We start from the raw sequence: 144179 nt of genomic DNA, 5'->3' as shown, positions 1-144179 counted from the left end.
GCTTATAGATCACCTTCCAAACCTTTGTGGGAAAAGCATGAGAAAATAGTTTTCTCTCAAACATGATTCATGATATCACAGCAGAAGGCTTTTTCACATGGTAAAATCACCTTAGAACACACCACAATTCCTAAAATGAGTATGGTACCATCAACAAATGATTTATAATGTAACTAAAGTCTTAAAACCTTCTATTAACTGCAATGCTTTTTAATGAGGTGATATCATGTATATTGGTCCCAAGATGGCTGCCAACACTTCTTGGATGAAGTGCTGACAGCCAATCAGATCTCACGATGAGATGTGTGGTTAGGCTCCGCCCAGATATATATGTGATTTTACTTTTGATTTTCTCAGGAACTACTGAACGGATTTACACCATTTAAGCAAAAGGCACGTGTCTGAACTGAGGACTATCTCTTTGCCAAATTTGGTGTAATTCCGTTCAGCACTTTGGGCTGTAGCTGCGTCAACAGGTCCTATGGGAAAATGCATGGGGAAACGCGTTTTGGGACCCCCCTTTTTTCTCGGCCCCCGCTTGACGAATCACCGTGAAATTTTCAGGATAGAAGCGGACCGGAGCTGGCCAAAAGTTTGGAAAATTTCGCAAAGATTCATCAATCGACGCCAACGTTATTCCAAATAGAATGTTGCGGATTTCCAATGGAAAATAGGTCCTAACTATAACTACCTACTGGCGACTGCCAGTAGGTGATATATATATATATATATATGCAAGCTCCAAGATTCCCCCGTCCTCTGGAAGGAAAAACGGCACTCACGGGGCTTTCGTTTCAGCAAGGTTTAATGGTTAAACCGAATACAAACAGACGCGTTTCAAAATAGATCCTTCTTCAGTGTTTGCATTCCGCGCTATGAGGCGCCATTAAAAAGAGTCACATTAGTCGACATAAACATAAACGAGGGACTGACGCATTTCCTTTACGCGCGCCATCTTAGAGTGGTCAATTATGCATGGTTCATGAAGTACAATTAATAAATACAACATATTATGCATTCACATGAAAATTCATCAGTATGCTTGATTTTATAATCAAACCCTTGCTATGACCAGTCATTTAATTATAATTTTACCGTGTATCGGTCAATTGCAACAAGTAGAATGAGTTGCAAGTGTCCCTCATTTGTCATTATTTGGCCGTGTATCGGCAAATGCTTCCAATGACCCAGGTTCTTCACCAGTCAATATTACAACGATCAGTATTCACATTATATTACATTACATAACTGTTAGTTACCCAGATGAACTGTCAATTCTTCCCCACCATTTAACCCATTCGGGGACTTGGATTGGAGATCTATGATGTATCGTGATTCTAGTCTTCGCAATTTCAATACCCTGTCTCCTCCCCTTACGTCAAATGGGACACAGTCTATGCTGAAATATTGCAACAGGTCCCTGTTGCTATTGTGCTTAAGAGCAAAATGACGTGCCAGAGGGTAGTTAAGATCTTTTTTTGCAATTGCACGCATATGCTCCAACACTCTAAGTTTGACACAATGTATTGTGCTCCATATGTATCTTAGCCCACAGGGACATTTCAGACAATAGACCGCATGTGTGGTGTTACAGGTCATGAATTTCTTGATTTTTTTAGGTGATCTCAGGCCTTTAATCTCATACGTCAACACCCTTTTGCTGTACGCACAGGCCTTACACCTTCCACAGGGGAAAAAACCTTTCATTTCATTTATGGTTCCCTGTTTAGATGGTATAATATCTAGATGGCTATGTACCAAGCTGTCTTTGAGTGATCGAGCCTTTTTAAAAGTGATTAAAGGTCCTGCTGGAATGTCTGCACCAATGATGGCATCAGTTTTTAATATGTGCCAATTTTTCTTCATTATTATTCTTAGACTGTTGGCATCTTCCGAGAGGGTAGTTATCATACGGAATTTGCCAATTTGATCATCACGGACTTTTGGCTGAAATAAGTCCTTTCTAGGTATTTTTTCTACCTTTTTAAGAGTGTTTTCAAGAAGACCTAGAGTGTAACCTCTCTCTATGAATCTATTTATGCTTGCTCTGACTGCCAATTTAAAAACACTTTCTTCAGAGCAGTTCCTCTTCAGTCTAAGAAATTCCCCATACGGAATGCTGTTCTTCAGTCTTTGGGGATGGCTGCTGGCAGCATGTAGGGTGCTATTTCCAGCAGTCGGCTTTCTATATAAGTCCGTTGTGATTTTGCCCTCCTGTATCTCGACTCTCAGGTCAAGATAGTTTACTGCCACCAAACTTATCTCGCCTGAGAATCGTAGATTGATCTCATTCTTATTTAGATGTTCAATGTATCTTTCTGCTTGATTCACCGAGCCATTCCATACCAGGAAAAGGTCGTCTATATACCTGTACCACGATATAACATTATTGGTCCAGTCTATGTTAGCTTCAGACCATGCCACCTGCTCCTCCCACCAGCCCACGAACAAGTTCGCGTAACTGGGGGCGAAGCAGGTGCCCATCGCGGTACCCGAGATTTGTCTAAAGAGGTCCCCCTGGAAAATAAAGATGTTATTATGCAGACAGAATCCAATAAATTCCAACAACATCTCGTTATGAGTGCTAAATTTCAAGGACCGTTTTTGGAGAAAATATCTCACTGCATTTATACCTTGTGTATGGTTAATACGACTCGTAAAATACGAAATGAAGATCAAAACACGCAAACAGGAGAAATTTGACCGGGATGAAAAGGATTACGCAATGGGGAGAGTTCTCACCTTTGCTAAGAAATTTGAGCAGCCCAGAAGAGAAGTGAGAAATAGTAACAAAACAAAAACCACTGAGAAACCTCCCAGAGTGGATACTTCAGAATCCGAAGTAACGGAAAATGAACAGTCGGAAGATGACACAGCTGGCACTACTGAAGATTTGACAAAAACCCCTTTTCAACAGGAGTTCAATGTCATCAGACAGTCATGGTTGCGGGGAGGCAAGAGCAAGCCCCCAGAAAACGAAAAACCAGAAGGGGGGGCCGCAAGAGGAAGAACAAGAACGAATCTATCGACCAGAGCCTCCCGGAACAAAAGAGGAGGCAGATGGTAGAAAATGACCATTTGACTATAATCAACCTGACATCTAAGGTACTGACATCAGCAGAAGAATCAGTACTCAAATTGGGTTTAACGTTCTGTCCACAAAATCGAATGGAGTTTACCCAAACAAGGATTGATTTATTTAAATTTGTTCGGAAACTGAAGCTACATAAACACTTCAAACTGAAACCTACAGCAAAGGAAACAAAAATGCTCAAACTATATAACAACACCGACCTCCTGGTTGGCAATGATCTAATTGCCCCAGAAATTTTAGAGGACTTGCGACAAGAAGGGACAATGGAAGATCCAGAGTCCGCAACTACTATGAGTCAGAGACTAACACGGGTGGGCATAGAACAAGAAACACCTAAAAGTGGCATGAAATTATCCTCAAAGTTTCTACCACAAATGCCCTTCGACGCCATAGACACCTTCTCCGAAGCTGTCATCAAGGAGTTGATCAAATTCAGAGGAAATAACAATGGAAAGACTCGCAAAAAAGACAACTTAACCAAAGCACAGAAAATTGCTATCAAAGATTTGAAACAGGATAAGTCGATCATTTACAAACCTTCTGACAAAGGAGGAAATGTTGTGCTGATTCCAAGAGACATGTATGTAGCAGAAGCTACACGACAGCTGGGAGATAAGAGTTGTTACGAGATAACCACAATGGCGAAGTATCAGGCAAGCATAGAACAACTACACACTTTAATAAAAAAGTGGTATGAGCAATCTATGTTGGACTTTGATGAATACTTATTTTTGAGAACTAGCAATCCCGTCTTACCCACATTTTATCACTTACCTAAGGTGCATAAAAACAGAAATCAACCACCGGGAAGACCGATTGTTTCCTCCATAGGAAGTTTGACAGAAAATCTCTCTAGATTCTTGGATCATTTTTTATTTGAAGCCGTATTGGGACTAATGTCCTATTTCAAAGACTCTACTGACTTCATTAGACATATTGAGAAGCTCACTTGGCAACCATCTTATTGCTTGATTGTTTTAGACATTACGAGTTTATACACTTGTATTAACCATACACAAGGTATAAATGCAGTGAGATATTTTCTCCAAAAACGGTCCTTGAAATTTAGCACTCATAACGAGATGTTGTTGGAATTTATTGGATTCTGTCTGCATAATAACATCTTTATTTTCCAGGGGGACCTCTTTAGACAAATCTCGGGTACCGCGATGGGCACCTGCTTCGCCCCCAGTTACGCAAACTTGTTCGTGGGCTGGTGGGAGGAGCAGGTGGCATGGTCTGAAGCTAACATAGACTGGACCAATAATGTTATATCGTGGTACAGGTATATAGACGACCTTTTCCTGGTATGGAATGGCTCGGTGAATCAAGCAGAAAGATACATTGAACATCTAAATAGGAATGAGATCAATCTACGATTCTCAGGCGAGATAAGTTTGGTGGCAGTAAACTATCTTGACCTGAGAGTCGAGATACAGGAGGGCAAAATCACAACGGCCTTATATAGAAAGCCGACTGCTGGAAATAGCACCCTACATGCTGCCAGCAGCCATCCCCAAAGACTGAAGAACAGCATTCCGTATGGGGAATTTCTTAGACTGAAGAGGAACTGCTCTGAAGAAAGTGATGTTAAATTGGCAGTCAGAGCAAGCATAAATAGATTCATAGAGAGAGGTTACACTCTAGGTCTTCTTGAAAACACTCTTAAAAAGGTAGAAAAAATACCTAGAAAGGACTTATTTCAGCCAAAAGTCCATGATGATCAAATTGGCAAATTCCGTATGATAACTACCTTCTCGGAAGATGCCAACAGTCTAAGAATAATAATGAAGAAAAATTGGCACATATTAAAAACTGATGCCATCATTGGTGCAGACATTCCAGCAGGACCTTTAATCACTTTTAAAAAGGCTCGATCACTCAAAGACAGCTTGGTACATAGCCATCTAGATATTATACCATCTAAACAGGGAACCATAAATGAAATGAAAGGTTTTTTCCCCTGTGGAAGGTGTAAGGCCTGTGCGTACAGCAAAAGGGTGTTGACGTATGAGATTAAAGGCCTGAGATCACCTAAAAAAATCAAGAAATTCATGACCTGTAACACCACACATGCGGTCTATTGTCTGAAATGTCCCTGTGGGCTAAGATACATAGGGAGCACAATACATTGTGTCAAACTTAGAGTGCTGGAGCATATGCGTGCAATTGCAAAAAAAGATCTTAACTACCCTGTGGCACGTCATTTTGCTCTTAAGCACAATAGCAACAGGGACCTGTTGCAATATTTCAGCATAGACTGTGTCCCATTTGACGTAAGGGGAGGAGACAGGGTATTGAAATTGCGAAGACTAGAATCACAATACATCATAGATCTCCAATCCAAGTCCCCGAATGGGTTAAATGGTGGGGAAGAATTGACAGTTCATCTGGGTAACTAACAGTTATGTAATGTAATATAATGTGAATACTGATCGTTGTAATATTGACTGGTGAAGAACCTGGGACATTGGAAGCATGTGCCGATACACGGCCAAATAATGACAAATGAGGGACACTTGCAACACATTCTACTTGTTGCAATTGACCGATACACGGTAAAATTATAATTAAATGACTGGTCACAGCAAGGGTTTGATCATAAAATCAAGCATACTGATGAATTTTCATGTGAATGCATAATATGTTGTATTTATTAATTGTACTTCATGAACCATGCATAATTGACCACTCTAAGATGGTGCGCGTAAAGGAAATGCGTCAGTCCCTCGTTTATGTTTATGTCGACTAATGTGACTCTTTTTAATGGCGCCTCATAGCACGGAATGCAAACACTGAAGAAGGATCTATTTTGAAACGCGTCTGTTTGTATTCGTTTTAACCATTAAACCTTGCTGAAACGAAAGCCCCGTGAGTGCCGTTTTTCCTTCCAGAGGACGGGGGAATCTTGGAGCTTGCATTTCGTGCGGTACACCACCGCATTCGGCACCCGCCCGAAAAGAGTGACTCGTACTTTGGTGTACTTGGAGCGACATATATATATATATGTATATTTTTATTTCTTTTTCACTGAAAATGCCTAAGGTTACAAGTACATTATAGTTAGGAAATAGAATTTTAAAAAACCTTAGAAATTTACTGTAAAAACCAAAGGTTACAGGAACATTTTAGTTAGGCTCAGATTTCATTCGTACAAAACCATAGAAGTTCAGCAGTTATGATTAACTGAGCTAACTATAACTTACAACCCTGCAATGAGATGCTTATGACCTCACATATTACATCACTCATGACATGGTCAATGACATCACTGATGACATCTCATATGACATCACTGCTGACATCATCTAGTGAGTGTAAGTGTTTTCTAAGAGTTTAAGGGCCAGATGTATCAGGGGTTTTCCCGTTCTCAAAAGGGCCGATTCGCAGAATCGGCCCGTTTGCGAACGGGAAAAAGCCTTTTGGGGTGCATCATCCCAAAAGGCCATCACAAAATAAGGAATCGCAAGATTTGCGATTCCCTATTTTGTGAATGCATTTAAGGAATCCCAAATTGCGATTCCTTAAATGCAATTTTGAAAGCACCCAAAATTTGCCATCTGGCTTTAAGTAATCGCAAATTACCACCAACTTTACCACCAACTTCAACTTGGTGGTAATTTGCGATTTCCTACAAAAATTCACTTTCTTTGCATTTTTCTAAGTGCCATGTGGCACACATACATGCTTTTAGTGGGCACACGGCGCACTGCAGTTCTTCCTGTTAATTTTAATTGAACCAGAGCAGCACAGCGGAAGGCGAGTGGAGCCACAGGCAGCAGGAGCAGGCAGGACACCGATTTGGCTGGAGGAAGGCAAGTCTTACTCTGCTCTGCTCCAATTGAAGGGTTTTGGAAAACTTCACACTCCAAACGGAGTGCGGAGTTTAAAACTCTGCAAACTTCACTGGCGGAGCGGTGTTATACACCCAGACTTAGTGAGAAGTAGGCCTGGACAGAGTTCATGGAGTTCCACTAAACGAAACCCCGTGAATTGACAAAGAAAATGACGAGCTAAGCTGAGTTCCATAACGTTGGAGTGCATTACGTTGTGCCATTCAAGCTGATTTTTAGCGCTGGGTGTTTTTCCCGCTCTGTAAAATCAGTGCAAACGCCACCACATGCAGCACAAGATGGTGCTGCTTCTTTCTGCCACTTGAGTAGAAGTTCTACTTAAACGGCAGCTTCCTCAACGCGAATGGACGGTTTCTCAATATGAGTGGTAGTGACCATCTGTGACCGCCCTCGTTGAGAAATCTCGCTGGGAGGTGGTCTACCGTTGGATTACCCTCACTCGCCAACTTAACGTTGGTGAACATGAGCGAAGAAAAAACTCTGCTACACAGAGCAGAGTTTTTCGGAACACTGCATGCTCCGCGAACAGAGCGGAGTTCACCGCCCAGGCCTAGTGTGTACTGACCGTATGGATGAGTGAGTGGGTGTCTGAATAACTGTATGAGTGAGTGACTGGGTGTGTAAGTGCCTGTATGGGTGAGTGAGTGTCTGAGTGAGTGGTTAAGTGAGTTTGCATGTGAGTGGCTGTATTGGAGAGTACGTGTTTGTGTGAATGGCTGTATGGGTGAGTGAGCAGATATGTGAGTGCTTGTATGGATGTGTGAATGGGTATGTAAGTGGCTGAGTGGGTGTGTGAGTGAGCGTGTGAGTGCTTGTATGAGTGAGTGAGTGGCTGTATTCAAAGGCTGTATGGGTGAGTGAGTGGGTGTCTCGATGGCTGTATGAGTGAGTGACTGGGTATGTAAGCGGCAGTATGGGTGAGTGTCTGTTTGAGTGAGTGTTTGGTTAAATGAGTTGGTGTGTGAGTTGCTGTATTCGAGATTGAGTGTCTGTGTGAATGGCTGTAAAGGTGAGTGAGTGGATATGTGAGTGCTTGTATGGATGTGTGAATGGGTATGTAAGTGGTTGAGTGGGTGTGTGAGTGAGTGTGTGAGTGCTTGTATGAGTGAGTGAATGGCTGTGTTCTGAGGCTGTATGGGTGATTGAGTGTGTGTGTAAGTGACTGTAGGTAAATACGTGGGTATGTGAGTAACTGTATGGATGAATGTGTGACTATGTGACTGGCTATATGGGTGAGTGACTGGTTGTATGAGTGGCTGTATGGGTGAGTGAATGGTTGTGTGAATGGCTGTATGAGTGAGTGAGTGAGTGGGTGAGTGACATTCTCTATGGAAGAGTAGGTGGGTATATGAGTACTGGTATGGGCCTGTGAATGGGTATTTGAGTGGCTGTATAGATGTGTTAGTAGGCATACAAGAGGTTGTGAGGGGGTGTATGTGGGTGTGTAAGTGATTCTGTGGATTATGTTTCCAGTAATGTCATCAGTGATATCATTTTAGATTTCATCAGTGATTTCATCAGTGATGCCACTGACCATGTCATGAGTGATGTAATATGTGAGGGGACATAAGTTATAGTTAGTTCAGGTAACTATAACTGCAAAATTTCTATGTTTCTGTGTGAGTGAAATCTGAGCGTAACTGTAACGTCCATGTAACCGTTGATTTTTTGTCAGTGAATTTCTGAGTTTTTTAAAATTCTATTTCCTAACTATAACGTCCCTGTAACCTTTGTTTTTAAGCGAATTTCTGTGTTTTTTTAACTAGTAATCATGTTTACAGAGTGGTGAAGAAAGGGGGTGGGCCTCTGACCAGCTCTAAGCTATCACACTTTGTGGCACTTACTGGACATAACAGGAGGGGTTCTTGCCCCATAAAGACCCTCAGCATCCAAGAGGATTTCATCCCCCATCCAGAAGTGTGCCAGGAGGCCCGTTTGCAGACTGGTGGAGAAAGGGGGTGGTGCCTCTGACTAGTTCAAAGTAATCCCGCTGTGTGGGACCTACTGGACATAACAAGAGGGGTTCTTGGCCCCCAAGGACCCTTATTATCCCAGGGAACTTCATCCCTCAACCAGTAGTGCATCAGGAGGCCCATTTGCAATTTGGTGGAGAAAGGGGGCGTGGCCTCACTGACATCTCAGCAGTCCCACTGTGTGGGACTTACTGTAGATAACACAAGGGCTTGTTGGCCCATGGACCCTCAGCACCAAAGGGGACAACATTATCCAACCAGTAGTGCACCAGGAGGTGCATTTGCAGAGTGGTGGAGAAAAGGTGTGTGGCCTTCAACGACCTTTCAGCAATCCTGCTGTTTGGGACCTACTGGAGGTAACAGGAGGGGTTGTTGGCCCCCAAGGACCCTCAGCATCCAAGGGGACTTCATCCTCCAACCAGTAGTGTGCCAGGAGGCATGTTTGCAGAGTGGTGGAGAAAAGGGGCGGGCCTCCAATGACCTCTCAGGAATTCCACTGTGTGGGACTTACTGGAAGTAACAGGAGGGTAGTTGGCCCCCAAGAACCCTCAGGAGCTAAGGGGACTTTGAACCCACAACCAGTAGTGTGTGAGGAGGCGCATTTGCAGAGTGGTAGTGAAAGGGGGCGGGCCTCGAAAGACCTCTCAGCAATCTCACTGTGTAGGTCTTACTGGAGGTAACAGGAGGGCTTGTTGCCCCAATGGACCCTCAGCAGCCAAGGGGACTTCCTCCCCCAACCAGTAGCACACCAGAAGACATGTTTGCAGAGTGGTGGAGAAAGGGTGTGTGGTCTTCGATGACCTCTCAGCAATCCCACTGTTTGGAACTTACTGAAGGTAACAGAAGGAATTGTTGGCCCCCAAGGACCTTCAGCATCCAAGGTGACTACATCCTCCAACCAGGAGTGCACCAGGAGCCGCGTTTGCAGAGTGGTAAAGAAAGGGAGGACCAATATACGTTTTTCACGGACATGTATGATTGGATGGGAAATAGTATAATAAAGAATGATACGGAATATGCATTGTGTCGTTGTAATCACTTGAATCACAAAGGACACCTTTGCGTAGGAGTTGCATTAAGAGGATTTATTCACAGTTTAGTGTAAAGTCTTGACTAAAATTTAGGCAAATTCGAATCTAGTTTACAGTAAGGTGACTTGGACACTTCCTGAGGTGTAAATTGTTTTTTATTTCAGAGTACAAAAAAATGTTATATAAAATATCAAAAAGGTTTTAACAAACAAAAAATAACAAAAAAGTTTGATGATGGTTTTAATCCATTTTAAGTACTGATTATTTATATATGTAATCATTTTAGGCCCTGATTAAGTCCCTATAAGGGAGGAAACGCATTGGCTGGGTCTGCCAAAAGAGATGATTGGAGCTGGTTAATATTAAAGAATTTGTATGTAAAAAGTATCAACGTTTGGAGATTGATTAACTACTAAATGAAAGACTTTACATTGGAATAATTGGATCTACAAAGTGATTACAGCGATAAGCAATAGAAGCCTGGATATTTGATGAGAAGAAGGAGATAAAATGTTGCCCTCCTATTAAAAACATCTAGTTTTATAATGAGTTTTGTGGGCAGTCGGAACTCTAGGCGCTGGCACAATATATTGAGAATCTATTTGGTATTTTGACCGGTGCAGTCTAAAGATCACTACTGCCACTTTTGGAATTTGAGAAGCAGAACACTGTTCAAGACAATCAAATTCTGCATCAACCTCCTGCTAGACCCACGCATCCCTCACGCCACAGAAATGTGCAATGCCATCATCCTCTTCTTCAGAAAAAAAAATAAAGAAGAGCTGACAGCACATCGATGATACCAAGCCTGCTTCATCGCTCACACCATCCCTTCCCGTATAATCCTGCAACGGTCAGTCTTCAAAGCCCAATCTCTCCCAGATCTGGTTAGCATGCTCATGTCCATCCAAGCTACTTATTATGAAGATGATGTCTTACCATCGTTCTTCATTAAAGCTCTCTCAGGACATGCTCTCTTACCCTTACTTCCCAGAAGCTCTCAATACTGTTCAGATCTCCCCCTCCTAAAGAAATCTATGCTATACCCTGATGACTCTGCCACTCATCTGCAAGATCATTGAAAAAGCAGTCTATTTTTAACTGAATGATCACATCTATGCTAACCATCTCCTGCACAACTAGAAGTCTTGCTTCAGATCCCTCTGCATCATGGAGACCGTCACCTTACACACCCTAGACAATGCCCTCCTCACAGTTGATCATCCCACCCTCAAACTAGCCCTGGGTGTAGTTCGTGGAGTTTTGCTACGCGGAACTCTGCAAAGTTACAAAAAACCTCCACGAAGTTCCGCGAGTGGCGGAGTGCAGTGCGAACGGAAGTTTGTGCTGGTATTTCTGCTGCTCAGGTAGAAACTCTACCTGAGCGGCAGCTCGCGCTCGCGAACTTACTGTTCACGATCGGGGAAAAAACTCTGCTGCACATCGCGAAGCGGAGTTTTCTGCACTCCACGAGCTCCGCGAAGTGCAGAAAACTCCGCAAACTTCGCAAACGGAACGAAGTTCACCACCCAGGCCCACCTCAAATGTACCCTCAAGTAGTAATTCACCGGCAATGTCCTTCAATAGTTTTCCTCCTATGTTTCCAACCAACATCAGTATGTTCACATGGGCACCTCCAGGTTACAAAAGATGGCTATCAGATGTGGAGTCCACCAGGGTTCCATTCTCTCTCCTGACATCTTCAATCTTTACATGGGGAGTCTTGATGCTCTACTCACAGATAACAGCCTCAAGGTTCACCAATATTCTGATAATACACAGTTCTACTTGAATGTTTCCTGTGCTTCAGACATTCATCAGGTCCTCCACAATGTTTCTCCAATTTAGGGACGCGCGAAAGAGTCACATCTTTAAAGAAAACTACATTATAATGCATTAACCATCTACAACTCAGATTCCTCTCCTATTACTGGGCAACTTTAAGCTTGCCTTTGACCATGTACAATGCTCCACTGCCTTTTGATTAAGTTTGCGCTACAGAAACACCATACACATACATAATACATACATACATAAACACAAAGCTCTAATAGCACTTATTAAAACCAGGGCTATTATAATTGTGTGGCTCTGTGGTTGCTGTGTTTTCCACATAATTATAGCTTTACCACATTTGCCACATAACTTCCCCATCTGCTGCATAATTTTCAGATTACAACAATCCAAAAATTCCTCCTTAAAACAAAGCAAAAGTTAGTAAAACAAAATGGCACACCGGGCACCATGCAGTGGCAGACCCTTTGCAAAGTATACTGGTCACCTGTGAGGTTCTGATTGCTGTATTTGACTGTTAAACTGGTATCATTGAGGTATTTTCCAAGCTAGTAATATTGTGTTCAATGATAAAATGTCAAACTAATACTGCAACAGAATGTAACACATTCTGGCTCATAATTTGACTTTCCTTGCTGCAAAATTTAGTTAATGCTGCCACATAATTTGGCTTCCATTGCCGCATTGTTCCATTAGTTCTGGTTATAGCCACACCTTCGAAATATAGACTTTTGTTGCTTTATTGCACTAATTGCAAGTAGGATTGTGTATTCTGCTCCTTGGTTTACAGTCCAAGGCCGGCGCAACCATAAAGCTAGGTAAGTAATCACCTAGCAGAGTCACCGGCGGGTGACAGCAAAGGGTGTCATTTAAGGTTGGAAGCACCACAAACAATCGTATTGCAGGGGACAAAAGTAATGCCTTAGTCAAAAATGCATATTTTCCTAGCAATCCGTGCACTTTCCCAGTATTGACAGTCAATACACTATTAAGATATACACAGTGCTTAATTTGAGCCAGTAGTTGCAGGCGGGGCCCACCGGAACTCACTGTCAGACTGGTACAGAAAATAGGCCGAGGCACCAAAATAAAAGTGGCCTACATTTTCAAATAGGGGAAGTTTTGAACTTGTAAAGAAAGCTATATCAGTCTTTTGCAAGGTATGGGGGACTGCATGCATTTGTGGTCGCTGCAGGCAATGTGTGTGGTAATCTTAGAGAACCCAACAGTAACAAGCATTGGCAAAGCCCACAAATCATACCTATGCAAGATCTATAGGCTTTGTCAATTTTTTTAGACATTTTACAAATCAGTGTGAGCTGCTGTGCAACATGGGGTGAAGTTAAAAAAAAGCGCTATGGTGCAACCAGCGTTGACCACGTCATATTGCTTTTTTTAAGCCATGTTGCACAGCAGTCCACGAGAAGGGAAGAGCAACATGAAGGAAGTGTGGGGGAGAAGAAAGAGATAAACAGATGGGACAATAACATGGAGAAGGGATAGGTATGGGGAGGATAAATAATACCTCTATCACAGCATAGGCAGCAGATTGGCACTAATTAAGTAGAATCAATCCGTGCTTGATCTGTGCTCCACAGAAAGAAACGGATGTGGCGCTTGGCCTGCGCTGGCCAATTAGAAGGCAACAAAGAAAAGTGACACTGAAGCCAACAAATAGTAAACAATGAACGGGCTCCAAACTCTTTCCTGTAAATAATGGTCTTTCAAGCAAGAGCGGATGCAGCACGTGTGCTGTCGAAGGCTCGACCTAAAAACCAGCCCAATAGACCATAAAACAGACACACAAACTGACCTGTCGGACCAGCCCTTCAGGCACTGCCTAATTGCTCTATTGGCCAGTCCGTCCGGCAATCATTTTTGGAGACCAGCACTTATTTGTTCTCAACAGACTTTGATTCTGAGCAAAAATGAGAAGAACACAAAAGAAGGAAAAAAGGAGCAGGAAAAAGGTAAACAAATAATGACAAAGGGATAAAGCAAGGATTTAAAAGAACCTGCAAGAATGAGATAAAAGGTGCATGGAGAGTGTGAAGGTGCATTAAAGAAGCAAGAGGTGGAATCAAGACTCTGCAGCGCTGGCCTCCATCTTCTGAGCAAAACTTTGGGACCCTGCAATCATTCTCTTATAAATTATGCACTACATATGAGAGTGCCTAGAGGCTGAAATTTGACATGTTGGCGCTGTAGAAATCATAAAAAGTAAATGCATAATACTGTTCCTCTGTCCTCGGTTGCCGGTGTGCATTCCTTCTGGACACCGCTCTGCAGTTCATGTTCTTTGCTGCTGAGAAGGGGGCGGACATGCTTTGTCCCAGGCGTGTCAGTTTCCACTTGGCCACGCCCCCTTTGGCCGGATACATTTGCAGCTGGTCGCACTTTCCATTTCTTCCAATTTTCACATTTGAGTAAGTGCCGGGGGCAGGTTTTCTGCAAGCCGTGAGTGATGGACAGCCATGTAATCCTTTTCCAAAATACCTCTCTCCTGTTTGAGAATGACAGCAGCAGCTAAGCAGCCCAAATCCTTCGTGATAGATCTTGAAAGGGGCCTTTTGTGAGGAAAGCCCAGTTTTGAGCTCTAAAAGACTACTTTATTTTTAAATAACAATGTTAAGTAGCGTTTGTAACAAAGCACTGGTAATGGCAGGTCGTTATCTGCAGCTGCACGGGGATACTCCTGTCTACAACTGATTTGACTTTTCATGGTGCCCTGAGCCTGTCACTTGTGGTTACTTCAGACATGGGTATCTCGCATTCCTGAACAGAGACACGTTTCATGTGAGTAAATCTGCTTAACGGCGTCACAACCAGCATATCTGTATCCCCTTATTACACACGGCTGGTGGCAATTTGCTAAGGCAAAACAACATTTTCAGGATCCCGAAGCACAGCAAAGTGTGATTATTAAATAAAGACTCACAGCTTCAGAAGAATCCTTTAACTAAGGTGTTTGTGTGTTCCTTGAAAAAAACAAAATTCCAGTTTTAATGTAAAGAAATGTATGCTCTCAGGACAGATTTGGAGACAGATTTGGATATTTCAAAATCTGAAAGGGCTTTGCCTACTTTGGTAGCCTAACTCCGCCAATTTGCAAATTGCTGGTAATACCTGATTACAGGAATGGGTCTACTGTTCGGCGTTGCCACACGCAAAAAGAACAGTTGATGGACAGAATGCAGAACAATGTCATACTTTCACCCCAGTACAGAGATCTGGGCCTAAATCCATCGTTTTTTTGCTCACCATGCCATTCCAGTTTCAACCCAGCCATATGCAAATCAGTCTTGACCCTGTCCCTCATGGGAACAGTCCAGCCCGAACTGCCAAGCCAGGTCCTCCCTTGACTGGAAACAAGCATCCTAGGACCGGTTTCGGGGTTTCACCCCTCTTCAGCCAGGATAGCTTGATTCCAGTGGCATGGAGAGCATAGGACCCACGTCTGGGCATACCCCTATCACTCGGGGTGACAAATGCAAAAACAACAGTTGATGGACAGAATGCAAAACAATATCATACATTCACCCCAGTACAGAGATCTGGGCCTAAATCTATCATTTTTTGCTCATCATGCCATTCCAGTTTGAATCCAGCCATATGCAAATTAGTCTTGACCCTGCGCCCAATGGGAACATTCAGCCCGAACTGCCAGGCCAGGTCCTCCGTGGACTGGAAACAAGCATCCTAGGACTGGTTTTGGGCTTTCAGCCCTCGTCAGCCAGGATAGCTTGACTCCAGTGGCATGGAGAGCACGGACCCACGTCTGGGCATACCCGTCCCACCAGCAGAGGGCGACAGATTACTTTTAATAGTACCAGCATTGGATGTGTTGCTGATACCCGAAAGAGGGGACGAGTGTGGGGGGGGGGTGTTAGGGAGGGGTGATTGGGGGTGGGGGATAACAATTCGCTCAGGATGGCAAAACTCCTAACCAGGAACTAACCCTGAAACAGGAAGTGACATCACAGGAGTGTCTTGGAATCCATGGGAAAGTTTAGGATTGGCAAGCATGAAAGATTGTTGGTAGAAAGCGATAGATAACTCAAGCCTTATATTACAACTTGTTGCTACAGTAAACCGCTAGCTATGGCTCTCAGCCCCTTCCAATGTAGTTTCATCTTTTTTCAGCCAACATGTAAAATATATATGAACATTTCAAGTTAGGATGAGCTACAGAAAACCGCTCTGCAACTGGGAAGGTGCACTGCTGTGGCCACTGCGATACTGCAGGTGTCATATTAGGGGCATAGGAGGGCATGGCCCTTCCTTTGGCACCTGAGCCGGCAGACAGCGCATCCGTTTACATCTCCATAGCTCTGCATCCTGTGTGATCCCTAAAAGGGGGTGAAAAGGACTGCTCACATTAGTGGTGACACCAAGAACTGGTTCAATATGTGGGCGCGTCAGGTCACTGGCAGAGGCAGGGCGCACGGCCCTCGCCTGCCTGGCTTTTAAGCAGGAACACAAGCCAGGCATCAGAAGCAAGTCACTGTGCAATCCTAATGGGGGTCTGGGGTGCCCAGAAAGTAGCACCTTCTGCCACTCTTGTGTGGAGAGCAGCCACATGCATTTACATCATGTAGCCCTTCACATTTGTGAATGTAGGAGCAGCACCGCACATTTAGTATTGCAGAAGCAGCCTACATAGTATAGTCATACATTTTCAGCCTCAATTATCAGTGGGGTGAAGTGCCCTGTTTCTCATGGAGATGCCGCAGCCACCTGGGCCATGGGAAACCCTCTGATGCCATCCTGCTTGCCACAGGGCTGCCACCTTCAGAGTGTCGGAGGCCCACCTTATTTAGGGTAGGCCTCGATTTTATTTATGTCCCTTACAAGTATGAGAGGCACAGTGGTCACAAACAGGAAACCTACCTAGCTATCACATCCCCTCCCCAGGAACAGGGAGAAAAACTCCAGGCCTCTCAGAGTCAATGAATTTTTTTGTTTTGCGGAAATAAAACCTGCTTTGGAGATTCCTTTTTGTGATGAAAAATATTGTAGCTACTGGTCGCCATGGAATGTGGGCCAGGCAACATTTCAGTGCTGCCAAAATGGCTTCCAGCACATCGACAAGAGCATCTCTGATCTCAAACAGATCCCTTCTGACATAGCAGGGGTTTCTAAGTATGGTGGGCAGTGTTCTGCCGGCAGGGCAGGGACAGCGCCTTCTCTGCAAAGCCCACCACACTCTAAGGGGCAGTCCGAACTGTGGGGCCTAGCTATGAAAAATATTTAACAAAGCCACCCATTTGCCAGTGACTTGTTGAGCTAGAATTGAAGGATTCCATTGTTCAGGACTTTAAGGTCACGTCCTCAGCATTAGAGAGGTTAAACATCTCTTGTGGAAACATCTGTTTCTCTGCCTCACTGATGGGAGTAAGGTTAGTCCACCCTGTGCCCTTACCCATCGCCAGGACACCCTTGGGTAACAGTGCGCTCTATAAATTGCAGAAACATAACATAACATAACCCATGTGCAGTGTGTGATCTATTTCACAAGAAGCATCACTAGTAAACTGAGGCTTGTGAAGGGCAAAGAAGGGAAGGGCAGGGTGGTGAGCACGGCAGACAGAAGGGAAGGGTGGGCAGGACCATGAGAGGTTAGAGGAGGGGCAGAGAGGTGAGAAGGATGGTCCTAGACAAACTAGGCTGATGCAAGGATCTCTGACACTCTAGGCAAAATCACACCCTTCCGTTGCAGTGCGGCCATGTTTAATGCCTTTTTGGGGTTCCGGTTGTCCTGCAAGCGTTGCCTCTGCTGCTGCTGTTGTAATCTCTCTCTCGTCCATGTTCATTGATGCTGCTGTAATCGTACAGTGGTGTGCTGTGGTTCTGGGTTCCTGATAGAGCATGTTGGGGCACTGGCTGTAGGAAGCGGCGGGAGCGAGGATGCTCAGTGTGGACCGCTCATCTACTTGCTTCCTGGTGTCAGAGGAAACTAAGCAGCAGTGAAAGAGGAACCACAACCACAGTCCGAGAGTTCCGCAGGACTATTGTGTCCCACAGTCAGTAACAAACCTCCCATGGCCCCATTGTCACAGGAGAGCATCAGCCCAGAGCTAGGCGCTCTAGTCAAAGCACTGATGTCTGGATTGTTACACACAGCGGTGTCCAGAAGTGACTCCCAACCCATCCTTCAAGGGGTGACAGGAGGTGGATCAGGTGAGATGTCCGGTACGGCCATCAGTGGTCCACCATTATCTTCCTTTGACAGCCGATGAGGTTGAGTGACAGGGATCCTCTGAACCCACCACCAGCTCATGAGACGCTGACAGCGGGGGGTCTGAGGCTGGGTCACCGGATTTTTCATCAAAGTGTTTGCTTGGCAGTGTCTTCAGGCCAGGTCCTATTTCAACTTCCATTTGCCACGTATGGGCACTGAGGTTGTAACTCACTGCTTGAATTTAACCCCTTCTGCTCAGGTTGTCCTCTTTAATGAGCACTCCGCATTACTGTATAGAACGTCACCATGAAGGGAGGACTTTTTCTTAAATGAGTCATTTCTTCACCGTGTAGATTAAACTACTTGACGAGGCTGTGCAGGTTCTTGCTTGACATAGAAAACACCATGTCCCATAATGCAATGTATGCACCTGCCACAATAAAGGGGCGATGATGCATCCATTAACATGGTAGATTCCTTCAAAACTTTGCCAGCTTCTCTGCCTTTATAAAGGCTGCAAAGATAAAAGTGCAAGAAAAAAGCTGCAAAAATACCTTGTGCTAAGAACATTCTTAGGGACAACTTAAATGTAATTCCCTTAAAAAAGCCTAAATGGAAAAAAAATTCCGAGTGAACAGTAGAAAAATAGCTTAACATTGTTTTGCAAAGTAACGAGGTTACATATTTGAATCATCTTTGTGGCCAAATCTAGATGTTTCCATCGCTGCCCATTCCATGCACGGTACGATAACAGCATTGGAAGAATCTCACTGATATATGAAACCATAAGTGGAATAAATGCTTCATCGCTTTATTCCCGTTATATATAGCATTTTAGATGCAATAAGAGCTATAACCGGTTGAGATATATGAGTAATGTATGTACAGTCTTATAATTAGCTCCCCTAAGATTGAGGACTTGTCGGGTTTGTTTTTATTTGCTTCTATCTGACTATAATATGATTTTTTACAGATGTTATGTACTTATTAACGAACTCAATTCAGAAAGATACATAGGGGAAGTTTACAAAATGTACTGAAAATTTAAGAATGAATTTTTGGAAAAAAGATGAATTTGTAAAATCTTGTAAATTTTATTATTTTCGTGAAGTGCTCATGGGTCCAAAGGATGCTGCAGAGCTCAGGCGCACCAGGAGAGGGGAAGGAGGAACTACAGGTCGCCAACACTTGAAGGAAGAAGGGCACCTGCAGCTTTTTGCGACAGTCTTATTTATTTTATTTTACATAAAAGTGAGATCTTGGTCACTTTCTGAAACAGACATTCTATTTATTTGCCAGCCATCTTCAAACCCTCCATTACTAGTTTAAATTCTCTGTTCCTGCCAGTAATACTTCATCCCCGCTACATATCGGGTGTGCGGGGCCGGCTTTAGGGCAGTGCAACTGGTGCGGCCTCACTGGGTGCTGACCTGTGGAGGGGCCCCTGACCTCAGGGTGGTGCTGTGTTTAGCAATAACTTATGATTGGAGAGATGAGGGGCACTTTTGCCCAGTGGTAGTGAGAGAATACGAGGAGGGGGTCATGGGGTGTGGGGGCGCCAAAAATGATTGTCGCACCGGGTGCCGCAAGGACTAAAGCCGGACCTGCGGGTGTGCATTGTCTGTGTATTTTATGTTTCTGGCACCAAACCAGCTCCCTTCTCACCACTTTAATTACAATAAAAATGTTCTCACATCCTTTGAACTGCGATGTGCAATGTTCTCTCACTGAAACTATGTTTGCTCTCTTGGGTGTTTCGAGTCTTTATCTTAATTTCTTTGCTTCTTTCTGCCAGTGAATATCTATTATCTAGTCCCTCGATTTCCATTGCCACGTTGGTAGTTAAACCTTCCATGTGGGCATAACTCTTTACTGAAGTCTCCTTTACCCTCCCACAGGTAATATAGATCTTTCTGATGATAGAGCTTAACTGTTTGCAGATGCTATTTGGGTCTATTTTGTAGGCGCTGCTGTAACTTGCGTAATTCAGTGTAGCGTAGTTACGCGGAATTATCTAAAAAACGAGATTATGCTTGAATTATGTAAAAAGAGTACTTCTGCATGTAGTAGTATTTCTTAGAGCAAAACTGCCCCCTTGCATCTGAAATGAAAGCAAGGACGCATTTTGCACTAAGAAATAGGCCTACATGCAACGGAATATGAATAGCGAACATCTGCTCGCTATTCGTGTTTTTGGGGTAGGATTTTTCCTCAAATTACTCTTACACGAGGAGGAGTGATCCTGTAATTATCAGTAATTCCGTGTAAAAGAGTAATGCAAAACTACCAAAATTACTCCAATTACTCTAGCATAACTGAAGTTACACCCAGACTTACTGTTTCGGCACTAGCACCAATTTTGTGTGTCAATTTACACTCATACATACCTCCATCATTCAGTTATTGTCTGTTGAAAGGGCAAAACAGGATAACAAAAGTGAAAATGATACGAGACACTTCAGCTAGGACCTTTCATATCTGAGGAGAACCAAAATCGATTTGAATATGGCTTGTTTCTGTCTAGAGTGGCGTAGTGGGTTTAAAGAGATGGCCTGGAGTATGGTTCTGAACAATCCTCAGTGGCTGAGATTAATTCAAGCACTTCTCCCATCAATTTTATTGGGCACCTTCCACTTCTTGGGGTTGATTCACATATTTGGTGCAAATCTCCAGAAACATCCAGCAGTGGGAAGGGTATGCCCAGACGTAGGTACCGGGCTCACTGTGCCACTGGATTCAAGCTAGCCTGGCTGATGAGGGGTGATGCCCCGAAACCGGCCCAAGGTTGCCTGTTTCTGGTCCAGGGAGGACCTGCCTTGGCAGTTCGGGCTGGACTGTTGCAATGAGGCACAGGGTCAAGACTCATTTGCATAAAGCTGGGTTCAAACTGGAATGGCAAGGGGAGCAAATAAATTATGGATTTAGGCCCAGATCTCTGTACTGGGGTGAATGTTTGACATTGATCTGCATTCTGTCCATCAATTGTTCTTTTTGCACAAAATACAATAAGGCAGCCGGTGAGATATTGCAGTTGGGGCACAGGCTGGCACAGGCTGGTAAACAGAAATTATTTTCCTCTACTTGCAATGGCTTACAAGTGGCGTAGCCCCAAATGCCCACCAAATAAGTAGCGGTGGCCATCCCCTTGCCCTATATATCTTCATCATTTCTTTAATGGGGCGATTTGGGGCGATTTGGAGGAGAATTTGGAGGAGAACCTAAACTTCCCATGAGAATTTCTTCTCACCTTTTCCTTGGAATTTAAAATCTGTTGAACCCAGAAACCAGTGCTTGTGAATAAAACTCCCAGATAACAAAACAAACTAACTCTAGATATTATGGTGTTATCAATAAAAAAAAGTATCTACATTTGGTTGATTTGGGCCCACAAACCATAGTGAAATTTTCTATTTGTTGATCACCATTTTTAAGAAGTCATAAAGTCCCCAAAAACATTCATCAATGCTGCAGGCCGACTAGGGTCCTAGATATCAAGACAGCATCATCAGCATATATTAAGACTGGTATGGGACACCCGATGGCACACGGGCATCGGCTTGTATGACCTTCAAGACGTTATCCACTCAATTTTTTAAAAGGGTAAATAACAGAGGGGCCAGAATGCCACCCTGTCTGAATCCTCGTCCTACTTTAAAAGAAGGAGAACATTCTCTCCATGTGCCATAACGAACTTTGCTTGATAAATTCTCATACATATGTGCCAAAAAATTGATAATGGCCCTTGGGGTGCCCATGGTGAGCAATGTTGGCCACAAAAGGGCATGGTAGGCAAGATCAAAAGCACTACTTGAATCAGCAAAACAAAGATATATAGAACCTGATTTGGACCTCATGTACTGTCCAATCAGGAGATCTAGATTGATGCACTTCTCAATAGTACCAATACCCTTTCTAAAACCAAACTGGGCTGTATATAAGATGGAGGATTCCTGCACCCACTCCTTCATTCTCTTAACCCGTTTGTTGCACCCGTCGGCCAACAGCCGTTGCGAGCACTACCTTGGTAGTGCTGCGCATGTCCATTGGCTGACGCGGCCCCGTCCACTCAATGGAACGTCCCGCACCACGGCGGAATTCACGCAGCGGTAAACGGGTTTTGCAAGACATGCTCATCACTTTAACTGATGAATATAAAAGAGATATAGGGTGATCATTTTTAGGATCTGATTGATCGCCCTTCTTATAAATAGGGATAACTATTGAAGTAGCCCATGAGGTAGGAATCGTACTGAAAACTGCTGCATTGAACAACCTCATCAGAATGGGACCCTAAAGTTCTATTGCTGCTTTAAAAGCATCCACCCCATCGGGCCCCGGAGCCCAACCACTGGCGCTATATCATACAGAGCTCATGTGACTTCATCCAGATTAATGTCTAATGGTAGGTGGTCCCAGGTACTCCTCTCCACACACCCCACAGACCACAAATCTCGCTGCTCTGTGCAAATATTGCAGAAAAATGTGCCATCCATACTCCATAGGAAAAAAAAGAATTAAACTCTGGGATATCATCCTTTTTTTAAAAGGGAGCATTGGTCTCCCAGCTTGTGGTCTTTAGAATCTGCTGCTAAGGATAATTTTGAGCATGCCTCTTCCTGCTGCTAGGGCCCGCCTATATTCAAGGTGAAGAATTTTAATCAGGTTATTTTTCCGTTGGTTGGCAGTGTAATGCCACTTTCAGATGTTGACAGGCCTGGGTGCATGAATGGTCAGACCATCCTCTGTTCCAGGGTCGATGAGATATAGAAGTCTGGGTCAAAGGTGAAGTAATAAACCAGGTAATATGAGTAAAGCTAGACAACAACCTATCAGGGGACACCACTTCCTTTAGGCAATAACTAATGTCAGTGTAATTCCTAACTACTATTTCTCATAGAATTCTATCGGGCTCAATTCCTGCCCATTTAACTCACGCCCTGTTGGGCCTAATAGGGATGATATTTCTGACTTTAGGGGAAACTACACATTTCCTACCCCAAAAGAAGCAAGCATTGGCATAGCCAATAGGTCTCGCCTTTGGGACCTTATAAGTGTTTAGCCATGCAACAGTTGCGAAACTAAATACTTATAAGGTCCCAAAAGCGAGACCTGTTGGCTATGCAAAGCGGCCGTGAAAGTGAAAGTGATCGCAATCACGATCAAACATCAAAGCGGCCGTGCGGCCGAAAGTGAAAGTAATCGCGGTAAAACGCGGCGCGCGCGCCCACGCACATGCACTGTAGCTCTAGGCTGGCCTGGTAGCACCTTTTGGAGCCCTCTCAATAAGTCTCGCCAGACCAGCGCATGCGCTGGGTCAGGCGAGACCTAAAAAGGCAACATAATTAGGTCATGACACTCATGGACAACTGAATAATTCTTGGGGAGGCACACAAGCAACTAGCAGGGGCAGATACCAACACATGGTCAATAACTGATGAAGAATTTCTACCTATAAAGGTTGGAATTTGTCCTCCTTTATCACCACATTTACACTCCAACAGCAAAAAGTCATATATGGAACTGACTAAATTTAATGCATTCCCATAGTCGTTGTGAGAAAAGTGTGTGGAACCCGTCCCATCCAGATTGGTATAGCCACATACGTAGTTAGCTGGAAAAGGGCATGTCTGAATATTAAAATAATACAAAGCTAGTGTGTATGGAACGTAGAAAAACATCCAGACCAGAATCCAATGCACAAACCCCCTTACTACGCGTGGCATCAAAAACAATATTATAAAAGTTAACCAGAACCAGGTCAGAACCCCTTCGTGGTTAACCACAGCAACTGTGAATGTGGGTCTAGTGAAGAAAGCTTTCTGTTTGTTACTGGAAGCTTGTTAGAAATAAGGATCTGCAGCCCACCTTTAGCCCGCCCCACATTTGAAGGTATTGCACCTAGAAAGTGGGAGGAAAATCCCTCAACATGTTTTGGGGTTGTACCCTAAGATTCCTGTAAACAAATAATATCAAAGCCAGAAATGGAGTTGGCCCATTCCGGGGTTCCCATCTTGTTTGATAACCTCCCCACATACCAAGTAGCACATAATTAGCTCATTATCGTGTTGTTGCCTACAGCCAAAATTAGCATCACTAATATCATCATGTGTGACACTTTCAAGGCGAATAACTGGCCTAACACAGCCATCAACTTCCCTGAATCCGGCACTAGGCGGAGCTATGATGTCATCCAGCAAATTAACTCCCCGATAGACAGCCCCAATAATCAATAGGCAAGACTGTTGAATACAGCCAAGTCAATCATTATCTTGCAAAGAGTTCAGGACCTGAAGCCTGTTCATCAAATCCAGAGGGGAGGAGAAGGTAGAATCTCGCCCAGACATTCGTTGCGGAAAAGGACCAATTTCAATGCCACGCAGGTGTCGATAGAAAAAAACCAATAGGAGAAGAGCCATATAGAAAAGGTAGGTGACACAGATCTTCTCAGGGATTCACTGGCACATCTTGGGTGCCGAAAATTGATAACAACACAATCTCCCTTAAAATCTTTCTTCAAAGGCCCTATCCATCCCACTCTCCTAGTTAATATGATTTGATGTGCCCTATCAGCTGGAAAAACATGATTAAAGTTAAACAAGTGAACAACTTTGTACTTTAAGGACTCCAAAGCTTTCCTCAATCCGGGGTTGAGGGGAGGAATGTTGGTCATAACAGCCACATACGGACAACTATCTGGTGGTAAGTTAATAGTCGCAGGATCACTGGAATCCGGGTAGATATAAAGGAACCTTGATTATGCTGCTTGCTCAGGGGCTGCAGGGCTACTGGTGCAGATGGCTAGAAGATGAAGACGAGTTCAATGTGGCTCCGGAATGCTGCAATGTTGAACGCTGAGAAGTATGGGGATTCAGGTTTCCCCCGCGAATATGCTGTATCCCTGAAGCTGCTAAAGATGGCCCAGGTGCAGTGCCTGTCCCATGGGGGACCTTATCAAGGAGTTGAGCCCCACACTGACTGGTAACAGAATTGTCCTGTCCCTGAAGAGTAGGGTTGGGTACCACTGGAGTAACATCAGTCATATTCCGGTTAGGCACGGATTGGCACAAAAAGATGACTTTCTCCAATTTCCCTTCAAGCTAATCCAGCCTCTCTTTGAATGGCAATAGTAAGTCTTTGCTGGCAGCCATCAGTTTCCTAGGAATGGAGTCCCAAGAAGACTCATTCAGGGCAGCGTGGGGATTCTCATTCCTTAGATGGACCGGGCCCGGGGAGTCTATCGGACTAGTAGTAACAACCCTCCTACACTTCCTCTTATGTTTGGCTGCTGGAGACCGAACTGTGATGGCATGGGCCACTATGGGAGCTGTGTCATTGGGATAAATGAGAGGATAAATTCCCTGGGGCCACACTATTATTAGACCTCTCGTCCAGGCTCTGTTCCCTGTCATATTACGGTCACACACGGTCAGAAACCCTCCGGGGGCCCAGGCAACCCTAAAGATAATCGGCGCTCGGCTAGATCTATTTCCTTGGAAATTACTCCCACAGCGCATGGTAGTGCGTTTTGTGTACACATCAGGTTTTACATTTCCTGGTTTACGCTTGCGCATGGTTACAACTAGGCCCAAGGTAGAAGCCTTTAATAACAAAAGTGGAGGCCCTCAAGCTTAATGTAGCCAAACAGTTTATTAAAATAAAACTGATCCTTAATGTGGCTCTCAGAGGGGTGGTCCAGCCCGGCCTCTTCCGGCCATTGACGGGCATAGACGGGTTGGTCTTTGCCTTGTCTTCACCCGGGCACACATCCGTGCTGTGAGTGTGCAGCAGCCCTTTTAGCGCAATCTGTTCTGGCCCTGCCCCTCTGGACGTGTGATGGACCAAGTCCCCCCCAGCCATGAGGAAAATGGAAGCTGCCGGCAGTCACGAGGCAGGGAGACTGCAGGACTGAGGGACTCTATGCCATTTCTGCCTAATTGACTTGCCTCTTGGCCTAACATTGCGGTCCACAACTGCTGGGTCGTGTCAACTTGTACTATGAAATCAGGCTCTTTCATTAAAGAACATGGGCTGTGACGGGCCTTTGGACCTATTTAAAGAGACATTACCTGTATGAACAGCAGTACTGCAGCCAGTGTTTCATGACCCTAGTGCAAGGAAAGGAATGGGCCTCTGGGCTGCTGTCTGAATTATGAAGTACAGTAATAATCAGGGTTCAGTGGACCTCTCAGGCCTCTATGCCCTGGTCCCACTGCCTCTGCGGCACCTATGGAGGACACACTCATGAGAAATAGTGATGCTAAAGTCTGGGGCCTAGCTTAAGAGGGGATGTTTGGGGGTGTTACAGCCCCCTAATAAATGTATGCTGTGGTAAATAGTTGTGTGTAGTGGCTTTCAGTGTGGTATGGTGAGGTGTATATTGAATTTCACTAGGAATTGTGCATACACGCAGACAAAACAAGCATTTCCAATGCAATAGGTCTCTCATTAGTAATTGTTTGAGCTGTTGCCGTTGCAAATGAAAAACTTAAGTAATCAAAGAAATTCCACTAAGCAAGGAAAGGTTGTAGTACCACAGGTTGGGCCCGATTCACAGAACTAACTTAAGACAAAATCCTAAACTTCACAGAAGGCACTTACTCATTTTGGTATTCACAGAAGTTAGGAGTCCTAACTTTAGGACTCCTAAATGCCTTCTGTGAATACCGAAAGTCTTAAAGTTAGGATTTTTCTCAGTTTAGGAGTCCTAAAGTTAGGAGTCCAAACTTTACTACTCCTAAACTGTGACAAATCCTAACTTTAAGACTTTCGGTATTCACAGAAGGCATTTAGGAGTCCTAAAGTTAGGACTCCTAACTTCTGTGAATACCAAAATGAGTAAGTGCCTTCTGTGAATACCAAAATGGTAGTAAGTTTAGGATTTTGTCTTAAGTTAGTTCTGTGAATTGGGCCCGTTGTTCCTAGGTGTCCCTGTAGAGTTGTAAAGTGACCTCTATTAGCCACAGAAGGTACTGCATCCTTAATGCAATTATAAAGAGAACGATTGCCACTGAGTATTTGTTTGAATTGGAAGTGAGATTTTGTTAGTTTATATTTAAAAAATGCTCCATTTTTGTTAATTTAGCTTTCTTTGTGAAATGAAGCTAAATAAACAACAATGGTACATTTTTAAAATGCAAGGAAACAAAAATGTTATTTCCAAGACAAACAAATGGAAACCTTCATTCAGCTGCAGTCTTTCTGTTTATAATTGAATTAAAGGAGCAGTACCTTATGTGGCTAATAGAAGTCTTCCTAAAAACCACAGGGACACCAAGTAATAGCCTGTGGTACTGGACACTTTACTTGCTGAGTACATTTGCGAACGGCTGCTGATAAACACTTTTATTTTTACCAAAAATGTAGTTGGGCACCGCGCTGCTTCTAAAATGTAAATAAAAGAGTAGGGCTAGCCGCGCAACAGAAACAAAGATGTGCGGCCGCCATTGATGTAGCTAGAATGCGCTGCATGTAAAGAATGTACTTGTGCAAGCCGCGCGAAATAAAAGAAAGTCATGCGTGACCATTAGTAAAGATTAAGCCCGCTGCACGCTGCACTGCATGGGCATTGATGAAGATGAAGGGCGGCGCGCAGCACTTCTGAAATGAATATGTACTATTTAAAAAATGTAGTTATGCGAGCCACTCAAAATAAAAGATAGTCATGCTGCTGCCATTATTAAAGATTAAGCGCGCGTTGCGCCACGCAGCTTAAAAAGAACATACAGATACCATATACACGCCGGCCATGAGGTTGTGCCAGCAACAGCATTAACGAAACAGTGCTCACCAACTGTAAATGAAATCAATTGAGTAACCACACATGTAAGAGCGGCTGTTCTTTTAGGAGGTAACAACAGAAGAGAGGGAGGTACTAAAGAGGGGGGAGGAGGGGCTAGTAAAAAAATAAACCGATGAAATAAAAAGATTTCCAAAAGACACTAAAAGGAGCCAATACAATAAATGGGAGGAACATAGGCGAGCTTAATGCCCATATCCTGAATGCAGCATGTCTCGAAGAGACAGTGCAAGTGCTGACTTCGAGAGACCTAAAAAGGACTCACTCTCTCTCCCTCTCTATTTTGAAAGTAGTCGAAAATATTGGTTATTTTACAAAATATTGTAAATAATATTTCGTAAATTGAATTTCGTTGCGTGCGCTGCATCGCATTGTGCGATGCAGCGCGCACAAAGGAATTTGTTGTATTTATTTAAATGTGTACTTACCTCCGTTCATCCATATTCCGGTGTTTACATTTCCCCACCCTGCCCCTCCCCCGCCCCGCCTCACCGCCCCACGGAACTCCCTTCACGGACCGCTACTGCCTACCAATCTGCAGTCCTCTCCCCTTACACTGCCCCTTAAACCGCTATCATGCACCCTGCTTATCATATAATGTATTTAACATAATATGCCAACGTGATTGTTTGAATAACTGAAGCCCCTCCCCCCCTCAATCTTACTGACCAAGCTGCCCCTTTGCCAGAAGTCCAGGAACGCTCAGTGCTCTACTAGCGCAAGTTAATTCATTGTTTTGTTATTTTTTTGTGATTTGAGTTAAGGGTAGGGTGACCAATCTTCAGAGCCAAAAACCGGGGCATTTTGCAAAAACAGGACTACAATTTCACATCAACGGGCTCAGAATGACATCTCTCATCAACATAGGAACACAGAAGAGGCCCTAAGAAAATAAATAACATGTAATTTCTAAAGCCAGCATCATACCTGTTAATTAAATTGCTTAATTACAACAGCTGCTAACTAACACAGCTTCAGGACACCTAAAAGGTGTCTCTCTCACTGTTTTCAGTTGACACCCTCTAAAAACCGGGATATGACATATGAGCCAAAATTGACGAAATCTGCTGGGAAATCCAGTACGCCTGGTCACCCTAGTTAAGGGGTCAGTTTACCCATCGTTGCTTCGGGCTACAAATATCTCCCCTACTTTTGTTGGTAGAGTCTACCTGGATTAATCCTGACCTTTGGAAGAGTCACGCCTGCGCGCCGGAACCAAGGCTTTAAAAGGGGGTTTAATATGAGATTGGTGATTACAGGCACCCTCGCGCCTCGTCATGGCAATGCAGCCTGACAACAGAGTCCTGAATGGGGGGTATGCTGCCTCCGCGCCAAGCCTCTAGCCCCCCAAACAGCGCTGCCCCTAATGGGGGCCGGGGAGGAGCGCTCGCGAGTGGATGCAGCTCTGTGAGGTTAATTCTCTGCGGGTTTTGTTCCTCTCCGCCGTACTCCGGGTACCCTGCTGGCCGTACACATAACCGCAGCCCGTGTTTACTTCCGAGCCGTAGACAGCCTGACTCGTCCTTCCGCGCCCCGCAGTATCCCCTGTAAATTCACCTTTATTCTTGTGAATAATGCGGCCCATTGTCTGCTCCCCCCTCGAGTCATCGCAAGCGGCTCTTCGTGTCAGCTGTAATTCTGTCAGAAATTCAATCCAGGATGGGCGCGCGCGGTGGAGGAACCCCGCTCCTTGGAGGCGGCTGCAGCCTTCATGTAAGCTAAGCCCCTGGGATAATTGAACATTTCAAGCCTTTTCATATCTCTGTAAATAAAAAAACTGGCCCATTTCCAGCCTGGCCACCTCGCCTCGGCACCGTAACGTGATCTAAGTTTCAACTCCCGAAGTTCAGGGCACACTTTGTTTATCATAAAAAAGAGATTGTGGGACAAGTCGTACGGACGGATGAGGATTTAGAAACAAATTGTAGATAAACTCTGTTCTTTTGTGAGTACTTGTTGTGAACCGAGAGTGCAATTTTTTCTCATTTGTATTGTTCTTGTATCTTCTCCCAATTGTTTCTTGATCTCTATGCAATTTTAGTATTTGCATGACCACACCTTCTCCAAGACCATTTTGCTGGTCGCATTACTGTGTAATCAGCTTGAAATAAAGACACAATAAATCATTTTATTGTGTGGGTAAAACGCGGGAGATGTGATACCAATGTCCTTGTAAAGTTTTGAGCAGGTAAGAATTGTCATAAAATGTTAATAAAGTTAAAGAGAATAACGCCTTACCCATAGGTTAATAGAAATGACCCTGTGCAGCCGAGGTGGGATGCGGGGAATGGGGTAAAATCACATGGAAGTCAAACAGGAAGTACATCTCCTGCAGTGATGGCATTTAGGGCGTTAGGGGATCCTTAACATAGAGACATAAAGGGTTACCTGACCAGAAGCCCAGTAGGAGCTGTTTTACACACAATGATGCTTAAAGGGAGACCATGGTTCGTCTGGTGTCTCGTGCAGCACCTGTAGTACTCACATCTCATGCCACTGTCTCCACCACTACCGCATATTGAATTAGGGGCCATGCCATCGTGTTGGTGGAAGGAGGGTGCATCTTGGTTGTGTCACTCATGGTCCGGTGGATCTTGTTACTTGATTTCTTCTTCAAGCCCAATCGCAAACCCACTACCAAAGAAAGCTAGGTGCCCACCCACAGCAGTGAGTTCGGACAGTAGGGGACACTTGGTGCTTCATGACTGTACGTCCGCTGGTACTGTGAGTCTCTTCTAGAGCCTGCAGGAAGCGGTCAGGACTCTATAATGTCCTGAAACTTGCAGACTCTTAGTCACTTGCATGGAATTGTCAGCATCCGCAGCATCCTAAATTTCGAGGTGGAAATTCATCACACATGCTTTAGGTTCACTTCAGGGCTTCAGGGTCTTAGCCTCTAGCAGAGTGATGCAGTCCCAGCTTCGTCCTGGCTCAATTCTTTGCCGTCTCTCTTCTTCTGATCATCATCTTCTTTGTGCAACGATCCCTCTAATGCCGCTCCTCAGCAGCTGGTCAGCTCTCTCCCTCAAGGAAGGGTCAAGACAGCCTCTGCTGGCAGAACTCCACAGACTTCTGGTTCTGAACCTGGCAAGGGATGTTGACGTTAAATATCCCACCCCTCGAGCACCGAGAGTTTCCCAGTTACCACTGGTGTGGAGACCCAGAACTCTAGTAGATAAATCTTGACACACTGGCTGAAGGATTCTGACCCATCTACATACTAAAGATTTATACTAAAGATGCTGACAGTGTTTGTGTAGTGTATTCCAACACTCAGCTCTGACATCGGTTTTGGGCAGTTCTTGCGTTTTTCTTATTACACTCCGACAGATCCAACCATACTCTTTGATTTCTCTTGTACACAAGAAGGCGGAGTCTCCTACCAGCCGGGACAGAGAGAGAGGGCACACAGGAGAATTTAAGGCTTTCCCACATAATTGCCTGTTCTGTTAAGCGTTGGGGTGTAGCCCTTCCAGTAACAATGGGGCAGGAAATGGCAAGGGAAATTCCCTACATTTCAAGGGGTCTCTCCTCTCTTCCACTCTCATAAGTGTAACCTTCTGCAAAGGATCCCTGAATTGATGTGAGAAACACTGCATTTAGAATTGCTGCCTGGAGCTGTTTCCATCCTCCATCCTCCATCTTAGGTACCACTTGGATGTAGGAAAACAAAATGAATTCCAGTGTGGCCACAACCACAAGACAAACATGCTCCACAAACCTCTACATACAAACGTAAGATGTACATATGTGTCATCCATGTCCCAAATGGATGGGTGAAGGACATGGTTGCACATGGACTGGCAGACCCTTTGTTAAAAGTGCAGAAGAGGACAGTAAACCCCTATTCCTGTCAGAGACAGGCAAAAAGGCTGGTCTCGCTACTACAATCTTATCTCTGTCACTGCTATCAGCCTTCTTCAGCCCAGCAGGCTCACATGTGTCATATTTGATAAGGCCGGTGCCCATGGCATGGTCCTCCAGACCACAGAGACCCTCTCTAGGTCATTCTTGCCACAAAAAGACCTTCAAGGAAAGACCCAATATTATTTTGCGTGTGCTGAGATGAGGGTCAAAAATCTCAAGAGCTAATGACAACGAACTCAGGGCAGTGACACTCTCTCCAGAGCCATCCAGGGGACCTATCTTCATCTAACAGCCTTGAAATGTAAACCATATGGTTGGAGGAAACTCTCAGCTCATGGGGGTGTTCGGTATATCAATCATCAATTCTGAAGTAGTACTGCCACTTTGTGGGTCCATCTTCAGGGATAAAATGAGAAATGACAGGTTTGAAATGCCATCATGGATACATTTCCCCCTAGTAGCAGCTTCATGTCATACAAAGGAGATGTGTTCTGGGAGTTTTGATCAAACAAGTGTGCCAGACCAACATAGAACCTTGGAACCAATGTAGCCACTTAGAACCAATGTACAACCTTAAGTTTCGTGGTTGGCCCCCTTATAATCTGTGGCTGAGAAGACTTTCTCAAAATATATTCAGTAGAAGTAAAAGCATTTTTCTTTATGAAGTATTTAAAATGTATTTAAAAATAAAAAACGAAGGTAACAAGAATATTTGTGGGAATTACCATAGGGAAATCAATTGGTGTGAAAGTGCTCACATTGTCAAAGTTTACAGTCCTCTTTCCTCACTTGAGGCCATGTTCACTATGACTTCTACGCAGAGAATAGTGCCCAATTGTTCAACTTTTGTAGAGCACCCTTGTTCACAGAGGCATAGTGTCCAGTTGGGGCTGTTTGGTCATAGCTATTGTTGCAGTATAGCACAATATCACTAGTAGACCAAGTTTTAAGGTACTAGCATGACAGACGAGACATGGGTCATATCAAAGGGCTTGTCAGTGTTTGCTTAAGCGGAATATTGGTCCTAGGGGACGTGGGGAGGATAGGCCTGCAGAAGGGCTATGAGTGTCTGACCAAAAAGCCGAAACGTGTACAGCCGTAATAACCACTGATGTGAACCCTAGGCAGGAGCAACTGTCTTGCTTTTGCATAGCACTCAAACAGGCCTTCTTGGTCTCTTTCAAGCACTCATTTTTACTGCGAGAGAAAAGAAATCTTTCCAAGATCACTTATATTATTTAAGAACACTGGGATACATCCTCTCTTGTTCAGAGTGAAAGAACCTTACACCCAGATTCTTGGTGACTCAATGGAGACAACCAGCCTACTGGTAAATGTTACTCATCCACGGCAGATGGACGGAGCTCAGCTGTTGGAAGGGTTTTGTAATTGTTCATTCGGGTAATTTACATCTTCGATTGTTATGAAAGTTTGCCTACTCTTACTTCTGTGTTTAGTGTTGTCAAAAACATCTCCTGACGCATCAATTGGAGTCTGAAAGGATTTATTTACACGAGAGAAAAATCGTCTATGAATCACACTCAGTCTTCTAGAGTTTCCCCTGGCAAAGGTCACTGAAGGCTGGCTCCTACACAGAAGTCAAGACTCAAATGTATCGTACTGTACAGAAGTTTCTAGCAGCAGTCATGTGGTAAGTTATTACATTGAACAAAGGCAGGTGACTGGCTGAGATCATGAGTGTGGCCTTCAGACTGGAACAGGAAGGTAAGCAGTTTCGCCAGACCAAAGTCTGAGGCGAAATGCAAAAGCAGGTCTGCATGAGAGATGGGCACTTCCGGTGGGCAGTGTTAGTCTGAGCATGAAAACATGGCTGAAGCAGGGTACAGTTACACTACTGCAAGAAACTGCATTTTAAGCTTTAAAATGGCTGCCCGTGAGTATCTTCACGTTTGTGGTCACTGCTGAACCTTTGTCAGCTCTATGGTCTGTAGGAGTCTGGAGTCCAGTGATGGTGAAAAGTTACTGCCATTATCTACGTCCACGCAGACTCCTTACCTGGTGTCCTTACTGGGTCCCTTCTTGGGCTCCTGTGCTGTGGTTCATCCATGCCCGCTCCCAATCCAGTAACTTGGAAGGGCAGCGGGTAGGGATCACCAGCCCTGTGACTGGGAAGGTCACCATTGCATTACTGCTTCCATCCACTTCTTACGACCTTCACACAATTAGTATACATGGAAAGGACTGTCCTCTTTGCATTTTTACTAATAGTTAGTTAGGCATTTTGAGGCCAATGAGCCATTTATATGCATATCAAGTAGTGCCCTTGTAGTGCGACATCTCATAATGGTTCCAATATTTGTTATGCCATCTCATTCAGTGGCAAGGCTTACCTCTTATGTTGTCACACTATGAAGACATGACTATGTACACCTAGCTCCCTGTGATCTGTCTAAGATGTCCTGCTGTGGTGCTAATCAGTTGTGGCATTATCCAGAAGCTGCCGTCTCCCAGGAAAGTGGCTTAGATGGGCTCTGGGGAAAGCGTTATGGAATGCCAGCAGTGTACAATGAGGTTGTAGGAAATTGGGTTACTCGTTGGGTGGAGAGGTGAAACTGTACTGAAGCAGCAACCGCAATTCTCTGTTGGAGTGAAGTCACAAGCAAACGCCAAATTGACATGTGCTCAACCCTCTGGCAGCTTGGCGCAGAACACTCTGACATAACTTAGAGGCAATGACTAAAGTATTTTTACAGCATTTCAAAGAGTAATAGCGTGAAAACACGAAACAAGGAAAATGCCACACCAATTTAGTAGCATAGAATACATTTTAATAAATTATCTAGGACCAGAATGACAAAAATCCAATCAGTAGAACCAGAGATATGCCCTTTTAAAGAAATAATTGAAAATAAAGTGGAAAGGCACAAAGCGCCAACTGTGGTTATCTGGTCGTGCTGGACCAGGACAAGTCACAAGTTAAGGCCGACCACAATGGAGGACGGGCCAGCTATAGGGACCCAGTCAGGCCCACTGATCAAGAGTGCCTTAAATTATGGTTGCACAGTGAAGTCAGTGACTGTCGACTGGAGATTGCGAAGGGAGGTCCTGCATCATCATCGAGGAAGCCGCTGAGGCTAGTGAAGACTTGCGTAGCAATGAGTCACTGGGGTTTGCGAGGACTTGCATTAAGATGCGTCCCGCTGTGTCGAGCTGGGATGGTTGATGATAGATTAGTCTAGGGGAGCTGCCGAGGCGATGCACAGTTATGCATCAGAGTTTCGAGGGCGCTAGGCCATTGTCCGCATCAAGATGTGTGGAGCAGGAAAAAGCTAGGGTAGCTGTTGAGGCAATGCGCAGTCCTGCGTCAAAGATGTGAGGTGCAGAGACGCTTGTTATGTCACTGTGGCTTGAGAACAGGTCAGCCGAGTGACCCATGGAAATCTTGGAGCCATAGGGATACACAGGCAGGCTGGTTTCAGCACGGCGGCTCATAGCAGAAGAGTCCTGATGCAGCAACAGGAGGCCTTGAGGAGCAGATGAGCCCTTGGGCGGCAAAGCATGTCAGAAGGGCAGACTTCAGAGCTGGGCAGCCCTTCTTCCTGGCAGAGTCCACAGGTCTAGAAGTGATCTAAAGAGTGGGGGTCTGAGGTCCAATATTTATACCTAGTGCCCACTTTGAAGTAGGAGAAGCTTCTAGAGGCTTCTACTCCCATGAGGTGTCAGGCATCCCCTGCCTCCCTGCCCTGGCACCAGCTCAGCTGTGGTCACAAAAGACTAGTGACAAACCCTTTGTGAGAGTGCTCAGCCAGAGCCTTTGTGATGTGCAAGTGTGGTAGGTGACAGCTCCTCCCCCTCAATAACTCAGAGTGGCCCATCTTGCCAACACCTAGCTTCCCTTTGCCTCACTGTCTGGGAGCAAGACACAAATAGCAACTGTCAGCTACACATAGTCATGTGACCTAGGAACAGCCTGCAGGCACCAAATGGTTAAGGCAAGCAAATATCAACTTTCTAAAAGTGTCATTTTCCGAATTGTGATTAGGAATCTGATTTTACCATTAAAGATGGGTCTTAATTTCAAATCCATAGACCACCTGCTCCCAATTGAAAGTTTTCACTTATTAAATGTACTGAGGTAACCCAATAGTTTCCCATGTGGGAGGCAGGCCTTGCAGTAGTCAAAAACAACTCAGGAGCTTTTCAATACCAGGACATGTAAAGAAAAAAGGTACATGTCAAACTTTTTAAATACACTGCACCTTTCCTGTTGGGCTGTTAAGGGCCTTCCCTCGGGGCAACTTGTATTAAAAAGGAAGATGTGGGTCTGTCCACATGGCAGTTTAAAAACTGCACACACAGCTGCAATGGAAGACATGACATATGTTTAAAGGGCTACTCAAGTGGGTGGAACAATTAATGCTGCATGCCCACTGGTAGCATTTAATTTACAGTCCTTGGGCACATGTAGTACTACTTTACTAGGGACTTACAAGTAAATTAAATATGCCAATTGGGTCTAAGCCAATTCTACCACATTTAAAGGAGAGAGCACACGCACTTTAGCACTGGTTGGCAGTAGTAAATTGCGCAGAGTCGGAAAGGCCAACAAAAACCGTTTCAGAAAACAGGAGGGTGAAGGCAAAAGGTTTGGGTATGACCCAGCAGAGAGGGCCAAGTCCAGCAGAGTTCTTCAATGGAACATACATGGTGTGAGCAGGAGATTCTGGCTGTGCAAGGTGTGGAGATGGCATTACATTTCCCACAGTCCACTTGAGTGAAGCTTAGTCACACATTTAGGTAATGATCAGGCAGCAATGTGTGGTCATTGATAAAGGAGGTGGTGAAAAAATGCACTCCGATGTGCAGCACCCACACACAACCTCTGCCGGCAGATTTATTTATTTGTGGCATCTTTGCAAACTTACCTACTCAATATTCATGTGGTAGGCCTGCACTAGGTTTGGAAATGGTGTTTCATTTAAAGTTTCAATGCTAAACTTTAAGCATTAACATGCTGAGCACGATGTATTTTCATGTAAGGTGCCTTGACTGACACCGGACTACAAAAGTGCACTAAAGTCATTTGATATTCAGACATACTTGTTGTTTACCATTGCTGAGCTCACAGCTCAGCATCAAAATGTGATTCCTCAAACGTGCACACCTCATTAACCAGCAGGTGAAATGCATAGACTTTTCTGAAAAGCCTAACGTTTATACCTTCAATGAGTACAAGACAAGCTTGTGCTGGATTCCCTTGTCTATCTGTGGTGAGAGTGTGGCACCTGCTTCATAACCAGCTTTGTTGGAAAGCGCGCATGTTGTTTCGGCCGAGTCGACCAGACGAGGTAAGTTGTCAGGTTGTGAAACACCTACTGTGGGCTCGCCAAGAACCACCCACTGCTTCCCATTGGTCTGCTTCATTGTCAGTCTTATTTGCTCGCTTCCTATTACGGCTTTCCTTGTCCAAGCATCTTGTGTTTGTTCCTCTCCTGTAGCATATCCTCTTTTGCACCTCTCTTATTTTTTGACTTCTAACCTTCTACTGTTTAGTTTTGGAGGGAACTAGTATTTTCTTCTTTTTTAAGCAGTCCATGAGGTTACATGTGTTTTCCAATTTTCTCCCTCACATGCTTCTGTAACCCCCCAAATACCCACCCTATGCTCCGTGCTACTCCCTCTTGTGCTCTAGGCTCCCTCTCGTGTGCTTCTCTCACCTGCCAGACTCCTTCCCCACTCTGTGTTGCTCTTTTTGTTCATATGCTTCTATCCCAGTCCCCATGTTGCTCTCCCTCATGTGCTGTTTTTCCTTCCCCTGCCCCCCCACTTCTCTGTATCTCTCCAACCCCACTGCCTTTTTTATTTCTATTATTGTTTCATTTTTTTTAGGGGGGGCAAACAGCCAATTGCTGCCCACCACCTGTTTTAAATAAAGTGCTTGTCTGCTACTTACATTTTTTTACTTACAAATCTATTTTGGATTAGTAAGTAAAAGAAAACGCCGCGTCATTTTGTAGGCATGCATGTTTTTTGACTCATGCATGAGCCTGCACAATGACGTGATCACTGCTGCACAGCGTCTTGCTGCTACTGTACAGCATCACCAATACGTCCCAGAGGTGATACTTGTTGCTTTGCCAATGTTTAGTAACACGTGTACATTTATTCCTACTCTGCTGAGCATGTGCTTTATTGTGTTGCCAGCTTCAATAGAAAACAAACATTGTTAATGAAATTAGGTCTGGCTTCATGGAATGGTGTATGGAAATATGAAGTATCACCAGTAAATAGCACAGGAAAAGATATGTATTTGTGTGGAAGCAAGGAACTGTAGGTTTAGGTGTAGGTTAAAAGGTCAGGTGATAGCTGCCCTGTTAAGCCAGATCTAAAAATCCATGCTGGTTAATGACTGCCCTCCTCCCGCCTATGCTGCTCTCAGAGAAACTCAACATGCATTATCTAGTTATCTAAGACACTTTAACAGCATTCCAACCTCATGTGTGTGCACCTGAAAGTACAAGATTAAACAGCTAGTTAAACAAGCAAATGATCTCAGCTGAGGGGAGGGGGAAGTACTTTTTTCATGGAAGCACACGCTTTCTCCCCAATCAAAACATGTACTCCTGGTTCCTAGAATGAGGGCGGAGCCAAAGCTTCTCTCTAGTGATCCTCACATAATTGTCAGACGATAGCTGTGCTGTCAAGCCAGACCTTAACAATGAACCTAGTTAAAATGGGCATAAACAGGTCTGTGCTCTTTCAAACATCTTTGAAAACTGTCTATCTTTGGCCTACAACGTCACATAAAAAGTGTCCCTATCTTTAGACTAGGGCGTTGTCCCGAGCTTCTGCTTAGAATCATTAAAGTTATAAAAACAGGGTTTCCTCCATAAGAACACGCCTTCCTGACTCTTGATGATGTTTGGATGGCGGGGAGAACCTCTTGATAAAGGGACACAAAAGGTCTGTGTGGTGTGTAGCTGGTCCCTGGGGAAAGTCCCTTCCCACACTAAGGATGACACACCAGACTTTCAAACCTCAATGGAAATAAACAGAAGTCCTCATGGGATCTGAGGGGGGCATGCCTCAATTCTCTGTTCTGTGAGGCATTAATGCCAGTATTGTAATCCACACTAGGATTCTACGGTGTATACTGGATGTAGACGACAGCTTTAATTCATGGATTGGGGTAGTGGCCAGTGCTTTCTTTGACCTGAATCACCTGGAATGGGCGGTCAATATCCTCCCAGCCACTCCCACTCTTATATTTGTTGGTAATCTGGAACATGCTAGTTTGTAAATGTCTAAAGTTTGTGATGTTTTGAAAATAATCTTTGCTGATGTTTGTAGAGGAGAGTCATTTCTACTTGCCACACCACTAAAGCAATTACCACTGTAAAGCATGGCTTCGGACCTACAGTAAGCATCCTCAACAGAGCTTCCCGGGTCTGTGGTACCCGATGAAGAGCCTGTATGGTAGGCCTCAGTCATTGGAACCAGACTGAACAATTTCATGACTTGCCTTCCCTGCTGCTGGATGTACCCCCATTAACAGGACCCATGCTGCAGGAAACGGAGGGGTAGATTTTCAAACATTTTGCATTGGGTTTTGACGCTAACCAGCAGAAAATGTTTTTTACGAATATACTTACCAGCATGAACTTGTTTTGCGTTGAAAAGTACCCTTCAAGTAACTCAAAGCAGCGTGAAGCACTGTTTTGCATTACTTTGCACCAAGGGGGTGTTACATGGGTGATACATGGGTGTTTCTATGCAACCGCCCCTGCCTTTTGACGCCAAACCCTATCTACAAACAATAGTAGACAGGGTTTAGCGCAAAAAGTTAACGCCAATTCAAAGGAGGCGTTGCATGTATGCTGCACTGTGCAGCACACATACAAAGTGGGGAAACTGTTTGAAGTGTGTCTAGGCATAGTATTTTATACAGGAAGGATTCCCTTCCTGCACAAACCTATACTAGACTCAGGCACGCACTTTAGCACAATGGCACCAAGGTGTGCGCCTGGTGCATGGCAGCTGAATACAGTGCCGGCGCTGGAGAGAGAGAGTCAAATCTCTGTGTATATGGCGCTCTCCTGCTCCCTCCTTGTCAAGCAACGCACCGCAGCATTTTTGGTTTCTGCGCTGCATTGCGTGACTTCTTTGAAGATCCGCCCCCACATTTCGACACTGTCCCGCAGGTGCAGCAAGAAAGCTAAACAGCCTCGGCTACACAACGTATCCTTCCCCTCGTGCACTAGGACCTCACAGTTAAAAAAATATTTCTGATGGTGTGAGATCTAGCGCTGTACAACTTTCCACATCCCACATCTTAGCCTTCTAGTCCTCTAGTATGTCGTGACCCTTGAACACAATGGAAGGCTCATCTTTTCTCTCCATCTACATTGCCCTCCGCTGACCTTCTCCAAGCCCTCTCTTCTTTATTTATTTATTTATGGTTTATATATATTTATTTATTAATGAAACGCTTACTTGCTTCCATCTGCGTTCCTATGTGCTGAAATAAACAGTCCATCTGATCCTTGATTACCCTGTGTTCATTGACATTCCCAGGTATCCTGAGGACCACAGGCGGTCTCCAAGAGACCCCTATAAACATGAAATAAAGCTGGCGGCCTTGCTGTAACATACGGTGTTCTCAAGGGCACCATCCATGTGTCAGATGTGTTGTGAACCAGTGGCTGAAAGGAAGAGGAGGCAGCATGATGTTGTTTCCTTTATACAGAAGAGGCAGGTGCTGAAATATGCTTTGCATTCTATTTAAATGGCATGACCTTTAAGTGGTATTCAATCATGCTGCTTGGTGGTAAACAAATAAACAAGCACTGGCAAAGAAAGTAGCTCTTGCGCTGGCTGCCAACAATCTGACTCAACCAATTCTTTTTTTGCTTGTTTTGTAAGGATTTTTTTAAAACCTTTTTTTTGATAAAACAGTATGGTCCATTTTTGTTTCATTAGAGAGTACATGCTGGGCCAATAGTTCAGAACACTGGAGGCAGCAATTTTATCTCTACGAGTGTACATTGTGAAAGAGCAGAATGGCATCATTCACAGTGACGTTAACCAATGGCTGAAGAGGGCTAGTCCCTTACCCCATGCTACAGGCAGGAGTGGGAAAAGAAGAAAAATGTGAATGACACAACAGCAGACCAATGGATAAAGAGGGCCGGTTGAAAACTCTGAAAAGATATTATATACATAGTTTCACTAACACCAAAAAGTTTTGACTAATGTCAACCCTAAACAAATAAAGGTGTTCTCTGGCTGGTTAGATGATTTTTCTCAGTAGGTCCATTCAAGAGTGAGTTGGAATTACTTCTTTGGAAGCAATCCGGCATCACATCCAGTCTGCCTGCTTTGGTACGGCATGCAGCAAGATCTTTCTTTAGACCCTGACTCTGCAGCCCGACCTGAGGCTGGAATAGACTGTGTCTCGACCCTCACGCTGTCCCATCAGCTTTGCCTCAAGTTGAGATTGACTCTATCACAGTGACTAAGAAAGAGAAAGACCATGCAAGAATGATCTATGTACAGGGTTCTACTGTGCCTTTTTAACCCTTCTAAGTAGTTAGGGTTCCACTAGCTCTCCTCTGTATGAAAAATGTTTTCATCATTATTTAATTCCATTTTATAAACTAAGGCTCCCCTGAATGCTTTCTTCAAGTCTGAAAGGCCTCCTTGTTATTTAAGAGCCTGAAGTCACATGATCTTGGTCCTTCAAGTGGAACCGATCCTGCGGTTTCGACGGAGATCTCCAGAATTAAAACCACTATCATCTATTACTAAGTTGATGCCTAAACAGACCTCTCTCAAGAAGCATCAATTATCATGTATAATAAGAGAGACTTGATCTGATCACTACTTTATTGACTCTGGAAACAGGAGATAGGAACTCAAGTCCCAGATTGCACACTTGACCAAATGATCTAATCCAGGGCAGATTAAGATATCACTTGTACCTCCTTTCTTTTATCTGCCAAATTGTGGAGCACATTGAACTGGACAAAGTTCAATTGTTAATCATTCTACAAAATTCTAGACCTTAACAATTCGTTGATACTGTCTGAAGATGCTAATTATTGTGTAATTAAATCTTCATAAACAAATTAATAGCTGTCTAAATTGTAGAATTAATAAAAACTTTCTATAATATTACCAATTGTTTTATCTTCTTTTAGTAGTGTCTTTTCCTCGCAATAGCATCTACGACTCAGAAAATCATGCTACCTTCCTTTATCTGTAACATGTCCACAAGACAGATCCGATTACCCCGTCACTTTTGGTCGCGTCCCAACACTTCTTTTAAAATCCTAAGTGTGACTTGGCAGGCGGCACCTCATTGTGAAACTGAGCAAGCATTAGTGTTTAAGCTCCTTAAGACTTTTTGTTCAACAAAACTTTGCGTTAGCAAATTCCTTCCTCTTCCTGGTTTTATTCTTTGGATATTGTGGAGGATTAGAAGATTGACAGGCCTGGAACCTTCATGTGTATCTTTAGGATTTGTGAGATGTAGTGGGGAACAAGGCAAAAACCAGCCATTCTGAGGGTTGCTAAAAGGTCTATGATATACCATCGATAAAGAAATCTTTAAATGGTGTCATCGTCTAATGGCTCCGAGGCAAGCAAGGCATTATGTTTCTTTACTTTAGGACAAGCAGTCGCTGTCCTAGAGACATTTGAAGCCTCAATTTAAAAAGTCTAAAACAGGCATTTATGTGTTGATAAATAATGCAATATAGTTTTAGAAAACGTTGAATGAGCCCACTGCCATTTTTTTTCTTTTGCATATTTCTGAAATATTTAATTGTTGTTAAGTTTTATGATCGATGTATATGAAAAATAGCAACACCACAAAACATCAATATTTACTTGATTTGTTATTGAGCAGAGCAACGCTTGCTAAGTTGAGGTGTTCTTGTTATCAAGTAACACTAATCAGAGCATTAATAGTAGCAAACGAATCCAGAAAAGTCAGGATGGCTGTGAGTGTGTCTGCAGGGACATCTATTAAACAAGCATTAAAAATGCAATAGGTCTCACTTTTAATTAAGTTAAAGCGATTTGCTTTGCTATACAATACCATTAGCAAAGCAAATGGCTTTAGCTTAATCAAAGGCGTGACCTATTGCATTTTCAATGCTTGTTTTATTTTACAATCTATTGCTCCCACCACCAAACCCCAAGCGAGACTCGTAGGAAGGGACTGCAAAGAACGTCGCCCAGGAATAGAAAGATCTGCTGTTTGCTATACGTTGTGCCTCTACCTTACCATTTATTAACAACGAAAACACACATTTATCTAAACTCCGATTTGAAATTGGTAGGAAAAATAAATGTTTCAGATGCCAAAGAAAGAAAAGCAAACATTTGACAAAAGTTCTTCACAAAAGCAGACTCTCCTGCAACAGCAAGATATTTATTCGGTCTATTTTTGTGGCAATAGAGGACCTTTTATAGCGCTGCGATGAGTTTTGTCTATGTCAGCACTATACAAGCACCGCCTATATGCATACAAGTAAAACACCAACACAAACATGTGCATAAACAGCTGAGTGGCTTGTGGCACGTGATGAACTGTGCAGCATTATGCAGTCTGCTCCCGTTGTACGCCCCACACTCCGGCACCACTGTCTAGCGCTGCGCAGCAATAAGCTCGACAGGGTTCGTTTCCACGCGCATCTCCCACGAGGTGCCGCGCGGATTAAGATTTCGCCACGCTTCAGCGTCCAAAGCCATTTCGCAGCTGGAAATGGCACGGAAGCGGTTTGGTGTTAGCTCGCCCAGAGCCAGGGCACGCTAGAAAGCTGGGTGTTCAAGGGACAGGAGGAGTTGGCCTCTAGGCACTTGTTCAGCAGCGCGAGAGGATACATCTGCAAGAGACAAGCTTGAGCAGTGTGTGCGAGCCGGATAAAATAAATCCCGAGACACCCCAGCCTTAGGGGTCAGACAGGGACACACTATAATTGTATTTATATAGCGCCTGCTTCCCTGGGCCAGCGCTAAGGGCCCCCAGAACAGCTCTCAGGCTATGTAAGCGCTATACTAGCCGCCAAAGCCATTTTATAACCATAACATGTAAAACACCATGAACATTCCCTTCCACTGAACGGGACGTCTTCGTTCGTCCATTATGCATGTTATTAGCCCTGGGCTACCAGACTTTCTCCATACGCTTCTCTATCATGCTGGCTGTCTCCCACTACACACGCCCCCTACAACCACATATGGGGGGTGGGGGAGCATCAGGAGAATGTTTGGCGTGCAAGTGATGGCGATGCAGGAGCTTTGCAAAAATGAAACATGCGCTTGGTTCTTCTGACAAGGGGGCTCACTAGAGATAGGTAAGGGCTACAGAGTGCCAAGAAACGATACATCTGGGGGCACAGATGATGGAGCAGAGGAGAAACTAAAGGGGGCATACGAAGCAGAGAGAGGAGGCCATATATAGGACCTTAAAGGTAAAAGAGGGCTGTGCAAGGAAACACAAGGCAGACGCGGGGACCAGTGCGGGTTAGAGAAGGAGGCATAAGGTGAGCTGCTAACAGGACGCATGGAGTCCATATGTGCAGTTCAGGGCACATGCGTACATAGGTAGGTGGATACATGGATGCGTGGAAGGATGCTTGGATGGATGAATGGATGGATGGATGGTAAGACGGATGATATTTGGATGCGTGGAAGGATGGATGGATGCGTGGATGGATGTACAGACGGACAGATGGACGGATGGATGGATGGATGGATGGACGGATGGATGGATGGATGGATGGATGGATGGATGGATGGACGGATGGACAGACAGATGGATGGGTGATTGCGTGGAAGGATGGATGGCAGATAATGGGACATATGCAGACCATATGGACACACCAGGGCCGTAAACATGTTTATATGGGAACACGAGCTGCAGGTGTGCTGCGAGCAGAAAGGGGGCGTGTGAGCAAGTGGGCAGAGAACGGCTCAGTGAGCACAGGGCCGGGGGTCGGTCGGTGGTGTGGGCATGTCGTGGCGCAGGGAGCTACCAGAAGGTCGTGGTCCCCTGGGTAAGGGCATATAAGGGGCCAGTAATAGACTAATGTGGGTGACACATATAAAAGCGTTTCAGGGAGACACTTGGGTGAGATCATGGGTTGTGGGGGCAGATACGGTGACGGGGACTTATATCCTAATACACATTGGTATAGATGCTGTGACGTGGGGGTCAGACAATGGGCCATGTTAGGTCAAATTAGGAAACACAGTGAAATACTTAACATCAAACTTCCACGAGAAAAAAAGCATTACGCGCCATGTGCCAGTACCTAGGGGCCTACGGGGGGAGGGAGGAAAAGCGAAAGCATGCGTACGGACAAAAAAATGCGCGCGCGTGACAAAGATGGCGTCGGGCTGTCCACATACGCATGCTTTTTTTTGTCCCTACGCGTGCATGTTTAGCTTTGCAGATGGTGAGAGCAGCCATGTTTGTCCATCTGGACGCGTGTGCATTCAGCTTTGGCTGAATCGATTTCAAAAGGTCCTCTCCATGGCGAGGTCAGCGCGTGCGCTGCTTTCGCCAGGCGAGACCTCAGCACAGCACATGTCATAGCAGGAAGGATTCCAAGAAATTGTTCTGGTTTCCAAGGTGCCTTAAATGTTTTTAACGCTGCGATGTGAAAGTATAAGTTCTATGTAAAACACCCCAAACACCACTTGGTGAGGAGTGTGTAAAATTGTAAAATAGTTTTTACTTGCAGTAGTGTCATAGTAATCATTTTCAGCCATGTTTTTTTGCTCAGGCTAACATTGCACACAAGAAGTGCCTGTCTCTGATATTGAGACATTTTTAGGCCTCGCCTGAGGCTGCGCATTTGGTGCGAGCGCTCTCGCTTGCGAGAGGTAATGTATATAACAAGGGGCTTGGAGCCCACCCATTTCTTACCATTCATTGACTACATTATCACTCTTCTTTTCTGGCTCCAAATTGGGCAGCGCCTGCCAGCTTCACTACCTCTTCTTTCCTCAGGAGCATGGACCATGTACAGATTGATTGTCTTTGATTATTGTCCTTCCACTGCTGCTCGTACTGGTATTGAGGTACCTTTATTTCTTATTACCTCCCTAATCTTAGTCTCTCCAGTGTTACTCTCTGTCGCCTGACCTGCTTCCTGTGTGTTCGCAAGTTAGCTTCTGTCCTCCTGTGCCTATCAACGTCCCTGCATCTTCCTCATGTTGCTTTTTTTTTGTAGTGTTATGTAGTGCAAACTCAACCCGAAGGTATTGGAGGGCTATACATTAGCATCAGCAACATTACACAAGGGCACTTGAATTTTTTTTAGGCACAGTGATTTGCCCAGAATCACAGGATGTTGAGCCGATGCCGATACTCAAACCTGATTTCCCTGTTCCAAAGTCAGCAGCTCTGGCCATAACACCACATCCTCTCCCTAACGTTTCTTTCAGGTTCACCCCCCACCCACTTGCTTGTGTGCTTCTGCCTTCTCTGCCCATTACTCCCCACTCCTGTTGCTCCCTCTCCATCCCTGTTACTTGCCCCCACCCTTCATTGCTTCAGGAACACTGCATTGCTATTGGAAATGAATGTTGTAAATAATAGAAGGACATTTTGGTCCAACATAAACTTTTAGATGCAAGGCATTTCATTAATCCTTTAAAGTAAACTGCAGCTAAATTGTTATTTTTGTTCCTGAAAGCACATCCAGGTCCTCAAAACAAGACTCGTTTACCATGTATGTTTTACCTTTATTTCTCTTACGGTCCAAGATACTCGGCTACTGTGCATGTGTGAACCCCAGTTGTAAGACCATTATTATTATATTCTAACCAGCTTGTTTGACTGTCTGTATCTTCTGCTCCCTACAGCAGGCGGCTTCCAGGCATGCACAGCAGCCTGCGCACACTCCACCATGCAGCATGATATTAATTCCAGTTTATGTAGCTAGTCAGGCAGCTGAAATATGGCACTGGTTGTACAATTTAGACAGGAGACAGTGGTTTGGGTGCACACTACACAGTGGCACTCAATTCCTCTCCATTCCATGTCACATAATTCCACAAAATTCCACTCCATGCTACATGCCACAAAATTCCACTCCATGCCACACAATGCCACACAAGTCCACTCTCCTCCACACCAAACAATTCCATTGTGCTCCACTGTAAGCCACACAGTTCCACTCCATTCCATGCCACACAGTTCCAGTCTACTCCACATATTCCACTCCACTAAACACAATGCCACACAAATTTCACTCCACACCACAACATTTCACTCTGTTCCATGCACACATTTGCACTTCAGTCCATACAATGCAATAACGTTACACTCTACTCCAGGCCATACAATGCCACACAATCTCACCCCACTCCACTCCACACAATGCCACCCAATTCCACTCCACCCCACAAAATTCCACTTCACACAACTCCACTCCTTTCCACACAATGTCACACAATGCCACTTCACCCAATACCACACAATTCTACTCCTCTTCAAGCAACAACACACAATGCCACACTATTCCACTCCATACAATTCCACTCCACACAATGCCACATAATTGTACTCCAATCCACACAGTGACACAAAATTCCCCTTAACATAATGCTACACAATTCCATTCCACTCCACACCACACAATGCTATACATTTCCACTCCATGACACCCTATGCCACACAGTTACACTCCATGCCACTCCATTACAAGCAATGCCAATACACGCCATACAATGCCACTCACTCCACGCAATGCAACACAATTCCACTCTACGCCACCGGCACACATTGCCATGCCACACAATGCCACATAATGCCACACAACAGCAACACACAATGCTACTCCATGCCACATAATGCCAGTCCACTCCACACATTTCCACTCCACTCCATAAAATTCCAGTCCACTCCACACAATACCACTCCACTCCACATAACACAATGCCACTCCACAATGAATAATGCAGTTCCACTTCACTCAATGCAACCTCAACTTTCCTCAGTGCCAATGCCTTTCCACTCCACCTCATACCACACAATGCTATTCCATCCCACTTGATACCACTACTCCATGTCACTCTACTCCATGCCACTTTACTCCACACAATCAATCCATCAGGATTTATAAAGAGTGGCAAAGCACCCATGAGGGTCTCAAGATGCTGGAGTTGCTAGCTGCTTCACGGAAATGAGGCAAAAGCAGGACAAAGCACTCAGAAAAACCAGGGGGAAGGATGATCCAGCGGGTTACCATCAACAGACAACAGATACTCACCTTGGGGCCATAAACACACTCACTCTGTCAAGTAAACCGCAGGACTGGGGTTTTTATTAGTTTTCACAAATGTTCAGGATTAGTCTATAATACCTTTACTAACCCTTCACAGATCAAAAAGTTATTTCCTCTGGTCGTTGGACCATTAGTTGAACTAATTGATGGTGATAATGACATGAAACTTAACTTACCTATACTTTAATTAAAATGAAATATCCACATACTCCTTTTAAGGTTTAAAACTTTATCTAAAAGTTTAGAGCATGTGAACAATTTCAAAAATACAGTACAGTCACCTTCGCTCATTAGGAGAGGAAATTCAATTAATCATCAAACACATACTTTGAACACTTGCAATGACTTATGCTCAGAAAGGGAGTGGACAGAGAGAAAAGGACATCTGCAAATACACGAAAATAATAGTTACCAAGAATGGTGTGAAGACCAACCCCCTGGCCAAAGGGCTGGTAAGGGTCCCCCGGGATAGTTCAGACAACAAAGACTTCAGGACAGGATTTCAGGACAGGATAGTTGACTTCTCTACTACCGACGATTTCGCCGCACCGCTCTCTGATTCTCTCTTCCTCCTCGAGATTATTCCGCAAGTCTTCTTCTAACCCCAATTAAATTAAGCTAGAAGGTTCTGCATTCGGTTTCTTCATCAGCAACTCACAGCACCCACTACACCGACAGCATCTCCCCTCTGCAGCATTCAGCAATTCGCACTCTCTTGTGTTGTTTAACTAACTAAAGTTACCTAACTATTCCTTTCGTTCAGGATGTTCCACCCACCAAAGTTTCAATATCGTAAAAATTCGAAATCATTGGTCAGGCAAGGGGGGATGATCATCACACCATGCTTACATGTCATTTAAATCACTCTGTTCATTGTTTCTAAATCCATCCCCTTAATTTTTATTCAATTTTTATTTTCTCACCCGTATTCACATTACATTTGCAACAATTGCAAAGACTTCAAAGTTTTCACTCATTCAGGTGAACTTTTCACTGTTCTTTCTCAGCCTGGGACACTCTGCGACCTTGTCCCTCTTCCAAACTTTGCGTCATCCTTCCGGGTCCACTCTCAATAGTCATGTGCAACCGTCATGTGGCTCATCTTACTTCAGCTAAACACGAGAGGCCCAAATGTGCACTAACAATAAAGTCAGAAAGACAGATGTTACTTTCAGAAATAAATGGCTTCACTGTATACCACCCATCTCTACTCTATTCCCCTTTATTTATTTATACTTTCCCCGTATTAGCATTAGTATAATAGCTTGTTTTCTTTTCAGCAAAGCAGATGCCATGCACGTGAGCCTTTAAGTCGCCATGTTAGTGCCTTTTGCTCATGCGCAAGAATTTCCCTCCAAGCATTAGCTCTTCATACTGCGTAGATGCAGTTGACGCATGCGCAGTAAAGATTCCCCTGTTTAAAGTGTTTTAGTCCTACATCTGTATTACTTGCATTAGTAAACACATAAGCAAGCTTCACTAACCCGCGTGTTTGTGTGGTGCTCATTAGTTTAATAACGTGTTAGTAGGTTAAAGGAGCAGATTGCATCCGAGCAAGTCTCTTTTCTATGAGTCCTTGCTCCATCAAGGACGGAGAAAGCAGTAAAATACTAGGCAAAACCAGGAGAAAGCACTCAGAAATACAGGGGAGAGAAAGGAGAAAACAGTAAAAAAATAAGCAAAAGCAGGAGAAAGCAATCAAAAATGGGGAGAAAGGGATGAGAAAGCAGTAAAAAAAAAACAAGGCAAAAGCAGGAGAAAGCACTCAGGAAAATGGAGGAAAGGAAGGAGAAAGCAGTAAAAAACAAGGCATAAGCATGAGAAAGCACTCAGAAACAAGCATTGGCCTAGCCAATAGGTCTCGCCTTTGGGACCTTATAAGTGTCATGCAACAGTTGATGTTGTTGCACCAAGGACATTGTACTGCATAGCAAAATACTTATAAGGTCCCAAAGGCGAGACCTATTGGCTATGCCAATGCTTATTTTTAATAAGAACACACAACAGCAGTGGAAATATCCCTCTTCATAGAAAAGGCACAGCTTGAGCAGAAACAGTGCAAACGTGTCTCCTTCAGAAGGCGGTACAACAATGGTATCATCAGCACCAGCTTCTCGCATCACAAGACAGGTGCAATATGCGCAGCAGCAGTGCAAGCTTCACTGCCTCACAAAATAGGGACAGTGTGGCAGTAGCAAAGCAAGCTTTCTTCTCTCACAGAAGGCAGAAAGTGCAGTTTTTCGCACAGCAGGTACAATTTGCGCAACAGCAGTGCAAGCTTCACTGCCTCAAAGGATAGGGAGCGTGACAGTAGCAAAGCAAGCTTCCTTCTCTCACAGAAGGCAGTAAGTGCAGTGTTTAATTTCCTGCAGAATAAGGCCTGTAGGGCAGACTAGTACAATCGCTCATCGCTTACAGAACATGTACAATTGAGGCATGAGTGGCACGCAGTTTACAGATATCTACAGCAGGTGCTTAATTCACTGCCAGGAGTGGACAGGTGGATGAGTTGGTCAACGATTCTCACTTGGGTGATATTCGAAGTCGACCCGTGAAAGCCCTGCTACTGTCACCTGGAGAATTGCTGAATGTGCTGATTCTTTGGCATCCCATGTACTGAGAAGCAGCTGTTCCCTAGTAAGGCTTTGTTATTTGGAGCAGCTTCCCCACGAGTCGACCTAACTATGCTCTAGACAGGCACAGAGTACCAACCTCTTCGAAAAGGTTTAATATGTGCGCGCCTGTTCAAAATGCTGAGAACCCCTAGGGATGCAACCTGGATTTTCGGATCTGGGAATTACAGCCCAGAGGTCGCTGCAGAGACAGCCTTGAGGGGTCTGATCACGCACGTGCTGGGTGCGAGTCTGCCCCCTACAGGTGGCAGGCCCACACAGAGGATTTCTGGATCTGGTCACACCTCCCCGCTTGAGTCTAAGCCTGCACATTGGAAGTGGCTGCACACAGATGCATTAGGGCTTGGTCGCAATCACATGCGGTTGAGCTGCAAACAGAGCATCGAGGAGTCTGATCGATCACACGCATGCGTGAGGGGGCAGATGACACCCGTGCCTTGGGGGCGAGCCTGCACTCCAAGGTCTGGGGCCCCGCTGCAGACCTGGGTTTCTGCTGGTCTGTCATTCACAAACAAGAGAGGTCGAGAGTGCGCCCGGGCAATATGGCTTCTGTGGTTTGACTGTGTATGGCATCATTCGCCTTTTACTTCCCGCGCATGTGGCCCACTGGTGACTCGAAGAGGTGCTGCTGGTATAGCGCCACAGGGGAATGCTATTCTGGTATCTTCTTTGAAACTATTGAGGCTATAAGCTGAGCTTCTAGACATGTCTTCATTTTGGGGCGAAATCCCTCGAATATGGGGTGCTAAAGGTGTGTAGATGGCAGATGATGTGTTTCGTGCTGCTTGACAGCACTGTGCCTTTAAATTAGCTCACCCTCGTGAACACCACTGTACCCTCTTCTTTAATAGTAACGCTCATAGAAACTGGGGTAAGGACAGGAGACAAAGAGGTCGGTGCCTCTAACCCCCAGCACCAGCCTTCACTGCTGTGGTATATAGTCACGTGTTCCTTTTAGGAAGTTACTTTGAGTCTATCAAGAAATTCGTAGAATAGTTTGTTTGTTGTGAGTCGTTGTCTTTGAGAGGAAAACTAAAACTGATATCAAACACAGGGGCGGGGGGAATATGTACAGTGCGATGTGAAAAATGGACAGACACATATATTCTCATTTGATATTTCATGATAATCCTGATGCTTTGAAAAATGAGGTGTTTACCTCAAAACACGTGTTGGCTGTGTTGGAGCTTAAAGAGTTTTGGTGTAATTAAATAAAATAAACCTTAAGTAACTGAAGTACAGCATCCAAGACGTATGAACACTAAAATTCTTATATAAATACAAGAGTAACATCCTTTACGGAAGATGTTACTTTTAATGGTGGACACATGGTATTGCTAAATTATGCGCATTGGGGCTTATGTAAAACAAGCATTGGCCGTGCGACACGGGAAGCTTGTAGTAATGAAAAAAAAAACACGCTAGTGATACGCGCGCGCGCAGCAGCACGAGAAAGTGAAAGTGATTGCGCTGGAAGGGAGGTAGATGGCGGCTGGGCGCGTGCACGCTCGTGTGAACACAAGCGCTAGGCCATCAAAAGCCTATGGCAGCACTTTGAAAACCCCGATACTAAATGTCTCGCAGCGCAGCGCATGCGCTGGCTCAGCGAGACCTAAAAAGGGGGGAAGGAAAGGAGAAAACACAAAAAAAACTAGTGAAAAGCAGGAGAAAGCATTAAAACAAACGGGGGAAAAGCAAGGACAAAGCAGTAAAAAACAAGGAAAAAGCACGAGAAAATGGAGGCGGGGAAAGCAAGGAGAAAACAGTAAACAAGCATTTACAATGCAACGGTCTCGGCATTGTTAAAGTTAGAGCTATTGGTATTGCTCATGACATTATTTTTGTTTGTTTTTGTTTTTAACAATGCCGTTTATTTAAATGTTTTGAAAACAAAAACATAAACAAAAATAATGCCATAAGCAATGCCAATAGCTCTAACTTTACCAATGCCGAGACCATTGCATTGTAAATGCTTGTTGAATCTGGATGAGGATTAACATCATGAAACGCTTGAAATAGCGAATGGATACTTGCAGAGCTGCAAGAAAGTCAGCAAGGTGAGCAGGATGACAGCAGTGCTAACGTCCAAGCACCCAGCAAGGTGAGCTAGATGACAGCAGCACCATCGTCAAAGCATGTCTGGAAAGATCAGGATGCGCGCGAGGAGCTCCCGACTTTCAAGTTGGCTCTCCTGTGCTCAATGAAAATATAAGAAATACGGAGAGCGGTAACAAAATACAGGGTTTGGAAGCAACAGTAAAAGAAAAATATGCATCAGTAAAAAACTAAGAAAACTACCCTTTTGTTGACATGTTCCTGATTTCTTAACCCCTTCCATGCTCATGACGGAACGGTTCCGTCATGAGCATCGGTTGAGCTGTGCTCATGACGGAACCGTTCCGTCATGGCCCCGCCCGCGCTCGAACCCTTCAGCACCGCGGGGGAATCCGCGCAGCGCTGAAGGGGTTAAAGACTTAATTATTGAATCTTTTGAAAAACTTGCCACTAACCTGTGATCAGTACAGCACAGAGCACCATTCTTTTGATACTGTCAAATGATATGAGTTTATATACAATTATTTCTGCAAGTCGACCAGGTTTCTCCAGCGGATTATTGTCATTACTGTTGTTTCATTTGTGCTATATTCATTTGTTTATGTTTGTGATTTACATTTATGGCCCGTTCAGAACCATTGTTCGCGTTACCGTTTTTATGCCCCAGTTCCAGGTGGTTTTGGGCTACCATCCGTGTGCTAGCCTAGGCTATGCCATGCTCACCACCTCTTTTTCAGTGTTGCCACTTCTGCCCCCTCAGTTCACTGCATTTTATCCTCGTGCTGATCCGTATTGTTCACCTTACAGTCTGCCAAACAATGCGCGTCATGCTCCCCAACTATCATTCATTGCTTTTTCCGACGATCTAACCAACCTTTGGACAGTTTTAGGCAGCAGTTGCCAGGGACCGAGCTGAATCGCACTACAAACTCTTTCAATGAAGGGGTACAGTCTCTCCACTACACATAATGACGGCTTCCTCTCTAAACATTCTTATTCACAAAGCACCGCCTCTCGCTCCTGCAGTCACCAGCATCTCATCCTGCCGCCCCTCTTTTTCCCTCTCCCGTGCCCGCCACCTCACATACCCTGCTTCAGGGAGTACCCCTTCCTTACCACTTCCCCCTGCTCGGCAGACTTGTAGACACAGGTTACGATCTCGTTATGCAGCAGCAGGAAGAGCGCCTCGTCTGCCATCTCCTGCTTGTTCATACTCCCGGCTGCCGGGGCCCGTGCGATCCTCTAGGGGTGCAAGGACTCCGTGGGCAGTGCGGCTCCCGGGCACGGCCGCTGAACACCCGGTCGCCAGCTGACAGTCCAGCACTGGGACACTATCTAGCCCCGCCCACCAACGCGGGAATCGTCACTTCCGTTTCCAAGCAGTTCACTTCCGCTTCTTCCACACTTTTGACATGTATGATGAAGTTACGTGAGAGGAGGTTCTCTGAGCTGGGCATCAGAATTACAAGGAACGAGTGTGAAAACAAGTTAGAAAAATAATGGCGTTAATTCCATACTTAACTGCATATCTATGAATCTTTTGAGTCTCCACGGTCTGTGAGATTCGAGTGGTTTTGGAACTTGAGTATATTGAAGTCAATGCCGATGAAATATGTATGGAGTAATGGCGAAGGTTTTCGGGATGAACGATTCCATTGAAGTCTATACACTTGTCTTGGGGAAGAAAGAGCGAATGGTGGAGAGAGGTGATCAGGCAGGAGTGACGAGGGCGAGGAGCATGTGCGAGAAAGATGGGACACCACTGCCTTTCTCCGAGGCAGAGCAGAAATGCCTCGGAGAAACGCAGCGTCGTTTTTCGGATTCGGGGGCGTGTTTTGCTGTTATCTCCTCCAGCCATTGGCTGGAGGAGATAATTAGACTTTCTGCAAAAAACACGCCCCCCGATCCGAAAAGGACGGGGCCTGATCGGAGTGACGGGACCTCTTCTCCAATGGCTGGCCAGCATTGAAGAGGCCAGCCAATGGAGAACAGGGGAGAAGAGGGGCGGGTTCAAGCCCCTCTTCTCCAAAACATTAAATCTCTCGACTTCCGGTTCTGCCTTCGGCAGACCGGATGGTCCCGAGACCTTAAAATGAGGGAAAAGCAGAAGAAAGCACTCAGAAAAACAGGGAGGAAACAGAGTTGTGCAGCAGCATGGGAAAGCTGGGACTAAGGTCTGCTCAATGGGGTTGCATTGCGGCCTCTATTAAGTAGGTCCAGTGAGGAGGGAGGGGTGCTGGGAGGTGGTGGGCGGGGCTAGGCAGGATAATGGGCAAAAGGCTAGAGCGGCAAATGAGGGAAAAAACAGGTAGAAGCAGTACACAATTAGGGAAAAGCAGGAAAAACCCACTCTAAAAAATGGGGGAAGGGTGAAGAAAGCAGTAAAAAATGAGGGAAAAGCAGGAGAAAGCACTAAAACAAATGAGGGGAAAAGCAAGGACAAAGCAGTAAAAAACAAGGAAAACGCACGAGAAAGCACTCTGAAAATGGTGGTGGGGAAAGCAAGGAGAAAACAGTGAAAAATGAGGGAAAAGCAGAAGAAAGCACTCAGAAAAACAGGGAGGAAACTGAGTTGTGCAGCAGCATGGGAAAGCTGGGCCTAAGGCCTGCTCAATGGGGTTGCATTGTGGCCTCCATTAACCCCTTCAGTGCCCATGACGAGCTGGACTCGTCATGGGCCGCGGTTGCGCTGTGCCCATGACGAGTCCAGCTCGTCATAGACCCCGCCCGCTAATGCAACGGCCGGCACAGGGCGGGGAAAGGGGCGGGCACTGAAGGGGTTAAGTAGGTCCAGAGAGGAGGGAGGTGTGCCGGGAGGTGGTTGGCGGAGATAGGCGGGAAAATGGGCTGTAGACTAGAGCAGCAAGTGAGGGAAAAAACAGGTAGAAGCAGTAAAAAATTTGGGAAAAGCAGGAAAAAACACTCTAAAGAATGGGGGAAAGGAAGAAGAAAGCAGTAAAAAAAATTAGGGAAAAGCAGGAGAAAGCACTCAGAAAAACGAGAGAGAGGAAGGAGACAGCAGTAAAGGACAAGGCAAAAGCAGGAAAAGAGCTCAGAAAAACGAGGGCAAAGGAAAGAGAAAGTAGTAAAAAGTTAAGGAAAAGCAGGACAAAGCACTCAGAAAACAAGCATTTGCAATGCAATAGTGCTCGCATTACTGAAAGTTTCAGCTATTGGCTTTGCAAATAATAATGCAACACCAATAACTCAAACTTTTTGTAATGCTCAAAACAGACATTACAATGTTAAACAGGCACAAACATATACTACACGGTGACTGGTGCCACAGCTGTGGTAGCTGGCGCACAGTAGATGGAACCTCTGCACAACACGCATAAAGACAAAAGCTATTTACACACACACACACAGAGACTACCAGTCTTAGTGCAACCGAAAAAGCACCATCACTTTTAAAAATTCTAGGTTCTGTGAACATCTTTCCAACTTCTCCATGGCACATTTACAGAGATCTCCCTCACTCGACAACAGTCTCCACGTTCTGTCATTAAATGCAGCCAACAGATAGAATAAAGACATCACTGCTGAAATTAAAGAATGAACTGCAAAACCCAGTCGGTTTCTGGCCGATCGCGTGCTCTACCTCAAAAACTGCCAGGGGTCCTACCATTGTCCCTCTCAAACTCACTCCGAGTCTGAGACTACGAAATGGCGGCCTCACATTGTGTGCCAGGTAGGGTAGCTCATCCCAACCACCACCACCAGTCTCGATCTTAACATGCCCAACCGCTTACCACAGCCTCCTAACCAAACCATGAGATTGGCCACCAGGTTCTTCTGCCAGCCCTGGTCCAAGCGCGACACATTGAATTGTGCCTTGCAGTACTCCACCACTGCAATCCACGCCAATGCGTCTACTAATGCCAACCAACAATAATGCATCCACAGCTGTTAACTTCTAGTGTCACCACGAACCCCACTATAAGAAGGCGCCACCCAGAGCCGTAGAACTACCTTTGACTACCCCTCTCAATCTGCCGAAGCCAATGTATACTTATCACTCGCACATCCACAGTATGCCCATCGCCTAACCCCCTCCCCCTAAATCCGTAAAGTGGGAACATCGCTGATAAGCAAAACCCCAGTTTCTGCACACCCCTGCCTTCCCACGAACGCACCTACCTCTCACAGGGTTAGAGTGCCCATTAGACTGTGCCTCCCAAGCCTCTTACCTTGATCATCAGCCTGTCGATGTCGTTTTCTTGAGACATCCTCCGCTCTCCCTCCTGAAGCGCCTGGTAAGACCCGGGCAGCCAGAAGAGGGTTGGGGGGCTAACAGAGCCCATACACGAGAAGAGCTGTGCCCTGACACGGGGAAGTCAGGGAGAGTAAAGATGAAAGTGGGAAGCGTCCTGCTCTGGCGTCACCGTGTACACTCAAAGGGACAGGGGAGGGAACAGAGGGGGTGATGAGAGTGCCTTGTTCAATCAATGGTTTTCCTGGGTTGCCATTTCTTGCGTCCCAATCTTCTACCCACAGTAATTAAAGGGGTCAGTGGAACTCTTCTTCCTGGTTCTGCAGTGCAGGTTCAGTTTGTACTAGCCCAGTTGACAACCCTGGTCTCCCTTGGCCCACTTATTCCAATTGGCCCAGCTTCTTACCTGCGCTCCTCAGGTCAGCCCACTACCCATAACCTGCCTGCGCCTAATCTGTGCAACGACGTTGTGAGTGAGGCGACCTTGGTTGGAGGCGGTGGCCATTGTGCCCCTGGCAGAGCTGCACGGAGCAAAGCAGCCAGGGGCAGCCAACAGCAGGGGCAAGCAGGCAGACAGCACTCACAGATAGGCAGGCAGGCAGCGCACACCGAGGCTATACACAAACCGGAGACACGTACCAGCACGTACTAGCGTCAGAGGTTGAGGGTGCATCATGGCAAATGTAGTATTGGACGAGGTCTCAAACTCCGTGCGATACATGAGACCCCGCTAGGGAATATTGCTCAGTAGAACCGATGCTCATTACATCCAAAAGTAGTAGTGGGCGTGATCATTAACGATTGACATTACCAGAATTGTTCCCGCATATTTTGATAAAGAAAAGCATAGCTGGCAACATTTTAGTACGAATGTGTGTGACATTGTACATTGCATTTAGATAGCGCTTACTACCTCTGTTGAAGCGCTTTATACCGCTCGCTGCTCCAAATCCACTGTTAGTGGTTCTACGGGATGGCATTCAAAGAAGGAGAGTGTCCAATGCAAAATAAAATAAGTAAAGCGATCGCGAAACTGAAAGCGAATGCTTTTGGAAACATAGAAAGCCGTGAGTGGTGCGCGCGCGCTCGCCACATGGTTTCAATTATCGCGTCCGTGTCTGGGCACGATAATTGAAACCATATGGCAGGAATGCGCGTAATAGACACCAACAGGCCATGGGCGGAGAAATGCGCCCGCCTTTGGCCTATTGTGTGCTATTTTAAAAACAAACACGCAGGCACAGGCCAATAGCAGGCCACACAAGTAAAAACACACGCACAAGCGTGTACAATTCCAGGGTCCGTTTCGGAACCCCGGACAAAAGGACTCTCGCTGCGTGAGCAGTGCTGCGCACTGCATCGCTAGGCGCGAGACCTAAACTGTGGGGAAAGGAGAAAGCAGTAAAAAGAATGAGGCAGGAGAAACACTCAGGAAAATGGGGGAGAGGAAGGAGAATGCAGTAAAAAATGAGGCAAAAGGAGGAGAAAGCACTCATAAAAATGGGGAAAAGAAGGAGAAAGCAATGAAAAAAACAAAGGAAAAGCAAGAGAAAACCTTCAGAAAAATGGGGAGAAAGCAGTGCAGTGCAGAGGACAGGTGAGCTGGGCCTGGGGCCACTCCGCTCCACACAATGCTACTCCACATCACACAATACCACTACACTCCAAGTCGCACCATACAATGACCTTTCACACCACACAATGCCATTCCACTCTAATGCACACCACACAATGCCACTCCACTCCACTGCGCTCCACTCCACTCAACACAATGCCACACAATACCACTCCACACACTGACACACAATTCCACTCCACTCTATGCCACATAATGCCACACAATGTCACTCCAAGCCACACAATGCCTCCCCACTTCACACAACACATTGCCTCTCCACGTCACTCCATCCGACACAATATCACACAGTTTCACTCCACTTCACAGAATGCCACATCACTCCACACCACATAATGCCACTCCACTTCACTTTAAGCAATACCAAACAATTCCACTCCACACAATGGCACAAAATGCTGCACAACTACTCTCCAATTAACACTGCACAATGCCACGTAATCCCACCTCACTTCACCTCACATAATGCCACACTGTTCCACTGCACAGAAAGCAACTCCACTCCAATTCACTCCACTCTACACAATTCTACTCCAGTTTATACAATTCCGCTCCACACAAAACCACACAATTCCATTCCAGTCCATTCCACACAATAACACACAATTCAACTCCACTCGAAACAATGCCACACAATTCCACTCCATGCCACATAATTCCCCTCTCCACAATGCCATACAGTTCCACGCCACACAATGCCCCTCAGTTACACTCCACACCATCCACTCCACACAATTCCACTACACTCCATGCAATGCCACACAATTCCACTCTGCACTAAACGATGTCAATTCACTTCACTCAGTTCCCCTTCACACAATGTCACACAATTCCACTCCACTCAAAACAATGCCATTACACTCCACTCCACACAATTCAACTCCACTGCACACAGTGCCCCACAATTCCACTTTAAACAATGCCACACAATTCCACTCAATTCCACTTCACACAATGTCACACAATTCAACTCTACTCCAACAGAATGCCACACAATTCAACTCCATGTCATAACATGCCAGAAATTTCACCTCCACCCAATGCCACACAATTCCACTCTACTGAATGCCACACAAGTTCACTTCACACCATCCACGTCACACAATTCCTGTCCACTACAGAAAATGCCACACAATTCCACTACACTTTAAACAATGCCACTCAATCCACTACACACAATGGCACGTAATTCAACTCCACGACACACAATGCCACACTATTCTAATCCATGTCACACAATTCCACTTCACCAAACGCCACACAATGCAGCACAATTTTACCCTATTCCACTACTCTCCACCGCACCTCACACAATGCCACACAAATTCACTCCACACAATACTGCACAATTCCACTCTACACAATTCCACTTCAATCTTCTCTACACTATGGCACACAACTTCACCCTATGCAACACAATGACATAATCCCACTCCAATATATGCCACACAATGCCATGCAAAACTACTCTCCTCCATACTATTCTACTCCACTTATCACCACACAGTACAACAGAATTCCACTTCACTGCAGTCCACTCCACTCCAGAGAATGCCACACAATTCCTCTCCACACAATTCCACTCCACACAATGCTACACAATTACACTCCAATTCATACCACACAATGACACACAATCCCACCTCACTCCACCTCAGACCATGCCACACAGTTCCACTGCACAGAATGCAATTCCACTGAAATTCACACCATTCTGCACAATTTCACGCCAGTTCACACAATTCCACTTCACAGAAAACCACACAATTCCATTTTAGTCCATTCCACACAATGACACACATTTCAAAACCACTACAAACAATGCCACACAATTCCACTCAGTGCCACACAATTCACCTCCCACAGTCCAACACAGTTCCACTCCACGCCACATAATGCGCCACAGTTACAATCCACACCATCCACGCCACACAATTCCAATTCACTCCATGCAATGCCACACAATTCCACTCTGCTCTGAACAATGTCAATTCACTTCACTCAATTCCTCTCCACACAATGCCACACAATCACACTCCCCTGAAACCAGTTCCACTCTACTTCACATAATGCCACATAATTCCACTACAAACAATGCCACACAATTCCACTCCAATCCACTCCGCCCAATGTCAGCACAATTCAACTCCACACTACACAATGCCACACAATTCACCTCCACCCAATGCCACACAATTCCACTCTACTGAATGCCACACAATTTCACTCCACACCATCCACTTCACATAATTCCACTCTACTCCACAAAATGCCAAGCTCACTACACTCTAAACAATGCCACACAAATCCACAACACACAATGCCACACAAATCGACTCCAATCCTCACAATGCCACACAATTCAAATCCATGCCACACAATTCCACTTCACCCTATGCCACACAATGAAGTACAATTCTACCCCATTCGAGTTCCATCACCTCCACCTCACACAATGCCACACAAATCCACTCCACTACACACAATACCACTCCAATCCTCTCTAACACTATGGCGCACAACTCCACTCTGTGCAACACAGCACAATGCCTCATAAATCCACTCCAATCTATGCCACACAATGCCACACAAAGGTTTTCTACTCCACACAATTCCACTCTACTTTACTCCTTGCCATGTCTCACAATGCCACACAATTCCACTCCACTCCACACATTGACACAAAATTCCACCCCACTTCACAGCACACAATGCCACAGAATTCCACTCCACACAACTCCATGCCACTTTATGCTACTTAAACCTACACAATGCTACACTATACCACTCCATGCCACACAATGCAACTCCACCCCACACAGTGCCACCCTGTGCCACACAATGCTACTCCATGCAAGAATGTGCTGCACTGTTTAACTCCACTCCACAACACAAATTCTACCCATGCCACTCCATGCCACACAATGTCACTCAGCTCTACACAATGCCACATTAGTCCACTCCATGCCACACAAAGGCAACCCCACTCACACAGTGCCACTCTTTGCCACACAGTGCCACTCTACTCTACACCAGACCATGCCACATAATTTCACTCCACTGCACAACACACGTCACAAACGTCTACTTCATGCCGCTTCACGCCACACAATTCCACTCTGCTCTATACAATGCCACACTATTTCACTTCACTCCACCCAATTCCATGCACTTCCACTCCATTCAACTCCCTGCCACACGATGCCACTCCACTCCAGCCCACACTATGCCACACAATTGCATTCCCTTCCACAGAATATCATACAATTCCACTGCATACAAATCCACTCCACACAATGCCACACAATTCCACTCCACTACACATAATGTCATACACTTCCACTCCTCTCAATGCTCCTCCACTTCATGTCACACAATGCCATTCCACTCCATGCCACTTGGTGCCACACAATGCCATTCCACTCCACTTTGCACTACACAATGCCACTCCACTTCACACATTACAACTACACTCCATTCAATGTCAATTCATGTCACTCCACTCCACCCAATTGTAAATATATTTATATAGCTATTGTTGAAATTCTTTGTGGCACGCCACTCCACTCCACGCAATGCCACTCAACTCCACTTGATGCCAAACCACTCCTCGCAATTGTAATTGTATTTATATAGTGTTTGCTACCACTGATGAGGCATTGAAGTGTTCTGCGGCATACCACTCCACTCCACTCAATGCCACCCCACTACACTCAATACAATCCCACGCCACAGTGCCGTAACACTCCACTCCACTCCCCTTCACACCACACAAATCCACTCAACATCACACAATGCCACTCCAAGCTGCACAATGGCTCTCTACTCCACACAATGTCAACCCATACCACATAATTCCACTGCACATGATGCCTCTCCACTTCATACCACACAACTGCACTCCACGCCACCCAATGCCATTCCACTCCATGTCACACAATGCACTTCACTCCACAGAACGCCATTCTGCGCCACTCCACTCCACCATAGCCAATCGATCCCACATATGCAATACATATTGGCCTTGCCAATGCTTGTTACATCTTGGCTCCCAAAGCATTAAAAACTGACAAGTGCTTGCTCAGCCAAAACTGTTCATATCTACACTATTTAAAGGCCACCTTTTCCATTTCCATGAAGTCAAAGTAGGCCCCTGCTTGAGCTGATTGTCATAGAGAGACAAGTGAACACACTCAAAATCTGTGGATCACTTTTGGACATGTCTTCTGTCCACGCGTGTGCTCCTCTGATGGGTGCCAGGGGAAACTCTGGCCTGATGAGCAAACTTATTGGACGTGTTGCATAGGGCTGTTAAATAATTAAATAAAAGCATTCCTAATGACCCAGAAAACATAACATAACGTGACATAACATAACATAACTACTGCACCTTTTCAGAAGCCCCAGATATTTCAAGCACATACGTGTTCTAAAGTTGGGACCCCTACCGCCTCTCGGAGACACTGCACAGCATTGCACAGTAAACAAACTTTCAGGGGCCTGCACTTGACGCATTAATCCGGGTTTTTGTATTTCTGCGGCCGCTCTGCCACGGAGCTGAAAGTTTGGGCAACACTTGATGCTGGAGGGTCAGGGCAGAATTACTCTTCTGCGGCTTCTGGTGCCACATGGGCGTGATTCTCCTTTCACTTGCAGAACCGGAAGGCCTGCTGGGCTCACTCCTGCAGGGAGAGCTTGGGGCTGCATTCATCTTTCCTCTGAACCCCATCTTTTGTAAGTGCCAAGCTGGTCGAACAAACGGCTTCCAGGCACTTCTAGTGATAATCTTAGCGTGTAATAAAGCTCGCCTGTGGATCGTCATCTGGGAGTCCAAACTTTGCAAGCTTTATATCGCGAGATGTCTGTTGCCATAGCGCCTCTGAAAGACTCTCTCGCTAACAAGATGGGAAGAATCCCAAATATTCCGGGGTTCAGGAAAGCTGTAATGCCGGCTCCTCGAGCGCTCATTCTCCACGTAGACAGGAATCTGAGGAATGTACACATTCCACGTTAGTGCATAATTCGTTCACGTTTGTGAGTGACACCAAGGCGAACAGAAGGCCAGGCTTCCTAGCGCTATATCTGAGGCTCCATGAAATCCAATCTCTGTGTGCAGCTGAGCTTGAAATGTCCCTAAATTCATGACCCTGTGAAAAGGGATATTGTTTGATTTAACAGTACAAGAGCACCTTTGTCCTGATATTATTTCAGAACAGTCCCACTTTTCGTGAGGTTTAAGAGCATTGTTTTTTTGCATGGAACTGTGCGGTGCTGGGCGCCGAGCTCTTATATTTATTGCGATTTTATATAGCGCGAACTTTCCCGAAAGGTGTTAGAGGCTTTATAAAAGGACCAGTTTCATTATCCCAGCGCATGTCAATGTGCATCTTGTCTGGGCATGTCTGTCACCCTTTTTCGCGATATCACCAACGGGCACCATTTGCTTAACAGACATATTCAGTCCTTGTGTATGTGCTTCTGGTGGTTAAAATGACGTAACAGGTAGTTGGGCTGATGCCTGCTACCAGTGTGCCCATGTATCTTAAGATCAAACTGTGCTCCAGTTCTGAAGGAAGGAAGTTAGAAGGAAGAAAATAAGGCGCAGACGTGGGAGGGGTGGGAAGAGCAGAAGTAAGGAAAGATGGAGGGAAAGAAGCAAGAAATGAGAGAAATGTAGAATGAAAGGAAGGGCAGGAAAGGGAAGTAGGGTAGGGTAAGGTAAGGAAAGAGGAAAGAGAAGAGAAGCACTCTTTTGAGGGAAGGGAAGTAGGGTAGGGTAAGGTGAGGAATGAGAAAAGAAGAGAAGCACTCTTTTGAGGGAAGGGCAGAGAAGGGAAGGGAAGTAGGGTAGAGAAGGATAGGGTAAGGCCTTAAGGGAAGAGACAATGGAAGGGCAGGGAAGGGAGCTTTACTCCTTTAACGTAAACCTTGCTCCGGTGGCTTGAAGGAGTAGGGGCTGTCAGAGGTAAATGTAACTCTGTGTCTGTTATCTCAAGTACAATGGTTTCAGATCCGCCACTGTGTGAGTCTGCAGAGTGCATTGTGGATGTAAATCATAGCAACAGTTAACAGCAGTGACTTCGAGGAAGGCGGGGCCAGCATCGGCCCCGCCGCCATTATGGCGGTCGGCCGTGCCCCCGTATCCTTCCCCTCCGTGGCCCCGCCTTGGAGAGGGTCCGTGCCCCGGAAGCGATTGAATCGCTTCCGGGTCAGATGAGGCTCCCCCGTGCAGCGGAAGTGATCGGATCACTTCCGGGGCGTGGGAGACTCTCGAGATCCTTTAAAGCTGGGGGGAGCGCGAAGGGCGATCTCTTGCTCCACCCGTCAGCAAACCCGTCGCGTGTTCCTCCTCCATCAGGAGGACAACTAATTCTTGGGGGGCTGCATTTTGACAGGTTCAGGGAACGGATAGGTCACATGCTCACTTCTTTGGACACTCCTCCCGATGCTATATTCTTACATCTGGGGAGTAACGACTTGGTGCACCTGAATAGGAGGGTCCTATTGGAAACGGTGCTGTCAGAGGCGCATGGCTGGCCAAGCGCTGCCCTGGTTCGGTCATTGTGTGGTCACACATGATACCAAGGCTTCAGTGGCGGGGAGGGGTATCGGTGAAGGCGCTCAATCACTCTGCCCAGAGGATTAATAATAAGATAGACAAGCTGTTTAGGACCCCCAGATTGCAGGTAATTGCCCATGGGTGCATTAGAGGGGACTCATGCTATGTTCAAGATGGGGTGCACCTGTCGCGTTTGGGCAATGAGATATTCTTGGGCAACATTTTTGCGTGGCTCGAGGGAGCTCACTGGTAAGTATGGCCTTGGGTGTTGGGGGGGGCCTGATAGTCGGTCTACTATGCAGGCCTGTGCGGTAAGGTCATAGGTTGGACAGGCTAAATTGACTAATCTTTTGGGGCGCCTTATGAAGTGGGGCGCCCAGAGGGGAGGGACATGTGGCTCTCACCAGACTCCAGGGGCAGTTACAACCGGTTGGTTGGAACGGTGCGGGGACAAAGGGGGGGTTACGCTTTCCATTGGCTGGTTGGCCACCCCGCACGCGGGCGTAAGTAAGCTGCGCTGTCTGCATGGCCCCTTTATGGAGTAAGTCTTGAACGTATGGGGGTTGCCTGGGGGTAAGTACTTCCGGGTCAGCTGGGCCCCCTGCGCATACGCACTCCGGTTGGGGTGCGTGGGACAATCTGGGTTAAAGGGGGAGGGGCCAGCGTTTGACCTTGCCGTAGGCCAGAGGGAATACGCAGAAATGTGATCACCATTGTGTTTAGACTAGGATAGGAACATTTATGTATTAGAGTTTTGTTAAAGCTAGGAATGAAACAAATGTACCGAATCCTGTCTTGGCATTTCTGCGTTATTGTAAATATATATAATCTTGTGTGTTTGTTAATAAATACGATCGGGGGTCAACGACCCCCTATTCCAAACAAAAGGTTATATTGGTTTTTGTCACAATGGGGGGGGGGGAGAAGGGGGCGATAGGCCGTACCAGACCATATGTGCTGTGAAAGTAGCGGGCACCTAATGTTACCAACCAATACGGTGACAATGAATAGTTGCTGAATCAACAGATTCGAGGTTTTATTTGGGATAAGAGTAGTCCGATAATTAGTACATTAAGGTTGACTTTGCCACGTAATCAAGGAGGGTGAGTTTTACCAGATTTCAACGTTTATTATTTAGCGGCTCATTCGCTGAATTACACCTGGGGTCAGGCGGGCAACTAGAGCCAAATTTTGGGGGGGACTGAAAAAGATTTCGGGGGGGCTAAGTCTTCCAGCCATAGGCAGAGTGGCTGTAAGAAGGGGCGAAAACGCAACAAAAGCCTCTTTAACGAGTAAATGGTCTTTTAAAGACCTGTGAAGTACTCGGTCCGGATGCAATTAGACGACGCCAGCCCGCGAGGCTGTCTCAGCCGGGCTGACACACATGACGGGGGGGGGCGGGGGGCTGAAGCCCGGTGAGCCCAGTTGGTGTTGCGTGCCTGCCAGGGGTCATATTATGTATTAGGGTGCCCTTTCCATGTTTGCACCTTGCGCACCTTAAAACAAATACGCCTGTCGCAAACAAATACGGAGCATTTTGAAGCAGTCACTCCGTGTTTCACTGTGCATGTGGGCGCAGAGGCAAAGGGACTGCCTCATTTGCATGGGGCACACCCCAATACAAATGAGGAAACGACCCCTGAAGATAGCACCAGTGCTTTAAGTGCACCGGCGTTTTCAGTATTACAGAAGGGGCCGCACAAGCGTCTGCGGCCCCTTCTGTAATACCAAAGTGCTCCGGGGGCGTGCAAAGTAGTCGCAAGCGCCTGTTGTGCCCCCGCTGCACTTACTGTTATACGACCCCAGTGATGCTGATTTTGCCAATTGCAAAACCTTTGAAAAATATTTTCTTTGTGCTGTGGGTGGAGGCATCTCATTCCGTTTAGACCCCAATGCTCCCCTGGAAAAGAATCCAAAAAATGTTGTGTTTTATGCTTTTGATGAATTGCTCGGGGTAGTTTCTATATTGGAGAAATCTAATCTGTGGAAAGTTGGGGACTGGATGGTTGATGGGACATTGATCCCGTGGGAAATGGCTCATCCCTCAATTCCGATATTTTGGGCGCAGACTACGCTGGTACATCATCAAATTGTGTCAATTTTAAGGAAACATCAACCCTTGCACATTGAAAGAACTCGAGTGGTAGTTGTGGCTCTCTTTCATTATATTCCGAGCCAATGGGAAAAGTGGTTGAATTCAGGGGGGAGTTAGCTTCCAGGCCAGTTTTGAGTTATTCAAACAGAATGGTTACACAAGACCAGAGTGAACTTAACTCAAGCTCAATGGCTGGAAGCTTCTGCCCTCAGTTGCAAAGTTTTATGGGGCCCTAATTTTCGAAAGATTCAAATGTTTAGGTTCCAGAGTAGCGTGCTACCCGCAGAAAGCACTTCGACCCCTCATCAGAGTTAGCAAGCTCAATATAAATTCAAACCCTTCCCTCTGTTCTATCCCTCCACTCTCCTTTTTCTCTCCAGTTAACACTCACATGTCCACCGCTCAAAACAATTAAATATCTCCCTATACTAATTCACCACTAATCCTTTTTTTGTTCCAGAGTAGCGTGCTATTTGCCGAAAAAGCGTTTTGACGTCTCGTCAGGGGTAGTAAGCGCTACATAAACGCAATTACAATTACAATTCTAATGGCTGGGGATTCTCATCATAGGTGTCCTCCTATGCATTTAAGGGTGGCGAACATCATGCTTGCTTATGGTATGTGTGTCCTACTTTTACTGATGATTGACAGAGCCGTCCCTCAAACTTTTCCTACATTAAGATGACTCGCCATGGCAGCGGTTCCTGCCAATGTATACAGATGATTGTGTGGCCAGCGGACATCTCTGAATTTAGCGGGCAAAGTAAAGGCAGGGAGCTGGATGTGTAGCTCTCCGACACACTGTCTGCTTTTACCCCGACCATCAAAACCTATATCAAGCGCTTCGTAAATCTGTCCCTACATTGGCTGAAGTGGAATCTGTACCTAATTTCAGCAGGTTTTTTCCTCGGCTCAGTACCAGAAAGGTTTTTAGAGCATTTAACAGAGATGGTTGTAGTTACGATTTCCTCTGCAGTGGTCAGTCTGTTGCATATTTTTCATGAAAGATCGTCTTCTTCTGTAGGATTATTTCTAATTGTAATTGTGCAGCGCACATTTTTATTTCAAGAATGTAATTACCTGCCCGGCAGTGGGCGATGAATCGTTTCACAGCCTAGCGGCATTCACAATAAAAGAGGGCCACTGTCACAGCTGCCATGAGCTGATGTGAGCCAGGAAGGGAGGTCCAGAACTGAGCTAGACTTACAAAATGCCTCCAACATGTAAAGACCGACCTATACAAACTTGAGGCCTCATTATAGGTGGGTAATGGGGCATCTGCCCAAAAATGTTCTCTGCATCCACAGCTGTGCTTCTCCGCCTCCTTAAGAGCGCCGTAGATTATGGTGCTCACAAAGGCTGAGCTGCTGAAAGCGCAGCCATTGGAAACAGTCGTTGGCCGCCCTGAGTCCTGTTTCCAGCAGCGTCCCGCCCCGCCTGGACCTCATTTGAAGCCATAGTGGCCCAAGAGAGGCAAACCTTTTAAATATTCCCAGCCTCTGGCAAAGAGCGCACAGAACATGGGGTCATTTGCTGTCTGTATCCTGAAAAAGATCCCTTTTCGGGGGTCTATAGCCAGCCCTAAGATATGTGACAACAGATCTCTCCGGCAGCCTTAGCGGGAGGGACCTGCCACCCATGTAGGCTCAACCCCAAAGCTACTTGCAGTTGGAACCTGTTTTTTTTTGGGGGGGGGGGGGGGGGGGGGAAATGTCACAATGATGACTTTCTCAGAATTTTGTGGCTGGTCAAAGGTTGAACGAACCTCTGGGTGTTTTGAGCTGCTGAAATTTGGCGTCAGTAGTTAAATCGAGATTCGTCCATTCTTTTGATCCAACCATGCCTTGCCTGTCAGCCATGCCACTGCACACCTTGAGCTGCCATCCAGTGGTACCAACCATGCATGGCCTGGGCCCATCTTTTCAGTATTTAAATCCTCCTCTGCTCAGCTCTTGTCCACCCTGGTACCTCTCGGGGTCCCCAGGATCATATGAGATGAATGTGGCGCCCCACGAAGTTCAAATAGAATAGACAGAAACAAGGGGGTTGGATGAAGGAAGAGTTTGGAAATAACTATAATGTCACAAGAGCTTCTGTCAGTGAAACATGAAACGCGTGAATCCTGTGTGTATAGAAAGCCGTCCTCTGTGGCCTTACATTAAATCCCATGGCGCATTGCCCCTGGAACCAGGAAACTGTAGTTCGTGGCTTGTTCATCCCAACTTGTGCGAAGTGTGTGACCCTGGGCAAAACGCTTTACTTCGCATCCTTTTATCTGCCAAAACTGAGAATGCTTAGAAGGGAGCCGTCCTCTGCTATCCGGTGTCGAATAAACAGTCTGAGTTAAACCTGCGGCGAAGTAGTTTAAATGGAAGGTAAAATTCCAAATCGTGTAGTCTCTGTATGCCTCCACTTAATTCAAGTACAGTTAAAAAATTCACTTTTCAAAGCCATTTGCATTTAATGTTTTTAAAGTCTATTTTAAATGACTTGTTTTATTTGATAATCAAACATTTTTTGGGTCCAGCTCCTTCCAGAGGGTTCTGAAGACGCACTACAATTTTGCTTTTTCACCCAATAGTGATGCATTTTGCATGAATGCTTGAAGTTAAACCTACGGCTTATTTGTGGGCACCATTTGTGTCCCTTCCCTTTTTTGTGTGACGTCATTTCTGTGCACCCGTCTACTTATGCTCGTGTTCCTCTCACAGTGAGTACGTGTTGTGCGGTTTGTAGATATGGAAACTTCGAGGCAGAACTCCAGGGCGCGCCTCCTTGAGTGAGTAGTTGTAATTCACCGGGGAGAGGCCCGTTGTTCCCACCCCCTGAATACGACCTATACGCAGAAGCCCCCTTTGCAGGGGGGCATTCTTCTTTCTCCCAGAAGCGACCATGACCCTCGGAGCGCTTTAATAACTCTGCTATGGTTGAAGCAATAACCTGAACGCAGCGAGTGCCCAGGATCACACAAAGTCGGGGTCAGAGGCGCTTCAAAAGCAATCTAAGGTGCTCTGGCGTCTATAAATAAGTCTCGTGAAGGACCCAGGGTGCGTTGTGATGGAGAAGAGAAAGAATGGAAATAAACCGCACGCGGGGACACTTGATGCGGCAGCCATGAAGGGTCCACGCGATGATGGGCCGCGCGCCCCTAATAACCCCACGGTGTTTAGGACCCAGCGGTAGCGGATGGTTGGAGCCACCAGCTTGAAACGGATGACAGAATATTGCTGCCTCTGGTTTTGTTTGGTCTTCGTTTGCGAATCTGCGATACATGCCTTTTATGTACTTGTGTTGATGAGGCTGGGGTGGTGTTTGGCTGTGGTTTGTCATCTCATCCCCTTAGAACGGCTGCCTTGGGCTCATCCGAGTCAGATGCCTGCGCCATCCAGCTGGGGAGTACCCCTAGAGTATTATTGCACACCCCCCCATTAAGAGTATCTTTTTGGGGGGGAATAGTAATGCTAGTAATGTTGCTATATGTCCATGTTCGGATGATTCTGATCATGGTATTGGGGCCCAGATATACCAAGAGATTCTGTAAAAGTGGCCTATAAGTCTGCACCGGCTTCTCCAAAGCGATTCTGATGTTGTGAACCGACCCGTGTAGTAATAGATCGTTTGCAAAAATCACCTTTCATAGTGGGCCTCAATCCGACGTACCTCATTAATATGCATGACGCAGGTCACAGATTACAATTGGCTACAGTCACTGGGATGGTGGCCTACTGGGATTGCTTTTCCATAAAGCACTTTTTAATGCAGTCCTTTTTCCTAAAAGAGAAAACCGGATGCGTTTAGAAAAATAAAAACCCTTACAAACATCTTTTATGAATAGAACTTTCATGAGTGAGCACCAGCGGCTCCTCCGCTAAGGCGGAGGAGTGTTGCCGCACCTGCTTCTGAGCAGTGCAGCAAAGGAAAAATACAATGATGAAAACAGGATGTTATTATTATTTTATTTTCCCCTACGGAGCAAGGTTGGGCGGGGCTGGGCTTCTCAGAAGGAGTGGTATATGCACCTTAAGTGCGCATGACGTTTTGGCCACTCATCTTGGACCGGCCAAACAGACATGCACACATAATATGTTCTCCACCGGGCTGCAGTGCACAGGCTGGGTGGAGCTCATGCACAGGCCCGGAGTCCCTGTCTGAGCACTGGACCAGGGCGCTCAGACCAATCACAATGCTGCTGTGCTGCCGTCATGGTGACGGCAGTGTCATGATTGGCTTAGGGGAGTCTGGGTGGTTCCTGCTTCCGGGAGTGAGGACCAGCAGCGGATGACGAGAAGCTTGCGGCTTGAACAGTTAAGTTATCTTTCTTTTTATTTTTCACACCCCCCGGCCCGCCACCCCCGTTCCACAGCAGCCACCGCAGGTAAACACTTGTCTCATGGACACTGCCTCCTCCTAAAACTTTTTTTCAATATTCGCAAAGGGAAAAGGGCCCACTTGGACACCCATCTCGTTTGCGACTGGGTTACCTCTGCCTTTCAGTAGTTCGTAAAATATTAATGATTTGAGTCAAGATTTCAGTAACAAAACATGAACACATCCAAATGTGAATCACTATTTGGAAGAGATGCCCAAAACGCGCCCCTCCTAAGCAACATCCGTAGTCGCAGTTCCAAATTGAGATTCGGTAACATGTTACAAAATCGCAATTTGGGTTTGGTGTGATATGGACCCTTTGTGACCTCATAATGCCTTCGTAGACCTGGCCCTTGGACACAGGAGGGATGTCTGATTATCACTTTCTATAGCCTGGCCCTAGCCCTGCAGGGCGGTGGAACGCAATACACGAGAGTCCGGATGACTTGCTATCACAACTTATTTATAAAAGCATAGAGTACATTTACAAGCGTAAGCATATAAAACATCATATTTTGAGTTCCCGTAGACTGGTGATATATTCGTAGGTACAGTGAAGATTTGCATCATCAGGGCAGCGCAGTGACACTTTTGTCATAATACTCTGCGCAGATCAGCTGATTTCCATCTATGAGAACAGATTACAATGAGAGCTCTACAGTTTGGTCGCAGTAAGAGAGCAACTTCTTGATGCAGGGACACAGTGAGTTGCTGAAGCAGCCGCAGTCTGTGGGAGGCAGGAGCAGGCGTAGAGGCAGCTTTGTTGACGGGTACTGGGCCTTTCGGTTTGGGGGTCCACTTGCAGTGCAATGAGTGGAGCCAAACAGGTAGTCTCGGGCAATTCACAGTGGTTTTTGTAGTGAGCAGTAATTGACAGGGCATCACCAACAGGCTTGAAGTCCCAACTTATGCTAATACTTTTTAAAAGGACTCAGCCACTGGGCTGCAAGCTTCGTTTGGGCAGGAGGGCAGGACAGCACGTACCTGAGAACAGAAGCTGCTGAGTCAGTGAATCAGTTGCTTACAAATTACAGAGACGTATCATCATTCAAAGGCAAATCAGGCAAAGCTGGAGGCGGGGGGTGGACGGAGGCACCACAGGCGACCCATAACAATGTCAAACTGGCTTAGTTTAACTCTTTGGTTAGGAAGGGCTCAAATTGACCAGAATGCCAAAAGCAGTCCATCAGGCCGTTCAGACCAGTTAGACTATCTTTTTTTTGTTTGTTTTTTATAGCACAAACTAGACCCGAAGTTACCAGACCACCTTACAAGAGCATTTGTTGCGTTACAGACGGACACATTCATTTTTTGTTAGGCACGGGGAGATTAGGTGATTTGCCGATAATCGCAGGATGTTGATCGTCCCTCCTGAGACGCGAAACCGTTTCCCCATCTTCGAGGTCTAGTCATGAGGCCACATCCTCTATCGTGTTAATTAAGGTACAATTAAACCATTCTACCTTCCCAGAGGACTCGGGTGGTAAGCACAGTGACAGCGGTATTTGATTCCTTAAGCCTCACATAGTTTTTGGCCAACAGATGACAGAAAGAGATCCCCCTTGTCACTCCCTAGCTGGGGATCGCAAACCGATGAATGGATTACTTTAACAGTTTCTTGTCTACAGTGATTGCATCAGCTCAAACACATGGGTAGGCTTCTGTCAATCCAGAGAACATGCACACTAAAAGTAGAACTTTTACATGAGAGCAGCACTATTGAATTTGTATGAAACCAATTTGAAGGTGGATGACAGGCTCTCATGGAGGAGGTTGGGCAATGGTGACATCCCAATATTGTGGGCTTAGCAAGTGGCACAGGAATGGCTGTAAGGTTGAAAATAGAGCAAAATGAAGGTGAAAACCAGTGAGCATTTGCAGCACAGATTATGCCATCGCTGCTTAAACGGGCAGCACCTTGGTGCAGTCGAGCATGTTTTGGTAGCAGCAATTTAAGGTCAAATGTTCTCCCTTGCATGACTCTCCCCACGCCATGAGAGTCCTTCTTACAGTCCGTTTTAACCAAACACACTTTCCTCCTATCAGAGGCACATTCTAGTAGCTCAACAAGATCTTTTCAAGAAGGCATGAGGGGATCAGGAAAATGAGATACTGACAATACGACTGGGGGCCAGAGCAGCCTTGATGGCAGCTTGGTCAGTTAGGGTGCTTCCTCTGGACACTCCATCTTGTGCAGACTGATGCAGAGCAAATTTCTCAGTAGCCATTTGGGAAGCCACTTGAAGAGCATTAAATAAATCCTTTAAGTAGAACCCATTCTTAATGAGAACGTCTCCAGAGGTGAGGAATCCGCATTGCCTTCAAACATGCCCAACATCATGGGCAAGCCTAAAAGCATATTTTGAAGTAGTGAATATTGTTACATTTTTCTCTGAGCAGCTAATATACATGGTTATATTTGAGCAATCAATGCAGCCACTTAAGCATAGCAGATATTTGGTAAGCAAACATTTTCAGCAATATCATGTAGAGAACATAGCATAGCCTGTAATCAGAGTAACTATGGCCCTCATTTCTATAGCGGTTGGTCGGAGTGCCGCTCGCTATCGCGGAGGTCACGGGACCACCTTACAAGAAGGCGGCAGTCTGACCGCTGCATTACAAAGCGACCACCGGGCTGGCGGTCGCAAAGTGCTCCTTGTCATAGTGGTTTGTGCTGTGGTCCAGGAAAAGTGCAGCAGCACAAGCCGCTGCGAAAAGAGCACTTCCTGCATGTCCATGGACAGTGTGCAATGCACCCTGTGGTGCATGGCATACGGTGCATGGAGGTGCTTGGGGGCACTGGATATGCCCACAGGGCCACTTTACAGTGGTCCACAATGGACAGGGGCCTAAATTCCGTTTCCAACAGCCTTTTCATGACAATCTTCCCGCCATGAAAAGGCTGTCAGAAAGGGATACTGTAATCCCGACAGCAGTGCCTGCGTCCTCACTGCCACCATTCAGGACTATAAATCCAACCGCCGCCACGTTGGAAACACTGATCCTAGTGGAGGCGGCGGCCTTCCCCCCGACCGCTGTGGATCCAAACACCGGTATTGTAATCTGGCAGATGGACCAAGGGGCTGTCGGTTGGCGGACCGTCGGTGGCAGTCTGTCCGCCATTATAATCAGTCCCTTCGTCTTTTCTGAGACATGGACCATTACCATAATAAACAAGATCACAGTTTGACAAAAGCGCATCAGTGAGATTGATATGGGGCATGATGATGTTGGCTGTCATAAGTCTACAGTCATGAGGATTACCATCAAAAGTAACTCGGAGGAAAGCAGCAGGTTTACAACGGTGCAGCAAACAAGTGTAATATGAGGTTGCCGATAATAACTTTTTTTACCTTGACAGTCATAACATAAAAAGACGCTATGTTTTAAAGGTCAACAGCAATGCTGAATTGAGGTACAGAAAGTTGGGACCCTAACACAAGACTTTCAGAAGCTTCAACTAGATGGGCAGCCACAGGCATAGTGGTATCCCATGTGTGGCAGCATCAAGGGCAAAGTAGTAATATGCAGTTGTTTTCTTTTTGGTAATTTAGGACTAGACTACCTATGTGACAGCTAGAGGTGGGTGGAACTTGTGCAGTTTCACTCTGCAGAATTTCGCGGAGTTACCTAAAAACTGTGAGACTCTGAGCAGTGCCGCGGGCGGCGGAGCTCTGTATAGTTGCGCTGCTCGCGTTGATTTATAGCTTTGGGAGCTTGTCCTACTCTTTGAAATCAGCGTGAACAGCACCATGCAGTGCGTCAGAGGACGCTGCTACTTTCTGCCTCTCGAGTAGATTTTCTACTCGAGCAGCAGCTTTCTCAATGCAATTGGCAGGTTTCTCAACACAAGCGGAAGCGACCTGCTGCGACTGCCCACGTTGAGAAATCTTTCTGGGAGTTGGTGTAGCATTTGATGTTCTCGCTCGCCAGCTTAATGTTGGCGAGCCGCTCAAGAGATAAAAACTCCACCCCGCGGTGGTTGATGGAGTTTTTCTGAAACTATGGAGCTCATTATGATGGCGGAAAGACCGCCACCACCGGGCCGGCGGTGGCGGTCCTTCCGCCATCATACAGAAAATTCCCACCTCCAAATTAGGATAGCGGTGGGAATCTCAATGTGTCCGCGGCAGACGGAAAGTCCGTCCGCCACTGTTCCGCAAGGCGGACCTTTTCCGCCCGCCTTGCGGAACCCGGAACCAGGGCAACATTGCGGTGGTGCCTTGCAGGCACCGCCGTGGGGATTACGGTATCTCTTCATGCCTGTCTTAAAAGACAAGCGGAGACTGGATTTGGGGCCTGTTGCAGGCCCCCTCTGTGTGTGGGGGGGTGCCTTGCATTTCCATGCACCAAGTGGCAGGCCAGCAGCACCACCCGCAATGTTAAAAGCCTAGGATGCCCCCGCCAGTATGGCAGGCGCATTCTAATCACAGTGGTGGGACCGCTGCATGTCTGGCGGGTGGTCACAAACACCGCTACAATGGTGGGCGGACCAAGTCTTCCGCCATAGTAATCACCCCCTATGTGTGGAGTGGGCGAAACTCCTCGAAGTCTGCCGGAGAAATTGAGTTTACTGCCCACACCTAGTGACAGCATCAAGGGCAAAGTAGTTATAGACTATTGCTTTTTTTTTTTTTTAAATCACCAGATTTCTGAACCAGAACTCCTAATGCAAACCTATAATTGATCAAAATACAATGTGGAAAGTTTGGGATACTTAATACAGGTGCAGATGGCAATGCTTGTTTCTGAGATTCAAATACTTGTTCTACCTCCTTTGACTAAGGCAGAGGTTTGGGATGTCTTTCCATATAAAATCTTGTCCAATGTTAGTATACCCAAACCACACTGTTGCCGGTAGCCTGTCAACCTCAAAAGAATGCCTCGTTGGCGGATGGAACAGGTCTGGGAACACAAAGATGCATTTTGTGCTAAGAAATAGCGCTGAATGTAACAGGACATGTATAACGAGCGCGAGCAGTTGCTCGCGCTCACCAAATGTGCACTCAGAGTAGGATTTTCCTCCTACTTACTCCCAGCCTTTAGCACTATTTTCTTAGCACCCAGTGCAGCCTCACATACAAAATGTACACTCGGATGCATTTTGCACTAAGAAAACAGTGCTAAATGAAACAGAACATAAATAGCAAAGCGAGCACCCTCTAAGCTCGCTAAATGTGCTCTTCCAGGGAAATTACTCTTAATTCCGCAAGTGGGCATAATTGCATTATTATCGGTAATTCAAAGAATAACGCAGACTTACTCCAATTATTCTGGTGTAATTGGAATTCCACCCAGGCCTAGCCTTGAATTGTACTTAGACTCCAGCAATTGTTTCTTAAGGTTATTTAGGTGTTCAATATCAAAGGTACCCTCTTCTAGAAAAGACAGCCTATCCTCACTGCAAGTGCACTTAGCCCAGTCTACAATATCACTGCAGATGCTTTTTCCCTACTGGAACTTTTTCAACTTTAGATTTCCTTTCTGCCCCCTGATTTGCACCAAGGTACACTATTAGGTATCTCTTTGTAGTAAAGAAGGGGTACCCCTAATGACGTTTCCTGTATCAGGGTCTACAAAACATATATGAGAAAACATACAGGAAACCTAATGACAAATGGACTAATTAATAAATGAACATGTGTACACCCATGGACTAATATAATTCAAAAGTTCATTTTTTTATTATTCAATTTTAAATAGAGTTGAACTAGAAAAAAAGAAGGTGAAATTAATTTATGCAATGAATCAAAAGGTTTTATATCATTCTATTCCTATGGATAATTGTCCATTGGTATAATTCTTATAGAACCATGTAGTCAAATGGTCTAATCATACAAAATCGTATGAATACATTCAGTGTGCATCTATATACAACGAATTTCAACAACAAATGTCTTGCATGGCTAGAAATAATCTACGCGTGTTTCGGCGTTGCGCCTTCATCAGGTAGCCATGTATTGATCATTCCTAGAAAAATAACTATTAGGTATCTGCCATCTTTCAGCCACAACTCATGGCAGGGTGGGAGTAGGATGGAAGGGTGTAAAAGAACATAACAGCACTTCGGGACGCCTATAAAGTATAACATAAGTTTAATGCAAAAATAGCCAGGACGTAAGCAAAGCAGTGAGCAGCAATTGTCGTTTCAATGGACCGGAGCTCACGCCCTCAATCGGTTGGAGCGTGTAATGCTAAATTCCACACGTTCACAGTACATTTTCATACAGTTTATCATAAAAGTGAATGAAAATCGGAGCATGTGATTGATACTGGTACCTAATGACACTAAATAGTAAGCAGGTAGAAGGATCTTCTAATAAAAAACAGTATAAGAAGTCCTTGAAGAATAGATACAGAAGACACGAACAAGCGCTGACTCCGCAACTTTCAAAAATTCATGCTTTGTGGTGGCAGTCCTGAGAATGATATTTGGACAAAATATTGTTTAAAAAATATCGGGAGACAGAAATATTGGAAATTAAATATTGTGACACACAAATGTTGTAATGCACAAATATCATTTTCAAGAATATTGTTTTTTGATATAAGTAATATTGTAAACAATAGTGATGTGTGTAATATATTTCCACTAATATAGTGGTTAAAAATATAGTTTGATAATATGTTAATATGTTTTTAGTTGATATATTTATTGTATGTGGTATTATTGTTTATATGAATGTTATTAATATTAATTGTTTTTAAATTATAACTTGTAATTTTAAGTGACTTAGAATTCTTTATTAATGTTTTCATAATAATTTATAGCCTCGTTGTGGGTTTGTAGGAGGATAAGGTTGGGAAGTTAATTAGGTAATAAATAGTTAAGAAGGATTTCATCAATTTTATTTAATTATAGGATTGATATTCATTATGTAATTTATGTGATACTGATATTCTTTTGCTGTGTGTTATTTGTGAGCTTTTAGGTTTGTAGGGTTATTGAGTGGGAAGTTAATTAAGTAACATTAAATAATGAACAATTAATTAGTAATTTCTAATTCATTATTTATGTGATTTTTAATTATGTAAGTTATGGAATACTTCTTTATTTTACTCATGTTTTAGTTGCGCGCTGAAGACCAGGATTCAACTGTGTAACGAAATATAAATATATATTCAACTTTATATATATATCTATATTTATAATATATATATATATATATATAGACACAAAGTTCTCCAGTTCCGGAGCCCCCGACCCTTCAGGGCGACCTCTGAACAATGGGCACGGAGCAGCCCATTCACTTAAACAACGAAAAAACCAGAGGCCCAATACTTGCAAAACGGCTTTTTATTCAGTGTCTTGTAGCACAGCTTACTTCCAGTCACCTAACATTTCGGCCCCAATTGGCCTTGCTCACAGGTGGAAGGTAAGATTCTGATTGTCAAATGCGCTCGTACGTGCTTTTGAAAGTTCTTGAAGTCACATGACTAGATGTAAAAATACAAATCCCACAGTGCACTGCTGCTTGTATTAGAATATGCAAACTGAAAGTTCTCGTTTGTATCCTCATTGTTAAAAGTTCATACCTCGTTAGCGGTAGCACTGCTGTTGGTGTGGATTGTTTCAGAACAGCCAGGTGAGTTAGTATACCACGTATATTCATATGTTTCATCAGACGACATGAACAAACTCCGACTTGCCAGCACGATCAGTGATAGATGTAATCCATCCTGAATCCCTTCCAACACGCGTACAATTTTCACTCCATTGGCATCACCTAAATAGGCTGGGCGCGTGAGTGGGTCATGCTCCTCCTTTAAATACAGACACAAAGTTCTCCAGTTCCGGAGCCCCCGACCCTTCAGGGCGACCTCTGAACAATGGGCACGGAGCAGCCCATTCACTTAAACAACGAAAAAACCAGAGGCCCAATACTCGCAAAACGGCTTTTTATTCAGTGTCTTGTAGCACAGCTTACTTCCAGTCACCTAACGTTTCGGCCCCAATTGGCCTTGCTCACAGGTGGAAGGTAAGATTCTGATTGTCAAATGCGCTCGTACGTGCTTTTGAAAGTTCTTGAAGTCACATGATTTTTTCGTTTTTTCGATATATATATATATATATATATATATATATATATATATATATATATATATATGTCACAGCGTTGACTCAATTTTACGGCATCCCGGTGCTCTAGGCGGTGCGATCGGCGTGGAGACGGCGGAGTCAGCCGTTACAATATCGAACCAGTTCCTTTGACAGGAAAAATCCACACGCACTCCCTGGAGTGATTATCCATTCATTTTAATCAATTTCATAACATGGCATGGCACATCAAGCAGGTTAACCCAACGCGTTTCAGTCTTCTCAGACCTTGTTCACGGGTAACGGACATTTTTTTCTTTACCTTTTTGTATATGTCTTAGTCACATGATATTACATCATATCCTGCTTAGCATTGTGGGCCTTGTAGTGCACATAATTCTGTTACGGTTGATTAACTAAAAATCATTTTCATGAGTGTTGTTTGCAACTATGCATCACAATATGATAGTCTTTGGGGAGACTAGGTTAGCCGGTAATAATGTATTCATTAAATTTGGCATAACGCTCGATCGCCCGCTAGTGGGCATAGGTGAAGATGACAAATAGGTTAATTTGTAAATATGACCCTCCAGTGGGTATTTTTGTATTGGCCAATACCAGTTCCCCAAACTGCTATAATATGGATGTAGTGTGGTTAAAAATCATAAACTATACAGATAATTTACAATATACATGGTCCTATCTTGATATTTGAGAGGCAGCATTGTAAATAAGACTCGGGTTCATTATCATGTATCTACTAATTGTCCTGTTTCACAGATGTGAGTGCATCTCTTCATCCTTATTCAAACCATACGGGATTAATGTTCTGAAAGCAAGAATGTGTCGCGATTCTTTCTGTCTGAGAGATCTTTCCCGGTTGCCACCTCTCACATGGCAACCCACCATTTCCACCGCATAAAAACTTAGTTTTTTCCAGTCACTTTCATGGTATTTTTCCATGTGTTCCGCAACAGCATAGCTGCGGTCTTTATTAATTGTAGCTCTTACGTGTTCTAAAATGCGCTTCTTGAGTTCACAGATCGTACTTCCCACGTATTTCAGTTTGCATGGGCACTCGATAATGTAAATTACATATTGGCTTTTACAGTTGATCATTTGGTTGATTTTCCATTTTTTTCGGTTAGCCATTGTGATCTCTTTTGTATTTCGTGCAATTTGACATACTTTGCATTTGGAACATTTAAAAAATCCCCTTGGTTGTAACCAGGATCGTTGTTGTTTTTTCATCTCAAAGTGGCTGTGGACCAATTCGTCCTTCAAGTTCTTTGCTCTTCTGTATGTTATTTTGGGGTGGTTGCCCACTATTTTGGTCATCGTGGGATCTAATGTCAATATTTTCCAATGTTTCCGAAATATTTGTTCAATTTGTTTGGATTGTGTGGACAGTGTTGTAATCAGCCGAATTGTGTTTTCTTCTAGTTCGGCACTTGGATTCTTGTCTTTGATGATATCCACTCTTCTTTGTTTTTCTGTTCTTTGTAGACAATCTGTCAATATTCTTGTACTGTATTTTCGTTTTTTGAATCTCCGTATGGTTTGTTCACTGTGTTTTTTCCATTCCTCCTCTTCTGAGCAGATGCGTCGTATTCTTAACAACTCCCCATAGGGAATGTTTTTTATTAGGGATGGTTGATGGAAACTTTCAGCATGTAACGTTGCATTGCTTGCTGTACTTTTCCGGTGTAGTGTTGTATGTATTTTTTCCTCCTTGATGTAAATCTCTGTGTCCAGGAACACAACTTTGTTGTTGCTGATGTTGTACGTGAAGTGTAAGTTAGTATCCGTGTTATTGAGAATGTTGAAGTATGAATCGAAATCTTCCTCTGATCCATTCCAGATTATTAATAGATCGTCTATGTATCTTATCCAAGATACTATTTTTTCCACATAGTGATCATTCTCTGTTTTCCACGCCACTTTTTGTTCCCACCAGCCCATTGTTAAACATGCGTAACTTGGACTAAAGGAAAATCCCATAGCGGTGCCATCTTTTTGTTGATATATTTCTTCTCCAAACATGAAGACATTTTTTGTGAGACATAACTCAATCATATCTGTGATCATGTTGTTGTGATGTGTAAAATGAATATTCCGTTCTTTGAGGAAGTATTTACATGCTGTCAATCCAATTTTATTGTTGATGTTGGTGTATAAAGAGATAACATCCATTGTTATCAATTTATAAGTGGGTTCCCATGTGATATCCTGTAGTATTCTCAAGAGGTCTTTTGTATCGCGTAGGTATGATGTTAGTTCTTTGACATATGGGAATAGGAATTTATCCACAAAGTTTGCAACTGGTTCTAAGAGAGATCCCTTAGCAGATACGATTGGTCTCCCTGGTGGTTTAGTGGGATTTTTATGAATTTTGGGGAGGAAGTAGATCGTTGCCATTATAGGATTTTCATTTGTGAGATATTTCAGTTCGTCTTGATCTATTAAGTTTTTCTCTCTCCATTCCTTCAATTTTTTGTCCAATTCATGTTTGATTTGAGTCGTAGGGTTCTCCTTTAGTCTTTCATAATGTTTCGTGTTGTTAAGTTGTGCATGGGCTTCCTCCACATAAAGATTTTTATCTTGTATTATAATATTTCCGCCTTTGTCGGCCATCTTAATCACAATTTCCTCATTTGATTTCAGTTTTTCCAAGGCCTTGCGTTCTTCCAGCGTTATATTAAATTTGTGTTTCTTGATATTTAGTTGGTATAGATCTTTGACTACTGCTTCGTGAAAGATATCTATTTTGTTTCCAGCAGGGAATTGTGGATTGTATTTAGATTTAGATTTCTTTCCGCTGCTCCCTTCGCCCAGTTGAGCGCAGTATGAGTCCAAATTGCTCGGTGGTTCACTGTTGTCCTTGTCTAGTTCCATCAGTGTGATGAAGTGCTGGGCATCTGCTGCCCTTAATTCCATGGTAGGTAGTTCTGGTTGTTGTTTATTTTCCATTATTTTTGGATTTTCCTCAAAGGTTTTGGCCAGTTTGAGTTTTCTGATATATTTATATATATCGATTCTTGTTTGGGGTATGTCTATTTCATTTGTAGGACAGAAGGAGAGACCTCTTTTCAGAATCTGACATTCTGTTTCTGTTATTGTTGTTTTTGACAGATTTATTACCTCAAGTTCCTGAGAATCTTCCTGTATTTGATCCGTCTCTAGTTCTTTTTCTGTCTCATGCTTCTTGTCCATGTTCCTGTTTTTTTGGGGTCTGTTGGCGCGCTTCCCTCTTCTGGTTTGTTTGACTTTGGGCGGCCTCTTCCCCGACCTCTTCCTCTGGTAATTCCTGGTTGTACCCCCATGTTTTTCTCCCAGTTTCGCTGTTGGAGTGCCAGTCTCATTTCCCCTAAAAAATTGCATTTGGGGCGTGCACCACCTACTTCTCCTTCGTTTTCACTTACATCAGTTGAAGTGAGAGATGATCCACTGCTAGACATGTTTGTTACTAGGTCCAACTTATCTTGTTGTTTTAGGACATCGTATTTTCTTGCATACGTAAAGATCCGTCCTTCTGCGTAGTCTTCCTTGTCCCTTTGAAATTTACTCTGTTTGCGCAATTGTACTGTTTCTTCGTGCCTTTCAATTTCACGTTCTAGATCTTGTTTGAATTTGAGCAGTTCTGTGTTTAGTTCAATTTTTTCTAATTCTGTTTCTAATTCCTTTAATTGCGCTGTTGTTCGTTCCAATGCTATCGTTATATGTTTTATTAAGATTTCCATCAAACCCATAGATGAACCGAGGATGTGTTCACCCCATTCGTGAAGTAGGTCATTACTTGTGTCTTGGTGGTTTGGCATAAGATTAATCCTGAGCCCCCTTGGTACTCTTTTGACCTCCAGGTACTTTTTTAATGAGGTTACCTCCCACCATTTGTTGATTTCTTTTTTTGATAATCTCTCCCATAATCTTATTTTTGTTTTGATATCGATGTTTCTTGGTGTCACTTGGGCTCCATCGCCACCGCTTGTGGTTGTTTGTTCCTCAAAGAAGGAGCCCATTATCTCATTGCGTTTTGCCTCTCTCTTTTCCATCGTTAAACCTGCCGATGTTGCCATTCTGTTGTTGCCTTTATATGTTTCTGTTATACTGATGGACCCCCAGGTTCCCTGTTTGTAACCACGTTCTTTGATTTTATGACAGAAAGTCTGCAGCATGAAGATTAATGCCTTTTCAAATCCATTCGTGCGTTACCAATGGGAAACTCAACCGGCTTAAAAGTTTGTTTTCTTTACAATCAACAGATTTGTACCACGCACTCACCTACTCAGAAGATTCCGCCTTCCCTGCTGCCCTCCGGCTTTCAGTTCGGGACGTTTTTTCTTTTCGGTTTCCGCGTGTTTCTCTCTGTTATATTCGGTAACGCCGGCGTTCACCTCTGCCGAGTTGATTAACAATGTCACAGCGTTGACTCAATTTTACGGCATCCCGGTGCTCTAGGCGGTGCGATCGGCGTGGAGACGGCGGAGTCAGCCGTTACAATATCGAACCAGTTCCTTTGACAGGAAAAATCCACACGCACTCCCTGGAGTGATTATCCATTCATTTTAATCAATTTCATAACATGGCATGGCACATCAAGCAGGTTAACCCAACGCGTTTCAGTCTTCTCAGACCTTGTTCACGGGTAACGGACATTTTTTTCTTTACCTTTTTGTATATGTCTTAGTCACATGATATTACATCATATCCTGCTTAGCATTGTGGGCCTTGTAGTGCACATAATTCTGTTACGGTTGATTAACTAAAAATCATTTTCATGAGTGTTGTTTGCAACTATGCATCACAATATGATAGTCTTTGGGGAGACTAGGTTAGCCGGTAATAATGTATTCATTAAATTTGGCATAACGCTCGATCGCTCGATATATATATCGTTACACAGTTGAATCCTGGTCTACAGCGCGCTCACCAACGGGTGCAAGCGCGATGGGCTGAATCCAAACCCTGGAATTTAATTTTAATACAAAAGTGCACTGCACTCTGAGAACTCCGATTATTCAAAATGTATTACTATGTCAATTCCACCAACTCGTTTCAGCCCTCCTAGGCCTTAATCACGGTAGGTGAGTCTTTCTTTCATGTCCATTAATATGTTTTGCCATTATTTCTCTAGCTGCAGCCATAAAGTTATTCTGTAATGTTCATTAACTCCATATGTATGGTTTTTGTATTTATTCCTTTTGCTCTTTTGTCGGGATTAGTGCCCACAATATCCAATGTGAATCCAACAGGTAGTTCTCTTATTCCTTTCTTATATGTAGATCATTTCAGTTCTTATTTTCAGCATTTCCTTATCAACATTTCTTGTTATTCTAAATGTACATACAATTCTTCGTCGATGTTGATCCCCAACGGAGTCTTTGTTCTTAGTCTGATTATATATCTTGACTCCATCTGACGAAGTTTGCGAATTCTATCCCCACCTCGCTTGTAATTTAGTATTGTGTGGATACCTAAGAAACTCATTGATTTCCAATCACCATTTTGGCATGCCATCATGTGTTTTGCTGAGGCATATGTTGTGTCTCTATTCTTCACCACTCTTACATGTTCAAGTATGCTCTTTTGTAACATGCAGATTGTGCTTCCGACATATTGCATGCCACATTTGCACTTGATGACATATATAACGAATTTGGTAGTACAAGTGATTTTTTGATTGATTTAGTGTTTTTGCCATTTCTTTCAGATTTTTTTGTACTTATTACCATTATAAACATAGGAGCACAATATATTGCGATAAACTATATTTTTGCCACAATATTTCTGTCAACGGAATTATTTACCACATTATTGTGTCTGTGAGCTCTTAGAACAAGGCTATGCTTACGACACAGTGCAAAACTGTGCAGTTCTACAACAATAATTAAAATGGCTTTGGTGCATTGGAAATACATGAAACTTAGCAGACATTCCAGCATTTAATGTGACCTACAAGTTAGTATAAAAACGACATTAAAATTCAGTAATGCAATGTTTCAGTATATTTTAAGGTATACATATGCATTGGTCTCTTCGCAATGCAAATACTGGTGTCAAGGCACAGGAACAAATAATTCTACTTTTTCAGAGTAAAGGTGAGCCTAATAGCTCTTCCTGTCTGTTCTTGTGGAGGGAAGGAGGAACATTCGTTCATGTCTGTATACCGGATCGCTTGCATTTGGAAACCTCAAGTAACAGACTTTTAGGGCTTGCAGTGGTCCCAGGTCAACTCTTTAATTCAAACATTCATCTGCTAGGGTATGTGCTAGGATTCTAGGCACTCCTTCCACTGCACCTATCCAAAACTGGTTTATCTCATCATCACCTGTGCAGATGATAGTTTGAACTTTTGTTCCAGATGTTTAATATGTTTACAGTCAATAAACACAATGGGGCTCATTACGATGGTGGAGGGACTGCTGTGCGGTGGCGGACCCTCCACCATCTGGCAGCAATTTTCCCCCGCCAGATTATGATGGCGGGGGGAATCTACAGGCAAGCGTGGTGGACGCAAAGACCATCCGCTACGGCTCCGCAAGGTGGTCCTTCACCGCCCGCCTTGCGGAACCAAACTGTGGCCCAACATTGCGGCAGCGCCTTGCAGACACTGCCATAGTGATTACGATATCCCTTTCTGCCTGTCTTTTTGCGGCGGTCATCCCACTGCAAAAAGACAGGCAGAAACTTGTTTTGGGGGGGTACCCATGGTACTCCTCTGCATTTCCCTGCACTGTGTGGCAGGCACTGTGTGGTGCCTGCCATGTAGTGCAGGGAAATGCACAGCATGGCATTTTGGCATTGCATATGGTGCTGCAGCCAGCATCACCGTCTGCAATGTTAAATGTCCTGAATGCGCCCACCAGTATGGCGGGCTTCCTAATTGCAGTGGTGGCACCGCTGCATGTCTGGCGGGTGGTCCCAAACACCGCAACGAAAGCGAGCGGACTCAGCTCCACCCGACATCGTAATGAGCCCCTATGCCACTTCATGTTCCTATATTTCAAACCGCACTGCCACCATCTGATCCGCTTGGTGATTCGAATGCTTAGCCATCCTCGACCCAAGTGAACAGGAGTATACTGGTCCGCTGACCAAGGACCTTATTCAGATCTCGGCGGACCAGTTACTCCATCACAACAGTGACAGATATTCCATCTGCTGAAATATAAAATAAATCCCATAGGTTATAATGTGATTCATATTTCTGCAGACAATGTATCCATCACCGTTGTGACGGAGCCCATGCGCGTGATCTAAATCAGACTCTAAGATCAAAGCAAGGAGACAACTGTTAGTTGTTACAAGAATGCAAACTTTTTAGCTGGAACAAGCTAATCTAGACTTTCTCATCCTGGGATCCAAGATGCGGCAACGAGTCTCTATAGATGGGCGTTTTGTTGAGGCACAGTGAGCATAGGAGAGAAAACATGTATGAGTTATAGTTATTCTTAGGCAAAGGCTTAGGTGGTCACTTGTTATTTCACAGTTGTTTTGTTGCATCTCATTGGCTGAACCACATCTGTTTGGCGACCAATCACATCACTGAGATGCTTGCTAACAATAAGGAAGGAAATGAGGGCCAGTGAGCAGACAACCCCATTAGCCCCTGACAGGGCTACCATAAATCTTCCTTGTTCATGGGTGTGCCAATAAATACTAATAATTCACATTCACACACACCATCAGCAACAAGGGTTTGCATATTTTCAAATTCTTTCTCTTGTGAACATCACGTAGTTCTTGCAAGCGCCACGAATAATAGGGTTTTCGTGTTATTATCAGAATTTTGCGACCCTTTTAAATAGATTTGAAACAAAATAGGAAAACCGAAATCCATCTAGTCTGAAAAACTGGAAGAAAAAATTCAAGTGATGTGTGAGGAAACAGCGGAAGGGTTCTCATCGCCAAGTGCTGACCAGAGAATATTGCCAGTTCTGGTGGACGAGATAGGCCCAAAATTGGGGCCTATCCGAGACATTGCTCTAGTATGGAAAACTCTGCACCCTCCCAGACAACATCCATAACTGCTCCTAGCGGGACTACAAGCACTCCTGCTAATTGAAACAAGCACACATGCCTGTAGCTGGCCTGCTGCCAATCTAAAGCCACAGGCACTTCTAATATAACACATTTGGGATCTCTGTGTTTTAATGTTTTTACAGCACTTACAAACTTTCCTAGATGCGCTCCTTCAAGACTCTAATTACATTGTGCACATCCAGGGAAGGTTTATTTACCCTTCACCAGAGCTGCCAAATGTCTCTGTGCCCCAATCATCCCGGATTTGTAGCCAGCAACACTTTCCACGCTGGGATTTTCCTGCTCGTTCCTAAAGTGTTAAATAAGCTTTGGCTGTGCCAGCAGGTCTGGCTTTTTTAAATAAATGAAAATGCTTCTTTACTGCTTTTTAAATAAATAAAATTCTTCATTTCGGTTTCTTACAGGGTTATGACTCCAACAAGCAGCAATGCACCAACAGAAGGAAAAGAGCTGCAATCCATCTTAATACAAAGGCACTCTAAAATATTCTCCATAGCGCCATCAATACAAATATCAGAGTATTAAGTGCAAGTGCAAAGTGCAAGCGGGAAAAAGTGCAAATATACTTCAAATCCAGAATGATGCTTATATCAAAACAAGAACTACAAAATAACAAATGCATATACATCCCATCTAATAATCTGTAACAGAAGCAAAGCCAAAGGGCCAGATTTAAATAACCTGTTGTGAGCCGCGGCCGAAGCCGATCCTGACCCAACGCCATACTCTTATTCCCATCTTATGTTATATTATGTTAGAGGAATTTATTTAGTGCAAACAATTACCCAAATGCTCTTCCGCTGCAGGCAGGCACAGGCTCCCAGCCTGCCCTGCGGCCAATCCTGAAGCTGCTCTCATATGAGAGTAGTTTCAGGATTGGCCCGAGCGCCGATGATGTTCGCTTGAGGACAGACTGGGAGCCGTGCCTCTTCTCTCTGGGGTTGGAGAAGGGTCATTGCGCATGTGCTTTTTGGCGGCCTGAGACCGCCGGCCAAAAACCACATGCGCAGTTTAGGTAGAGTCCACCAAATCCCCCTCTCGCCTATCATAACCCTGGCCCCGCCCCAAGCAAAATTAAATGAGAATAAAACAAGTTTTAAACCCGTTTTATTATTGTTTTATTTTTACATTTTCTTAAAGTGCTGGCAGTGGGGGGGGGGGGGGGGGGCGAGGCTCCCACGCATTTGCTTTGAATTTAATACATTGCCTGACAGGCATCCAATGAAGAGGTTTGATGGCATGAGCCGCCGATTGATGTTTGGGAACCCGGTTAACATTCTGACTGCAGCATTTTGCAGAACCTGCAGCTTATTTAGATGTTGTTGCTGCATGTTGAGATATAAAGCACTGAAGTAGTCGATCGTAGAAAGAATATGTGCAGTGATGACCATTTTTTCGACAAAAGCTGGAATATCAGGAAGGATCTTTTTAAACATCTTAAGGACATGAAATGTTGAAGACGTGACCACTTTCAACTGGAGTCCAAGGGTGAGTTTGTTGTCCATAATTACACCAATATTTCTGGCCTTGCAGACTGGAGTAGGAAGAGGGCCAAGTTCCTTAGGACCAACAGGACGGGGACCACAGGGAAGGGGAGTTACAAAGCATGATAACCTCCGTTTTACCAGAATTTAGTTTTAAACAGTTAACGTTCATCCGGTTTCCTACAGCAGTCATGCAATCATAGAAATTGGAACCCCCCAGGTTGTTTGCGAAAGACAGTGCCGCCACAAATTGGGTGTCATCCGCATAAAATGTAAGGTCCTGCCCAAAGATCTGATGAAGGAGGCCAGAGGTTTAACATAAATAATAAATAATGTGGGACTGAGAGCAGAGCCCTGTGGGACCCCCTGCAAGGCATAGAGAAAGATTTGGACACAGATGGGACCAAGGCAACCACCTGCCAAATGTCTGATAGAAAGGATTCAAGGAGTTTAAAGGCCAACCCCTCGATCCCAGCAGCCTGGAGATGCTCGATCAAAACCTTATGGTCAACCATGTCAAAGGCTGCCAAAATATCGAGGAGTATTAAAGCAGTGTTTCCGCCACCATCGACTCTGGATCTGATTTCTTCCTTTGTTTTAATCAGAGCGGTTTTGGTACTAAATCCAAAGTGGGTAGTGTCAAGTAGAGGTGGTCAGCCGAGAATTGAGTTATTTAAAGATTCAAGCCCTTTTCTATAATTTTTGATGGAAAAGATAGACGAGAGATTGGCCGATAACTGTTAGGATCGTTATGATTCTAATTCATTTTTTCAATAAGAGCAGCATGGATGCTTCTTTCCAAATTTTGGGAAAAGTTCCTTATGTCAATTTTGTGTAGGCATAATGCTATTGTGTCTGCTGCCTCTGTAGTAATAGACGAGGGCAAGGGTTCCTGGGCGATCCCCGATTTAATAGAACTGACGAGAGAAGTGGCATAAGATGTGGATAAGGATGAGAATTCGGGAAGTTTGGGTACAACTGCAGCCCTGGATACTTGTGGAATTAATTCAGAGTAAGAAGAAGAATATTGGTTAAATTTGTGAAGATTTGCAACACTTTGTCTAGGAAAACGTGGGCCAGTCTGCCACAGAAATTCTGATTATAATTTGAGATTATATTCTTGGAAGGTGAGGTCAGGTTAGTGACCACCTTAAAGAGTTCTTTAGCAGAGTTGTCAGCTGCCTGGATCTTTTGCATAAAGTATGTACATTTTTCTTTAATCAGAAGAGATTTATATTGGCTCACACAGAATTTATATTTTTCTCTTTCCATAGTCCTTCCTCCACAATCTCTCCTGCCTTCTACTGGCCTGTCTTTGTTTTCTGAGGTTCTAAGTGAACCATGGGGTGGAAAGTTAGATTCTTCTAGAAGTAGAGGTTTTAAAAGGAAGTGTAAGAGTTATGGCAGATTGCAGCCAACTAGTATAGCTAGAATCATCAACTTCTTGGGTATCAGTAGTGCAGGGCAAAGTATCTAAAACGTTTTATTAAGGATCTCACTATGAACTTTGTGCCAGGCACAAGTGGTAATCTTGTGGTTAGAGGATTTGTTAGAGTTGGATGAGGGTTTAAGCTTTATATCGAACAAATGTGCATGGTGGTCAGACTATCTTAAAGGAATGGGATCTTCCAATGATCACCATGGCATTGTTTGAGAACAGACAATCCAGCGCGTGTCCTGCTGAATGGGTAGGATGCTTCACCAGTTAGGTCAGTCTAAAACATTCAAGTGTTTCAGTTAAGACTTCCATGTCACTATCTTCCGAGTTCAAGGAGGAAGCTGATGTTAAGAATGACATTTTTATTAGGACCTGGTGGGTAATAATTAAACTGCCCTAAAATTATTGTTTGGTAGAAAGATGAATTAAGAAACAGAAGGCCTTACAGTAATCTGTATATGCTTGGTTTCAAGTCTGTATAAATAACACAGAATATTTCCAAATTCTAGCGAAGCTTCTGTCTTTCTCAACTTGGGGGCATATCATCAAGGACCGGCGATAATTATCGCTAAGCGCACTTCCCGCTAGGATAATTATCGCCGGGTAACGTGGAATTTTATCGCTGAGATAGCGTGCTATTAGCAACGCTTATCTCAAAAGCGATAACATTCCAAGCGCTAACTGCCAAATGTGAGATTATCGCTGGAAATCCAGCGATAACCTCACAAAGTTTGGCGATAGCTTGCTGATAGGGCAAGGCATACTTAGCCATGATATCCACCTTCCATAGGATATCATGGCTAAGTCAGTCCTGAAGCAGGCGTAAGGAAAGTAGCAATAACAGAGGTTATCGCTACTTTGCTTGTCGCTCTGCAGGTTAGCGTGCCCATTGATAATTGGAGAAATGTCGCTTATCGACATTTCTCCAGTTATGTCAGGGCAGAAACGCCCACTTTGCATCTCATTAGAGATGCAAAGCTGGGCGTTCAGAATACAGGCGCTAATGCAAGGTTTCACGCAATAGCGTGACCTTGCTGATTAGGCGATAAAATTATCGCCGCTTTTCGCCCGAAAACGGACGCAAAAGCGGCGATAATTTTTTATTGCCTCGTTGATGATATGCCCCTTGGTTTCCATAAAGTTGTTCCCTTAAATACACCTTATTAATTTTCTCTAACCACATATAGTGACTTTTTAGTTTGCATAACTCGAAACTGGGCCTGGATGTTAGCTCCCCATGAATTCGATCATTTTACCCTTTGACTCTGCATATAATGGAAAAGAGCCGCAACTACCACCTGGGTTGTTTCAATTTGCAAGGGTGGATGTTTCCTTAAAATGGACACAATCTGATAATATACCAGCTTATTCTGTCCCCAAAATATCGGAAAAAGTACGTGAGCCATTTTCCATGGGATCAATGTCCCATTAACCAGCCAGCCCAAACTTTGCCCAGATTAGATTTCTCCGGTTTGGAAACTACCCCGAGCAATTCATCAGTGCAAAAGATCTTAACAGGAGTCTCAACAGGGATATTAGAAATTTGTAGCCTGTGAAAGAGTTGCTTCTGCTTAGGACTGAAGGCCAAAAGTGTAAAATACATTACCTTTTTTGGATTCATTTCCAGGGGAACATTGGGGTCTAAACGGAATGAGATTCCTCCACCCACAGCACAAAGAAAATAATTTTCAAAGGTTTTGCTATTGGTCAAATCAGCATACCTGGTGCAATTCAGCAAATGAGCTGCTAAATAATAAACTCTGAAATCTGGTAAAACTAACCCTCCTTGAACACTCAGTAAAGTCAACCTCAATATACTAATTCTCAGACTACTCTTGTCCTTATTAAAACCACTAATCTGTCCATTGAAACACTGGAAAAAAATATTATGATGCACACAGGGAATGGATGTGAATCATTTTTTTTTAACAAGGGTAAGATATGCATTTTAACTAGTGCCACCCTGGCCCCATGGCTCCAATAAATTCTGAACCTTACCAAGCAGGGCGGGGTAGTGTAAATTATATAGATCTTCATACTCTTCAGAAGCCATTGTGCCCAAATACCTAACTGGTTATTGGTGATATATATTCTGCATATCCGCAGGTAAGGGAGAAACATCAATGTTTAAAAAAAAAATCTCTGACTTAGAAATGTTAACTTGATACCCTGTAAAAGTTTAAAATTGTGAGAATATACCAAACCGTTCTGGAAGCACCCCCTTTCCAGTGCCAGAAATAGCACAATGCATGGTCTAGAGGCTTGAGGCGTGCTTTGCTGGGGCCGCCCCTCCTCTCACTGCAGCATGGCACTCCGCTTTTGGCATTTAGAGGCCGGCTGAAGCAGCAGATGAAGGCTTTCCCAAGCCTCGAGTGAGAAAGCCTGGAGGGGTTGCAAGTACTCTCCCTGTCTCCTCATGTCTCTTGGTGCTAGCAAGCACTTTTTTGTTGAAGACCACAGCCTGGGCTGAATGCTACAGAACCTCTATAGTCGAGCTGAGCACAGCTGATACGCTTGGGCTAAGTGAGCAGCTGCCTTGGGAGACCTGTAGTGCTGAGATATTGTTGAGATAGTGTCTGGTCTGGCCTGCCTGGGTGAAACAACAGCGGTCCACTAGGGAGCCGGGAGACGCTGTTGGCGTACCTTAAGTAAGACATAGGTTAAGATTATTGCTTTGGTGTATCTCGGATTTAATGTCATGCATTTCTGCTGCGATCCTTGTGCCTTTTCAGCATGACTAGACTCAAAACAGGGTTAAATCCAGGGGCATCAAACGGAAAAACCTGGATTTTCATAGTAAGGAAAAGTCCCAGCCTTTTTTGGAGAGAAAAGGCCCCCTCATAATTATCAGGAGAAACTTTAAATCTGTCTTAAAAGGGTGCGAGAATGTCAGAAATAGAAACGGCTGTGATATTGGATACTCCTTCTCTACCAATAGACCTTGAACTTTCAGTGCCCTCCTTGATTAATTATGATCCACTGCTTTTGTCTACAAAGCATATGGGTGGAGGAAGTTTGCAGAATAAAGTGAATTCTCTGCCACCAGCACATCAAATTAGGAGAAGACTCCTCAACAGAATCCTTCCCGGGGTGTTGGAAGGTGGATATTTGAAGACGACTGAAGAAAGCGGTCATACAGTGGGGTCCAGAGACATGCTTGATGGGGCTGGCCCTGCCTGTGAGGAAAGGGTCCAGTTTATTCTGTTGTACCAGTGTTAGCGGCTGTCCTTTCGCTGCTGAAGCAAACCTCGGCTGGCACTAAAAGAGTTTTCCCAGTCTACAGCAAAGTAGGCATGGCCTCCCCTACCCCAACTACCGCCTATCACATTGGGGTAATTTTGGGGGCTGAAGAGGACAACAGCTCAGTGATGGGGAACAACAGACTATTCAGCCAAGTCAGATTGACAAGCCCCAATCCTCTCTCAGACCTGGAGAAGTTGGCAGTCAGCTTGTATGTGGAAATAGCAGGGTGGCCAACTCCCCCCCCAAAAAAAAATATTTCCCCCTTTACGCAGCTGGTGACTGAGGAGGCTGAGCAGCACTCAGCTGATACCAAGATTGAATCCTTATTGCTGAAGATGTTGCCATTGGTACAGGAGGTTAAGGTCTCTCAGGACTCTCTGGCGTGTATTTGGGGTGATTGGATGACAGAAATGAAAAAAAATAGACTCTCTGGGGACACTAGTGGAGCGAATGACTGTTAGAATCTTGGACCTTGAAGATACCCAAAATGTGCTTGCTAAAGTGAATTCTACTTTCAAGAGGAACTTGCCTCTACGAAGCCACAGTTTGAGGATCACGAAAATCACTCAAGAAGGTTTAATCTAAGATTTTTTAGAATACCAGAAAGGGAGGAGGGAAAAGCCGCCTCTGCAACTGAGTATGTGGATGATCTGATTCGCACCCATCTCCTAACGGGAAGTATGGAGGACTTGATGATAACACGTGTGCATCTTGTCCCGTTTCAGGAATATCCAGAGATTCCTCGCCCTTGTGCTATGCTTGTAAATTTTGGGGACTATAGGATGAAAGAAAAAGGCTGACCAAAACTATTAAACATGGAGGCATTTAAATCAGGGAGGGTCAGGTTACTCAAGTTTTCCCCGATATGTCACTCGAGACTTCAAAGCATCTGAAGGTGTTCTGGCAAATGCTATCTTTATTTCAAGCTGTCGGCAGTCAAGCTAAGATTTTACAACCAGCTAGACTTAGGGCACTGGTTAAGGAGGAATTTAAGGTGTTTAATGATATCAAGTCAGCTCAAAAATGTATGTGAGATTCAGGCTAAGGGAATATGTTGAGCTATTGATTGATTGTTTCTTCGTCTAGTTTATTTCAAGGCTCAAGAGGGTAGGGGGGGTTGTGGCCCTCTGGTCCCTGAGTAAGGTGCAAGCAGTGCACCAGTTGCTCAGAGAGGGTGAGTGTGCAACAGAGCAACAAGATCACAATGAGGGGTTGGGGGTCAGATGGGTGTTTGTGTGGATGGGAGGGATGTGTGGGCTGAGGATGCATGCTGCAGTTTCTGATTGTCACAGGGTTGTGGGTCTGTGGGACTGGGGTGGCCCAATAACCCTCAGGGGGGATTGGGCTAAGTGCCTTGGTGTGCGAAAAATGTTTCTTGCAGGGATGTGTTAATTTAAGCGGGGGCTGTGAAATGTTAGTATGGTAGGAGACTGCTTTTGTGCAGTGTTTTTCAGACATTGATATGCTAAGGAGGACTATAGGGGGGAATTGTAGGGTAGTCTCTGTTAATGTGAATGGTTTAAATAACCCTCGTAAATGCCTGGCAATGTTGGTCTGGTTTGTCGAGCAGATGGCATCTTTGACTTTAGTGCAGGAGGCACATTTTAGAAAATCTGGAATGTCTTAATGGAGCTGGTTGCCTTTTCATTTCATTTATTGACCCACTCTTCGGCCTCAGAATCTCTTACAGGGGTTGCGATTTTGGTTAGTATGGAGTCTGAGGTCCAATTGGATTAGGTGGTGGCCGATCGGTCAGATAGGTGTGTGGTGGCCAAAATGTGTATTAATGATGAGAGGCACTCTCTAGCCTCTTTTTATGGATCAACTTTTGATGACCCCCAGTCACTCTATGAATTGTCTCTTCAACTGGCGAATCACGCTAGAAACGTAATAATTGGTGGTGACTTTAATTTTTATCAGAACCCAGAAATTTATATTAGCCACCATCCCTCAGTGCAAACCTAAGATGGCGAGGGCAGTCCATGGGATTAAACAGGACCTTGGTCTGGCGCTCTTTCTTTCCCAAAGCAAAACACTGTATATTTCTTTCCTCTCTGTATTACTCTGCGCCAAGGATAGACTTTTTTCTTATCTCTAGGGAGATTCTAGTCCCTGCCCCTAAATTATATTGAAATATTTATCATACCAGTCTGTAATAAACTTAGAGTTGGGTTTTTATGATAGGATATCCTTGCCTGAGTGTTGACTCTTTTACAGAACGTTGCTTGCTCATCAATCCTTCATTGCACAAACGAGGGCACATGCATTATTGTTTTTTAGGAAAATCAGCTTACTTCCTCTCTAGATCATATCAGGGAGCCTTTCAAGTTACCACGAGAGAGGAGATTACAGATTTTCAAAGTTTCTCCAATAAGTTAGCTAAAATAGAGTTTAAGGCATTATTGTCGGATCTGCAATTAGCAAAGGCCCAACTTAAACGAGTGCCCAAAGCTCTAAATATTAAGGAGAGAATGTGGGCAAAGCATAAGCAGCAACAGTTTCTTCTTGAGAAGGAAATTATCAATGCAAGAACTTATGGGCAACAATTATATGAGGAAGGAGAAGTAAGTGGGAAACTACTAGCTTGGCATGTAGGATCCCGACAAGCTAAAAATACTGTTGATAACATTTGGGAGCTGTTAACAGGTTCATTGTTGAGGGAAGCCCTGTTAATCGAGAGGGTATTTTATCAGTGTTTTGCCACTTTGGGCCTCATTACGATGTCAGTCGGAAAGCATTCCGACTGACTCCTTGTCAGAATCGTTTCCGACCGACTTGGGTTCAGGGAGTCCGACCGACCGATTACGATGTTTCCAAACACCGTTTGGTCGGACTCCAATTGACTTCAATGGGAGCCTGTGTTCCGACCGACAACACAGGCTCCCATTGAAAAAAGGGGAAGTTGCAGAAAACCTTACACCCTGTGGCGGGCACCCCATGGTGCCTGCCACACTGTTCTTGGTTGTAAATAGGGTCTCATGGGTACCCCCATGAGCCACAACCAGAGGCCTCCAGGTGCAGGGGGGCCTGCTACGGGCCCCCAAAGTCAGTTTCCGACAGGCGTTTTGTGTCAGACAGACCAATTTAGAAAGGCTGTCTGAATTCGACATCGTAATACATTGGTCGGAAACACGGTCCATAGACCTGTACGATTCGACTCCGACCGTATCGGAGTCTCCGAATGCCGGTCGGAACCGAGTCGGAAAGACCGAACAGTTAACTTTCCATCGTAATCGGCTGGTGGGAAATGTTTCCGAGTCGGTCAGAAACATAGGTTCCGACACGGGTTAGGACAATCCGAATCCTGTTCGGAGCCTTTCCGACCGACATCGGAATCTGCCCCTAAATACGCACTGCTTAATTTGTAAAATAATAAGTGCCAGGGCCCTGGCCAAGAGGCCACTGCAGCTTGCACCACCCATTGTCCCTGTCATTGCTGCCTATGACGGTACCAAAACAAATACTAACTATCTTTCTCCGGCAAGTGTGACATTTCAGACTTTTCCAGGTCCCCAAAGCTGTAGAAATGGCTGGAGAGGCAGGTATTAGTAATTTTTAAAGTATATTGTATTCATAAACAACCATTGTTGTGCTCAACTCTAAGTTAGATGAGCAGCGCCACCATGGTAAACAGTCATAAGTGCCTGTGTTAACAATTAAGTGATGGTGCCGAGCATCGAAAACCACAGGCTCATATTAAGCACTATATATTTGCAGCTAGCCAATCTTCAGATATGAGACAGATGTCCAGTCTTTTCATTACTATTTCCCTTTCCTAAGTTGTCGAGTGAAGCGGCCCTAAACCTCGTTCTTACTATGACATTGTCAGAAGTAGAGGCAGCGGTTAGATATCTGTCAAGAGGGTCAAGAGGGTAGGTGCCAAGAGAAGATGGGTTTCCTACAAAGTGGTATTGGGCTCTGATTTAAGAGGTAAAAGGCCCTATGATGACCTTATTCAATATTATATTATATTGATAGGTGGGTAACCCCAGGCGGGTAACTCCGCTCCGCCAGCGGAGTTTCCGGAGACTTACCTACTCCATGTTCCGCTCCGTTGCGCGTAGCTTAGGCAAAACTCCGACTCCGTGGCGGAGTGGAGTTAGCCGGCCCCTCCACCCTCTCAAAGTAATTATAATGGTTTAAAAAGGTACTTACCTGTTGTGGCTGCCTCCTCCTCGCCATGGCCGCTCTCCTTCTTCGTCCACGCCGTCCTTCTTCTTAGATAACCCCCATGTTGTACGTCTCGCAAGACGTACAGCGTAGGGGTTATCTAAGAAGGACAGTGAGGATAAGGAAGGAGAGCGGCCATGGCGAGGAGGAGGCAGCCACGGCAGGTAAGTGCCTTTTTTAAACATTATAATTAATTTGGGAGGGGGAGAGTGCGGAGCGGAGAGGAACGAAATTCCACCGAGTTGTTTTCCAACTCCATGGAACTTCGTGTAGAGGCACTACACCTGCTCCACCCATGACAACAGGTGGGTCCATCCCCTCTTCTTTTCCTAAAAGCCTACTTACATGCTTTCTTAAGAAGGATAAAGACATACATTCATTCCCCCCAATTACGCTGCTAAATTCTGCCTATAAAATTTTGATGAAAATTTTAGCAGCACGGTTTGTTGAGGTTATGCCTTTTTTAATTGGGAAAGACCAGTCCAGGTTTATCCCTGTGCATCAACTTTATTATAACATACATTATTTGATGGAAGCATTTGATTATTTTAATCTTTAACCTTGTGATTTGGGATTATTTGTTTTTGGTAATGAAGGCCATGAGGTTTCCATCCCAGCTCACGGGATCAATCACGAAATTGTATCAGGGGTCATCCACTGCAATATCTCCTAATGGCAAGATTCTGAATTCTTTCCAGATTTTTGGGGGTACCATCTGTCTCCAACCCTTTTTTCCCTTTTCATTGAACCTCTGGCTTGCTGTATTTGCCAGAACATGGGAGAGCTGCAGTTGTGGGGATATTGAAACGTAAATTATGGATGGATACTGATTTCAACACATGCAGCCATCCATTCATGTAGCCACTTATTCAAGCACTCATCCATGCACTCATTTGTCTTCCTCATTCTTCTGACCATTCATTCTCGCATTCAAACTCCCACCCATCTCTATGCGCAAATTTGACATTCCAGGGAGAAGCCCTTTCACTTAAGGAAATAACCTTCTCTTAGTGAGAGGATGATTGGGCATTTTCAACCATTTCCATAAAAACATATTTTCTGATTTTTCTGCTAAGCCTACTTCTCTCCATTCTTATTTCAAGATGTCTGATTCCAAGAGTTCTCGCCTACTACAACATGTTGGACTTGAGAATGCACATATTCCTTTAGGAATGGGCATGTCTCCATCATGTCCCCTTGACCTACTTACTTTCAAGGCAAACTTGTTTACAGGCTGCAGCTTCTCTTGCTAGAGTCTGGACTAAACTGCGTGTGTCCATCAGGATCTACTCCTTTGAAGGTCACATCATCTGGTGTCAACAATCCTTTGAACGATGGCCACCATGCCATACACAGGTGGACAAGGACCACCCATGCAAGGTCCTTCACAAAGGACATATTTCACTTTCGTAATAGTTGTGGCTTATTCAGAAAGTCGTGATTTTTCTGAGGTAAACGTGTTTTAACCGTAATATTTTCAGGGGAATCGTTCACCACAAAGACATTTACTCCAAAACAACTTTTGGAAAGAACTCAAAGGGTTTGGGGATAGAACACAATATAAGTCCTAAAAGTGGCCCTGCCCAGAAAACAAGCAGTAGAAGGGGGAAACTAGATGGCAGCTGCATCAGTACAATGAGTGCAGGGTTGTTTTTAATGTACATGTTGTGTCACTTGTATTTTGCGCCAAAAGGTCAAATGCAGAGGAAGAGCACCCCAAAAACAATGGCCTTGACAAACAGAATACGTCTTAAAATTGGAAAGCAAACCATACAGAAACCTGATTTACTCCTGTAAATGCGAGCACTTGAATAATAGAGCAAGATAGGTGCACAGATGCAACCTAGGGTGCGTGCACACTGCAGACAAGCTTGTGTGCCTTAGAGAACTTTGGAAATCCTCATTGTGTTCAAGAAATGGACATTAGGGCCCATTTAGACAAGGTTATGCCTGGCCAGCAAGCAGGCACTAGATACCACTTCCCGCCAGGATTGCACAGGAAGGAGGGAGACAAAGGCAGCAAGGATCATAAATAACCCGTTGTTTGTAAAGCGCAAACTAATCACCCCTAAGGGTCTCAAGGCGCCGGGTGCCATCGGGGAGATGAAGCGAGCTATTGCCCAGCGTCACATGGTGCTGGGATGAGCTGCCGCCGGGGATCGAACCGTGACTGTGAGCCCCGTGCTCCGAAGTCAGCTGCCCTGGCCGATGTGCCACACCTGATAGAGAAGGGACAGCATGTGTTGAAATTACCGTCTCCAGGAGCAGAGGAATGAGGGTGTATGAAAGGAAATATGAACAAAGGAAGATAATGCAACAGACCTGACTTGGTGTCCTCATTCCAGATACGCATCTCACAGCATTAATAGGGCCATTAATCAGTTCTATGACACAATATCGACTACAACAACATAGAGCGAAACAAATATCGTTATAAAAATATCAATAACCAAAATATCGTCATCCTATACTTAAGAAAATAAACAAAATATTGACAATAACAATATATCTGTTATAAATATCTAACATTCGCTAATATAATAAACACTTGGGGCCCCATTACGAGTCCGGTGACCCCAAGACCGCTGTACCTATGGTGGTAGTCCAACCACCGCCTTCTCGGTGGTCTGACTGCCTGATTACAAGGTTGGCGGTCAGACCGCTACAAGCCTGATGTAAGACCGTCGCCACCGCCAGGATCCTGGATCCGGACGGGGCGGTAGTGGGGATAGCGGCGATCAATGGTGGCGGTGCCAATGCCGGCACCACCGTGCTGATCATGACCTGCCTTTTCACCATGAAATGGTAGGCAGAAAGGCAGGGAAGGGGTCGCAAACAGATTTTGTGGCATTAATCCCTGTCCGATCGCTAAACTCAGAAACAGGCCCTAAATATTGTCATAATGTTACAACTATACATCGTTACCAAAATATCGAATAAAACACTATTGAATACAAAAATATCGCGAGTAATACATCCAGAAATGTAATGTTTAAGTCACTGAACATAATTCGTTTAAAAAACAGTAAAGTTATTTAACATATAAATACAATATAATTAAATTATAAATATTTGTATAATATTATCAAGCTTAAACTACATAATTACAATAAATACATAATTATTTTTTAAGTTTCAAAAGTAAGTTTATTAAAGAAATAAAGGTGTCAATACATAATACAATAGAACAGTGAACATTCACCTAATACAGAATAGCTCTCAAGATCAAAGGTAGCTGGTATAAAAAAGAAAAAGAATAAAAGGATAAAATACACTTCATACATAGGAATGCAAATCAACATTTGGGAAAGTCATGGGGGTTGAAGCACTTCTTGTTGGTCAGGACTCTGTGAGAGAGACCTTTTAGCACTAGCATCAATAAACAGTGTGATAGGTGACCAAAGGTTTAAACGCTTCGTGGCCATGTGAATGGGATAGACAAAGGAGGTATCCATCGTGTGATTATGGCATACAGCGTACCACCAAGCTTGATATGATATTTTGGTAAAATCCTTCTAATTTTTGGAAATTTGTTGAAAGGCAACCACCAATAACAAATCAATGATCTTAATGTTAGAAGTACAACTCGTCCAAATAGGAGAAAAAAACTTCTAGGAACCCATGAGAAATAGAAAAGGGGAAATTGGAGCCAAAGATTCAATTAATCTGGGACCAAACATCCTACCAAAAATTATGAACATGTGGGCAAACAAATAACAAGTGATGCAATTCTGCAAGTGAAGCTGAACATGTCCAACACATGTGTGGTGTAGAAGAATACTTTTTATTTAGAGTAACCGGACAAAGTAAAAGTCTGTTATATATAAAGAAGAGAGTCTGCGTTGTGTTTGCTGCTCTAGAGGATTTTCTGATTTTAGTCCAAATTTTGTTCCATAATGGTATCGGCCAACAGACCTGTAAATCTTGATCCCAAGCAAGTTCCGCCTTTGTTTTTTCCCCTTATGGTGTAAGAGGAGCATAAAGGCTTATAAATAACGGAAGCTTAGGGTTTGGAGTAAAGCAAAACGTGCAGTCGATTAATAGGTGCGGGATTAGCAGTACTGGGAGATGCTAATTTGGCACAGACATTTAATAGGGCTTGTTTCAAAAGGTTATATTTGGAGTGAAAGGAGACAGGTAAGTCAAAAATCCTCTCTGTGAAAACAATTGATGAACCCAAATTAGACCTCTCTGTCTCCTAAATCTCCAGCAGAAGGGTCTATTTTTTATCAATAATAATTTATTATGCCATATTGTGGAATTAAGAAATGATTCAAAATCTGTAGGGATTAAGGGAAGGTTTGAATCCAGAATTTTTTCAAGTATATTTATGTATAGGAGTAGAGAGGGATTGTGGTTTAGGAGAAAAAGCAATATACTCCTGTAAAGAGAAAGGGGATAAGAAAAGGCGCTCAAGTGTGGTCCAAAGAGGACAGTCTTCTGAAGGGTCAGTTAACCAATGCGAAGATTGACGGAATAGAAATGATTTCTGATGTGTCGGAAAATCAGGGAAGTTGACCCCTCCCTCAGATTTGGAACGTGATAGTTTTGAAAGAGACAAGGGGGATTTTTTATTGTTCCACAAAAAAGAGGAAAGTATAGAGTTAATCTTTTTAAATGATTTTGCATGGATGGGGTTTCGGATGTTAGAAATTGTGTAAAGTATTATGGGAGTTATCATCATCTTTATAGTATCTAGATGACCCCACTAAGATAAATAAAGTGGATGCCATCTATCAGTAAGTTCTGAGATCCTTTGTATGCACTTGTTCAAACACAGAGAGAATGTATCTGAAATGGATGGAGTAAAATGTAAGCCTAAATATTTAATGTGATTAGGACTCCAAGCAAACTTAGAGGCGTCAAAATCATCCTTAGTTAAAGGCATCCTAAGCGTATGGCCAAAGCTTTTGAAAACATTTTATAATCAATATTAACTAATGAGATAGGCCTGTAATTTTTACAGTATTGTAGGTCCTTACCTTCCTCGGGAATTAGGCATATTAATGCTTCTGAAAAAGATCCAGAAGAGCCACGTGAATGTAAAAAGGAATCTAAGAGGTGATGCAATTTGGGAAGCAGTAATTTAGAAAAATGTAAAACAAACTCAATGGTAAAACCATCTGGGCCTGGTGCTTTATCTTTTTTGAGCATTTGCAAGGCGGCAAGGAGTTCATTTTGTGATAAGTTGAATTCCAGAACTGAGAGGTCATGAGTGGTATCTGATGAGTGTTGAATGCTGGACAAAAATTGAGAAATGAGATGTTGTGAGGGAGAATTCTCTGAAGTGTAAAGTGATTTATAAAAAAGCAAGAACTCATTTAGAATTTCAGTATCCTTAAATTTCAATGTTGACTGTTCATCAATGATAGAATCTATGTTGAGCTTATTGTGTTTTACCTCGAGATAATTGGCCAAGATCTTCCCCACTTTGTTTTGGCCACCGTAAAATTTAGCACTGGATTTTAGTAAATATAATGAGGCATTATCAGTAGATTCCTTGTTAAATTGAAGTTTGGCCTGTATAAGTGCAGAAAAACAGTCTTTTGATTTAGATGAATAATAAGAATGCTCCAGTTTATTTATCCTATTCAGGAGGTCATTAGTTAATTTGCATGCATTATTAAATTTCTTGGACACATAACCAATGATAAAATCTTTAGCTGATACGTTAAAAGCATCCCATATAACGGAGAAAGACAAAGTCTCATTCTGATTAAAAAAAAATATTCATTGAAAAAGGAGGTAATGGAAGAAGTAAACAACGGGTCTAAAAGAAGGGCATTATTAAAACGCCATTGTCTAGGGGTATTTGGTTTATGTAAATAGTCTAAATGAATGGAAATTGGGGCATGATCAGATATAAGAATGGAGCCAATATCCACATTTAGTAAGGCTTGGGAAACATTGTGAGAGACAAAAAAGTAATCAATGCGTGATTGGGTATGATGAGCAGGAGAGTAGTAAGTATATTCTCTCGTAGAAGGATTTCAAAGTCTCCAAGCATCAATAAGTTTGTGTTGTTTAACGGTTTCAACAAAAAATGTATGGGCCTTATTAGGAATAAAGTTAACCTTTGAATTATGATCTATAAATGGGTCAAAAACTTGGTTACAATCCCCTGCTAAGATAAAATTATCATCAATACAATGAGTAATTTGTTGGGCTAATGAAGTCCAAAAAGAGGAGTCACCAGCAGTGGGAGCGTATACGTTAAGTAAAGAAACCAGAGCATTCCCAATAAACTATTTAATACATAACCACCGTCCATAATTATCAGCAACCGGGGAAAGAAGCTTAACAGAAAGTGATTTACGGCAAAGGATCATGACTCCATTCCGCTTACAATCACCTGGAGAAAAGAAACTCTCCCCAACCCATCCTTTCTTAAGCTTTAAAGATTCTCCAACTGTTAAATGTCATTCTTGTAGACAAGCTATGTCGGCTTCTAATTTGGCTAAATCAGTCAAGACCCTTTGCCTTTTTATAGGAGGGTTAAGACCCCTGACATTCCATGAAATTATTTTCAAAGACATAAAACCATTACAGAGAAAAGCAAAAAATACCAATCCATTTTGTTCAATAAACAACAAAAAACATGGTAAAAGGGATTCAAACAGAGTGAAGGATTAACCAGGTAACACATCGAAGAGAGTAGAAGAAATGTACAATGTGAGAATACAAGAGTGAATAAATGGGAGAGTGAGGAATAGGGCGAAGAGGCAAAAGTGACACCTAAAAGAGGAACAGAAGAGGAAATGAAGTAGGAAAAGAAAAGAAGAGAAAAGAAGAATTGTAAGAAGAATGCATACCTACAAATATCGAACAAGGATGGGGGTTGAAACCACATGGAGCAGATGGCATGACCAAATTCGACAAAACGGAGGACGAGGAAGGGATCACGCCTTGAATGACAAGACAACTGCGGGCAGCGAACAACGATAACTCGGAAGAGGAGAGAAGAAATAACAAATGAATAGAGTTATTGCAACAAGGTGAACAGCAACCAAGTGAAGACATGCAGAGAAGTAACGTAGCACAACATTAATCTCAACCTCTGTGGTTTAGAAGACCAATACAGAAACAAAGAGAAAGTAGAAGTCTGAAAGCAAGAAATATCTCAAGAGGCAGGTATGATCAGGTAGTATGTGAAGATGGAGCTTCCGAGCTTTCCATGGTCTCTGCTTTGCATGAGTTAATGAAGATTTGTAATTCTCATTAGTTGTTGTTCTGTTTCTGTATGTAACTTTAAGAAGGCTGGGGTGAAAGAGACCATAGCGAGCTCCCAAAGAACGTAAATCAGGTGTCATACTAAGAAACGCTTTGCGCCTATTTGCTATAGCTTTAGCGTAATCCTGTGAAAAGAATAGAGTCGCGCCAGACCACACAATGCGTTGAGATGACTTGACAGCCGCAAGGACCTCTAGTAAATCAGTATATTAAAGAAAATATAAGATGACCCCTCTCGGCCTTTGTGAAGTTGAAGCATTTGATGTTAGGCGACCAAGTCTATGGGCACGTTGGATGTTAAGAACAGTAACTTCTGGTATATGAAGTATCTTGGGGAGAAAGGACTTGAAGAAGAGGAGAGGGTCTGAACCCTCTGTTCCTTCCGGAAGGCTATAAATACGCAAATTGTTTCTCCTGTTGCGATTTTCAAGGTCTTCGATCTGCCTTTGGAGTGTGGAAACCTGGGACTGAAGTGCAGTAACCTTGGTATCAGTGGCCCCAACGGAAGCCACACTATGCTCAACTGCTGTAAGTCATTCATCCATTTAAGACCAGTTGTCAGTGAGGATTTGCAACTTAGTGTTTGTCTCCTCCACAAAGGGCCGAAGGGCTTGTATCTCCTCCAACAGAAACTCCATTGAGACAGGGGGCGAGGATTGAGGTGCAGAAGGAGGGTCCTTTTTCAGGCATTTTATGTTCGATTTCCCCACCACTGAAGAAGTAGGAGTCGATGAATTAGGACCTTTAGCCAGAGATAATACAGAGTCTTCCATCTTGGAGAATTCAGTGAAAATCTTTGAATTCTTAATGAAAGTTTGAGTGGGTCTCGACTAGAGAGGATCACATTTCCTTAGTCTTCCCATGCAGAACAGAGAAAAGGAGAAAAAAGTGTGATGAGGGAGACGCTACAAAGTCAGCAGGAAAAAAGCGGTAAATTAGACCAGATCCAAGTAAAAAATTAGAGAGTGTCTTTAGTTCGTCCTTGAAAAAAGTAACCACCACTGGTATTGTGACACAGGTTAATATGCTCAGACAAGAGTTAAAGGTAATCTTGCTGCCACCAAATTACGCTCGACCTGAACGCTTCAATTGAAGGAACAAATGCATAACACGAATATGCGTTGAGTAAAGAGCTTAAAAAAGAGCTTAAAGTGGCTGCCTCTCACCCTGCCAACTCACATCTGAAGGGAAACATGAAGAGTAATGTAGCTCCATAAGCAGACAAACAGCAAATAGTTCCACAAAATAAATTGTATGCAAAAGGTTAAGGTTGTGTCCAAAGCGCCAAACAGCAAAAAATACAAACCCCTGCCTTAAATACTCAGATGAATTCATAACTTTGTGGAGAGATGTTCGAACATAAAATGGCGGCCGCAACTTTACCGCGTCAATGCTGGAACATCCTCACCAAGCAAGAAGTAGAAAGTAGTGCTCCAAGGTTGAACCAGAAAGCGCTGTGGATGACAACAAGGACATGATGCCTACCAATTTCCGCCAGCAACAGTTTATTGAAGACAGCACACAGAGAAATCTCTGTGTTGCGAGAGGGAGCTCCCACACAAAATGGCGGCCATAAGTTTACCGCCTCAACGCTGGAAACGTCCTCGTTGAAAAATAGGATTCCGCTGCTGAAAGAAGAAGCGCTGAGGGTCACATATTGAACAGAAAGCCCTCCGACGCTCGTGCAGTGTTGAAACTACATACAGGAGGCTAGAAATCTTGAAACCTCCGCGCTGCTCTGAGGAGTCTCACTCAGACACGTCCATGCTCCTCAGGCATCAAGCCACACCCCATAAGTAGGAAAAAATGACAATATAAGTTAGTACAAATAAATTACACTTAATTAAACTTGAATAAATATACTTTATCATATAAGTCGCTGAAGCCAAAACATGTAGCTGGAATCAACCACCGCAATTGTCCTGAGTAAGGGTGGGCGGACAACTCCGTTCCGCCCACGGAACATGCAGAGATTTGCCCTTCCGCCTTCCGCGATAATAGGCGGAGAAACAGCGCAAATCTCCGCACACTCGGGGCATAATGGAAGTTGTCCGCCCGCAGTATTAAATACATAAAGAAATAAATGTTTAAATAACCTTACCTGATCGGCGGCATCCCCGGGCTTCAAGCCTCTTCCAGCGCGTCTTCTTCTGAGAACTGCGCATGTGTGGGAGCCCGAGCATGCGCATTCCTGCCAAGGAATGCACATGCGCGGGCTGCGGCGCATGCGCAGTTCTCAGAAGTAGACGCGCTGGAAGAGGTTTGAAGCCCGGGGACGCCGCAGATCAGGTAAGGTTATTTAAACATTTATTTTTTTATGTATTTAATACTGCGGGCGGGAGGCGGGTTGTGCGTAAGGGAACTATGCGGAGAGTGCGGAGATTGGTTCCATCTCCGTGCCTCTCCGTGTAGGTCCCTTATGCACATTACGCCCCCCCTTAGTCCTGAGGGTGCGCTGATTCAATTGTTTGAGGCTATTAATATATGTAAGATATATAAAATATATTTCTAAGATACACACACACACACACACATTACACCTAAACTCTAACCAAATAAAAACCACCACATAAATCAACCAAGAAATGTTACTATAAACAAAGTAGCCAATAGAAGCACTTTCCTATTTATATTACCACTATCCAAAGAGCACCAAAACTTTATTTTGAAGCACAAATGCCAACACTTCCAAAATTGACAGAGTACCGGTTATCACAGTGAAGAAACGAAGATTTAGACTACAAAAAAACTACAATTATTTTTTTAAAGTAGGTAATATAAACATACGTATTAGCAAGTACATAATATCAGTTGCCTAATTTTAATCTGAAAAGCAACCATTAACATAATTGTAATTGTAATTACCATTTATAAAGCGTATTATCACCTCCAGGTCTCTAAGTGCTTTTTATTTATATTTCCCAAACAAAGGAAAGAAAGCACTAATAATCAAACTGGAAAAGAAAAACAACACCTTTCCAAACTGCAAACAGCACAAAGAAACCTACAAAATAATTATATAATTACATGTGAGCAAACCCCCATAAACACTAACAATAAAACTAAGATAAAGCTAGCACTAAAAATAACCAAAAACGGTTTTTAGGCATTTAATTATAACACATGCTCTATTTTCAACAGGCAAAATATGAATCAGCTGTCCCTTACCTTGGCAAAAATAAAAAATAAACTGAAAAAACATTTATTCAAATTTAGACAACAGCAAATATGTAAGTATAATGTATAAACAAATGTAGTGCATGTTTAAACATTTATATTACCTACAAATATAATTTTAAAACCACTTAGTTAGAAGAAAATACTAAACTTTACTAATTTAATTGCAGAAAAAGCCATTTACATCACTCCCCATCAATGAAAACAATTATTGTCTCACATGCGATCCCTTACAGTCTAGAGAGCACAAGCACAGATAATACACACTGGAAATGTACAAAGTACTGGGCTAATGCTTCTTGTTGGAAGGATACTACTAGAAAAACAATGTTGTAATTAATGTCAGCGAGAATAATCACCCACCAAACATGACAGAAATAGAAATGAAATGTTTTGCAAGATCTTAGAGCAAAGATCTACCCTACCTAAAATCCACAGCAAGAACACTACTATAAACAATCTAATATACCAACTAAAAAAGAACTCTAAACACAAATATCCAGAACACATTTATCTCTTAACATTATTTAAATTACTAATCAGACTAAATTATATATAATGTTAACAACAAAATAAGTAAGACTGATAAGAAAACATAATTTTTAATTCTATATATAAATAAATTAATAAATATTTAAAATCAACATACACCATCATATAGACAGTAAACGTGTATGGTACCAATTAGCACAAAATGTGCAAAATAAATAGCATTACATTAAACATTGCAATCAAGTAAACAACTGTAAAACAAATAATAATATCCCACCCTTTAAAAAAATAAGTATAACTTATTGTTATATAGCTAATCTTCAACATCTCCACAAAAAGTAAATCCAAAAACATAAATGAAAATATAAAATAAATTACACATATAAAAACATATTCACTTAAAGGCACCATTGTTCTTGAAAGCCGTAAAAAATCAGAAACATCAAATGTAAAAAACAGTCTACAAAATCCAAAAATTAAAGAAAATTAAAAAAGAATTTGGATTAAAATATAACCAAGCTTATTTCCTTTTTTACAAAAGCATCTGAAAATGGGAAAAATCCACAACTCATATAAAAACCTGGAAAAGACACAATTTACTCACACCCAATAAACATTTCAAAAACAATAATATTTGTTACAAAACCAGAAACAGATAGCACAATTTATTAATACACTAGACTATACTACACATAATACAGTAAGGCCTACTGCACTAGCATATATCCTCACACAAAACCAACAAAACAAAACAAAACACTACATTACACTGATTTAATATTATTAACTCTAAAGACATCCCCCTAACACCAAATACCCCAAAAGTCACTTAAAAGTATATTAACCTGATCCATTGAGCAGCAGGAGGTAACGCTATCAATAGAAACCAGGAACGACCCAAAATGAAAGTAATAATCTAAAAACAACAGGTAGTGTTAAAAACCTGGCCGCAAAATGAAAATAAAAAAATCTTTCATTCATAGAAAGCAATGGTTAATAAAATTTTTTTTTTTTTTTTATTATTGTTACAAAAAAGTTTTAAAATGTCTTTGTGATAAGCATTATGCAACATATAGAAAAATAAAAATATTTTTAAAAGTGCCATAAAATATAATAATAAAATGTATAGTGCTTATTGATATATAGTAAGTATGGGTATGTTTTAAAAAATCTATGGAAAATTTTAGTATTAAAAATAAAACTGATTTGTTAATAAAATATTGTTTAAAACTATGCAAAAAATGTAACAGTGCAATAAAAGATTGTATTACATGCTATGTTATGAAAATAACACTTAAAAGGTTTAAAAAAGTTTACAAATGGTGTACGTTTACTAAATGCAATGATGTTAAAAATGGTATAAATATTGAGGCTTATTAATGAGATCCCTGCGTCACTTTTGCACCATGTAAAGTGGTAAAGTGGTACATGTGTGATGCAGGGCCCTCATAAAGATTTATGAAGCCACGCAAAGCAACCCTGCGTAGCTTTGAGTGACCTCATAAATTATGAGTAAGGTGACATAGAGCAAATCGCTGCGTAGCCTTACTCGTGCCGGGGAGGCGTTCCATGGGTGTTGTGGTGGGTTTTCCCACTCAACACCCATGGAATATGACGCTGCCCAGATTTACGAAAACATGTAAATCTTGGTAAGTGCCAAATACGTACCCCTTCCAAGGTAAAGTGTAACGAGGAGAAATAACTGCATTTCACCTTGTTTTTTCCTCATTCGCAACATACACGAAAGTAGAAAACCCCTCTCAGGATATTCTTTTGTGCAGAAAGGTGCCTGCAATGGAAGGGTGATCACAGTGGTGCTAGGCTGTCTAAATGCATCAGCACAGGCACCAAAGAACAGGAATACACTGTATTGACTTTTCACTTTTTGCATAGGGCAGCACAGCAAGGTGCCTTGCTGTGCTACCCTACGCCAAAATGCCATAAATGAGGCCCATTGTACTTACAAAAGGGTATATATTAAAAATAAACAATGTATATTTCTATATTCCAGTTTTTTCTAGTTATATAAACATAACTTTAATTGTGTATTTATTATTTCTAAAAACATAAAACATCACACTCCACCCAAACATTAGCAACTATTTCCTTTATCATGTAAGCTCCATTGGGGAGCATATTATTTATTTTAAAGCTTACACCTACTCTTCCCACTTTAATCTAAGCTACAATGGGATAAGCGTTGGACATAGAAGAAGAGGTTTGATTTACTATTCCCACTCCCAATATAGACTACATTAGGAAAGGCGTTGGATGTTAAAGACTTTACATTCATTATTTCCACTCCAACAAAAGCTACATTTGGGAAGATGTTTAACTTTAAAGAGGTTACGTTTCCTATTCCCACTCCAAAATAAGGGACTTATTATGCCTTTGGCCATCTCGGAATGGAGCCCGCCATGCCGCCGCCTTGCTCCGAGACCACCAAATCCATATAAATCCGCCTGCCATAAAACGACTTTTAAAGTCTCTGGCAGGCAGTTCTTTGGCGGTCCCACAGAGGTGCCTTTCAAAAAGGAACCACAATGGGTGTGTCAAAGGCAGTTCTTGCAGGGCATGGACTGTCAAGGCACCCTTGTGTCTCTGCCCCATAGTGTGCTGTAGGGTCCCTTTGTTTCCTCACGCCACACTTTTTATGGAGGTTGCACCGCCATGAAAAGTGTGGCGGTGAGGAAACTTGTAATATGCTTGCCGGGGCCGCAGCGGCCCTGCTAAGCATATTGCAGCCTCAAGACCGCTGCAACACCACCAGGGCTCTCTGATCCCTGGCGGTTGTGGCGGTGCCAATGCAGTTGGACTGCCCAAGTTGTAATAGGTCAGTCAGACCGCTGGTGCGGCGTTTCTTGCGCTGCCACGGTGGCTACGGTGGTCGGATGGACCTCTGTAGTCATAATAAGGCCCATAGCTGCATTACGGAATGTGTTGGACATTAAAGGGTTTACATTTACTATTCCCAATTCAATTCAAAGTACATTATTTAAAACATAGCACTTTAATATTTATATAATCTACAACACATTTTCATTCTTTTATGAAAAGTATTGAAAAATGTAAAATTTGAATATGTACAACATTTAATAAATACTTTCCTTTAATATATGTACATTTACATTTTTCATTTTTAATTCATTTGAAAATTACACAGGTTTGCTTACCAAAAATTTAAAGCATTATAGAAATTTAAAAAAGAATCATTTAACAAAGCAACACATACTAATACCTTTACTTGCAAAAAAAGATCTCTAATCAAATCATTTTTAAAAACAAACAATTCAAAGATATGATTCTGAAAAATCAAAATTTTCTAAATTATGTTTAACTTATCAAAAGTAAAACTCAATTTGTTTTTACAAAATAAGAAAATAAGGCCTCATTATGATGGTGGGCGGACATCAGTCTGCCCACCATCATAACAGAGATGGGACCGACAGTCAGATGGGCAGCGGTCCCACTGGCCCAATTAGGATGCACCAGCCATACTGGCGGGCGCATCCTGTCCTTTTACCATTGCGGACGGTGCTGCTGGCTGCAGCACCGTCCGCAATGGTAAAAGTGTATTCACAGCATTTCCGACCACCACGTGGCAGGCACCGCGCAGTGCCTGCCACTTGGTGCAGGAAACTGCAGGGGATACCCATCCCACCCCCCCGGGGGCAGGCAATGGGACCCCAAATCCAATCCCCGCCAGCCTTTCCATGGCGGTGTTGCCGTCATGGAAACGCCTGTCTGCAAGCCACATCGTAATATGGCTGGCGGTGCCTGCTAGGCCCCGCCACCATGTTACTGGCCCAGCACCGCCCGGCCGGCAATCGGAACAATTGCCGACCGGCGGAAAAGCGGCAGACAGACTTTCCATCAGCCGCGATACCCCGCGCCATCATAATATGGCGGGGGTATTTCACGTTACGATGGCGTAACGGTTGCCACCGCCAGCTCGGCAGTGGCGATCGTTACGCCATCGTAATGAGCCCCATAGTTATTTTATACATTACACTTAAAATCTACAGACTGGAATAAAAATACTGATAAATTAAAATAAATTCAATATTTTAAATTTACATTATCATAAAAGCCATTAAGTAAATTTGTTTTATTCACAAAAAAACATAAAATTAATATGTAATAAACCCCCCACCCTTTTCCCCTTTAAGCCCTGCATCCACCTATTAAAACAATAACTTTCAATACCTAAACCACAGTAATGCACACAATTCTATATTATCATTTTCTATTTTTGTAATATTTTATTTATTTAAATTACATTTCTTATAAAACAGAACAATTTTTTAATACAAACCATACAATTCCCTTAGAAATTCAAAATCATATACCACTTCTAATACTAAAATAATATTAAATAAACTATATAACAACTTTATTTTTCTAACTGTTATTTATTACAATGATATTACAAAGAACACTAATAAACGATACTGTTATCTGTAATATTCCCATCAACTATAGTTTAAAGTCACAGTGTAAATGCAAGTAAATTATGGTTACACAATATTTCCAACTTGACATTTCAGTCAAACACAGTGCTAACCTACACCTGCCTAGAGGAAAGACAGCTAGACATAGAAGGCACTGAAACAATTGTGAATGGGTAGCACACTAAACCATGCTTGGTAGGAAGGGATGACTATGTGCAAAATGTTTTGGTGTTATGCTTGAGTAATCAGAGTGATGCTCTTATCCAGTCATCGATTGCTTTAAATAGGCATATGGTGGGAGGAAGAGAAGTGGCAGAAAGCATGAATTAGTTTTGTATTAAAGTATTGTTGATTCTGCAAGGCTATGCAGTCCTCTACACATCAGTATATGAGCAGTGGAGAAGCACTAACAGCAACCAATGGACGGTGGTGAGAGGACGACTTTATGCCCCTCTGATTGCAGAATGGTCTAATAGCGCCTTCCTTCATATACTACACTGTGCCGGTACACAAACACTGTTGTGGTGGCATACAATGAAAGGAAGTGTCTTTGTTGGCAAACATAGTTGACCCTAAGGGAATAGTGCATTTCCTAGTGGTAAATACAGAAAGTACAGTTTGAAACAGCTCTTCAGTTAACTACATGTAGTTTGTTGCCATAAATACACAGTACAGAGGTTCCTGCTGGCCAGAAACATACAACACTGTATACAGATCTCTATCTTGCCTAAGTGTTCTATTAATTAGACCAAACATCTGTGAGCGGGATGTCACCAACATGGTTTACCCAATGATGACTATCTAAACACATACAAGTGTTATTGTTCTGAAGGGCTGGGTTACAAGTCCATAATGCTTAATGCCTGCTCTTCTGTCTTTGGAACTCCTGGAGACATTATCTACCACTGGACGCAAATGCAGACTCGTTATTTGTAATTATGAAGGAGATTACATAATAAAACTGGACTACCGTAGTGTCACCAGAATGTACTGGGTAGGTACATTTATAAGTATCCCAAAATCTTTCAGTAGGAAACTGTGCAGCCACACCACAGGCGAACACTGTATCAAGAAAAATCATCTGTCATTTGAGGCCTGATTATGAGTTTAGTGGTCTCACCGCTGTAGCGCCACTGCGACGTTCCCAAGAATCCTGCTGAGCCGGTGAATTTCTGACAGTGAACTGCAATGTTGGTGATGCGTACTCCGTCGCCGACAGAGACGATTACAAAAACACAGTTGTACTGACGGCTCCCTTGTGGTCGTTCCTTGATGGAGGGAAAGTTGCGTTCCCTGTCCTCCAAGCAACACTTGGAGGCCCGGAAGACTGGCGGCAGTCCTCCCAGAACCCCATTACAACTGTTTCCCTGGAAAGAGAAGGTCTTGGCCATCCTGCATTCTGAGGGCTTGACAAGAATAGCTGGTAGCGTGGAGTCTGGTAAGTTACACTTCACTAAATGTCACAAGACTTCAATGTCCTATATGCTCTCATCTCAGCTTCTGCTATCGTATTGTTTATCTACTTTCCAGACATCCACTACTCAAAGTATCAGATACGTTTGGTTGTCATTTTCAATGTGTATTGTTGAATATTAGAGCACATATATCAATCTCCATTACATGCCACATGTTGGAATGGTGTCTGTAAGTGTATTACTATTTACTCAGGACCCATAATATGTGTTAATATGTATATGTATGGTCCAGCCAGTGACGGCCCGTGTAGGGCGTTTTACTGGGGCGGTGACGTGGCGCAGAGAAGGGGCAGGGTGGGGGGTTGCAAAATGCAGCAAACGGCCGATTTCAGGTAAGTTACGAAAAAAAATAATAAAACGAATTTTGTTGCGCGCGCTGCATCGCACTTGGCGATGCAGCGCACGCAGCGAAATTCGTTTTAGGAATTTTTTTCGTAACTTACCTGAAATCGGCCGTTTGCCGCATTTTGCAACCCCCCACCCTGCCCCTCCTCTGCGCCACGTCACCGCCCCGGTAAAACGCCCTACACGGGCCGTCACTGGGTCCAGCCCAACTGCATTTTGACAACAGGTATGTTGCATTACCAATTCTGCAAGTGTTGGGAAGTAAAGATTAAAATGGCTACAGCTATGATGAGGCCCTGTTACTCTAACTTTAAACAAGATTCAATTGTGATTTTGCCCAATCTCACTTGTCTGACATGTTACAACTGATGTTCATTTCTCATGGAGTTAACCATTTGTCAAGTGTTGGGAAGTAGAGATTGAAATGACTGCAAATAGTATGAGCCTTGTTTCTGTGATAGACAACAAGATGCAATAGTGATTTTGCCCATTCTCGCTTGTCAGCCATGTTACAACTGTATTCCTCTTCTCATGGACTGAGCAATCTACATACAATGCTCTACTCAGAGACATTTCTGCCTACTTAGCTTGATGTTGACTTGGTCTCCTAAACTGAAACTATTGAAGGCATGAGTGACACCAGTTTATTAGAAGTGGCAGGTGACCCATTGACTCTGCACTGCTTACATGATGACTAATGCTAAATATACAACTAGGTTGTGTGTTTGCCTGTATTGTACACAACTAGGCCTTGGAATGGTCAAATACATGTTACTTCCCCACTATGTTGGTTTAAAAGTTTGAGAGATGTTATGTTCGTTCCTTAGTCCAACAGGCAACATATCAGCACATCTAAAGAGCTATTCAATTCTAGTACATTTATTGAATTTCTCCAAATGTCTTATTAACAAGTTCACTACGACAGAATTATATCACAATAGTAATTGCTGCCTATTTTTTTTCCCTAGTTCTCTGCTTACTGTGGAACAAAACATTTGGATGTAGATACCACACTTCCACCAATAACAATGTTCTCTATTTCACAACAGGTCAATCTGGTACAGCACCTGGGAAGAGCTTGGTCACCGAACAGATTCCCACTCCACCCCCAGATGAAGCCCTGAGTGATGACAACATTCCTGGACTTGTGGACGTGGATGGTGGTCCTGGCACATCTGGTCAGTCTGGGCAGACAGCAACAGGGATTCTCACTGGGCCCATGCTAATACCTCTCACCCCCAGCCAACCACAGTACCCCCAAACGTAGTAGCTAGCACAGTCACTACCATTTTGTTCCTGAATTCTGAGGTGAGAGTCACCACCCTAGCCACAGAGGAACCAGGAGCAAAAGAGAGAGTGCAACCTGGGCCAAGGACACAGGGGGTAGGGGTTGTGGGGGGGGATACTGGGGTCACTCACAGCCAGACCACCTTCAACCACATCTTGCGAGCCTATCAGGACTCCTAAGATGTGATGGGCCAGGTATTGATGGAAATACAGGCGATGAAGTAGCTGCAGAGGGAAAAACTCCAGAAGCTGGCCACCCACAACACCAACCTGGGCCTGCTGATTGGGGTAGTGTACGATGTTAGGCTTGGCAACTTTGACGTGGTTTCCCCTGACTTTTTTGCCTCTACTTCCTGTGTTTTTGATGCTGTGCTGGATTTCATTTTTGCTGGCTTAGATGCTTTGGGCACTTTGCCACTGCTGATCAGTGTCAAAGTGCAAGTTCTCCCTGTGTAAATTGTTATTTCAATTGGTTCTCCCTGATTGGCATATTTGCTTTACTTGTAAGTCCCGAGTATAGTGCACTGAGTGTGCCTGGGCCTATATATCAAATACTACTAGAGGACCTAAAGCACTGATTGTGCCATCCACATGAGCAGCGCTGTAAAGGTAACTCAGACTGCCACTGCAATGTCTGTGCGCTGTTTTAAACTGCCATGTCGACCTGGTACGTGCACCCACTTGCCAGGCCCTAACCTTCCATTTTCTTACATGTAAGACACCCCTAAGGTAGGCCCAAGGTACCCCCTTGGGAACGGTGCAGTGTATGTGAAAGGTAGGACATGTACGGGTGTGTGTGACATGTCCTGATAATGAAATACTGCAAATTTCGTTTTTCACTATTGAAAGGCTATCTGTCCCATAGGATAGCATGGGAGATACTTTGGAACATTTTACAAGTAGAACTTCCCATTGGTACAAGATAGAGAGAAATAACATTTAGGCTCTGTGAACTCAGAATTTAATAACACATCTTTTAGTAAAGATGTTTATTAAATTCTGTGTTTGAAAATGCCACTTTAGAAAGTAGGAATTTTCTTGTCTAACCATTCTGTGTGCCTCTGCCTGGTTGTGGAAAGACTGTCTGGTTTTGGAGTGACAGGGGCTGGGGATGTGCATTCACAATAGACAGCCACGCGGGGGGGGGGGTTAGGTGTGTCCTGCTTTTCCTGGGTGACTCAGACCTGAGCTGAATAGACCATGACTGCATTTAGAGTAGTGGGAGGAGTTTTCCTTTCACCTGAATAGGACCTGTCTCCCTTGTGCAATGCTGTCTCCACCCCCTGTGGTCATACTGCACTAGTGAACTAGTTTGGACTGGGCTCAGAGACCCTTGCACAAAGAGGAACAAAGGCGAAATGAGGAGTAAGTAGTGGACTTTAAACCACAGAACTTTAGATCACTTCTGGAATCAAGAGGAACGTTTGCCAAGGAGAAGAGCTGGAGAACTGTGAGGAGTACTGCCCATTTGCTGTGTTCTGTGTGGGGTTGGCCTGCAGTTGCTGCTTTAGCCAAGGAAAGGACAAAGACTGGAACTTTGCTGAGAAACCTGCTTGAAGAAGAATCTCCAAGGGCCTGTGTGTGCTCCAGTTCTGAAGTCTCACAGTCACAAACATTCACCCCAGCTCCCCTGATCTCTATTGCTGAGAGTTCTGACCTGCCAGGAGGTGCCTGTTCCAGTTTTGGGCCTCTGGAGGTTGTTCCTGCTGTTGGGAGCTGAAAGAAACCTAAGAGAAGCAAGAAAAACAATCGCTGATGCTGTTTGCACCGCCGCCGTGATGCCACGTGACTCTGTGCCTGACACTGTGCACCTCATGGTCGGCACCGTACTTTGGTTTTATTGCTGTCACAACGTCGCAATAGCCCCAGGTGGAGCTCTTTGTTTTCTACCAGCTTTATTTTGCAAATAACTGTTTTTAAGTGCTATTTTACTGCATATATGTTGGGTTTTCGTTGTTTTGGTCTTGTTGAGTTTAGATAAAGATACTTTCTTTTTCAAAACTGGTGTGGTGTCCATTTGTGGTGTTATCACTGTATTACTGTGTTTTGAGTACAAATACTTTACACATTGACTTTGGGATAAGCGTGTCTGCTTGTGCCAAGCTACCAAGGGGGTGAGCAGAGGTTATCTAAAGTGTGTATCCCCCTCACCCTGACTAGAAGCAAGGGTCCCTATTTGGGCAAAGGTGCATGCCTCTGCCAACTAGAGACCCCCCCTTCTAACACAGGACATCGGCACCACCATCTACCTCTTCCTGTGGTCCAACTACATTCGGTCCATCTACATCTATGGCAGCCACAGGAAGGGAGCCCCTGTCAGAGGAAGACACGCCTTCAGACACCAGTGTCCCTGCAGCAGTGGATAACCACCACGGTCGAAAGCAGTGACATCCACGTAAATATCCAGAAGGTGCAGATGGTAAGACACCCACCACCTCCAGCAAGCGACCTCGACCTTAATTTCCTTGAGTGTGTGTAACACATTCACTTAGTGGACTATTTCTGGACACTTTTCCCGTTCTGATGGGAGTAGTATTTTGGACCTTGGACTACAGACAATGTGGCATCTTCGACTATGGTTTCATTCACCATGACAGACTTCTTCAATGTTATTGTTATGTTTGTTGTTGTACAATGTATCTCTTCACCTTTACCACTTCCATAGATACAAAAGTCAAAAACCCATTGTCTGCTATAGTTCATCTCACATCTAGCAATGAATATATGTACTACCATGTGAAGTATACAATGACAAAACAACCTACTTGTGGAAGCATGGATATGTTGCATGTGCACAATGTTTAGCTCAGGACCACAACCATGTCACACCAACACATACATACAAGTGTCTTGTCTTATAACATCTTTACTCCATTGTTCCAATCATAGGCCGGCAGGATGTCAGAAACATAGCAAATCATACATGACTCAAATATTCTGTGTCAGTGATCACGTTTACAGTTGCAGACCTTAACAACATGGAAGGAGGGAGCACATCAGACAATTTCCTATTGAATAGGTAAAAGAAAATTGGTCTATGTCATCAGCTGGAGCCATATCACCTATCTCACAAAAGGAATCCCACATCATTTGGAACAATTAACACACAGCAGTACAACAGTTTCTGATCAGAGGGTCAGTGCAATCCAGTGTTGCTGCATTTGGAAAAATGTCACAAACAATGAAGAAACACATCAAAAGCTGCATACAGTGCATTCATACACAATGAAGATTTAGCCAATGTGAAGGCGGAATAGCATGATTTGTTCCCAACACAACATTGTGTTGGAGCACATGATGGCACACATATTGCATTAGGGCCACCACACCACAAGGAAGAAGTCAAATGAAGCCCACATAACTTCAATCCTATCACTGTGCAAGCTGTCTTAGCACAGGTTTTCTACACCCAAAGTTAGTGACAGCCATTCCCAGGAACAATCCATGTCCACTTCGTACATCTGAACAGAATCATATACCTGCTAATCTTACAACTCTGAAATGTCCAAATGAATATGCCATGGTGAAGGTATTTAAAACAGACCAAAACAAATAGATTAGCTTTGAAACCATACATTAGATACAATTCACCGTCAACTCCTGGAGAACACAGTCCATGAAAAAAATCTAAGCTAAACAGAGCAACACTAACAAAATGAGCATATGTCAAAACTTTCCTCCACAAAACCTTACACCGGAATTTACCAGAGCTTTAGCTTCCTATTTTCCCTGAACATCCTACTGACATCATCACAGCAAGAATTGGTTTAATAATCAAAGTCATGACATCTCACAACATACTTACACTCATTGATGAGATCTTGACGCAAGTCAGCTCCTTCCTCTTCACCACTATCATCATCATTTTGCATTTCAGGATCTTCCACCACTGGCTCTTCATGGTCTCCATTTTCTGCGATATAAGGGATATTCTGTCACAGGGCGATGTTGTGGAGCATGCAGCAGGCCATTGTGATTTGACACACCTTCCTGGGTGAGTAGAAGAGGGCTCACCCAGTCTTGTCCAGACAACACCATCTGGCCTTTAGGAGCCCAAAAGCCTGCTTCACTGGTTGCCGTGTTTTTCCATGGGCCTCATTGAAGCGGACTTCCCTTGGCGTAGATGGACTCCTCAGCAGTGCCACCAACCATGGACAGTTGGGAAATGCTGAGTCTCCTAGTTGGAAGACAGACATCGATGCAACAATAAGTTACACACTTTCTGATCATACTACCTGACCTCACCCACTCAAAGTTAAGACTGATCAAAATTACCAACAAGTCAGGTCCTCTGCAGTAGTAGCTGTGATATCAGCTGGGCTATGGTTCTGTTCCGCAGTATGAAGGAATCATGTGCAGATCCTGAGAACCGTGCACAGACCTTTGTGATGTACAAATCCGGTGAGCAGGCAACTTGCATGTTGATCGAATGGAAGTGCTTCCTGTTACGGTAAACTTTTTCCCTGGCTAATGGAGGAACTAAAGCAATATGGATGCCATCAGTGGCTTTAACCACGTGAGATGCTACCAAATCCGTTGAAGTCAACCTTCACATTGGCTAAATCCTCATGTCTGGGGAGCTGGATGTAGCTGTCAATTGTCTCATCATTTCTGAGAGCACTTCTTGTAGTATTCCACTGAACATTGGCTGCGACATACCAGCAGATACAGCGACAGTGCATTGAAAGGAACCTGTGGTCAGAAAATGCAGTACTGACATAAGTCTCACAATAGGTGGGATACATGTGGGATTAGTGTTTCGAGGAAGGAGATCAGGCTCCAACCGATGCAATAAATCCTGTATTGTTTGCCTATTCAAACAAAACATCATGATGACATCCCTTTCTTCCATGGTCGGAAGGTCTGGAAATGGGTGGTAAACTGGAGGCTGTCATCTCCTCCCTCTCCCAGTGTACCTATGTGTGGAGTGAAAACAATTTTGAACATTGGTAAAAGTGTTCAGAGTAACATATATGTTGAGTAAGCCTAAAGTCATGTGACAAAACATAACAGATAATTCATATAATAATTGTTTACTGTCCAACATCCACCTATAAACGCCACTGTGGTCTTCACGTCTCTGTAACAGAAATGTGCACATTATATATCCAAAAATGTAGCATGAGCACCTTAATATTGTAAAGTTTGAATTGTTCTCACAAAATACTGTCACTGGCGTTGTACAGTGCACACAGTAATATAGCGTTTATGCTCATTAACACACTACACTGATGTTTGTGTAAAGGAAATTACAGAGCAATGGAGAAATACATATGTAAACATGTAACAATACACTTGTAGTGTTGTTGACGCAATTAACCATCACCAATACTGTAGTTCCAACCACTAAAATGACAGATGTCTGACCTCGCATATAGGACATTCAGAATCTACCACCGGTGGCAGAAGTCGACCGCGTTGTGGGCAGTCCATCCACGGAGGACACAGCCACAGCCTAACATTGGTGATAGTGACAGTCGCAGCCCAATCAATGTCAATGTTGATGACCACATAGATGGTGTACATGTACGCTGTGGTTTGAAAAATAACTCACTTGCCTGCTGACACTGCTGCTTTCAAACCTCCTCCACTTTAGCTGCTATTTGCAGCCTCTGGGAGAAATCATGTCAGGCCAAGCAGATGAAAGGGCTTGTCACTTCTCTCCAGAGGAGCTGGAACTACTGGTAGAAGAAGTGCTTCCTTTCAATGGCCTGCTCTATGGCTCACCAGAGGAGCAGGTACCTATCTGACATAGATTTTGTACTCTGTTTAACTCCATTCTTTCCATTCCCACAGGCTACACTGTGCCTCTGAGCCCCAGAGGGAATCCTGTTTACTCTTGTAACGTTTTGTAATCCTTACATAGGACAGCCCTGTAATGGATTGTGGAGCACTGTACATTGTGTACCTAACGTCAAAATTGTGATTTGTCATATGTGGTAAGCCCTACTTGTGTTGCATGCACATATCTATGTATTGTATACATTTCATGCTACCTATGATATATTTCAGAATCAGATTATGGTAAATGTGCAAAAAAATGTTTAGGCTTTACAGCAAGAGCTGTGTCTGTATACTGTAAGAAGCATTTGAGGATGAGGTTTGCCATGTGTACAGTCCCACAGATCACTCAGCCCAGATCAGGGCTTGACAAAATGTTGCCTGGGAGCTAGCTATACCTCACAGACCCCTTCAGAGTGCCACACAAGCTTGAGGTCACGTATTGGATGGCCACAAGATGTACTCTTATGTATTGATGTGGTGGAAATGTGATGTTCACGTGGGATCAGTATCCTCAGCCTACAGAGATCAAGGCCTGACAATGAGTTGTGCCCATTATGGGCCGTGGCCCAGGCTGGGGAAGAGATACTGCGGCAGTTCAACTGAGTAATCTCCCTGGAGACCTGCAGGTCCTTGCATGTTCCCAAAATGAGTTTTCTGAACCAATGGTGGCCCTGATTGCTTTTACATGGACTACATTTGGAACGGTGACTGAGGTAAACCCCTGACCTGATACTTCTTTCTATTGACCCACATTGTCTATGTGTGACATTTACTAAGGACAAGCCCCTTACTCCCACAGGTCTGTTGTCACTTTTCCATAAGTCATGCTTGCATTGTACAGGTCTATTACACGTGACACATTAACAGTCTAGATAGTTGGTTACTTCTGAAGAGAATATAATATGTGAATCACCAGCTTTGTTACATTCAATCCAATCATACAAGACATATAATGGTATGTTGATGTCAATCCTGTAACAGTGCCACAGTGGCAAAGGGTGCGTCCTGTGATGGCAGTACATACCACACAAACTCAATCAGATGTAGTATGATATCCCATTAGGTAGTCCACATGTCCACACATCCCCAGAGAGTAAGGTCCCAGTGACACACATGCCAGCCCTTTCTATGTGACCTAAGTCTTAGGATGTAGTCTATACTATGGAACCAGGCTGAATGGACCAAATGCATCAGAATAATGAGCCTGGCTGCAAAGGTGTCTGTACAGTCATGCAAAAGCAGTTTACCCTTCAGAAGGTCACGATGGTGTGTTGTGTTTCATAGTAGCTCACATCACAGTACATATAAGATAGCTCTGGGCTACATGATCTTAGTAGGTTGGCTTAGTCAGTGTAGGTCATAACAAGGGTTGGTGATAGCCAGCAGATGACTCCAATGGTGTGCATTCATGTCTTTGTAGTGCTCAGCATGTGAGAACTACATATGTGGTGTGTTGACTATTGATTTAGGCTTGTGCTAGATGTAAATAAAATGTGTGTCAACCAAATAGATATCCAAAAAGGTACAGTTATAATCTGTGTATTCATCGATTTTATCCATACAGGTCAATGCCCATCAAAAGCAATCCATTTGGAAAGCCATCGACCAGAAGGTGCGGAACCTGGGGGTCTATAGCCGGCGCAGCATCCATTGCAGGAAAGGTGGGAGGACGTGCGGCGCTGAACCTGGAAGATTATGGAGAGTCAGCTGGGAATGTCCTCCCAATGTGGACGGGGTGCGTGCCGGAACCTGACCCTGCCCCCACCCAATGGCCCACATTGTGGCGGTGGCCCACCCGGAGCTTGATGAGCCTAAAGAAAGCTACAAGGTGTGATTCCTGGACAGACCATACATGTTAGATTGCCAACTGTGTGTGTTAGAGGCAGGCATTTCCCAATCAATATTGGGGGTGGCCCGTGTACAATGCACAACAAGAGTTATTGTTTTTGTAGGTCTGGTAGTAGGCGCATGCTGATGTTCTGTGGCTATTGTCTTTATGAACAGGTACACAGCAGAGTCCAGTCCACTACTAAATTGCTGCCTTGAGTGGACACTTGGCTGAGTGAACTGATAAATCATCTCACGTTGTTTGATGTTCTGGGTGACAATTGCACCAAACAGGCCATTTGTCTTCATTGTATAAGGAGTGATGTTCCCTCGCTACTGTCTCTCATGTGACGGTTGCCCTAATGCATTTGACATGGCATACGGTGCACTCTTTATGCAGTGACTGGACAACACTTCTCATTGGTAAGTTGGGATTCTACAGTGACATGAGTGTGCAAGCATCACTGGTTCCATCAGCATTAGTGGCTACATGTGGCCCAGTGCGCCTTCCCTGTTAGTTTATCTACAATAGTGATTCAAGATTCATTCACTAACTGGTGACATGCATCAGGGAGTCATCAGGGAGTGAAATGCAGAAATGTAGAGATCATATGTGAGTGTCTACACAAGTCAATTTGTGTTTGCTATACCAAAAACTGCTGTGATGTACCATCCCATTAGGACTATAGTGATCCCACATCTTCATGTCATAGATACTCACTGACCCCCAGCAAGCTTCAAATATGTATTGGCATGTAGGAATGCAATCTATGAATGGTGTTATCACCTGTACCAAGCAGGATCGTGAATATTCATATGGCTATAAGAAGTCTTATGGTGTGTGCATTAGGAGTATCTATCTCCCAAAACGTTGACCCTCAATGTCTCCAGGCTACTTGTCTATGCTACTTGTGATACGTAGCTAAACTACTTCAGTAAAGCTTTCATTAGACTTTTTCGGAAGTGGATATATGATGAAGATTCAAGTCAAAAGTGTCATCAGTGTGCAATGAGCATTTGCGTGTGTCATGATTTCTGCTGCAGCACATATTGATGGTACATTGGTCTTTAACTTGACCTTCATGACATTATGATGCATTATACGGAAAATGATTATTTGTTGAAATTTGGTTCTTGTATAAACATTGTGGAAATGTATATTTTGTATCTATTATATTTGGTGACATCATTTTACTATGGTATACTACAAGGGTCAAAGTACACAAGTTAATCAACTATCCTAATATGGAAATAAGGATAGAGGAGCTGTCTGGGGTCATGACATAAATAGAACCAACGGTTTTCAGGTCATGTAGCATGCATGCATGTGCTCATGCTAATTTTGAAGCCTATATAGTGAACCATGAAGCTGGTGTGATATGTGCATTTAATAAATGTTTTCTGTTGATATGTGATAGTCAGGTGTGGAAACGCAGTTGCAATAAACCGATTTTACATATTATTTTAGATTAATCCAGGGTAAGTGATGGAGAAGTGGCTAACGTCGTTGGGAACACAGCTGGCCACAGTGGGTCCAGACGTTGCAGTTTGGATATGGAGGGACCCAGTGACCAGGAGGGTGTGGGGCTTGCCCCTGAGGACACAAGCTAGAGTTCTTCATATACAGAGACATCCTCTGGTGGACACTACCGAGTGCTGGTGGACCACACAGGATTAGTTTCACCTTCATCCTTGTTGGCCACCCCCGGTTCTATCACCACTCTCCCTGCTGTTCCTCAAACAGTTGGCTGGGCCTGCTCCCATAAGAGGGGGGCCATCTCCTTCGCTCCAGGCACCTCAGACCCTGCTCTTGGAACCCCACACTGTGCTGAGTGAGGATGCATTTGACCCCCTGAGGCACATCTCTATAGGGCAGATGGCACTACTGAATGTGACCCATGGTCAAGGCAGCCAACTGCAACACATGGTGGCCTACCTGGAAGACTTCCACAGTGCTATGTCTTGCTTACAGAGATCTTTTCAGGCTGTGGCCTAGTCACTCACTGCAGCTTCCTGTCCATCCCAATCTTGTGTTCCTCCCCATGGCCCATACCCATCCAAATACATTATAACCAAACCTACCCAAATCACATGCACAAATAGCCACGCACCCACCCATACAGACCCAAGCAGCACACACAAGCACCCCCACAAAAAGAAATTCCATGCATCCAAATGCACATGCACCACACCAACCACTGACGACACCACGCCCACATACTCCCATCACATCTCTGCAGCTCAGGAGACAACACACATGCATGCACACACCACACTCCCACCCAGCGCAAACACCTTCACACCCACATGCACCACCACAATCACGATTACATCCATACAGACAACATAGACATCCACACCCGCAGTCACCACCACATCTGCAGTCACAACACACACACATTGCACTTCCACTGCACCAACATCCACAGACACATCACTCACACTATACACACCTAAGAAACTCAGGCAGAAACAATCACACACCCACCAGACACCTGAGAAACAAGACTCACCCATACTTGCAGCACATACCTGACACACATGCATGTGTACCTGCAACAGCCTCAAACACATCAGGCACTAACATTCCCTCTACCTAAAAGACCTCACTCACTCATAAAGCCCTTCCCAAGTTCCCCAATAAGGATTCAACCTTTCACCTGGCCCTCTGCCCTCCCAACCTACCTACCACCATTTCCACAAAGGTTGCAATCCCTGCCACACCCAAACCCACCACTTCCACCTCCAAATACATTCACCCCTAGTCCAGACCCATCCACCCTTTTCAAGGGTCCCACTTTCAAACATCGGACCACAACCTTCCGACTCCCAAAATCTCCCACCTAAACTCCAGTCCACCCCTTCCTCTTCCAAATCTTCACCTTCCAAACCCACGGACACCACTCCCACATCCAAGCATTCCCCTCCCAAGTAACATCTTCGAGGTGCCTGCCATTCCAAATGGATGCCTTTCTTGTGAGGAGGTTCCCTGGCAGTGTCATGAAGGGCATGTTTAGTAGCGCAACAGTGTTCTGGACCACACAATGTGAAAATGGACTGCCCATTAGCCTTTGGTTTACTACATTCAATTGTTTCTACATTCAATTGTTTTCCTAAATTTAAACATTTGCTTTGTTTAGAACTTATTTTTCCTGCCTTTACTTTTCTATTTTGACGTTATTGGATACTTTGTGATGTGTAACTACAGTTGTGTCTGTTTCATCCCCGATTGCTGATCCATTTGAAGTATTTAGTATGATCTGACCTTGGAACCAGGGCTAGAGTTACAGCCACAGATCTTGTGCACATGGAGGGTTTGATGCATGTGCAAAGTGCACAGTAGCCCAGGGCCCCAGCCTTCCAGGGGCCCCTCTGGTATAGGCAAACCTAATCTGCAGAGAGTCTTTACATTGTGGGCTTTGAATGCTTTTAACACTGATCATTTGAAATCCCATTTATTAACATTACCTTTGAATGTGGGTGATGTGTGCAAGTCCATTACAGAGATTTAACAGAGAAGCAGTGTTTGAGTTTCATGGCGCATCCATACAGATGTATCTTTGATATCAGATCAGGACCTAGCATGTGAGCAATGTGAGGGTGTCACAGAGATTAATAGGCTTGATATTGATGTGGAGGTACGGTTGTGTGACACAATTTAATGCACACATCACTATCCCTATTTATGAGATACGAACACGTCGACTTCTGTAGAGTATGCCTGTGCAGTGTCAGTGACCTGGTCAAAGAGGGCATCATAGAGCTGTAATTGGACCATGCATTGAGAACAATTCCGAACAGGGGCCCACAAAATATGTTTGGCCCAGGGTCCCCAAACCCCTTGACAGGTCCATGGCGGGGCATCTATTTTCTGAGGAGCCGATGGAAATGGGTATGAGTATAGCTTGCCATTGTCAGCGTCCAAAACGGTGTCGTTTTGGACATCATCAAGCATGAAGAGCAGAGGCAGGACGAGCAAGTTTGGCTCCATGGCAGCACATGATGTGTGAAGCTGAGTACAGGTGAGTTTCAGCCTTATATCTGTCCCTTTCCGCCAGCTCAGATGTGGTGGTTGGACCGCCACAGTCACGTCGGAGGAAGGCACATCATAATTGGTCTGGTGGTAACACTGACGGTCCACTGTCAGACAGATGCATTAATCTATCTTGCTGCTGCCACAGTTGACATTTCCTTGCGGTAGCGACGGACCTCAGTAGTCTTTTGTTTATGTAACTGCATGCATCGGAATAGGGAGGTCGGAGCGCCAATGGTGTGGTTATTCTGATGCTGTTTCAACAGCGGTACCATGACTGCCAAACTCATTATCAGGACCTTAATAGGAACACACTGTAGGCAGCCTTCGCTTCTTCAGTAGCCCATCTCATCGCCAGAAACCCATCTAACAGATATTAAAGTAGTAGATGCCAAAACACTTCAAGGGACCAGCAGCTAATTTCAGCAATATTTTAATTATTCCCATTTTGTTTTGTCTGTAATTTGTGCTGGGAAAGAAATACTATATCTATATGACAGGCTGAAGATAACAGAAGGACAATATCCCTTTTAAACGGCAAGCAGCTGATGCTGTTGGAAAAGAAAGCTATCTGTACAGAACATGTTGCTAAAAAGAAACAGAAAAACATAGGAAAAACCAGGCTCTCACTGCCTGTCATTTGCTGTTAAGTCCAGGCTGTGCACAGAGTGTGTCTATGTTTGAGCATGCCAGAGATGTATCCTGTTTTGTTGTGGGCCCTAGACACACATTCTGAAAGAATAATGACACAGACACTGGATGTAATATTTGTACCTGGAAACAGGCACGTGCACCAGGTCTTTTTTATTGACAGGGTCATCTGACAGGTGACTCCTGTGCTAGATGGGTGTGGGGAGAGTATAGGAGCAGCCTCAGGTTGACACTGACCTGAGACGTGTCCATCAAGATACTACATTCCTCCCAAAAACTAAAAGAAAGGACAGCAAGTCTAAACTGGAAACAAAACAAAACAAACTGGACACCATCGATCTCTAGAGTCAATCAGCTCAACATCAGTAAACACATAGTAGAATGAGGCTAGCAGCAACAGGACATCTGCATTCACTTTCATGATGTTAGCTAGTGTGAGGCAGGACATAAACAATGGTGAAAAGAAGTCTGACAAGATCTTCTGCCAGAATACCTGCTGGAGTCTTGTCCCTAGAGAGTAGAGTTGATCCACTCTGCTGATCCCCAGGATAGGTTTTGATTAGTGTCAAACATTCAAAATGGGTGCATCAGGAGCATTTTTGGTGTCTGTTGCGAAACTTGCTTTTGTGGCGTTGCTTGACTTTCTGAAGACAGTCCTGTAGGGAGTTGGAAATTTGCCAACTTTCTGAGGTTTTCCTCTGATGCCCTTCTACATTCTAGTATCTGTCGGTGAAGCAGCTCCGAGTCCATATGTTGCTTGGTGAGGTCCCTTAAACATGTCACCAACGGAATGGTGTGTGGCCTGTGCTGGGGATGCATGTGTGCTGCGTGTGAGCCACTGCAAGACCACCGTGGAGCCACTGCCTAGTCACTCGTGCAACTGTAGGGATAGACGGGTCATTGTCCAGGCATGTTACAGACATCAGGACTCTGAGGTTGCTCGGGTGAGCAGATAGTCACTGGGTGAGTGGTTTTTCAGAGTGTCATTTTCACTTTGTGGCTTTTAATGTTTCAGTTTTGTCAGACTCCACTCCAATTGTAAGAAGCTCCACTGTTAGTAGCTATGGAGCACTTAGCAGGGACTGGCATGATGTTGCCAGTAGGGTAAATCTGCATGACAGTTGTCGATGACTTCCCTTCATGGTTGCATGGATTTTTCATGATTTATTGGTGGTTGGAGTGATGAGCACTAGATGGCCTCTGTAGCCTTGTGACTGTGAGTTACTGGTGCTCAATTTCTTCAGCTTGTGCAAGGCATCTGTATTTCATGGTTTGGAGCCATGGAGAAGCACGGGCGGAGAATTCGCCAGCGGATTGTGCGGAGATTTGTCTACTCTGCGTTCTCCGTGGAACGCTGAGTAGGCAAATCTCCACACACTCCTCCGCGGTGTGGAGTTGGCCAGCCCCCACCTCCACCCCCATTAAGAATTAATTAGACATTAATTTAAAAAAAAAAAACACTTACCTGTACTGCGGTGTCCCCGGGCTGCCCTCCTCTGCTTCCTCGCCATCTCTCTCTTACGTTGGGTGATCACTGCGAAAACTGCGCATGCGCATGCACGCAATGCCCGCGCGCATGCGCAGTTTTCACAATTATTACCCAACGTAGGAGAGATACAGCGAGGAAGAGGAGGAGGGCAGCCCTGAGACGCCACAGTACAGGTAAGTGTTTTAATTAATGTCTAATAGATTTTTAGAAGGGGGGGGGGAGACAGGTGGCGGAGTGGAATTCCAAGGAGTTTGTTCCCAACTCCGTGGACCTTCGGGTAGTCCCACTCCACCAGCTCCACCCAGGGTTAGCCATGGTTTGCTAGGTAGCCAGTGACTGTGTTTGGAAGATTGCGCTTTGAAGTTTGGCAGGGACTCGGTTTGCTCATGTGTGAGGCTTACTCTTCGTTCTCCCGCTGACCTTTACCAGGGCATCACTCCACATCAGAGGCTTGCTGGTGTCTGTAGATGTACTCACTGTCATTGGTACGCCTCGATTACGGGGTGACTTCCAGATCTGGTCCTACTTGGTCTTCTCTCCTTCCAGGCTTGGTCGGTCAACAGATTTCCCAGTATAACCCAGCTGGTCACATTCCTGTCCTTTCCTTGTAATCTTTCATCATCCATGCACCTTCTCTCAACTTTGCCAGAGAGTCTTCTAGTGGCTTGAGTCCCTTAACTTTCTTCTGGATACTCCAGTCTGCACCAACTTCTGGAATCAGTCAACAGGGCCACTCAGTGATCAGCTGTCTTACTGGCCAGGCCAGGCCAGGCCAGAGTTCCTTAGGGTACTGTGCTCAGTCCTTGTGGTGATCCTCTACTTTTCTCTAGCTCTGTGTGGCGTTGAGTAACATGTCAGATGTTCTCTCATCATGGACCTTCTTGGAACTCTCACTCTATGAACAAAAAGTGCAGCTGTGGGGATCAGTAGTTCTGCCTCACCTCTTGACGGCACAGTGATTGTGTATTGAGACCTGGCAATTGTCAGGTAAGGCAAGGGTGTGGCACAGTGAGCCTTTAGGGTGGAGGATAATGGGGTCCTGGTATCTGCAGAAAGATTTCAGATGCACTGTCCTTCCATTCTCCTTTCAGCTCCAGCCCGGCCTCACTTTATCTCAGCCATCATGGGGTCATGTTCGCATTGCAGGCTTGGATGATCTGTGTGGCGTCTCTAGGGTTCTTTGCCGAAGGGAGATGTGTCTCTTGGTTGAGTGTAAGTCTGATAGTTACACCCGGTGATCTGGGTGGCTTCAGTCATACCTTCATTCCTTCATTGGGCTGCCACAAAGTCAGAGCGCTCTTCTCCCTTGCACATCTTTGCTCGACCTCACCCCCTCTTCATTTCATGGGGCAATGGCCTTTGGGCAGTTTTGTGGTGGGCCGATGGAGGCTGTCTGGGACTGAGGCACCTTGATGAACCGGCATCCATGCTGTGCCACCACATAATGTCTATGTACCCTCAAGCAGCACTCCAGAGGTACTGACGGACTGCAGGGGACTCTCATGCATTTGGTAGGCCAATGCATACTAGTGTAGTACATTTTGTCACCAGTGGGAAAACCCAGTCCCAGGAGTCCAGGGATAACTATTATGTGGGGGAGAGTACCCCCCCCCCCCCCCGGACATTGGGATTGTGCTTCCCCCTGCCCTGGCCCCATTAGCCTTTTTGCTCCCCCGTGAAAGGGGGGGATAGGTTGCTCACCTCAGTCTTCACCCCTGGGGGGGGGAGAAAGCCCACAAGATGCCAGGGATTTACTAGTAAGGGTGGGCGTAGTGGGCGTAGTGGGGCTACGTGAAGCAGCACGTAGTGTGCCCAAATCTACGCACACTACGCGCTTCGCGTAGCCCCACTACGTGCCACCCACCTCCCTCCCGCCCTTCTTTTAAATAATATAAGCAATGAAAAATAAATTAAAGTAAGTCGACTTACCCGTAAGCGCGGCGTCTCCGGGGCTCCCTCTTTCTGTTTCTAATTTCTTCTGGCAAATGCGCATGCACGGACGCCCGCGCATGCGCATTTCTCGCGAGAAATGCGCATGCGCGGGTGTCCGCGCATGCGCATTTGCCAGAAGAAATTAGAAACAGAAAGAGGGAGCCCCGGAGACGCCGCGCTTACGGGTAAGTCGACTTACTTTAATTTATTTTTCATTGCTTATATTATTAAAAGGAGGGCAGGCGGGAGGTGGGTGGCGGGTGGCAAGCAGCTACGCTTCGCCCTCGGCGTGTGCGTAGCGCTGCCCTGCTTCGCCTACTTCGGAAAGTGCGAAGCAGGCAGCGCTACGTACACTATGTGGGCGAAGCGTAGTGCTACGCCCGGGGTTATTTACTAGGGCATACTATTCTTTGAGGGGGAGAGGCCCCCGGGATATGGGCCTGTGCTCCCCCCACCACTCACCCCATTAGTATTTCTGCCAAGTGTTGAAATGTAATTGTTATGCATTCACTCTGCCAGTGTATTGTTCTATGTAAAGTTAGCATTCGCTGCACCGTTTTAAGTTGAGCTGCCATTTTGAGCCATGATCTAAACTAATCCCCGTCTCATTCGTTTGTCTGCCTCAGTAAAAGCAGCTGCTGTATTTTTTTTTCCTTTCCCTCCTGTTTGAATTTCTCCAAGATTGAGCTTTGCTGTGCTAATGAATAGACTGTTTTTGTCATTGCATACCTTTCTCACTAGATAGGCCTGCTCCCACCCTTAGAGCAGCGGGTGCAGGCAAAGTAACCTTGACGTTGTGATAACATGTACCCGGTCCTGAGATTGCAACTCATCCTTCTGTATCTCATTGTTCACTAGCTACCAACTGGAAATTTCCAGTCTGGGCATGTTTTTAATGATCGTGAAAATGTACATTATACGTTGTTCTGGGGGTAGAAGTCAGTCCCTCTGCAGCAATCTAAGGAGGCTGGTCAGACCAGACTGCACCCGAGTGTACTTTCAGTAAATATCCTTGGTTTGTATTCTCTACTGTCTGACCGACTCTTCATTTGTGATGAAGGCTGAGAGGTGATCATGAGTGACCAGGGTGGCCCTAATTGGGTAACTTCCTTCAGTTGGTGCCCGAACAGGGACTCCCTCAGGAGGCCCATCCTGGGTGAGGAGGTTGGGGCCACGTTGGGTCAGACGGGTGGACTGGGGATCCCTGCACGAGAGAGTCTTGTACTTGCAGCTGCCCCGTCTGTCTGGCTGGGCGGTGCCTCGTCCAGTGGCCATTCCGACTGGGGTCCTGAATGGTGAAACCCTTGGATTTGACCGTTTGGTCCAAAGAGTCGTCAGTGGAGAATACATTTGTTTGACCTGTGTGCACCAGGTGAGTTTGCTTTGGTTCTTTGTGGATGTGGCACAATTTTAATTTTATTTGGCACGGTCCGAGGACCGTCTTTGGACAAGCGCTTGAATTTGTTTGAGTTCTTTATGAACATGGTACCACTTTGACTTATATTTGATGAGGTCTGAGGACCAATTTTGGGTATAGATATTTGCAAATATCTGCTCGACATAAATAGTGAACTTGTTTCCTTTTGAAAATGTTGTGTCTTAGTAAATAGTTTTGTTTGGGCTGTCGTTGTTGTTCTGCTGATGCTCAATTGGAAGAAAGTCAGCCAGCGCCTCCGGAAAGCACTCCAAATGTATGTAAAACATGGCCTTTGCCCTATTATCTTTAGTGCGTTATTGCACAAATATACGAGGGAGAATGCCGAGTTTCAGTGGACGTTGACTGGCACTTTTCATGAACAGAAAATTAATTTTCTACAGGATAAATTGTTTGAGAGAAGGAGTAGGCAGTCGATGTTTGATTCCCTCAGAACATGGCAAAAAGAGGCTAAACAGAGGAGAATGAAGGCTGAGAAAGAGGACCGGAAGAGGAGAATGCAGATAGTAACTCAGAAAGCTGCAGCGCATGATAGAGAGAAAATAGAAACAGGAAGAGAGTGTGCTGATAGGAAATTTAGATTACAATGTGAAAAGTCCTATGTTGCCCGAGAGGAGAATGATACTTTTGTGGAGGAATTGTTAGATGATCAACCCCCCACCTCTGTATGCACCACAGAAGGTATACCCCGTACTTCCCCCGCATACATAGCTACCCGGTTCTTCTGACTTTGTGGTCTCTGTCTCTGCTACTGTTGCTCCGTCTGCCTTGGCCACTGCACCTCCTGTTCTTTCTTTGTCATCGCCATCTGTGGCAACTATGACTGTTAACAATTCGAAAAGACCTGTTGTTTCATCATCCTTTTCACCAGCTCTTACGCCCACAACCCAGCCAGCAGCGACATTATTGCCCTGTACCTCTGTTATCACTCCCACTGTTTTCCCCTAGCCCCTGATGTTGCAGAATATCGAGATCCCAGTCCACTATACGGCCCTGAGGATAGGGACTGCACAAAATTTAAGGACCGGCTAGGGTGGACATTAATACGATCTGACGTGGGGGAAGCTGAAAAACAGGTGGTGGCTAATCAAGCAGCCCAGTGGGCTCGTAACCCCATTTACAGTGTGGAGGATGTGTGGCATGTGATGAAAGATTACGAGCCGTTTGTGCAGCAGCATGCCCTTAAGCATATGTCGGCTACTTTGATTGGACTGTGAGAACAGTGTTTTAAGGATGTAGCGACCCATATTATTTATGATATTAGGGATCATGTATATGCTAGTGGTATAGCACCTGGTGAGGTTTTTAGTAAGCCTGGGCGCAGTGCTATGCTCCGGCCGCAGAGTGTGCGTAGCTTTGCCTATTTCGCGATCCGCGAAGTAGGCGTAGGGCATGCAGGCTACACACACCCAAGGAAGAGCGAGTTGCTCGCCACCCGCCGACTTCTTCCTCACAAATTTGTCGCGCCAAATGCGCATGTGCGGGCGGCCGCGCATGCGCATTTGTGAGGAAGGCGTCGTCGAGAGAAGGAAGAGGGAGCCCCGGGACGCCGCAGCTCAGGTAAGTTATTTAAATTACTTAAACCTTGTTTTTTTAAAGTTTAGGATTATTCTTAATGTATTTTAAAAGCGGGTGGGAGGGAGGCGGGTGGCGCGTAGTGAGGTTACTCGGAGTGTGCGGGTGTGCATAGATTTACCCCCACTCTGTGATGCTCCGCGTAGCCCCACTACGCCCAGGGTTCGTTTTTAGTAATGTCACAACACTGGTTGCTTATCGAAAAAGGCTGCTTGAAAAGAGCCCGAAGACTGTATCCCAGTTTCCGATGAGGGAAGTGCACCCCATATACCACCCTGAAATACCAGAGTTGCAGGATCAGCATGACAATGTTACTAGGCTGCGGGTAGAAGCCCGTTTCCAGGAACAGTGGGTTTATAGTCCGTGGAAAAGGAGTGAGGTTTTGGAGCTCCTTTGTCCACCACTAAAATACTACAGACTGTTCAAAATTGTGCAGCCCGGCTTCTATTAAATGTTCAGAAATGCACCTCAGCCAAACCTGCTTTAGCTTCATTAACACTGGCTTCCAATTCAAGAAAGGATTCAATTTAAGACTATGTGCATCGCACATAAATCATTGGCAGGAAAAGGATCCCTGTTGATTCAGGCTATGGTTCTCCCCTACCAGCCCAAAAGAGTCCTAAGATCAGAGGGTAAACACCTTTTAACAGTCCCAAAAGTTAAACGAACAAGAAGTGGAGGCTGTATGTTTTCATATTGTGCTGCCAAGCTGTGGAATCGGGTTCCCCTTTATATCCGCTCTCAACTTAACCACTATCACTTTCATAGACAGTTAAAAACATTTCTCTTCCCCTTATATGTTATGAATTGTATCTAGTGTCTTCTTAGCGCTGGGATGCCTTCGGGTAACCAGGCGCTCTATAAATGCTTCCTCATTCATTCATTCATTCATTGTCCCTTAAGACTCAGCTATCTGACCCTAGAAAAAATCCTACTGCATATTATAAAGAATTGACTGAGGCTGCTTCATCGACAGTAATGACCGTTGCAGATATTGAGATGTTCTTTGGTTTACTGGTGCCCGTTGATATTTGAAGGCAAATGCACACACAGGACCTCGTTGTAGAATTGGGTGGTACCTGGGATCAGATTAAAGTGTGGGACCAGGAGAGAGAGAGGGGAGAAGCCTAAGGCCGAGATACTAGCTTTGCATGGCCGAATCATTACATACATCGTACATGCACTCCCTTATTCCACCGAAGATGGTAGATTGGGTCAAGTTAAAGGCATGTCGTCAAAAGAAAGATGAGAGTGTGTCTGATTTCTTCACTCGGTTTGAAGGGGTGTTTTTTGACTATAGTGGCAGGATTTGTCGGGGGAGGGAGGTGTCCGATTGTTCGTTAATAGATTTGTCACAAACTTGCTTCCCAAGATTGTGACTAGGTTACAGGCCTCGGAGAGCACTATTGAGTATGGCGCAGTATTATGAGTAACCCCGTGCGTAGTCCTACGCTTCGCCCACGTAGTGTACGTAGCGCTGCCTGCTTCGCAGTTTTCGAAGTAGGCGTAGCAGGCAGCACTACGCACACGCCAGGGCGAAGCGGAGCTGCCTGCCGCCCGCCACCCGCCTCCCGCCCGCCCTCCTTTTAAAATAATGTCATGTATGATAAAATAATTAAATGTAAAGACTTACCTGCAGCGCGGCGTCTCCGGTGCTCCCTCTTCCTCGTTCACAACTTCTTGTCACAAATGCGCATGCGCGGGCGTCCGCGCATGCGCGGGCGTCCGCGCATGCGCATTTGTGACAAGAAGTTGTGAACGAGGAAGAGGGAGCCCCGGAGACGCCGCTCTGCAGGTAAGTCTTTATATTTAATGATTTTATCATACATGACATTATTTTAAAAGGAGGGTGGGCGGGAGGCGGACGGCGCGTAGTGGGGCTACGCGGGGCACGCGAGTGTGCGTAGATTTGGGCACACTACGCGCTGCTCCACGTAGCCCCACTACGCCCAGGCTTAATTATGAGCACTGGGAGAATGAGGAGAAGGAGAAGGTGGAGCGAAAGCACAAGGAATTGAAGACGAAGGTGTTGTTGCAGCAGGCTTCTAGGGGGAATGGTAGAGGACGTTTTGGTTTGGACCAGCAGCTTCCGCGCGCCAGCTGAAATACTACACCTGTAGTGCTGAATCAGTGTTCGTATTGTACAGAGGAGGGACATTGGCGTAGGGAGTGCCCGGTGCTGTTGCAGAAGGTTGCGGCCCCTAGAGGACGGGGTTCTCGTGGATGGGGTCGTGCAACTGGTGGACAGGACAGAGCTCAGCATGCAACAGCCTCACAGGTTTGTTCGGGTAGTGACTACTTCGACGACACTAGGGGTGGACAGTACTATCACGATGACTATGACATGGATGAGGTGACAATGATGTCTCACAGCGAGGACAGCCAGGGACAGGGTGAGGGACCAGTTCAGATACCTGTAGATCAGCGTGGCCCTAATGTTACTGCAGATTTGCATGGCTCAACTAAGGAATTTTTTGTGGAGACAGGCGCTATGAATAGCTCTATTTCCCATTCACTGGTCCCCGGGGCAGCTCTGTCTGGCCATAATAATGTTTCTGTAGGAATTTCTGGTATACAGGTTGTACGCTCCATTTCCAAACCTCTTACATTGACTATAGGTCCTTTTACTGTGGTTTCACCATTTTGTTGACATCTAATTGTGTAGAAAATGTAATGGGCTTTGATTTATTAAAGAAACTGCATGCTACAATTTTTTGTTCCCCGGAAGATGTTTACATGACGATGGGCCCGAATGTAGTCAACTCTAAGCAGTGTCTGTCCAACGATGCACCCCTCCCTCCTGAATTTAATGATGTGCCACCCACGTTGTGGGCAACAGGTGACACGGACGTAGGACTATTGCAGATTCCCCCAGTTTCTATCAAAGTTAAGGACAATGCCGTTTTGCTTCGTATTCCTCAGAACAAAATACCACAAGCAGGGGAGCAAGCCTTGTTGGAGATTATACAAGACTTGATTTAGGCAGGGGTTGTCGAAGAGATGACTGGGAATGTGTGTAATAGCCTCATTCTTCCCATTCTTAAATGGGGGCACCTTCAGGCTCCTCTGATGATCATCCCAATGTTGATCTTTTTGTGATTGACTTTCGCACAATTAATAAAATAGTAGTTCCTCAGTTCCCGGTGGTCCCCGACATTACTGCTCTTCTAACGATGATTCCTTCTTCTGCTAAATTCTTTTCTGTCATTAATTTAAAAAATACATTCTTGAGTATCTCGATCCATCCAGACAGCAGGTACTTGGTCGGTTTACACTAGCTGGCAGAAGCTTTAGATTCTGTCGCTCTCCTCAGGGCTATACTGAGAGTCCATGTATCTATAGTCAAGCTTTGAAAGCCCAATTGGACTCCCTCACGCTCCTCTCAGGTAATGTATCCCTCCAATATGTAGATGACCTTCTCATCGCCTCGGACACTGAAAAAGGTTGTAAAGACAGTACGGTTAAATTGTTGCTGCATTTGGCACGTCACGGACATAAAGTGTCCCTTTCCAAATTTCAATATCGTCGAAAGGAGGTAACCTACTTAGGTCACCTACTGTCGAATGAGGGTAGGAGATTGACTCCTGAGCGTATCAGTACCATTTTTAAAATACCTATCCCTTAAACTCAAAAGGAGGTGCACGCTTTTATTGGCATTACTTCCTATTGTCGACTTTTGATCCCTAACTATTCATTACTAACAAAGCCTTTGCTAGCATTAACCACTAAAGATGTGCATAAATCCTTGCCTTGGACGCCTGAATGTCAGCAGTCTTTTGAGAAATAAAAAGTTGCACTTTGCTCTGCGGCTGTGATTGGTACGCCAGATTATGTGAAGCCATTCGTGCGGTACGTACATGAAACGGCTGGTTGCACGCTCTCTGTTTTAACACAGGCCTTTGGAGGTAAGCAACGGCTGTGTGCTTATTTTTCTGTGCTTCTTGACTCTGTCGCCAGAGTCCTCCCTATCTGTCTAAGAGCGGTCGCGGCTGTGGCTGTCTCAATAAGATAATCGGCTGGGCTTGTACTTGATACTGACCTCACAGTAATGGTGCTCCATGCTGTGGATACCCTTTTGAATAAGACCAAGACATAGCACCTCGCCAGTGCACGTCTGACCGGTTATGAGCTAACTCTTTTTGCACCGCATGTCACGATTAAAAGTTGTGCCACTCTGAACCCAGCCACGTTGCTGCCCCTCCCTTCTGAAAGTGAGGAAATTGATATACATGATTGTATCTTCCGAACAGAGGAAGAGACGAAAGAATGGGTAGACCTTGACTGATATTCCCTTATCTGACCCCCAAGGAGAACTATATGTCGATGGCTCTTGTTTCATATGCAATCACAACACTGCACACAATAGTTGAGACGTGACGAGTTCCCTATCAATCGGCTCAAGCTGCAGAGCTGGTTGCCCTTATTCGAGCCTGTGAGTTGAGTGAGGGACTGGCTGTCAATATCTGTACTGACAGTCAGTATGCCTTCGGAGTCGCCCATAATTTTGGACGGCTCTGGGCAGAGAGATGGTTTCTCACTTTCCATGGGATGAAGAGCCAACTCGGCTTTGACACTCCCCAAGTGATTAGCAATAACAAAGTGTAGCGCACACAGGAACATTTCTGATAATGTGGGTAAGGGGAACGGCTTTGCAGATCAGATAGCTGAGGAGACAGCCCAAATGAAGATGAAAAAGATATTTGTAGCAGGTCCCACTAGGTGGGTGCCCGAGGTCACCATGTTTGAGGATACGCTGGAAAATGTCAAGGAGATAGAAAGTAAGGCAACTATTGAGGAATTAGCGATCTGGCAGGTAAGCACAGCACATTTGGATGAGGATGGGCGTTGGACTGGCAAGTCAGGGAAACAGAGATGGATGCTGCCAGATGCATATTTTCTTCCCGTAGTCACCATGGCACACAGACCAGCTCACATTGGTGCGAAAGATATTTGTAAGTTGTTAGAACCTGTATGGCAAAATGATAACATCCCAAAGTCTGCCGCTCATATGGTCAAATATTGTATGGTGTGAATGATGCACACTCCTGGAAAAGATACCCCTAGCCCCCTGGTAATTTTGCACCTCCCATATTCCCTTTTGAGGTCCTCCAGCTAGATTATATAGAAATGGATCTAGTTAACAATTTGATGTATGTGTTAGTGGTTGTCTGTGCATTCAGTAAATGGGTTGAGGCGTATCCCACTAAAGAAAATATAGCCATAGTGACTGCAAAAGTGCTCCTGAAGGAGTTCTTTCCTCGCTTCAGCTTGCCCCGTTTGATTTGGAGTGATAACGGAAGTCACTTCAATGTGAAAGTTATCCATTTAGTTTGAGAGAGACTGCATTTCAGACAAAAATGTCATGCTGCAAATCACCCCCAGTCCGCAGGTTTGGTTGAGAAGTACAATGGTACTCTCAAACTGAAACTGGCAAGGATTCAGGAGAGCACAGGGTTGCAGTGGCCAGGTGCTTTACCATTAGCCCTTTTGTCCACAAGAACGACAGCCCATTCTAGAACAGGACTGTCACCCTACAAGGTCATGTTTGAGCGCACGGCAAACGTTTGGGGCATCCCGGGACCTCGTTGGTTCTCAGAAATTGAATATCCTTTATTGGTGGATTATTTGTATGAGTTAACTAAAAGTCTGCATTCTATTCACCAACAGATTCAGGGGCCGGTCCAGGTGATCCTTTCCACACACACAGCCATCAAAGTCACTGGCCAAAAGAACTGAACACACTGCCAATTTTGCCGCAGAGTGCCTCTTCCCTTGCCCTATGATCAGTGGGTCAGCAAGGGAATAAGGGACTCGGAGAGCGAGCGAGTCCCCCGATTTCTTCCTTCTCGGATGCCAGGCTTACGTGGACCCAAATAGAGGCTAAGAATGATGAGGTGCTAAATGCAGCAGTGTAACCAGAGAATAAAGCAATTCAAGAGCCCCCTTCCACTGGCCCCTCTGTTTCTGAACCCCTTTTTTCTGACCCATCTGTTCCTGGAGTAGCTAGGTACAATGTGTGCCCTCCTCGGAGGAATAGTGCACCAAAGGAGAAGTCAGTAGGGATGGACTGTGCAGATCAGGGTGTACCTTGCTCATGGTACCAACAGTAGATTAGGGAGAGGTGAAATTGGTGTATTGTTCGGACAGTGGACAGGATCGATTAAGTGTGCTTCCCTGGAGGGAGGTATGGTATCCTGGACGGCGTGGGATTTTCTTCAAGAGCTATCGAACAGCTATTGAACAGCTCCAGCGCCGGTGCTCAAAAGTGCCACCATTGATGAACAATAGGAGTCTAACAGACACTGGGAACTTTTGCCTTTGCCATTAGCTTTATTGCATTCCTTTTTCCATCTGGTTCCACTATGTATCCATTTGGTCGGCTCATTACTGAGGAAGAACAGCCATTTGCACCTCCGTGCCCCGAGCGGGGTTGGTCCACCAAAAGTAAAATAGTTTTCGTATCCATAATTGCAATTGCATTTATATTTGTGTTTGGGATATCTTTGTTTTTAGAGGAAAAGTATCCCGCACGTTCTTTGACTGGGACAAAACCTGTTTCCCCTGAACACATGTTTGTTACTTTGGCCTCTCACAAAGGAGAACATCGGAAAACTTATGCAGACAATGTAGTTTTACATGTGTTGCATCAGGCCCATGATACTATCAATGCTACTAATTGTTGGATCTGTGGACTGCTCCCCTCAGTTACACATAAGAGTGATGTTTTTTTGTCAATGCCATTATCCTATCTAGGAAATTGCGAGAGGTGGTTTGCACTGTTTACTATGGTGCATTATCATTTCTCTGCTTTGAATATGACATCTGCTGACTCCCGCACTGTGTTAGAATATATGCATTTCCATCAAGGGTATACTCCCCCGAGGCTAGGAGACCCCTGGTACATTGTCTCCAAGAACTTGCATGAATGTATATGAGTAGGTAAAGAATGCAACACTGCTTCTAAATGAAATGTTAGATTTCCAAGGGTTCAATGATACTGAATATTTCAGATCTTTTCAAACACGCAATAAGGATAAAGCGATGCCAGTACCAGTAGTCAATACCACAGCTGGTCTCTGTGTTCGGGGAATTGGAAAGGTGATGGAGGGGAGAGTGATTGCAATTACCATATACGTTGAGCACGATTAGTAGCCCGCTTTTGCTCCCACCATATAATGTCTATTTTGTTTGTGGATCCCAAGCTTATGTTTGGCTTCCTAGGGGGTGGTCAGGTATATTCTATCTCTCTTTACTTCTTCCCCCAGTGTATATAGCACCATCCAATTACCATAAGGACCATCGATTGCAGCGTAGGAGAGCATACCTGCCCCGAGTTAGGAGGGTTATTAGTACAGAAGACATAGATCAGACAGATACCACTTTGCAACAGTTCACAGACGCCATGAACGGTCTCGTACCCTTTTGGGGTCCCATGTCCAACATCCTTAATATCCGTCAACTCACAAAAGTTGTAGAAAGAGCCATTTATATGACAGAAGGGATTCTGACAAATATCACAGCTGAGCTCCAAGCTATGAGGCTTGTTGCTTTACAAAACCGGATGGTGTTAGACGTCATCCTTGCTGACCGGGGAGAGGTCTGTTGTGTCATTGGCGGTAGCTGTTGTGTATACATCCCAGAACACACCCCCAACGTATATGCTGCCATACAGAGGTTGCATAGGATTTCATCCGACATAAACCAAGAAAATGGTACCTGGACACTCTCTGGATGGTTCTGGGGCATATTTGCGTCCTGGGGTTGGATGATCCTTGCTTTCCTAGCGGTAGTCGCTGGTATTTTCCTCACCTGTTGCCTCTGTATACAATGTCTCCCAGCCTGTTGCACTTATTGTATCACACTCCTTACCCCAAAGCAGAAGGTGCCCATCCATGATGTTAATGCTGTGATTCATGACTCAGAAAGAGATAGATAGCTTTATGCAGATAGACAAAGGTATATTTGAAGACTCCTCTTCCTTTGATGGTGAATACATGGAGTGCTCTGAACTTTGAAGTTTGTTTGTTGTATACATGCTATACTGCACTGTCTATTCTCTCAACCTGCAATGGTTAGCTCATGCTAAAAGGAGGGTCTGTTGAAATGTAATTGTTATGCATTCACTTTGCCAGTGTATTGCTCTATGTAAAGTTAGCATTCGCAACACCATTTTAAGTTCAGCCGCTATTTTGAGCCATGATCGAAACTAATCCCCATCTCAGTCATCTGTCTGCCACAGTGAAAGCAGCTGCTGTATTTCTTTTCCTTTCCCTCCTGTTTGAATTTCTCCAAGGTTGAGCTTTGCTGTGCTAATGAATAGACTGTTTTTGTCATCGTATACCCTTCTCACTAGATAGGCCTGCTCCCACCCTTAGAGCGGCGGGTGCAGGCAAAGTAACCTTGATGTTGTGATAACATGTACCCTGGTCCTGACATTGCAACTCATCCTTCTGTATCTCCATTGTTCACTAGCTACCAACTGGAAATTTCCAGTCTGGGCATGTCTTTAGTGTTCCTGAAAATGTACATGTATATACCTGGGGGTAGAAGTCAGTCCCTCTGCAGCACTCTAAGAAGGCTGGTCAGACCGGACTCCACTGGAGTGTACTTTCAATAAATATCCTTGAAGAAGGCTGAGAGGTGGTTGTGAGTGACCCGGGTGGCCCTAATCGGGTCACTTCCTTCACAATCCTCGGGTGGATGGAAGTGTTAATCCGTTATATACCCCTGGTGGTCAGAAAGCCCACTGGACACTAGGGTTTTCTTGTTTGCTGTTCATTTTTTGGGGGGAGGCAGACGTTCTGTTCATGGACATGAGCCCCTCCCTCTGCCCTGGGCCCCATTAGACTTTCTGCTCCAAATGGGGGTGAATGTGGGTGTTCACTCCTCAATCTGCCCCCATGGAGAGCAGAATTCCCACTAGACACCAGGGTATATTTTTAGGGCACACAATTCTTTTGAGGGGATCACCCTTTCCTGGGTATGGACCTGTGCTCCCCCAAGCCAGGTGCCCCATTAGTCTTGCTGCCCCCTTTGGAGGTGAATGGGGGTATTCACTCTCAATCTGCCCTCTCGGGGGCACAAGGCCAGGCAGACACCAAGGTTTTCTTGTTTGCTATTTTTTTGGGGGTAGTAGCCACCGTGGGCACCTGCTTGTACTACC

The sequence above is a fragment of the Triturus cristatus genome, chromosome 1_2, assembly GCF_964204655.1.
Source record: "Triturus cristatus chromosome 1_2, aTriCri1.1, whole genome shotgun sequence".
In the NCBI taxonomy this organism is placed as follows: Eukaryota; Metazoa; Chordata; class Amphibia; order Caudata; family Salamandridae; genus Triturus; species Triturus cristatus.
The sequence above is the reverse complement of the archived record's forward strand: the minus strand, read 5'-3'. Positions refer to the sequence as shown.